Raw genomic sequence first — 144179 nt, 5'->3', positions numbered from 1 at the left:
ACAAGCTATAGCTATCTGTTATTCCTTGGAAATTAAACTTTAAATTTTTTTTGACTCAGTTAATCATTAAACATAGACCTAATTGTGTCTATGAATATTTATACTTCTATCCAAAATGTGTCTAAAAAATATGTTTTCTTTGGTCTTAATAAGACACTTAACTACATACCCGACCATGTGTAAACTGGCATGGTGAACTTTTTTTTTGTATGAACTTGCAGCTGCTTAAATTTCAAATTCAAATCATCATTTTAATCCTTTATGACTAAAGATTGCTTCATTCTGGAATGTAACATTGATTAGAGGAAACAGTGATAAATTGATGAAAATGACAGACTTGTTTAGGTCTGTTTATGTTGATGAAAAAACTTAATTTTACTTGGTGGCCAAAGTACAACACCAATAACAGCAAAACCCTGTCTTGAGAGTTCATAAGGACTTGGTCTATTTATATTTATTTAATTGAACATCCTTACTAAACACAGATGTTTTACCTCATTAAGTGTGGTTCCAGGTGGTTGCATTGTAAGGTTAATTAACATTATCTCCGATTTTTTAGACTCTCATTCATATTTTTCTTTAGAAGACAAAGCATTGTAATTCAATGTTGTCATTATTTGATTTAGATTCATGACCTTTTTATAAATATGTGTGGGTCTTGAAGTTAACCAATTTTGGTAACTTATCGACTTGAAAGAGTCGATATTTGCATTTTTTTGATTCTGGTCAATTATTTCTTGCTTAACAATATTTGACTTATTTAAGTCGTATTTTGTCTTGCATTAAAGGGAGACAAATCCTAAAACTTACAAATTTAGACCTCTATGAGTCAAAAGCAAATTCAGACTTATTTATGTCTGAGCTCTTACTGATTAGAGGAAACAGTGATAAATTGATGAAATCCTATATCCCTTAAAGGAACAGCTGAGGTTGCAAAACTGAAGAGATTGAAAGCTGTAGAAGATGAGTGGCATGTAACATCTTTACCCTATGTAGAAAGAAAACATTCACTTTATAATTATTCTATAGAAAAGGTTTAAATATATCAATGTTTAAAAACATATAACTTATTGAAATTTAAGACTACACTTTTGCTTCAAAAAAAATTTGCATATCTAATGATAAACGGTACAAAATTACCTTTATAAGGTGAACAGATATATCTGAATACTAACTAATACACATCTTACAGCCATATAATTGCAATATAATTCCATAAAACAGGGAGATCTTTCATTTACTGATTGTACTAATTAGCAATAAATATATTGAATAACTACTTATTTTTCTTTCAAAATAATCAAATAAAAACAACATAGTATGTGAAGTATTTCCAGAAGCTATAAAATAATCTGTATTAACTGAAAATAATCTTATTACAAAAAATAAAGACTAGATGGATTCCTTTAATCAAAATCGTAGATTAGAGTTACCTATCATGCGACCACTACTGATTTCCTGAAACAACCGTTTAAAGTTAACATTACAGATTTAACTGTATGCCTATCAAGACTATGAGGATAAGCATTTGCTAACTGTAACTCTAAACTTAGTGAAAACAACTCAAACAAAACAAAACTAATTTCCATAATCATTAGATAATCTCTCACAATTTATTAGTTTATAGTATTCAATGAAAGCCAGTGTCACAATGATGTCGATAAAATAATTGGGCTTAAGACTTTGGGACAGAATAAAAAGGCCACTGAAATAGAACATTTCATGTGTGCAAAATACAGCAATATCCAGGCCAGTGTTAATAATGTCTGAATCATCCTTTTGTTTTAAAGACAAATATGATTGTAATAATATTGAGAAAAAAAAACCCAAATGTAGCTTTTCTTTTACAGAGAATATCAACAACTTGTGATTTAAAGATGAATTCTTAGAGTAGATATCATATACCCATACTTTAAGATATAGTCAACTATTTTGTCCATAAATTTTAAATACCAAACAAAAAACGTAAAAAAAAAAATCACAAAACAAAGGTGCTATTGCTATCTGAAACTTATCAAACAAAACTAATGATAATTTATTTCTATCTAACTGTCTGTGTGTAATAGAAATTTTGCAGTTTTCCTCCTACTCTTTTTACTGCACTTGACTGTCTTGGAAGACTTCTGTTTCCTGTAAACCTTTGGAATAAAAAAAGTAAATGCAAATCAATTGAATAATCAGAAGATTAAGATGCAGGTTTCTAACTGATCAAATTGATCCCTATGAAAGTCAAATTAATTTATTAAACCTATTGTCTGTACATGTATATTCTTATTGTGGTTTCATTTATTTTCATTAATAACAATTTTCATTGAGTGAGAAAAGTGTCATTCTTTGTGAATATATGATAATGCCAATGTGAGCAATCATATCGAAAATTTGCAATTTCTTGAATTTAAATTTGTGGTTGACATTTACCTCATTGATTGAAAAAAAACAAGAGGCTGTCACAACGACAGCAAACCGGATTTATTAACATTTATTTGTGTCCTGGCAATATCACAAGAACCATTACTGATGAATGGTGAAAGTGAAAATCGTCAATATCAAATTTGACCTCCATTTTGTCATCAGTATCAACATATTAAAATTTGAAAAGCTTAGATTGAATGGTTCATGAGTAAATGCAACAACCTGAATGGAAACGCCATTTTACGATCTTTCAAGAACCATAACTCCTGAACGGTAAAGTCAAAATCGTCATTATTGAACTTGACCTCTATTTTGTCATCAGTAACAACATATTAAAATTTCAAAAGCTTTGGTTGAATGGTTCATGAGAAAATGCACGGACACGACGGGAAAAACCATTTTTCAATCTTTCAAGAACCATAACTCCTGAACGGTAAAAGTCAAAATCGTCATTATTGAACTTGACCTCCATTTTGTCATCAGTAACAGCATATTAAAATTTCGGAAGCTTTGGTAGAACAGTTCATGCATAAATGCACGGACACGACTGGAAACTCCATTTTTCAATCTTTCAAGAACCATAACTCCTGAACGGTAAAAGTCAAATTCGTCATTATTGAACTTGACCTCCATTCTTTCATAAGTAACAACATATTAAAATTTGGGAAGCTTTGGTAGAACAGTTCATGCGTAAATGCACGGACAACTCCATTTTTCAATCTTTCAAGAACCATAACTCCTGAACGGTAAAAGTCAAAATCGCCATTATTGAACTTAACCTTCGTATAGTTGTCAGTAATAACATATTAAAATTTTAAAAGCTTTGGTTGAACGGTTCATGAGTTAATGCACGGACAACATTTGATTGCCGCCCGCCCGCCCGCCCGCCCGACCGCCCGGCCGCCCGACCGCCCGGCCGCCCGCCGTACATCCCCAAATCAATAACCGACATTTTTGTCACAAAAATCCGGTTAACAAATCAATAACCGACATTTTTGTCACAAAAATCCGGTTAAAAATTACTTTTAGTGAATACAGTCGAAAACTCATTGTGTCGAAGTCGAAGGGACCAGACGAAAGTATTCGACTCATCAGAGGTTTGACTAATCCGAGGTCGAGTGTGACGTCATATATTTGAAATGTATGAAATACCAATATGTGATTTCTGTAAACTAGATGCATGTTTATTGATCATTGTGCTTTTTTTGATATGATAATATATGATTGTGTATTTATGTTCCGTATTTTTAAGACTCAACACACAACATTGACAAAAAAAATCAATACAGAAATATTTACAAAGGTCAGTCACTATAATTTATGGAATCCGTATCACTCGCGAAAATATTTTCATAACTAATCTTTAGAGAACGTGAACAGTGTTCATAGATTAAAATAAAAAGACCGACTTATAATAATTAATAAAATATTTTAATTATTGTTCTTATTCCATGTATTCTAATGGTTAATTTAATCTCAGCTTGGGTCATTAAAATTCGTTTCGTTTTTATACCAAGTGAAATAGGTTCTGCACATTCAAGTTCCGCTTGGACGATCAACAAAGGTGTTGATTAGCGGTCATCATAAACATGTCATTTTAAATGTTTTACAAACAAGTATGTTTACACAGCTTTAATCACTATGGAATTTACATAGCTTTAATCACTGATGGAAATGAATACGTTAAACAAGAAAAACATCCGTTATGAATTTTATTTTTAAAGTTTTTATTTCTTTTAATTTTTCTTTTTTAATTTTGAACTTCGAGACACCAGGGTCAATTTACATTAATTTTACATCGACGGGACTTAAGAATTACCTCGACTTAACCGAGAATTTGAATCATTCGAGTTCAACTCATCAGAGGTTAAAATGCATTGATCAAACGGGAAATATGCCAGGACCGAGAAATTACTTCGACTCATCCAAGTTTTCAACACAACCGAGTTCGACACAACGAGGTTTGACTGTATATGATAATGCAAAGTCTGTGAACAAGTAGAAAATTTGCACTTTCTTGAACATTTAACAATGTTTAAATTTGTGGTTGACATTTATCTATGTTATCAACAGAAATTGGTATTCCACAAATAATAATGAATCAGTAGTATGCTAAATAAAAAGTTCCAGTATAGCCTTTTGTCTGCATTAAACAGCATGGCATAAGGTTATTCAACACAATCAGTAAGAAGAAAAGCAAGTGAAATTTAACCCCTACTTAACTGATTGTGATTGAATTTTATGTTTAAAGTCTTGCATGGTATCTAGAAACTTAACAAAATTGTTAAGGCCAGATTCCTAGATTTGTGTTCTAAAGCATTTTTGTAATTACTTATCTTCTATTCAGTAATTTAATTTTTTGTCACGTAAAAGAAAAATGTGTAAGGGTCCCGCGGAACCAAGTGTCTTGCCTACTTTTGCTGTTAATCGCAGGCTCAACAAAAGTGAGGAAAAAAATCAATAAAAATATTCCTCTTGATACTATATTTTGATTGTAAAAAGCTTCTGTCCAAGTTTGGTAAAAATCCAAGATAGTTTATGAATGCAATATATGTTTTAACCAGATGCTCCGCAGGGCGTAGCTTTATACGACCGCAGAGGTTGAACCCTGAACGGTTAGGGCAAGTATGGACACAACATTCAAGCTGGATTCAGCTCTAAATTTGGATTGTGATTAAATAGTTGACACAGCATAGGTTTCTGACACAGAATGAATGTGTTCTAATGAACTTAAAATTTTTGTTTCTCTTAGAGCAATTCACTATGCTGTTGAATATTAATCCTCTCAAAAAAATGTTTGAAGAAATTTTCTTTTTTATTTATGAAATTTCAAATGAGAAAAATTGAACCCAATTTTTTTAATCACATCCCCCTTTCCCTTATTCCAAAACTAATCTCAATTAAAATTTCTAATGGAGTTTGCAACAATAACTACTCATTTAAATACATCATAAAATATTAAGATGTAAAAAAACTGCTTGTTATCACTGAATGGTAAAGATTATTTTAATTTATCAGTTGGTAGTAAAAAGTGAATATACATTGTATGTTGTATATAACAAAGATTTAAGTTGATTCTGGACAAAGAAAGATAACTCCAATTAAAAAAAAATCTTGCTATTGCACAATATTTTGCAATTAGATATTTCTTGCTTACTATTCTGGACAAAGAAAGATAACTCTAATTAAAAAAAAATTTGATATTTCACAAAAGTTTAATTTTGGACCCTTTGGGCCCCTTATTATGTTGGGACCAAAACTCCCAAAATCAAACCCAACCTTTCTTTTATGGTCATAAACCTTGTGTTTAAATTTCATAGATTTCTATTTACTTATACCAACGTTATGGTGCGAAAACCAAGAAAAATGCTTATTTGGGTCCCTTTTTGGCCCCTAATTCCTAAACTGTTGGGACCTAAACTCCCAAAATCAATACCAACCTTCCTTTTGTAGTCATTAACATTGTGTTTAAATTTCATTGATTTCTATTTACTTAAACTAATGTTATTGTGCGAAAACCAAGAATAATGCTTATTTGGGCCCTTTTTTGGCCCCTAATTCCTAAACTGTTGAGACCAAAACTCCCAAAATCAATCCCAACCGTTCTTTTGTGGTCATAAACCTTGTGTCAAAATTTCATAGATTTCTATTAACTTAAACTAAAGTTATAGTGCGAAAACCAAGAAAATGCTTATTTGGGCCCTTTTTGGCCCCTAATTCCTAAAATGTTGGGACCAAAACTCCCAAAATCAATAACAACCTTCCTTTTGTGGTCATAAACCTTGTGTTAAAATTTCATAGATTTCCATTCACTTTTACTAAAGTTAGAGTGCGAAAACTAAAAGTATTCGGACGCCGGACGACGCCGACGACGACGACGACGACGCAGACGTGATAGCAATATACGACGAAAATTTTTTCAAAATTTGCGGTCGTATAAAAACTTTAACTGCGGACTGTATGCAATGTTAACTGGAAAAAAACTTAGTCTATTTATATGTAAAATACAGACATGACAGATACACAGGTACAACATTTAAACAAAATTTCCTTCTAGATACTAGCTTTTGATCATAAATAAGCTTCTGTCCAAGTTTGGTACAAATCGAAAATAGTATTTAAAAAAGTTATGAAAATTTTTAAAACTTTAACCACAGAGTGAATGTAATATTTCCTGGCAGAAAAACTAAGTCCATTTATAAGTATTATATGGAAAAATAGAATTTTATTTTTAAAACATTTACTTCTGTAAACTATCTTATGATCACAAACAAGCTTCTGTCCAAGTTTGGTACAAACCAAGGATAGAGTAAGAAAGTTATTAAACTTTCAAAAACTTTGACCACAGAGTGAATGTAATGTTTTCGGGCAAAAAAACTAAGTTCATTTATAATACAAATACGGAAAAAATGGACTTTTATTTTTACAAATTTCTTTCTGGATACAATCTTATGATCATAAACAAGCTTCTGTACAAGTTTGGTAGAAATCTAGAATAGTTTAAGAAAATTATTGAAATTTCAAAAACTTTAACCACAGAGTGAATATTTGAACTAAAGTCGAAGGCTCGACAAAAATGATAAGTTGAATGTAAAAATTCTCCTATTTTTTCGAGAACTGTTAAAAAAATTCCATTATTGTCCATATCTTAAATTAGCACATAATACATTGTTATACTTACCAGGAATTGTGTTAGATGTCATTTTAACATTTGCTAACATTTCATCCAGTTCTCTCTCAAAATCATCAGGACTAACATCACCTATCAAAATCAAAAGAGAATTCCAACTATAAACCATATACATGCACAAAGAAATTGGCTTTTATACTGATGTGAAAACAGTTCAACCCATTAACATAAAACAACCAGGTGCTCCGCAGGGCGCAGCTTTATACGACCGCAGAGGTCGAACCCTGAACAGTTGGGGCAAGTATGGACAAAACATTCAAGCATGATACAGCTCTGAATTTGGATTGTGATCAAATTTTTGACATTACATGTTTTTTTTTACACAAAACAAATGCCAAGATTTTACAAATCAATTAAAGATTTCTTCTTCAAACTTTTTAAATCTAAAATTAAATAGTTGACACAGCATAGGTTTCTGACACAGAATGAATGTGGTCTAATGAACTTAAAAGGTTTTTTTTGCCTTTGAGCAAATCACTATGCTGTTGAATATTAATCCTCTCAAAAAAATGTTTGAAGAAATTTTCTTTTTATTTATGAAATCTGAAATGAGAAAAATTTAACCCCCCCCCCCCCCTTTTTTTCACATCCCCGTTTCCCTTTTTCAAAACTGATATCAATTCAAATTTCTAATGGAGTTTGCAACAATAACTACTCATTTAAATACATCATAAAATATTAAGATGTAAAAAAACTGCTTGTTATCACTGAATGGTAAAGATTATTTAAATTTATCAGTTGGTAGTAAAAAGTGTATATACATTGTATATTGTATATAACAAAGATTTAAGTTGATTCTGGACAAAGAAAGATAACTCCAATTAAAAAAAATTCTTGCTATTGCACAATATTGTGCAATAGGATATTTCTTGCTTACTATTCTGGACAAAGAAAGATAACTCTAATTAAAAAAAAATTTGCTATTTCACAATATTGTGCAATTAGATATTTCTTGCCATTGCACAATACTGTGCAATTGAAAAGACTTGCTATTGCACAATACTTAATATAATAATTTTAGATCCTGATTTGGACCAACTTGAAAACTGGGCCCATAATCAAAAATCTAAGTACATGTTTAGATTCAGCATATCAAAGAGGCCCAAGAATTCAATTTTTGTTAAAATCAAACTTAGTTTAATTTTGGACCCTTTGGACTTTAATGTAGAATTTGAAATTTGAAAACAGGACCAAAAATGAAGAATCTACATACACAGTTAGATTTGGCATATCAAAGAACCCCAAGGATTCAATTTTTGATGAAATCAAACAAAGTTTAATTTTGGACCCTTTGGACCTTAATGTAGACCAATTTGAAAACTGGACCAAAAAACTTCAATAATCAAGAATCTAAGTACATTTTTAGATTCAACATATCAAAGAACCCAACCGATTCATTTTTTGTCAAAATCAAACTAAGTTTAATTTTGGACCCTTTGGACCTTAATGTAGACCAATTTGAAAACGGGACCAAAAGTTGAGAATCTACATATACAGTTAGATTCGGCATATCAAAGAACCCCAATTATTCAATTTTGATGAAATCAAACAAAGTTTAATTTTGGACCCTTTTGGCCCCTTTTTCCTAAACTGTTGGGACCAAAACTCCCAAAATCAATACCAACCTTCCTTTTATGGTCATAAGCCTTGTGTTTAAATTTCATAGATTTGTATTTACTTATACTTACATTATAGTGCGAAAACCAAGAAAAATGCTTATTTGGGTCCCTTTTTGGCCCCTAATTCCTAAACTGTTGGGTCTTAAACTCCCAAAATCAATACCAACCTTCCTTTTGTGGTCATAAACATTGTGTTTAAATTTCATAGATTTCTATTTACTTAACCTAAGGTTATTGTGCAAAAACCAAGAAAAATGCTTATTTGGGCCCTTTATTGGCCCCTTATTCCTAAACTATTGAAACCAAAACTCCCAAAATCAATCCCAATCTTTCTTTTGTGGTCATAAACCTTGTGTCAAAATTTCATAGATTTCTATTAACTTAAACTAAAGTTATGGTGCGAAAACCAAGAAAATGCTTATTTGGGCCCTTTTTGGCCCCTTATTCCTAAAATGTTAAGACCAAAACTCCCAAAATCAATACCAACCTTCCTTTTATGGTCATAAACCTTGTGTTAAAATTTCATAGATTTCTATTCACTTTTACTAAAGTTAGAGTGCGAAAACTAAAAGTATTCGGACGCCGGACGACGACGATGACGACGACGACGCCGACGCCAACGTGATAGCAATATACGACGAAAAATTTTTCAAAATTTGCGGTCGTATAAAAACACAACAGAGGAAAACAGAACTAAATCCTATATGAAAGGGTATTTTGTAAACAAAATAAAAATTGACAATCTAATTTTTGTCTTTTGCCATTGACTGTACTAGTACATGGGCTGGTGAAGCTAAAAAAAAAGTTAACATTATGTATTTAAATGTGCATTCTCAAAAACCAAGTTTATGTACAGCTGATATGAAAACAATAATAAAAAATATAGGTCACCGATTAGTTAAAAAAGATATTTCAAATTTAATGCCAAAAAATGTCATTTTTGCACCAAAGGGAGATAATTTCAATGATATAAACATTTTAAAAGTCATCTGGGGCCAAACCGAATCGATTTTTTGGGTTGATTTTTTTACCATATCATAAAGTAATAACTAATAGTGTAATGAATAAAATTTGTAATGAAAAAATAAAGGTTCAATTCTTTGCTGAAATTTTTGTACCCACGAGCCAACTTAATAGGACTATAGTTCTTCTTTTGTTATGTTTTTGTAAAGAATATCTTTTAAAACATCGAATATGAGTGGATTACACAAATTATAATTATTATACCTTCTGAATGGTTAGCTGGAACATTCAATCCATCCATGGTACTAGCTAATTCTTCTGTCAGACCATTACAAGAAGATTGTGAATTATCAGGTACGACTTCTAGTCCTTCAATAGCATTTGCTAATTCTTGTGTAAGTCCATTTAATGTCAGTGAAGTTTGGAAATTAGGTTTGACTACAGCATCTTCAACATTAGTCCACTGTTCAGAATCGTAGCTCCCCACACCAGAGTCAGTTTCCCTATTAGCTATTAGTTCTAATTGTCTATTGTTTATCACAACATTAGATAATTCAGAATTTTGAATATCATTTTTATTGCTCTTTTCTTCTGAATCTGAATTCTTTGGTAGAGGATTTTCGTCATTGTTTGATTGCACATTTATTTCACTATGATCACCATTTGCATCCATGTCAGGAGTCACAACACTAACAGTACTTAATTTTGTGTCTGTAGACTCTGAAACATTGGAGTCTTTTGTAGAACCAGTTTTTGTAGAGTCATCACAGATAATTTGGTTAAGAAATTGGTTTACACTTTCATTTACAAGAGCATGAGTAACATCAGAAACAGTCAACGGTTCTATTTTTGGAATTGATGTTATAGTGATTTTATCACCATCACTGTTCATTATATCTGAATTATTTGGAATTTCACTGGATGAGTTTATTAGCACTGGCTGTAACGGTAACACTGGCGTTGAGGAAGATAGTGCTATTGGATGTTCCCCTACTGGTGGTCGTATAGAAGGTATACTTAAACCAGAAGGATGGGGAGCACATTTCGTGACTGTGAATATTTTACGGGCTTTCACAGAGGGACAGAACTGTGGGGACAGAAGTAATTCCCCAGGGGGAGTTGTAATAACAGAGTTTGGAGCTGAAAATGGAATGTAATCAACAGGTTCTTCTGTACAACGTGGCGAATCTAAAGTGACTTCACGGGGACAGTCTGGCATGTATAATAAACTAGGCCGTCTAACTTTATCACAATGCTCAAAATATGTCATCTCTGATTCCTCATCGTCATGTTCTTTAGCCTGTTTGGCTTTCTCTAAATTTTTCTCTCTTTCCAATTTATAAAACATTTCTCGATTATCCTCTAACTTTTTGTTAATGTCCTGCAATAATCTTTTCTGTTGATCTGCATAGTCTTTTATTCCCTGTGAAGAACACCAGAGCTAAAAGCTATAAATTCACTATATCTAAATTTGAAATGATTCATGCATTCTAATTGGTTGACAGTTTAAAGTTTAATGTTGTATGATTAAACAATTATTGGACACTGCAACATTTACAAGGACTACTTTTTAAAAAAATTTATGAACATGAAGTGTGCATTTTATTGCTTTTTGTAGTTGTTTAAAGCATAATTTTTTTAAATTATTGAATGTGCATACATTTAGTTGTTTTATTGATGAGTAAAGTGTTGAAATTTCACATATTTTTTGTATAAAGTGGATTCAATAGATGAATAAATCTTTAAAAGTCTATTAGTCCTGGTTTTTTTTTATAGACACAAAGTTTAGAAATCAACATTAGAGAAAACCTTTAAAGTTTAATCATAAGCCACTTAAATAGTAATGTAGATTATTTGGTTTGTTGTATGTGGAATAAAACTTGCTTTGCTATGGTTTATTGTGTGGCTTCCTTTTTTCATTTGATCGGTGTTGAGGGCTTTCTAGTAAGTCTACTGTTTGTAAACTTTTATAAAATGTTGATAAATTTCTATAAAGGAACACTTACAGTTTCTTTCTTTAAGTCCTTATCCAAGTCCAGTCGATGTAAAATATCGTTGACTTTAAGTGATAATGATAATGCCATCAGGCCAGCTGTTTTTATCTCATTTTCCCGCAAATCAATCCGTAAAAAATTCTGACTGTCTGCTATTACTTCTGCTAATGCTACTGCTCCTATATTAAAGAAAGGTGAATGATGTACTATTTAATGACTATTTTCTTCACTTTTGCCTTTATCTTTTTTATATCAAGCTACAATACCAAGAATGATTGTTCTCAGCCAAGAAGAGCGAAAACTTGATGTTAAACGCCAATGTTATTGACATTGCATAGGAAAATCATGTATAAGTTGTTTTTCATTCGTTGATGTGTTTGAGCTTTTGATTTTACAATTTGATTAGGACCTTTCTGTTTTAAATTTTTCTCGGAGTTCAGTATTTTGTGATTTTATCTTCTACACGTATAAGTTTATATGTATAACATGAAATAATACTTTTATCATTTCAACATGCAGAGGTTCCATTTGAGTACTTCACATCAATAGTATTAACAATTTACAAATAATTGGGTTAGGTTTTATGCATTTCTTGCGAATGTGAAATAATTGAAAATTTCTCCTGCAGGAAATTTACCACATTTACAGATATCTGTTTGGTTTATATTGGCAGTAAAGTTGATAAGTGTTTCCTAGGTCAAGTTATACAATTTTCAGCTAAAAAAAATGATAAAAAAATTTAAAAGCACCTCCTACAGGCTACACATAGCTATCAACGAAATAGCACAATCAAGAATTTCAATATATAAAATTTAACCTTTGAGGATAATGAAAGTGAACACACAAATAACTCAGAAAAAGTACTAAAATATCATCATTTCTTTCATTCAAACCTTCACAAGTGACTTTAGTTCCCTGTAGACCAAGACGTAATAAAGATTTGTTCTGTAGAAGTCCCTCCTTCATTTGATGAATTCCTTCGTTTGTTATATTATTGTGTCCTAAGTTTAAAGTTTCTAGACATTGTGTAGAGGTCTGAAATAACAAGTCAATAAAAGTATTTAAAAAAGTTCATTCATAACATTCTATGATTTTTTTAAGAAAAAGGTTACAGTGATAAAGTGATGACTGTTTTAGCCACTCAAGTTAAATAATATATAATTCTTATATGATTTGCATATCTGTAAATACTTGAATTGGATTAGTCAATTAGAATTTTTCTCTAAGTTTACACTTCGATAAACCATGTTTCCGAAACTACTTTTGTAATCTATTCATGCGCGATACACAAGCTTGCAGTGATCCCGGGATTTTCAGCAAATTGAGATTAAAAACAATTGCATAACAGTTGTGACTATTCTAGTGCATATATAACAAAAAAAGAAATAAATTTATTGCACTAAAGCTTCGAAAATGTACAAAAATTAAATTTAATAAAATTCCACGAAATTTCATGAATGATTTGGCGAATTTACGTCATGGCAAAACACGACGTCATACGAATGGAAATTTTCAAGGTAAAGATTATTTCGTTACGTGTACGCTTTAAATTCGGAAAAAATTTAATTAAAATGAAGTTTTTGAGGTAGGTGCTGTTTCATTTAAGATTCCGTTGTATTTATCGGACATTTATGGTTTTTAGAAAGTCAAGATGGCGGCGTACTCCTTAGTTACGACTTGCCATTGTGCTTTTAATGGTGAATATATATAGTAGCCATCAACAAAAAAATGTTTGGCTGAAGAATTATAAGGATTAAACACATTTTTTCTAGAGGTTATTGATGTGTAAACCGGGGCTCTTACTCACAAACTCAACATAAAAGTCCTTCTTCGGACTTTTATTCAGTTTGTGAGTTAATCGCCCCGGTTTACACATCAATAACCTCTAGAAAAAATGTGTTTAATCCTATAATGTTGGATGGGAGTTCAAATAACTTTTCTAGATATCTTTACGTAAATATTTTCACATAGGTATGAAGTTTTTGATAAAAGTAAAGTAAATATTTTTTATGAAAAATAATTTATATATTTTTTCTTCTGTTTTATTCATCATTTTGAAAATACTCTTTAAATCATAGTTATTAGTTTTAATATATAGTTCTTCAAATTATCTTTGGATTTTTATATTTGTACATATTTTGTGCAATGTGTCTCATAATCCAAATAATATAACTGGATATTCATTGTTCTATACATTTTAATGTATTGTATAATATGTATGTCAATCAATATGTGACACAATAACAAAATAGATTATATTTTTTTTAATATTGAAGAGACAAGCTTATAAAATTTGTTCCATTTCAATTAGCATGATTAAGTCTACTTACAAGAGCTTTAGCTATAGATGCCATGCCTTGATAGGTAAGCTGATTATTCCACAGAACCAGTGTATTTAAACCTTGGTCTAAATTCTGTTCATATAAACCATCAGATACATGTGTAATGCCTATGTCCTGAAATGAAAAAAAATATACAATGATTAATTGGTCAGTTTTGTAAATGTTATTTCCATTCTAGAAAAAGCAATGCATATTTAAATCATGATACATTTTCTTAGATCTCTATAAGAGTCACAGCACAGTATTATCAATTTCTAAGGACTCTATAAGTATATGAGTTCCAAATACTGTAATTTCAGAAATTATTGCAATTTTTTTTTTTATTGCAAATAATGCGACAGGGTAATAATCGCAATAAAAACTTGCATTTTGAATATATTTTTTTTATGAATTGAACAGAATTTCTCTCAATATCGCAAAAAATTAAATCAAATTCTAGTCTAAAATGACAAAATCCCAATAACAAATGCATGCAATAATTTTTTTTTGTTCTTTATACTTTTTCCCATGAAACTAACCTGTAAAGGATTATTTCTAAGATCCAGTAACTCTAGTACATGATTATACTTTAGTAGACTCCCTATCTGTATTCCATCTGTAGGCATTAACTTGTTGTCAGCTAGAAACAGTTCTTTAAGAATGTCGTTCATCTTTATAGCTGCAACTGAAAAAATAACAACAAAAGAGATAATAGAGATACATGATACATTGAGCTATTATAGAAATCCATGTTGACCAGCTTGCAAACTTTGACAGCTTTATGCAATAGAAATTTCCATAGCTCTCCGACTTCTTTTAAACTGAGTTTTACTGTGCATATTGCTGTGTGTTTGCTTTTTCTACATTAGCTAGAAAGGGAAGGGTTGAGATCTTCCAAACATGTTAAACTCAGCCGCATTAATGCACCTGTCCCAAGTAAGGAGCCTCTGGCATTTGTAAGTCTTGCATGATTTTCATTTTAGTTCATTTATATATTACAGAGTTTAGTATATATGATGTTCATTTTCACTGAAATAGTACACATTTTTGTTTCAGGGCCAGCAGAAGCACTTCCAGGTTCTTGATTTTCTCTTTATGTTGAAGACCCGTTGGTGGTCGTTGACTGTTTTCTGCTCTTTGGTCGAGTTGTTGTCTCTTTGAAACATTCCCATTTCCATTTTCAATTTTACAGCTCATTGATTAAACTTACCAAGTATGACCAGAGATCGGCCAGACAAATAAGTATTTTCTAAATGGAGTATTTTCAGGAAACAACCCATCCTGAGGGCTCTCCCCATAATAGGTAACGATCTTTCATTAATATCACAGCTTCTGGCATCTAGGAATGTTAAAGCAGGAGTCTACAATAAAAAGTTTAATTGAATTAACACATATATTGAAATTTTCTTCATTATTGAAACAATAATATAGATTATAAGTTATTGTATCACTTACCAGACTAAAAACAACCACTCCTCATGTTTCCTTTAAGCTACATTTTTTCAATGTTCTTGACAAGGTGTGATAAGATTAATTTTTCGGTTCAAGCAGTTGGTATTATAGTTAAAACGTATATGACAATATATCGAAGGTACAGTTTCAATTTTATATGAAGTATTTGATATTGGCCATAGACCACTTTCTTGTACAAATTTTGGTCTATTTCAGTAACTTCGAAATTAATCATGGACATAATGATTTCAAAATGAATAAAGATCATCTTCTCTATACAATATACACATATAAGCAGGGGTCGAAATTAGCGCTGGTCCGATGGTCCAGGACCAGTAGAATGGGCGTCGGACCCATAGATTTTATCAGTTGGTTGTCCGGCGGACCAGTAGAAATTTGTCAATAAAAATCACTGATTGCATCGCAATCTCCATTTCTTTACAAAACAATTTACCTGTGAAAACAATTACACAGTACTGGGGGGGTATTACAATTGATCAAGTTAATTACTATCTTGGGTGAGTGTCCTTCATAACAATATAAAATGTGGAAATTTTTGGAAGGAGTTAAACCACTGGACAAAAAAGTTCAAATAAGTGAAAATCAAAAGGGAGATCGAAATTCTTTCCCTTCCTGATCATTCTGCTGATGCAGAAAGGGGGTTTTCTTAGATGAAACTTGTAAAGAAAGATTGGCGATTAAAATTGCATCCAACTGATTTATCAGATCTTATCAGATTCATTATTCCTGGCTATTGAAATGTGGAATATTTCTGGACAGCGCTCTAGACGACCCAGTTAGACACCCTATGGTGGCCGTGAGGATTAGGATGACGTGGAAGACAATGTTGATACTTTTTCTGTCCTTGATCCTGATTTTGATAAAGAAAATCATTGAGATTATCAAAGCCTTTTTCAAAATCAGAATCAAGACTATCCCTTTGTTCCTGTCTAACTTATGTAGAGGAAAGCATCAAAATAAAATTAAAAATCTATCATTTATATTAGTGTTTGTCAAATTTATGTCATTTTTGCAGGACCAGTAGATTTGGAGCCGGACCAGTAGAGTTTTCAGTCAGCTGGTCCAGCTTGCCAGTACACAAAAAAGCTTAAATTCGACCCCTGCATATAAGGTTGCAATATTATATGAAATTCAAGAATTTGATTTACCATCTAAAAACCAGCATAAAGAATGTCTGACAAGGTTCACCAACTATATATATATATCCTCTTTTCATCTCAGCATGGGGTACTTAATAAAATGATAAAACAAACCAATAAATACCTTTCTGACCATTTTGGCACAGGACTGCCAGCCTCTTATTGATATACCTTTGTTGAAGGAAACATTCACTTTACAAGCACTCTCATAATATTCTATCATCTCGAATATTGCTACGGAAGTCTGCAAAATAAAATTCATGAATGAAGTGATTGACAGTTTATAACTGTGTATTTAGTTTAAAACAAGAATGTGTCCTCAGTACACGAATGCCCCACTCGCACTATCATTTTCTATGTTCAGTGGACCGTGAAATTGGGGTAAAATCTCTAATTTGGCATTAAAATTAGAAAGATCATATCATAGGGAACATGTGTACCAAGTTTGAAGTCGATTGGACTTCAACTTCATCAAAAACTACCTCGACCAAAAACTTTAACCTGAAGCGGGACAGACGGACGAACGAACGAACGAACGGACGCACAGACCAGAAAACATAATGCCCCTCTACTATCGTAGGTGGGGCATAAAAATCCATACACATTTGGAATTTTAATACCAGTATTCCAGTAACAATACATAAAAGTAGTAATTTAAATAGATAGGATTGGGGGGAAAATCTGAGAGGATTTTTATTTGCAACTTTGTAAAAGAGAGGAATTGGTTAAAACCTATGAATTGCCATCAGTACCTAAATGAACACACGTTTCTTATATAGATTAGACTGTTTTCTTGTTTGAATGGTTTTACACTAGTCATTTTTGGGGCCCTTCATATCTTGCTTTTTGGTGAGAGCCAAGGCTTCCTGTTGAAGACCATACTTTGACCTATAATGGTTTACTTTTACAAATTTTACAAATTGTGACTTGGATGTGAGTTGTCTCAATGGCACCCATGCTACATCTTCTTATATCTATTAAAAATACTGGAGGGGAGAACTATTTAAAAGATTTGCTACTAAATTTTACTGTAAGAAAATAAAGAAATCAAGTATAGAACAGTATTTCTTCGTATTTTTATATTATTCAAGATACAAAATGTGTGATAAATAAAATTGAGAATGGAAATGGGGAATGTGTCAAAGAGACAACAACCCTACCATAGAACAGACAACAGCAGAAGGTCACCAACAGGTCTTCAATGCAGTGAGCAAATCTTCACTTGCACCTGTGTGATTGATTGGGTAGATAAACTTTATGAAGTCAGACTTATCAGTTTTGGTGTTTTGATGACTAAATTTCATTTTTATCTACATGTAGGTTTATAATCAATTTTAGGAATTGTCATTTAATTAGAGCTACTTTCAAACTTAAATACCTCCTCATCTAAATGTGTTCCCTCCAAATCAACACATTGAAATTGAACAAACTTAAATATTTCTTCCAAAGTCTCCACATTCTTCATGTCAAGTTTTTCACCTGTGAACAGAAATAAATATAATTGATGTCACTATTTTATGAAGTATCAGATAAATTTAAGGCCAGTCCTTTATAATTACATGTATGTAATCTCTGTAATATAACTTAATTGATTCTTTCATTTTTTTAAAGGTCATTCTGAAACAGAGGTATCCCTGTATATCTGCCTGAAATGAAACGTGCAGATTTTACAAAATTTTAACCTTGTCAAAAATATTTAGATCAAACTTATGTGAGAAATGTGTTGTAGGAAGAACAGGCACATACACTTTAGGTAGCTGTTTAATTTATAACTTACCTTTCAAACTCAGGATTGCATAGCGTTCACCAACATTTTCTATTCCCTGAATAAATAATGACAGAATATAAGATACACAGACTATCTCAGTTGATGAATATTAAATTGAGTTAGTTCTTTTTAAAAAAAAAAGAGTTAACTGTAAATTCAGAAATTATTACATGCATTTATTATTGAGATATTGTAATTTTAGACTAAAAAGGCAACAGTAGTGTACCGCTGTTTAAACTCATAAATCCATGGACAAAAAACAAAATCGGGGTAACAAACTAAAACTGACGGAAACGCATAAATATAAGAGGAGAGCAATGATGTGATTTTAAATTTTGAGATATTCAGAAATATCCTGTTTCATTCATATAAAAATTTAAAATCTGAGTTTTATTTATTGTGATTATAATCCTTTTCGCAATAATAACAACATCTCAATATTTTGGAATTAACAGTACTATTCATAGATATTCCCACAATGGCTAAAATAGTTTTCATTATACATTTCTTATAAAGTTTCCAGAATTCAAAATTATTGCAGAATCAAATAATTCCTTATGTATACCTGTAACTGATTAAGTATAGTGGGAATAGGCCTGGTGTTGTGCTTTTTACAGCTTTCTTTGTATGAATTAATTAGATCTGCTGAAGTCCAACTTGGTGCTGAAAAAAAAAAATATCGACCATTTATAAAGAAATAATTCTTTATCAGATGACATATATATAATTACATAAGTACTTTACACCATATCAATTTTTTCAATTATGTTCAATAACCTGAGTGTCAATTTTGCTTACAATATTCTAAGTAGGTTTCAGGTAAACATATCTATTTGATCCTCAACATACATGTACTTATTTCTACTTTAGATTTCAAACCTGCAAGTATCAGGTAGCTACGGCTCCAAAAGTGAAATAAATCCTGCATATGTTGTTCTGGTCCCAAGTCAATCCAGTCCCATAGAAAAAATAAGGATTCTAATATGACGACCTGTTATAGTCAACCAGTATAATCACATCTTTAGCGCAAACGCAGTAATATACAAAAATGGCTGTTCTGCAGTATGACCAACTTATTTATACTGCCAGATATTCTCAATTTTCAACATAAAAATTGCCAGTTTACTAAGGGCAAGATTCAGATACAATATATTTACCTCTGTTCTACAGCAAAATAAACAAATCAGTCCATTTCAATTTATTTTTCATGGTAAAATTTCATAAAACAAAAATTCTGCGAAATGATGTTATTGTCTTGGCATGGCAAAGAAACAAGGTGATGTCACAAATATTTTTCCATAAACAAAAAAATCAAATGTTAATACATGTACCAGGCAAAATGCAGAAATCGATGGGTCTCTGTGGAAACTGTTAAAATATGGAAAAATAAAGGTTGGCAGGTAGGTGAAACTTACATAAATGAAAAGATAAATGAAAATTGAACAGATTGATGCCCGATTTATATAATTCCAAGGCCGTCAGTCGGCACCAGAAGCGACGAAGCAGCGTAACTATTTTGGGTAAGCAAATATCCAATTTTTGATATGGGACGAGCTCTGACGTCCCACGGCCCCAGCTTGTCTGGCAAAACAGCCGTTGGACGTCAGAGTAATCTCGGACTAATCAACACAGACTATTTTGACGCCCGTATTTTGGTATGGAGTTATCGTGTAATTATCTATCTAGATTAGACATGTGATAAATGCTAAAATGTGCTTTTTACTCCAAACAATACACACCATTTTTCCAAGGATCTGGAGGTTCAAGATAACCGGACACAGGTTTATCACCAAAAAATTTCACATTTCTTTTCAATGGGCTTTTCTTATCTTGATTTTCTGAAGTGTTAATTTCTTTTGTATTCGATAAATCAGCTTCCGATTCATCTCGAGATGCATTGTTTACTTCCTGCATATCACATTTAGAATCACCAACAGGTGACGGTTCTGTTTCTTCCACTTTTTCTGTATTGTCATTGTTGTTTTCTGAGTTAGCAGTTGTTGTAATTTCTATTTCTGACATTTTTCCAGTGTTATGTCATGTTATCGACTCTTTTTGTTGGATAGAATGACGAAATAAATAATTCAATTTTATGAAAACATTCTCCATTTTCATTACACGCAATCAATCAACTGACTTTTGTAAGACTTTTATTGATTGGACAGCTGTATTTCCATTAGCCAATCAAAAAGTCTGATTTATTTTTGTCTTTGGCGGAATATTTGATATTTCTACTTTCTGTTCGAAGAGAGGACAAGAGAACCAGAAATGCTGGAAATTTAGTGCTTTACAGAAAACTAAGAACATAATATTTTGTTTCTCAACAATCAAAAACATCAGGTGATTTATTAGCCTTTTTAAGAAAGAGCTGATATATGTTTATACAATTTGGAAATCAAATTTAAAAACTGAAGAAATGAAAATATTTAGCCCTTCATTTGTGCACTGCCACTAAATTATTTCTTGACATACATGTTTATATCATCATCTACCAGAGACTTCAAGTCATCATACATCCTTCAACTGTTTGTGAACTCATATCGTCTGTTAACTGAGTATAAATAGGACGGTAACTAGGCCTCAAAAGCTCGGTAAAAAGCTCATTAGAGCTTATGTTTGTATACCTTGCCGACTCTAAATAAAGCTTATTCAATCATATTTATATTTACTCAGGAACAGTTGTAGACGAGACAGGGTTTGTGGGCAGCCGATTGAGGCACCCAGACAATGCTGAAAATTGTAAAAATATGATATCCTAGATATATCTTATAATGTATCTCTGATTTTTGTATCATATCTATAGACAACTTTCGAGTTTGATGCATTTCCGTCAAAAACTCTGGTTTTAGTGAACACCGTCAAAAACTCTGGTTTTAGTGAACATCATTCGTGCGTTTAGGGGCGTGGTCACTACCGTTCCAATGTTGAGCAAGTGGCCGGGAAACTATAATGTTATATTACACGAATCATTTGGCAAATTAAATTCTAATAATTGACAATCAACACTGCTGTCATTAATAGGAAATTGTAATGAAGTACCTACAAAACAAAAATTATTTCTAGTTCATCCTGCACAATGACGATCACTAAGACGCTTGATGAATGTTAATAGTGCAGGGATACAGGCGACCCCCTCTATCTGGTAAATGACGTCATAAAGGCGCGCATAATTGACGAATTTTTTCCAGTGACGGATGAACTTGAACATTTTTGTCGAAAGTGGTCTATTAAATTTGTTTCATATTTACCATATTAAGAACTGAACATGCATAGGCTATCAGAGCCTGTTGACAGATACTTGATTTGATTTTGGAAATTTGCCATTCACTCTTCATCCATTAATTTGCATCACTTGAACCATTGAGGTGATTATACAACAATCACTTTTCTTTTCTTCTGTTTATTTTCTCCATTCTTGCTGAGAACATATAGCATGTATAGCTAACATACATGGTTTATTATTTAATGTCAGATCAATCACAAGGTTGTAAGATCTTTTAGAATTTCTGGTTCACTGGTTGTATGAAAAACTTAACATTCAGATGATTTTATAAGTATGAATTTAAATGTAATTCAATACATTTTTTTTTATCTTTCAGATAATGCCGCCCAAGGCAAAGGCAGGCTCTGGTAAGTGTTATTGGGCAGTAAAATAAAATCACATTGATAAATAAAAAAAAAACATTACCCATATATTTATATGTTGTAAAAGTGAGAAATAAAGTGCAAGTTCCAGCACTGCTCAGGGAGGAAGTAAAGAATTAAATCCACCCTAAACATCATAGGGTTGATTTTCTAGGCACTTAATATATATGTCATTTATGTATAATTGAATATTTTGATATACTACAAACTTTTATATATGATTAAGATTTTGATGTAAGATATAAAATTATAAGGAATTGCTGTACAACTACAAAATTATGCATTAACCCTAATGAAGCTTTTTGGTGCCACCCCCTTTACTCCATTATGACGCCTGTATAGTTCCTCGATCAGTTGTAACGTCTTGCGACTCACACTTGCTTACAAAAAATGTGTATCAGACTTAATAAAATTTGTATCTAATATAAAAAGGATATTCATTAGAATATCTGACTTAATTTCATTGATGAAATATTTGTTTTCAATACTTTATACCTGATGATTTTTTTTGATTGAAAAAATCCTATGCAAATTCAGTGTGTAAAAAAAAAATCTATGGAGGAAAGGGTCATAACTCTAAATTGAAAACATTTATGTTCTATTTTGATCATGTTGATACTGTTTTAAACTAATAGACAACATTTCAAGTGGACAAGATAAGAATACAGTCATTTACATATATAATCATCATGAAATGTCCTGGTTTATAACAGTTACTTGTCTGCATTAACAAAACATGTCAACTTTGTATATTCAAAGCATGATTTTATGTCAAGCTCCACATGTAAATAAGTTTGTCTTGTGTAGCAAAGATTTTATTTATAGCTCAAAAGAAAACCAGAGCTCCCAAAGCACATAAATTACCAGACCCATTTCCAAAAGGGGAATTACTGAAGGATTATGGGAAAAAACATTGGCGCCTAGGAGAAGTGATTGGCCAGGGAGGATTTGGACTTATATATCTAGGTAAAATTTATATTATTGTTTGCTCAATTTTATTTGTTGGGATTCTGTAATGAATCATCTTGATCAAAATAAATGAAGGTATCAAAATTCCTAATTGCATTTTTGTCAATTATAACAGAAAGCAATGAAATAAGAGTGACATAGACTTTGTGTACATGTATAATTCATAAATATGTATTGGCATTATTCAGTGTTCTAGCCAGAATTTGAAAAGGGCAGGGTGCTAGACAGAAAAAGGTCATTTTTAGGCGTGAATGTCATTGAAAAAAAGGGCAATTTTACACGTAAATTTATATATCATTGAAAAGAGCGTAATTGTGCCTCATAATTAATTAGCACATAATTTTTATTATGCATTATTGAAACATCAAGTTTCAGTTAAAATGGAGTTGTGTAATTTAATTATTTTGGTTCATTTCTTATAGTTCATAAATCTATAGTCATCATGCTGAAACCCTCTTCGAAACTATTGCCTAACACTGTATATTAAGCTGTCTTGTAGTTTTTTTTATATCTTTATTCAATTCTTCAACATATATATACAACAGATATATTACATATTACACAAAAATATCACAAGGCAATGTTCTTAGTATAATCACATATATATTATAATAATCAGCACAATAATTAGAAATTAAATGTTATGACACCTTCGGTTTCTTGTACCAGAATATTATTCTTTAAAAAGTGTTTCTCAAAAACATTTCTCATACATCTTGCATCACACAAATATTCATACAGGTAAGTTATATAATGTTTTACAGTGTATTTAAATAGTCTAATAAGATCAACATTACTGTTTAAATTTTTAAGTAAATTCCTTCTTCTGAAGATACATTATCTTGCTACAGATAACATGAAATTGACAAAACTTACATTTACGCTAAGCTGTCTTGTAGTTTTTTTTTTATCTTTATTAAAGCTGTCTTGTAGTTGCTGTCACCACAGCAGTAAGACCAATCATATTTTTCAACATTGGGAATTCTTCATTGCACTTGATAAATCAGTTAATGGAAGTATAGATGCAAAATATAATTTTCAAAATATTTATTTTTGAAGTGTATTCAAGTGAAAATAATTTAAATTAATATTCTAATGCTCATTTGCATTCAATTTTTTTTAGATTTAATCTTTTTACGAAATGAAACATAAATTTAAGTAATATATTTTAAACAGGTGTTAAATAAGGGGAAGTAATCAAATTGTTTTTCAAACTTTTTTGAAATACACACAAATTATTTATCATGTTTATGACCTAAATCTAAGGTAATTGGTGTTAATTAACAATGTGTTTGACACCAAAGCAGTCAGGTAAAGCCATACACTTATTGGGTCACTTAATTTGACAGCTTGCACAGGTAGCTGAACTTCATGTTCATGGAACAATTACGATTTTACCAGTATTTTAAAGGCAGAAAAATGCCGATATTTCTGTGATAAAATTAGCAGGGCACCCAAGGAACAACAGAAAAAAGGCATGGGCGTCAATAAAAAAGAGCTAGCGCTGCGCCCTGTTCAAACATTGTAGCTAGAACACTGTTATTGTTTACTTGAAATAGAAAAAGGAAATGGGAAATGTGTCAAAGAGACAACAACCCATCAAAGAGCAGAAAACAGCTGAAAGCCACCAATGGGTCTTCAATACAGCGAGAAAATTAGTTACTTTCAATAATTTAAAAGGAGTCATTTTAGTGGTTCTTATTAATTGTAAGAAATTAATTACAAAATAGTTACAATAGTAATTATGATGGATTTCATTAAAATAAGACATTGCAGCACAGTTTATGTACAGCATTTGTACAGGAAGAAATGTTGTCAATCTAATTAAAAACCAATCTCTCATCGCTTCTGTTTTCTGATATGTCGCGTAGGAGATCTAACGAAACCCGCTTTGAGGTCACATGTGAGTGAACTAGAAATTATGAATTTATAATGATATGCAAATGAGTTGACGACCTATCAATAAGCCAATCAAAAAAGTTTATGAATTTTTTGGACTGAAGATTTCTTTGTAAATAAAATGAGTTACATCCCTTTACCTTACGTTAAACTTTCAAGATCGTCGAAGACTCATTTTCATTAGTCGAAAAAGACACACCTACAAGGTCACTCACATGTGACCTCAAAGTGGGTTTCGTTAGATCTCCCAAGCGACATATCAGAAAAAGGGAGCAATGAGAGATTGGTTTTTAATTAGATTGAAATGTGTTGGATCCCATATAGAAAAGTAGGAACTTACAAAAGAGAAGATATTTTCAGATTAACAAGACAGGAGACAAATGCTGCATGAAACTATTAAATTAATTAAATGACTATTGATGCAATTTATTATTTTTATGAACAGTACATACAGGTATATACATTTAGGAGGCTCAAAAATCGCTCAAAAAATTATATACATGTTTTTGACAATTTGACGATTGATATGATTTTAAAATATAAATTCAAATATATATATAATCAGTTTTATGGAATCACTCACCCTTAAAAAAAAATCCTGTTATTTATCAAATGTTGCAATAAAAAGGACTTCAACTGTTTAAAAGAAAAGTGTTATCAAAGCTATCTGATCTGGTAATAGTTTAAAGCTAAAACCTAGATTCTGTATCTTTACAAACAGAGATTTGTGTGTTAACTTTTTTTTTAAATGCGTTGAGTGTCTGTTCATTGCTATACATGATGTTTATTCTCATAATGGAATAAATTTTCAAATGTTTTTTTTTATTCTTTTAGCTACCCTTGTAGATGGTACAAAAGATGAAACTTATGTTGTTAAAATTGTAAGTTCTGATTTACAAATGATTTAGAAGAAAAACATTATATTTTAAATACAGAGAGGGCTAGCTACAGTGTTTTATGATTTGTAACTTTTATATTTATTTTTTTGAAACTAACAAGGTAATTGTGCATACATATGTGTACTATATAATTTCTGCTTTCTAACTTAATAACAACTCTTTGGCATTTTCAATATGAATAATTGTTTTATGAGAAATATTTCTGCCTTATGTTAGTGTAAGCTATGTTCAAACGGAATAACCCTGAAAACTTCTAATTTGTATCACAATTCACTTGTTTACATTGAGTCGCAGCTTCTGTGATGGATTCCATGAAGATTGCCTAGTTTTGGAGTGCTGTTGTTTGATCAGAAGTTACAGATAAAATGAACATTTGCTTAAACATGTGTACAGCATATTGAGAATGCTTTTCTTTTTCATTTGATATCCTTTTGACAGTACATTTTGTACCTTGAACAGTTTTGTACATTAAAAAACTGTTACCTGCAGACAAAGTATTTGGATGAATTGCAATAAAATCTCAAATAACTGTTAAATAGGAAAAATTCTTAATAGCCATCATAGATTTAGCCATGTATGTCAACATAATTTGGTATTTCAGGAACCCATAGCTAATGGACCATTGTTCTGTGAACTCCATGTGTATCAGAGAGTAGCTAAACCAGAAATGGGTGAGTATGGACCATTGTTCTGTGAACTCCATGTGTATCAGAGAGTAGCTAAACCAGAAATGGGTGAGTATGGACCATTGTTCTGTGAACTCCATGTGTATCAGAGAGTAGCTAAACCAGAAATGGGTGAGTATGGACCATTGTTCTGTGAACTCCATGTGTATCAGAGAGTAGCTAAACCAGAAATGGGTGAGGATGGACCATTGTTCTGTGAACTCCATGTGTATCAGAGAGTAGCTAAACCAGAAATGGGTGAGTACATGTAAAGAACAAAATATAAAATGGCCAATCAACCTTATAATCAAAAATATAGATATACTGCAGAAGGGGTTGTGAACAGACAATTTTAGATATTTAAACACAGCAAAAAAGAAAAGAAATTTTATAACCAAATGTGAAAGAAAACAGCAATTCTGCAGAAATTGGATTTATTTCCTAGCTGTTTGGTAATTTTAACCATGACCAAAGCTACCATTTACTTATTATTGTTCAGTATTTTAATTTATAATATCTAAATAAACTGAATCATCATCAAATACTATAATACTTTAACCTTTATAGAATGGTGCAAAGATTTTAATTATTTAGCTAATAGATTAACAAGTAAATTTGATAATATTTCAGTTGATGAATGGTGCAAAGCAAAAAAGATGAAATACCTAGGAGTACCAAAGTATATCAGCAGTGGAACGCATACACGAGGGAAAGAGACATTTAGATTTATGGTGATGGAAAGATTTGGTACAGATGTACAAAAAGTATTTGAAAAGAGTGGTAAAACATTTTCCAGGCACACTGTGTGTGCATTGGCTCTAAGATTGGTAACTATTTTTTATTTAATAATCGTATTTATCGCTATTTTGTGCATTTTTCTTTTGATCTTTTTTTGTGATAATTTTCATATCATGTTTCTCGCTTGAGATGGAAAAATTATCGCTAGAAACTAAGGAGGCCATGTAGCGTTGCTAACGAAATTGACATGGAATTGACAACGTCGTCATAGGTAAAATAGCGATAAACAGATTATCATTGGTCATCTCAACTCTATTGCTTTTCTCACTTTCGCTGTACCAGCTCAAGCGAGAAAATCAATCTTGTTGAGATGATCAACGATAATCTATAATTATCATCAAAGAATGAATATTTAATAAGTTTTTAGATAGAAGACAAAACATATAATTTGGACACCATTTTACGAACTTATCTAGAAATGGTAAAGACTTTTATGTATGTGCAATTGAAACCAGTGTAATATATATGATAGGAAATTTGAACACAATCTATAAATGTATTATTTATAAATATGACATGGATGAAAGCATGTCAGAATTGAGTAATTTGAAGAGACACATTTGGAATATTAATCTGTGTTCTAGGGGCACATTCTTGTTTTTTGCTTGTTTGGTTTTGTCCATGTGTTATTGCTCTAACATTTTACATGCAGAAATATGATTGATTTTTTGTGTCTTTCTTATTTCAGCTAGATACATTAGAATACTTACATAATAAAGGTTATGCCCATGCTGACATTAAAGCTTCTAATTTACTGACTGGCTTCAGTCATGGAAAAGAACAACCAAACCAGGTAAATATAGAATATACTAAATTCTGTCAATTATTGTATAGTTCAATTTACTATTTTGAGAATTAAAATATGGTTTTGAAAAATTTAATTTAACAAATGCAAAAAATCAAAAGTTTGCTGATAATTTGAATAAAACGTATCCTATTTTGAAAAGTTGCTGTCAGCAAAGATATATTTTACTTTAGGGTTTTTCAATCAGAATAAATGTAGCAGGATAGGAAGAAATTATATTTTAGACAAATGATTTGTTGGTGTTTCAATTTTCAAACATATTTTTACCAGGTATATCTAGTTGATTTTGGATTAGCTTACAAATTTTACTGTGATGGTGTTCATAAAGAATATAAAGAGGATCCTAAACGATGCCATGATGGCACAGTAGAATTCACAAGTACAGATGCTCATAAAGGAGTAGGTCAGTATCAATTAACAGGGAAGCTAAAACTCAATTATCTAGGCACTACAAGTAGTTCTGCAATTGAATTTTATTCTTCACATTACATATTTACACTGTATTAAATCATCAGTCAGCAGGAATAAAAGGAATTCAAAGTTATGTGACAGCAAACCAAATACAAAAAAATCATAATCTGGAGATCATTGTATTATATCATCAGTTAGCAGGAATAAGAAGATATGAAACAGCATATCAAATACACAAAAATAATCAGTTAGCAGGAATAAGAAGATATACAACAGCAAATCAAATACAAAAAAACCCCATAATTTAGAGTTCAACCAATGGTCTCCAACAAAAGACAGGTGCCTGTAAAAATATCAATTCAAAATCATACTGAGGCTAAAAAAGTTGAGAATAATACCTTATTTTTATTAAAGTTATTCATTCAAGATATTTTTGTAATGGAACAAGAGACTACATCCATGTAGCCACTGTGCTTGTTTTACATTGTCTTATAGGGGCCTTTTATAGCTGACTATGCGGTATGGGCTTTGCTCATTGTTGAAGGCCGTACGGTGACCTATAGTTGTTAATGTCTGTGTCATTTTGGTCTTTTGTGGATAGTTGTCTCTTTGACAATCATACCACATCTTCTTTTTTTATATATTGGTTGTTGTTTTTTTTTTGTTTTTTTTTTTTATTCAACAACACATGCTGTTAACATTTTTTTGATTTGGCATATTACTCTGCTCCTATTGTAATATATGATTTGATATTTGGTCTCAAATTAATGAAGACATGATATATTGCAAATACTTTATTGTTTATTTCAATTAGCTGCATCTAGAAGAGGTGATATGGAGATCTTAGGATTCTGTTTGTTACAGTGGCTATGTTCACGTCTTCCCTGGGAAAATAATTTAGAAAATAAAGATTATGTAAGAGATTCCAAAATAAAGTAAGCTTTATTTATTTCATGTAAGTTTATGTAGATAAGTCTTTAGACATATTTTAGAAAGTGAAAGGTGATACAAAGAGAATTCATGTATTAGTTACACCTTGAGGGTGTTAGCCCAAATTTGTATATCTAATTTACACCAAGATATTGTTGTCTATGCAGAATGTTAGTTTTCAATAATTTAGGAGGGATTCCTTCAGCGATTTCAAGTTGACTACATGATAAAAAAGATATCCAATTTCATTCACCATCATCTTGGTGTAAGTATCGTTAATTGTAATAAAAAGGAATGAAAAAAATGAAAAAAAATCTTTATTTAATTCTTCATATTATGTTTGAGCTAATATCATTATATTGTACACCTTTTTATTTTTGCATATTTTTTTTCTTCAGATATATGAAAGATATACCAGGTTTGATAAAGGCATGTTTTCCTTCTGGTTCCCATCCAGGTAATTTCTTTTTAAAATAAGTAAAAAATAACAATTTTTCAATTAAAAAATCCTGTCTGAATGGCCGAACATCAAATCTAATGTCCTATGTACAGTAAGTGCCAATCTGTCTTACTCTCTGTACTATTGAAACAGCTCTCTAAGAAGCCTGTATGCACATGGCTTGTGGCAAATGTTGAAGTTCTGTCTATCCAAACAAGTCTCATTTTCTAGTGGAAGTCCAAATTTCCTATCATTTATTCTGCAAGACCAGCCTATTGTTTTGTTATTTTGTTCCCTTCTTGAATGTGCACGAAATATTTGCAACAGGAAGTTAAGGTGGTACCCAACACTTTCACTAAAATTAATTTGGCTCGTTTAATTTTCATAAAATTTTGTCAAAGTATTTACTTTGACCCTTTAACAAAAATATAAAAATTTCAAAAATTTTGAACCAACCGTTTTGTCAGAAAAATTACACTGGTTATACAGCAGTTTGACAAACACCAATTTTGACCATTGAGAAGCTTAATATTCCCTTTACAACACAACGTAATTAAAACGTTAAGCTGACTTTACAGAGTTATCTCCCTGTAGTGTTAGGAACCACCTTAAGCAAGCAAGCAACAATCAATCAATTAAAATTCACTAGATTTTAAAGAACCTGCAAAATATTCAATAATCAAGGATGAATGATCTTTACTAGTTCACTGAACTTAACAATACATTATATAGGTTAAAAAAAATCAGGGGAAAAAATTACGCATGTGTATGAATTTATATATGATAATCATTTATTTTGTGTTTACAGATGAAATAACTAAATACTTAACATATGTATCAAAAATGAAATATGAAGATGTTCCAGACTACAATAAACTTAGAAGTATATTTCGTGGAGGAATTTCTGGGAAAGATGAATGGAAAATAGATTTACCACTCAGTGTAGCAAGCTCATCAAAGAAGGTTAGTTATATATCCATTAAGTTACTAAGGTAGCAGTTTAGTTTGTGGAAACCACTTTTATAAGATCTTAGATTTATTTGTCCACTTCTTTCATGTCTTTTGTAACAAATGTTTGAATTTACGTATAATCTGTCTTACTTTCATACCCTTGCTTCAAATGGTGGATATACTAATTTCCCTCCTTCTGGTTGTTTATCTGTAATACCCTTTGTCTCATATTTTCTAGCAACTAAAAGTCATAGCTACTTGATATATGGTACAAAGTTTTCTCTGGTTTTGCCATTCTGTGATATGTTTGCAGTTCTTTCATTATTCTACTTCCTGTGTGCCTGTAAACTTGTATCTTTTATATAATAGCAGATTTCCTCACTAGGAATTTATTTTAACCACCTCATTATAAGGCCTAAAAAAAAAAATGTTGTGTTTCCGGTCACCCGACCGACCGTCCTTCAGACCCCCGACTCAAAAGTTTTTAAAGCTGATGTGGGAAAAAAAATAATTTGTATACCTACCGACCGTTTTTTCTGAAAGAAAATAAAAAATTCTAAGTCCCTCGATCTTTTTATCGCCCCAAAAGAAAACAACGCTAATTTTAAACTCGAGGCTTATTTTTAGAATGTACTGGAAAGTGGAATCGTCTTGGCTAATTATATATGCGGGAGCATGCGCAGTAGTTATTTTCATTTGTCAATGTTTGAACATGGCAACACAACGCGTCCTATTCAATGTTCAACGCGGAAAGTGTGACCATTTCGCGGAGAAAAAAATATTTCTAAATTTTACAGAAAGTAACACCTTTTTTGACATTAGCAATGAAATTCATCCAATGTCTAACATCGATGAAAAAAAATACACAACACAAATTTTGTGCTCGGCCACCGGCAAAAATGACTGGACCGAGATTGATGACAATAACACAACTGTTTGAACAATGCAATCTTTGGGAATTAAATTTATCAAATTTTCATGCCAGACCCTTCTTCAAAATGAACCTGATATTAATCCATCTGAAACTGGTCAGCCAATCAACGCTTTAGACATTCTGATGAAAAGCCAGATGCTTTGCCAAAAGAAAGTGTCCTGCCAAGTACAGTGTATATAATATATTTGTCTATCTGTAGGTTTGGGATGATGTTTGGTTCATGTTCCTATAAATGAATCTGCCCCACATCTTCTCAATTTCTTTCTCTGACAATCCCAAACTTTTGGTCCTGAAATGGGGGAATTGGGTTTAAAAAGCTAATTTCCTAGGGGAAGTGCTGCCCAAATTTTATTTTAGGTTTGGACTTAGTTTTTTTTCAGGGGTATTTTAAAAGGGGGTAAACTAAAAGTTATTTCAGGGGGATTTTAAAAGGGGTAAACTAAAAATTATCTCAGAGAGATTTTTAAAGTGGGTAATCAATCTCTTTCTATTAAATCCCAAACTTTTGTCTGGTAACTGGAAATTGAGTTTTATATATTAATATTATAAGAAAAAGAAAAAAAAAATCCCTACCTACCGTCCCTTCAAAATTTCAAGGGGGTGATCGGAAACACAACATTATTTTTTTTAGGCCTAAGTTGGTAATACTTGAGCGGTATATAAAACTGATTATCACTCCATGTCACATTACTATAACAACATCAAGCACTATAACATGGCCACATGAAGTCAAGAAAGTAGCAATGGTTTCCAACAAAAATTCAAGAAGCTAAGACTAACTGTGGATTCGTTATTATTTTTTGAATACCGATTTTTTTGTAGATTTCGCGAGTACGAGTTAACCACGAAATAAAATGGTCAAAGAAATAACAAATTTTATATAGCTTGTATGCAGAATTTGGCAAAACTGCGACATTGAATATCCATAAACATGCAAGTTTTCTTACTCCATTAAAATTGGTACCTGCGGAATTTGAATGTATCCACAGTATTAGTTTTTCTTTATACATTGGATTGAAATTATCTTTTTAACGGGGTCAATTACAGATAAAAACTTGCATTAAAATGAATTTATTAATAGCTTTGACCAGTTTTAAAAGAATTGGACACAATTTTATAGGACTTTATTTGAGAACGCAAGTTAAGATGCAGAGACTGAAAATAATTAATTTGATATCAGACTTTATTGGAAATGAAAACTAAACAACAAAAGAATAACACTAAAAGTTTTATTCATTGTTTGAATTACCCTTTTTACCTTTTGTATTTCATTTCCAGACAGCACAGAAAAGGAAGAGTGCAGGAGAACCATTTTCTCCAGTTGAGAAAAAAGTAAAATCTGCAGCAAGAGTTACTAAAAAAGAGAAGGAATCTACTCCAAAGCCTAAAGCTGTTAAAAAGACAGTGAAAAATATTAAATCACCTTCTACTAGCACACCAAGACAAATCAAATCACCTGTTAATACTCCCAAACATATAACATCTCCAAGAGCCACTGTGTCAAAGGTTGCCACACCAAAAATACCCGGAAAACCTGCTTCTAGACATGGAACGCCAAAATTAACACTTGCAGGAAGAAAAAGGTCAAGATCTAGGTCACCAGCACCAGCATCATCAAATGTAAAGAAAGGTGAAAACAATGCTTACAGTTCTAAACATTCAGAAAGTTATGATATGTCATCTTCAAAAAGTAGTTGTGTTATTTCATGATTTTGAAATGTTGTTTTAATTTCTGCAGTGGAAAGAATTTATTACAGAAAATGTATAACCCTCTCATTAAGAAATTTCATTATTTTAGGGACATCTAAACATCATTAAGTTTAATGTCTAACATCAATGTTGCTATTATAATTTTATATGTATAATTCAACATGATAATATTTTTATATTATTATATGACCCCTTAACAATATGCTTAAAATCCACACTTTCATATTTAGAGTGAGGTTTCTAGATTTTCAAGTTTACTTTGATTTATTTTTAAGACTGGTAAGAATTTTATGAGCCTATGTAGCAGCTGCTATGTAGGCTTATTGCATTTAATGTCAATCTTATATTTCTTTTTCTGATGTCATGCTTTATGTATAGATAGTACTATAATAATTTACAACATTTTAACGAATTCATACTATAATTGATTCAAACTAAAGCCAATAGGTATGTCTTGTGAAAATATTTGTATTTTAAGCTGGTTATGTAATTCATGAAATTACTGTTGCTAATATCAGCTTTTTCGTCTAGTTCAGTTGCAGGTTGAATGTGTAGCAGTAAAATTAATGATATATGTCCACAAAGCTGATTCTGTCTTTTATCAAATAAATATTTGTTTAAGTTTTGGGGCTTTTACCTTTTAAATTTGGTCATAGTTGTTCCAGTTAACATACATGGTACCCATGACAAATTCTGCCTTTAAGAGTAAATGGTATATCCTAAGTTTTCAGACTAAAAGAGACAAATCAGTATACAAAGTGTATCTAGCAGGTTTTTTCTTCCAATTGTTGATACTGAAACAGTAAAGTTTTATTGTTTTTAATGGTGATGACCTTTTAACACAAATTTTTTCAATGAAAAAGATGTGGTTCTTAATAGCAAGAAAACATTTTGATATTTGGATATAACAGACATGCCAATTTAAATTGTAGGTAGTCCCAAAAAGAGTACAAAAAGAAGGGTAAAGAGACGAAAAGCCGTTCAAACATCAGATGCGTCTATGCAGACATCACCAGGATTCTCCTCAGGGTCTGGTTGACTCCACAAGGGACCAATTTAAACAACTTGCCACTAAAATTTGTTAACTTAATATTTGAAAGTACATATAGAATACACTTGATATGTCAGAGTATCATTATAGTAATGCTTGTTGCATTAAGTCACTCAGGGGGACAATATTTGACCAATTCTGCAGTGATTTAGGTAGTCATTAGAATTTTTAGTTTAATTTCAATTTTAATAAAAAAAAAATCCTTAAGACATTTCTTAAGAAGCTTATTTAAATTGTCTAATTTCTGCAGCACTATCAGAGAAAGGTAGAGTGAAGGTGTCTTGTTCAACCACTGATTCTAATGTTAATGTATCTTGTCTTGCAAGAAAAACTGGCTATTATAGCAGTAAAATAAATGTGGGAGGAATTTTATTTTTTTGAACATGAATGGTTTGTCATTAATGGTGTATTCCTGTTCGATGTATGAAATATTACTCATAGAAAGTATGTTGTTTTTTGGGTAGATTTTTGTAATTTCTTCCTACCCTACCTCATCCATCCTATTGGACCACCATAAATATTATGCTTGTAGGCAGTTTTCGACTTATTAATTGCCAAGAAATTATAATATTGTTTTCCATTTTAACAATAATTTTAATAAATTTGATCAGTTATTGGAAATAATACTAAGTGTTTATTTCATGATGATGTATTTTTATTGGAATTTTAGATAGATACAGGGACCACATTGGGGCTTTATCGAACCTACTCTTCATTTTAAATTACTTGTCAAATTGTAAAGAAAAATGTAAGCTCAAATTATGTAACAATTTTTTTTGTACTTCTATCTTTGTCTCACTTCATCTGTTTACTATTTTTATCATTAAATCATTATCAGTTATTTGTATTGTCATCTGTGAAAGAAAGATAATCCATCATCTGAGGTACATTTATAACACTGAATGTAAACATATGATTTATACTTGATGATAGATTCAATTTTCATTGTTCATTATGAAAACATCATTGGTTCGTGTGTTTTTGAATTTGTGATTACAGTACAGCTTTTGTATGTAAAAAATTATGGAAAATATTCATTTTCTCCGAAATCACTTGATTTAAGAGTGAGAATATAACTTTCACAGGTTTGCATTAATTAATTATAAAATCCTTTTCTTGTACATATATTAAAACCACACTTATTTTACACTTAATATGCATAAACATCTGTATAATAAGGCCACATAAAATTGATTTTTGTACTCTCATTTCCATTATTTCTCATTTTTTCTTTGATATTTTGGTTTATTATACATTTTTAAATATTTCTATCAAATTCCTACCAATTTTGGTATAAATAAAATTAAATTGAATGCAAAAATATTTGTTGTATGGGAATATCAAATTTGATTTGTGTATAATGTTAATCTACTGTGTTACTGTAATGAATTATTATTTTGAAACCACAAAACGATGTTATACATAAACATGTATACTTGTTTCTTTAACTTAAAACTGATTGTAAAATAATATCTGGAACAATATGTAATAATTGTTAGATAAGAAGTCAATAAAGGTATTAAAAAGATTTTTTGTTTTTGATTTTTTTGCAAATTTGTGCAATGACCATAGGAGTAGATGCCATCTATTTTTAAATAAAAAAATATAGGCCAATCAGAATGAAACTCGAAAAATGAAAAAAAAAAACAGAATATCACTAAACTTTTGGCAATGTCCCCTTATTTTAGCAGACATGATTTTTTGTCGAGCCTGCGACTTTTGTCGCAGAAAGCTCGACATAAGGATAGTGATCCAGGGGTGGCAGCTTCAGCTAACTTCTAAAAAGCTTTATATTTAAGAAAGTGGAAAACCTGGATACTTCATACTTTGTGTATAGATGCCTCATGTTACGAAGTTTCCGTCAGTCATATGTCCAATGTCCTTGACCTCATTTATTTGGTTATTTGGTATGTGTAAACCTTGCAAGGTCCTCATGCCCTTCAGACAGTTTTCACTTGATCTCAACCTCACTTCATGGATCAGTGAACAAGGTTTAATTTTGGTGGTCAAGTCTATATCTCAGATACTATAAGTAATAGGTCTAGTATATTCAGTGTATGGAAGGACTGTAAGGTGTTCATGTCCAACTGGCAGGTGTCATCTGACCTTGACCTCATTTTCATGGTTCAGTGGTTACAGTTATGTTGTGTTTTGGTCTGTTTTTCTTATGCAAAAGGTTAACTATATTTGGTGAATGGAATGACTGAAAGATAAACATGTTTAGCTGGAAGGTGTCATCTGACCTTGACCTCATTTTCATGGTTCAGTGGTTAATGTTAAGTTTTTGAGTTTTGAGATTTTCTTTCTAATAAAATATGCAATAGGTCAACTATATTTGGTATATGGAAATATTTTATGATCTCTTTGTCAGTCACACAGGTTTTATTTTACCTTGAGGGGTAATTGTTCTTGAAAGATGATTTTACCCATTTTATTTTGAAAAGACTTAATAGAGTAAATGAAACTAAACAGAAAAAATTATTAATTTAAACAAATTTTTTTTTTCAAAAGTGCACGAGTTATAATTATACAATATAAAATAAATATAGAGGACAGAAAAGTGCAAAATGCAAATCAGGAGTCTGGAATTTAGAGATTGTTCTTGGTTGCACGTCTTCTTTTACATTACCTCAAAAACCAAAACGCTTTAAACAATTTGCATAAAACTTTGGTTAATTTTTATATCTATTGACATGAGGTCCTTTTCATTTTTTATAAATTTTGATTTTACATTTCTGAGTTTTGGGGTTTTATTCATACAAAAGGGGAGATTTTCCATTTTTCTAACAATAACTCAAAAACACCTTCACCTATATATGCAAGAAATTTTGGTGAATTGTTTATATCTATTGACATGAGCTCCCTTTTTATTTTAATCAATTTTAGATTTAATGTGTCAGAGTTGTTGGCTTTTAACCATTACAAAAAGGGTGATTTTCCAGTTTTCGGACAATTACTCACAATACTTTCAACAGTTTTGATGAAACTTTGGTATATTGTTGTAAGCTCCCATTCAATTTTTATGAATTTTTTATTTTACATTTCTGAATGATGTGATTTTATTTCTAAAAAAAGGAATGATTTTCAAGATTTCAGAGACAATATCCTTAAAGTGCTTTGAGCAGTTTTCATTAAAAATTGGTGACTGGTTAAGGATGTCTGCTGCTCTAATTTAAAATAACAAGGATTTCATGTGGTTGCTTAGAATGAAAACAACTTTGATATTTAAACAAAATAAAGTAATAAAATCATTAGTCTCGTGTGTAGTTTTCAAAATACGAGACATTTAGAAAATGGCGGGAAAAGGGTTTTCTTCAGACTTTACTATTTGTTAACATTGGAATTGTTTTTTACCCTTTAAACCAAGAAAAAATAACAAGGATTTCATGCCGCCGGATCACTAAATCTTAAATGATCTATTGAACAGATTTATGAAGACAAAAGTGGGGTGTCGTGTAAAAAAATTTTTAATACATTTGGATGGATAAAACCTGAGAAAATCGAAAATATGACAAGAATTCAAAAACATGACCAGCAGACATCCTTAATATCTACATGCATGTATATATTTTTAACCTCCTTTTATTTATTTTTTTTATAAATTTCAGATAAGACATTAGGAAGTTATTAAATCTTATTCTTTGAAAAAGTGACAGGTCTATCATGTGCTCATGGTGCAGCTGTTCATTCTTTTTTTTTTTTTTTTTTTATTGTTTTAACATACATGTGATTCTTCCGACAGGAGTCAAAATCATGCTGTTGGTTTTATCATTTGAATTGTTTCGCATTTCATGATGTGAAGCCATTTATTGTTGATGGCTGTTCAGTGACCTATAATTGCTTCAATCCACATTATTTTGAAATATAGCCAAAATACCCTGATAATCCCTTTTAGAAGTTATTGCCCTTGAAAGATTACTTCTTCCAATTTTGGGGTATATATGTGTCAAGCAGTATTTTTGCAGAAACATTCTTTCAAAATGTCCACAAAAAGTCATGAAAATGGTGTTTTTTTGTTAATTATTCGAAAACAGATATTTCAAATGAAATGTATATATATCCCATCAATGTTAAATTCTACACCCTTTTAACAATGTTGCCATGCAATAGCCTTAAATGATCACTACACAATAGAAAAACCCATGTTTACCTTCGGTTCTCTCTAGATTGTTCTTTACTGCATGAATGCATTTTTTTTTGCGGTTTTCTGCGACATAAAAATACAACCTCCTGGCATTTGAATATTTGCATAATATATCAGTGCATGTTTGAAATTGGTGTAAAATCAAACCTTTTACATGGAAATATAAGCAGTTGAATGCATATAAGCGTTTCGTCAAGAAACATTTAAACTTTTGTAGACTGATTGCAAATGGTGTTGCGGCAACTGTGCCAAAAGTTTGTTTCAAATATATTGATCTTGATAGGTATTCGGTCCTTTTTTACAAGATTTCCAGTCATGGCATGGCGTTCGAGTGGCAATAATAACACTGACTTGATTAACAACTTGAAAGGTAAGTAATATTGAGATTACAGAGAACTACAGCCATTTACAAAATCGCCACCGACCTACTCGTCCCATAATTCCATCAAAAACAACTCGGACCTTTAATTTAAATAAGTTTAATCCTACTGAATAAAAATACCTACCAACACTGGTGACTAGTGAAAAGGAGTTTAAAACAAGCAGAACACGGGCAACAAAGGAAAATTAGTTAAACTAAAATTTTATCCCCCTTAGTAGACCTTATCAATAATAAACGTATTTACACTTTTGGTATTTAGCTGTATCTTACCTTCAAATGACCTAAGATCAACTCGGAATCACCTTTTGACGTCAAGCAACAATCACTTTTAAATTGAGATGTCAAATATTTTAAATTATGATGTCAAAGTTTACAGGACTGGAATAAACTACCACCTGAAATTTCAAACAAAACTTCTGCAGACAACTTTAAGGATGCACTTACCCATGAAGTACTCCTTAAAACCTTTTCTCACTTAAACTAAATGTACCTATTGTTTTTATCTTAATTTAAAAAAAAAAAAAAAAAAAAATGTAAAAATTAAAAGTTCAATAAAAATTGTAAAGCTTAAAAATAAAGAAAAATTGAAATTAATTTTAAAAAGCAACCTCAATCAGGCATGCGCCAGAATGTAATCTTCTAAATGTTGATGGTTTTCTGTAACTAAAGAAGAAGAAGAAGGAACCTGTGTGATTTTACGTAATGGCGGACAAATTTGCATACAAGTATAAATACGTCTATAGTGCTCTTCACAGTTAGTTCGGACAAATTGGATAGGGGGCATATTTTTTAGAAAGAGGTGGCTATAGTATGAAAGTATGGGAAATCCTATGTGTGTTTCCAAGCAACTGCTCTGTTTTAATGGTGTTTTCCCGTATTTTTCACACTATTTTTACCTCCATTATGAAAATCTGCCCCTATCCAATGTGGCCGAACTAACTGTGAAGAGCCCTATTGCTAAATTGGTGGACTGGGACACTTGACCAAAGAATTTGCTAAACTTGAACTATTGACATCATACAACAATCACTATTCCATTGTGCTGTCAGACATTTTCTCTTGTGATGTCAAAATTTACCATAACTTCTGTGACGTCCAGTTATGACAAACATTTAGTGATAGGGTGTTTAAAAAGTTAAAACTTGCGCTGTTATCAACTCTTACTCAATCTTGTCAACCAACTCAACTGTTACTTCTAACATTGTAATTGTACCCATTTAAGTATCATTGTTATGTATTATATAATTACTAAATTAGATGAATTGCAGTCTGCACCAAAAACTTTTTCAACCACTAGTCCATAGACCAATATTCTGACATTTTTCTTATTTGGCCAAACAAAGTTTTGCAAAAACTTACTAGTCCGAATGAAATTTTACTAGTCTGGGGCATCAGACTAGTGGCTAACCGTGCAGACTGGAATTGTAAACTTAACATTCATTTGGTATTTTAAAGTTAAAGTAGTGGGAGACATGTATAGCCAGATCATAAGTTTTCGTACATCCTACAAAGACATACATATATATTCATAATAAACATAATGCAGATTGTGACGTTACAATACATTTGATTAGTTCAAAAATACCATGAGACCAGGTTATGGAATACAGTATATATAGATCTCTTTGATTGTGAAGTAACAAATTTATCAGTTTTCTCCTGTGTTTATTCAGAATTAATAGAATAAATGAATGGTGAGCATACCAAAATATATTGATAAATCAACAAATTAAAAGTTTTATTTCTATAATAACTTTTTACACTTTTACAAAATGGATGGAAGATTTAATGGTCAAGTACTTTGTATCTTTTTTAGGAAATGGAATTTTAAAAACACCAGAAGTTATTGAGGCTATGAAACAAGTGGATAGAGGAAGCTTTGCTAAATATAATGCATATGCAGATTCCCCTCAATCCATTGGATATGCAGTTACTATTAGTGCCCCTCATATGGTAAATACTAAAAGTTCACTAAGTCAAATTATCTCCCCTTGGTTGACAAGAAGTTAACGTAGTAAACTATGTAGTCACTTAGTGTAATTTTTCTTTTACATTCACAGAAATTGAAATGAATATGTAAGTGTTATTAGTTTACAATACACAGCCATGTCTTCTCCAACAAAACAATTATGAAACTTAGAAATGGAAAATTACTAAATACTAAACTTGTTCAAAGGGTATCCACACGTCTCAATCTTCAAAATCGGTTATCTAAAAATACTACCATCGCTAACATTTTTAACAATAAAAATCGTGGTTACCCTTCTATCGATAAGTGTCATGCCAAAAAATGACTTACATGTCCCCGTCTTTCCACCAACAATACGGTAAGGTCCACGTTTAATGGTCGCACATTTTCTTTAAATTTTGAAACTGATATAACTTGAAAAACAAACAGTATAATTTATTTACTCACATGAAACAAACCGGGGTGTGGTATTCAGTACGTAGGAGAAACTGGACGATATTTATCTAAACGCACTCAAGAACATCTGTATCGTTTTAAAAGACCCAATAAATTCAAAAGTATCATTTACCAACACCTTAAGAAGCACAACCATCCTTTTAAATATTTAGCAGTTCAACCTTTAGAAGTAGTAAATAAGCAGCCTGGTGAATCGCATTCAAAGTTTGTAAGATCACGGAAAATAATTGAATTAAATTGGATTAAAAAATTACAGACAGTTTACCCTCTCGGTCTAAATGATAATATCATGGGAATTGGTAATATATCTAGAACCAATTCCGTTAATATTTTGGATATAGTTTCTAAAACTGTTCGTAAAAAACGTTCTCACGGTCGTAGAACAAATCGCAATCAAAGAAAATTTCGGGCCAATCATACCAATATTTCGGACCTAATTTCTATTTCAAAAAACAACGGCAGACATTATCTGTTAACAAAACTCTGTTCGTTACCGGTTAATAAGTTAAATAAAATTTTGGAGGATTGCAACACAATTTCATATAGCAGTCCTAAGTATGAAATTGTTCAAATTATTATGGCATATTGTTATTCTAAATTATTTCCCAAAATTGATCGCCCTGAAGATCATAAAAAACATTTTATTAAAATTAACTATGTCAATAAAGGCTTTGATTTTGTAAATATTGCCGGTATATTTAACGACCATTCTGTTAAAGAACAAATTCCTGGATATTTTGACAATACTGAGCTACCTCTTATTTGTTATATTTACAAGAAATCTACCCGGAAATTTGTGTTTAATTATAGTCAATTGTGTAAAGATGTTAATATCAGTGAAAATACACCTACTTCGTGTAATTGCAGTAATTCCGAATATATTTATGGACCCATTTCCCATGTTATAACAGGAGATCTTAACATCGTTCAAGACCGAGAGTTAAAATCATTCCTCAGTAAAGGACCTAAATATCGCCCCCCGTCAATTATTAATTGGAATGAGTGTCGTAATATCATCCACGACTCACTCCATACTTACTGTATAAAATGGATAAAACGGGAAAAAGCTGACAAACAATCTTTGGACTCTTTTTTTAATTCAGTAATGAAGATAGTTGATATACGTATTCAACATTTTAAAGAACATTTTACTATAAACAATAACCACAATAAACCTATTTCTCGTATCAAACATAAACTAAAAGAACTAGCCAAGGAATTTGTTTTTGTCCCGGCAGATAAAGCTGCTAATAATATTATTATTGTTTGACGTAAATTTTACATTGAGGTTCTGAAAAAGGAAATCACCAATTCACCAACATTCCAACTGACTCTATTTTCAGAAAACGAAATCTGTAACAAACATAAACTTTTAGCCACTGCTTTACAAGCAGAGCCAAATACAATGAAAGTCCCAACTATGTATTGGCTTCCGAAGCTACACAAAACCCCTTACAAATATAGATTTATTTCGTCTTCAAGCCATTGTTCAACTACTAAATTGTCTATTCTTCTTACCAGCACACTTGGTACAATTAAAAACCTGATAATAAATTGTTCAAATAAGGCCTTCGAAAATAGTGGAATAAATTACTTTTGGAGTGTCAAGAACTCGTTGGAAGTACTTGATAAATTGCATGCTTATATTGGTGATTTTGAATCTGTTCAAAGTTTTGATTTTTCTACCCTGTATACCACATTGCCTCACATTCTCATTAAGAAAAAATTCACACACCTAATTAAATGGGCATTCAAAAAATCAGAATGTGAATATATATGTTCAAACTCTTTTAGGTCATTTTTTAGTAGCAATAAACAAAAAAACTATGTTAATTGGACATGCTTTGATACTATATATGCCCTTGAATTTTTACTAGATAACATTTTTGTTCGCTTTGGGGATTCCGTATATCGTCAGATTATCGGAATTCCAATGGGGACTAACTGTGCACCACTTATTGCGGACCTGTTTTTGTATTGTTATGAGTTACAATTTATGACAAAAATAAGCAAAGACCCATCGAAACAACATCTGATAAACAAATTTAATAATACTTTTAGATATTTGGATGATATTTTGGCTCTCAATAATGACGACTTCAGTATGTATATTAATGAAATTTATCCTGTTGAACTTACTTTAAATAAAGCTAATACTAACAATGACCACTGCCCTTTTCTCGATCTTGATATCTATATCACTAATGGAAAGCTGAATACTAAAATTTATGATAAAAGGGATGATTTTTCATTTCCTATCGTTAATTATCCGTTTTTAGATGGTGACGTTCCCTTGTCACCATCTTACGGTGTTTATATATCTCAACTTGTACGATTCGCTCGTGTATGTAACACTGTTTTAGATTTTAACGAGAGAAATTTATGTATTACTGAAAAATTATTACACCAGGGTTTTCGATATCACAAACTAGTCAAAACATTTACTAAATTTTATCATCGGTATAAAGACATCATTCGTAAATATAGCTCAACATGCAGACTTCTAATACGTTCAGGTATTTCACATCCAATTTTTTATGGTAACATTCTTTATAAAGCACAAAGGTGTCAGTATTCACCTCAGAAACTTACAAAACCTTTGAATAGACTTATTAAGAAGGGATATAATTACGATACTGTTGTCAAGTCATTAAAGATTGCATATTTTGGCGTTAATATTGAGTCACTGATAAGGTCTTTGCATCGGAACTAAACACATTTATTCTAAAAACAGTTGTTGGCATGACACGGGTTATGTTCTTTTCATATATGTTATGATGGTATGATACTAAACCCCTAACGGGAAGGATTGTGCCTGATGTTCATATGATGAAATCATAATCTTTCAGTCAGTTTAATTGAAGTCTGGAGCTGGCATGTCAGTTAACTGCTAGTAGTCTGTTGTTATTTATGTATTATTGTCATTTTGTTTATTTTCTTTGGTTACATCTTCTGACATCAGACTCGGATTTCTCTTGAACTGAATTTTAATGTGCGTTTTGTTATGCGTTTACTTTACTACATTGGTTAGAGGTATAGGGGGAGGGTTGAGATCTCACAAACATGTTTAACCCCGCCGCATTTATGCGCCTGTCCCAAGTCAGGAGCCTCTGGCCTTTGTTAGTCTTGTATTATTTTAATTTTAGTTTCTTGTGTACAATTTGGAAATTAGTATGGCGTTCATTATCACTGGACTAGTATATATTTGTTTATGGGCCAGCTGAGGGACGCCTCCGGGTGCGGGAATTTCTCGCTACATTGAAGACCTGTTGGTGATCCTCTGCTGTTGTTTTTTATTTGGTCGGGTTGTTGTCTCTTTGACACATTCCCCATTTCCATTCTCAATTTTATCTTCAATCATCCCCAATATTAGTACAAACGTATCTACAAAAGAGGGACGAAAGATACCAGAGGGACAGTCAAACTCATAAATCAAAAATAAACTGACAACGCCATGGCTAAAACTGAAAAAAGACAAACAGACAAACAATAGTACACATGACACAACATAGAAAATCTCAGAATAAGCTTCACGAACCCCACCAAAAACTAGGGGTAATCTCAGGTGCTCCTACAAATGTACCTACAAAATTTACCTATGGAAAGGCCACGTGTTATGGAATTCAGTCACATGCATTGTATTATTCTCCGATGATGTTGTATTTTTTTATAGATTTATGAAATATTATACTTCATTTCAGCATGCACATGCCTTAGAGATATTAGCAAATCATTTGACAGAAGGAAAAAGAGCATTAGATGTAGGATCAGGAAGTGGTTATCTAACAGCTTGTATGGCTATAATGGTAAGGTTTTAGCTTATCTGGCTGATGGTTGTGTGTCACCAGTGTTTTTTCTTCACATTTGGCTGTTCTTCTTGAGAACCTATGTAAGGAATGCTACAATGCTGGTTACTTTAATACCAATAATTGTTTAGCATATCAATACCAGTTGTTCAGTAATTAGCCCTAAGAAAAATAGGCAGCACTTAAAAGACAAACTTTATCTATGATTTTCTGTAAAGCAATTTCATATGGAAAGTGTAAACATTTGGTAAACAATCAATCAATTTTAGCTACATAAGTTAGTAATTTCTAGAAACTGATAGTTTTTTTTTCTCTTCTCAAATATATATACTTATTATTTTAGCTCGGAGAAACTGGGAAAGCTATTGGCATTGATCATATTCCAGAACTTGTGGATGAGTCCATTAAAAATATGAAGAAAAATACACTTACAAAACAACTAATGGAATCTGGTAGGATGGTTTTAGTAGCTGGAGATGGTAGAAAAGGTTACCCTACTGAGGCCCCATATGATGCCATCCATGTTGGAGCAGCAGCCCCACATTTACCTGAGGCTGTAAGTTGATTTGTAGAAGTGATGTTAATTAAGGGTATTAGAAGGGTCTTAAAGGCTTCCTTGTGAGAGACATTGGCTGCATCCTCCGACCAAAAAAAAAAGATGTCTATGGGCGAGATACGCATCTTGCACAACAAAAAATTATATTGGTTCATTCATGTGGCCATTTTAGTCGGAAGCAAAAAATATTAAAAAATAGCCTTAATTATTTATTTTCATCATTTGAGTACACTTTTATGACATTAGCTGTTGATATTACAGTATGTAATGGAATGTCTCAGAGCTTGAAGATTTTGTATTTGCTTGCATATTTAACATATTTATTGCCAAACATTTATGACAACTACTGAACTTAGATTTCACAGAATTATTTAACTAGTACTGCCCCTCAAGAATATAGTCATTTGTAGTAATTACTGTATGTATGGGTTCAGGTGATAATACACCTTATCGCTAATCCCGGCTGACCCGGCCGCTTGAACTTTTGACGTCAACAACAATCACTTTTCCATTGTGGCGTCAGATATTTTGTTTTATGATGTCAAAATTTTACGGGAACCTGTGTGATATCCAGTAATGGCGGACAAATAGCGATAAGGTGTATGTTGAAAACTGCAGATTTTTTCTAGTTTTTTTCCCTTTTTATACGCCCGTCGTCTTTTAGACGGGACATATTATGGTATACCGTTGTCTGTCCGTCCGTCTGTCCGTCCGTCCGTCCGTCGTCCACACTTGGACAATAACTCAAGAACGCTTTCACCAATTTCCATGAAACTTAAGTGAATTGTTTATATCTATTGACGTAAGCTCCCTTTCGTTTTTTTTTAATTTCAGATTTTAAGTTTTGGATTTATGGGGCTTTATTCATAAAAAAGGGGGGATTTTCAACACTTCGGACAATAACTCAAAAAGGCTTTCACCAATGTCCATGAAACTTTGGTGAATTGTTTATATCTATTGATGTAAGCTCCCTTTCAATTTTTATAAATTTCAGATTTTAAGTTTTGGATTTATGGGGCTTTATTCATAAAAAAAGGGGGATTTTCAACACTTCGGACAATAACTCAAAAAGGCTTTCACCAATGTCCATGAAACTTTGGTGAATTGTTTATATCTATTGGTGTAAGCTCCCTTTCAATTTTTATAAATTTCAGATTTTAAGTTTTGGATTTATGGGGCTTTATTCATAAAAAAAGGGTGATTTTCAACACTTCGGACAATTACTCAAAAAGGCTTTCACCAATGTCCATGAAACTTTGGTGAATTGTTTATATCTATTGATGTAAGCTCCCTTTCAATTTTTATAAATTTCAGATTTTAAGTTTTGGATTTATGGGGCTTTATTCATAAAAAAAGGGGGATTTTCAACACTTCGGACAATAACTCAAAAAGGCTTTCACCAATGTCCATGAAACTTTGGTGAATTGTTTATATCTATTGATGTAAGCTCCCTTTCAATTTTTATAAATTTCAGATTTTACATTTCCGTGTTATGAATTTTTATGCTTAAAAAAGGGGGGATTTTCCAATTTTGGGACAATAACTAACACTTTCACAAAATTTTATGCAACTTTAATAAATTGTTTATATCTATTGACATAAGCTCCCTTTCCATTTTTATAAATTTTAGATTTTACGTTTTCTTAAGTAATGAATTTTTATACTTTAAAAAGGGGGATTTTATGAAACTTTGGTGAATATATTAATGTAACATCCCTTTTGATTTGTATATATATTTTTAGTTGATCATATAAATTCATTTAAAGCATAAAAGACAAGTTAAAAGAGCAACGGGCGTATCATGCGCTAAAGCGCAGCCCTTTATTCTCTTATTATTAATTTAACGATAGAAAAACTTTCACGAATAAGGGGAAGTAATTGTAATTGGGCAGGTTTTAGGATTTTGCATGCATTATGCAACATTTATGAATTATCACAGTTATCACAAAAACTAACAAATATTTCTGAGATGATGTGTGCAAATTTCATTTAAGTAAATTAGTGAATTTATTGGTTTGAATAAAAAGAATTAAAGTTAGTTTGGTTCACATACTGTACTTTCTAATAAGATTCATGTATTTACAGCTTGTTGAGCAGCTGAAGCCTGGTGGAAGATTAATTGTCCCCGTAGGTCCACAAGGAGAACACCAGCATCTGTTACAAGTGGATAAGAAAGAAGACGGAACCATTACAAAGCAGAACCTTATGGGTGTTATCTATGTTCCGTTAACAAGCAAAGACAAACAGTGGCCAAGGTTTAAATAATATGCATGTTGGATATTCCCTGTTTTATGTGGTTATTATTCTTTTGGTGCTTAGTTATTCCAATATTTTATTTTGTTTAACTGCTTGTTTTACGCACTGCATATTTTCATTGCATTAAAACATATATATGAATTGACATGATGTAGGAAAAAAACGTCCATTGTTAAAGATGCAAGTGAGCAACACACACCCTTTGGAGCCTCTATTTCAAAAGTAAAATCAAAACATATATAGCTTAATAAATCAAATGGAGTAAATTGAAATTAGTTTATAAAGAAGGTCTTGAATTTCCAAAGTTGCATGAAAATTATCGGTGAAATGATTTTAAGAATTTTTTCACTGTATGTGAAATCATAGTTTTGGTTTATGTAGTTGACCAGGAATTTTATTCTATTTGGCCTTATTGTTTTATATGTTTAGATTACTATTGTTATTAAGGTGCACAGTGTGTATCATGCTTTCTCATTTAACTCATCACCTACTTACCATCACAAACAAAAATATTTTACTAAACTGTGGATTTCAAATGAAAAGTTTTTATTTTTTAATTTTTATGCCCCATTTATGGGCATTCTGTTTTCTGGTCTGTGCGTCTGTTCATTCGTTCGTCCATTCTTTCATCCATCTGTCCTGCTTCAGGTTGACTTTTTTGGTCGAAGTAGTTTTTGATGAAGTTAAAGTCCAATCAATTGAAACTTAGTAAACATGTTCCCTATGATATGATCTTTCTAATTTTAATGGCAAATGGGGGATTTTCCCCCATTTTTATGGTCCACTGAACATAGAAAATGATAGTGTAGATGGGGCATCCGTGTACTGCTGACACATTCTTGTTTGTTATATTTTGTTTTCTTTTATTTTGCAGCAGTAAAGATGAATTGTAGCTGATGAAAATGATATCTTCTATAAAACAAGTACTAGCTATGTTAGCTGTATCCAGTGATTCCTTGACACTTCCATTCAGACATTTATACAAATACTCAATATGAGGTATCATTCACAAATTCCAGAATGTTATTTACAGTGATGCCAGCTTAGATCAAACCCGTTTGGAACTGTGGTTAGACAGGTGTTACAACAGGTTACATTACTATGGAATGTCACTATATATGTCCTTATTGGTACAAGAATTTAGTTGACACATGCTTCCAATTTATGCAATGTTCAGTACAGTCAATTTTCACTGATATTAATTATGTGGATATTGCTTTGTAATTTCCCATTAACAGATTAAATTAAACTTTAAAGCTTTGCTGAGAACTCTGTTCTTTTATTCCCATTGCATTATGATTCGAAATTTTAAAAAAAGACACATTTATTTACAGAATAAAATTCATAAAATGCTATCTTGGGAATCTGAAATGTCAAGTTAAGAGGGAAAGTTTTTCTCACTCTGGCAGAGTTCTGCTTTCTTACTAGTTAAAGAAAGTTTCATATTCTTGGTTTCTTATTAATATTTTAAATTTCTGGAGTACCTAAATTTCCAGAATGTGATTTAGTTTGGTATCTTTTAGTGTTAGTTTTTAAAATTTCATAACTTAAATAATATTAATTTTTCAAGTTTGCACTGCATGGCAGAAAATACTATACAACAGTTGTAAATATTTTGTACATTTCTCAAAGGTTCTGTTTTTGTTTACCTTTATGCTTTAAATATATATATGACTACATGTAAAATGTTTCATGAATAATTTATTAATTGTATACTGTGATATGTGAATAATTCATTTATTGTATACATGAATATTTATTACATTTGATTGTACACATATAAATATTTTATTGCATGCATAATAAGAATGGTATTTAGGAGTAAAAACGTCAATGTCTTTTGCCAGGAAAACTTATTCCAACTTCTGAACCTAAATGATTATAACAAATTAATATAAACAAATTTTATAAAAGCTTATTGGGATGAAAAGGTATAGAAAGTCAGTAAATATGAATAATGGGGAACATGTATAAAATTTAACATGCATTCTGTCATTGTTTATTGTTTGGAAGAAACAAAAGTTGGCCATACAAAAAGTTTTTAGGGAGAGAAATATTCATGAAAGTTTTGAAAGATGGTCTTGCTCATAATTTTTGTCTAGCCTTCAACTTTAGTCGAAAAAGCGAGACATAGCGATCCTACATTCCGGCGGCGGCCACAAATATTCACTCTGTGGTTAAAGTTTTTGAAATTTTAATAACTTTCTTAAACTATCCTTGAATTGTACAAAACTTTGACAGAAGCTTGTTTATGATCAGGAGATAGTATCCAGAAGTAAATTTTGTAAAAATAAAATTCCATTTTTTCCATATTTTACTTATAAATGGACTTAGTTTTTTCTGCCAGGAAACATTACATTCACTCTGTGGTTAAAGTTTTTAAAATTTTAATAACTTTCTTAAACTATTCTGGAAATGTACAAAACTTGGCCAGAAGCTTGTTTATGATCAGGAGATAGTATCCAGAAGTAAATTTTGTAAAAATAAAATTTCATTTTTTCCGTATTTTACTTATAAATGGACTTAGTTTTTCTGCCAGGAAACATTACATTCACTCTGTGGTTAAAGTTTTTAAAATTTTAATAACTTTCTTAAACTATCCTGGAATTGTAAGAAACTTGGCCAGAAGCTTGTTTATGATCAGAAGATAGTATCCAGATGTAAATTTTGTAAAAATAAAATTCCATTTTTCCCATATTTTACTTATAAATGGACTTAGTTTTTCTTCCAGTTAACATTACATACAGTCTGCAGTTAAAGTATATAAAACATTTTTAAGATTCTTAAACTAGCCTGGATTTTTACCAAACTTGGACAGAAGCTTCTGACAATCAAAAGATAGTATCAAGAGGAATAATTTTATTGATTTTTTTCATCATTTTTTATGAGTGTGTGATTAACAGCAAGGGTAGGCGAGACACTGGGTTCCGCGGAACCCTTACAAATTTTATTTTAGCGAAAAACCTTAATTTTAATGATTGCCGATCAGAATAGTAAATAAATTCTTAAGTGCTATCAGTATAATTTATAGTCTCATGTTATTCCTAGATGTAAAAGTTCTATAAGTATCTACTATATAAGTATTAAAATGTGTAATCTCACAACCTATCCCCAGCAGTTTAAAAAGTGCTACAAGAAAACCAAAACCGGTGATTTGGCATTATTTGATGAAAAAAATATTTAATGTCATGTATAATCAAATTTATTTGAGAAATAATATTGTTGAATGATCAGAATGGCTATATGGTTATGATAAAATTAAATGCTGTAAACTTTTTATGGACTATTGTGTAGTCTTAAAATATAACTGTTTTATTATTTAGGAATGTTATTGAAATAAATAACTATGACTGCTTATTAAAATTTGTTTGATTATTTTATGAAGGTACTTAGAATTGGAGTATTTCAGATCACCTGTGCTAAGGCTTTTATAGGTTTTCAACCCTAAGAAGAAATGTGAGGTCAAATGTTGATTTCTTTAGCCATCACTTTGCATCTGTGGTCTGAAGCATTTCACTTCTATATTTTCTGAAATCATTCAGCTTATTATAAACTAACTCGACATGAATGATGTACAGAGATCCTCTTCAATGATCCTCATGTATCTAATGTAGCCATGGTATTACTCATAATAGGTGAGTATTTCACAACCCCAAAAAAATTCACAGCAGTAGCTGAACCATGCAAATGAGATCAAGGACAATGGTCATATCAAATACACAAATTTCATAATATTAGGTTTCTGCAGACAAGATATGAAGCATCCAGGTCTAATATCTTCTGAAATATAAAGCTTTATACATTTAGTCTACACCTGGTATATAGTTATCCTTGGTCACATTTTGCTCAGCAACTAAGTATCAAAGTACAATCAAATTTGTTACCATGCTTTAGGTTTTCTCTTTTGAATTGTTTAATATTTTTGGGACCTTTTAAAGCTTGCTGATGCAGTATAGAATTAACTCATTGTTGAATGCTGCTGTGTGACCTATAGTGTCATTTGGTCTCTGGTGGAGAGTCGTCTCATTGGCAGTCATACCACATCTCAATTTTATATTCATTTTAGCATGCTATAGCGAGATGTAATTTCACATCAAATACTCATCAACTTCCTGTTTGAAGAATACTCTTATTGGGGGTATGATTAGTAAGCAAGAGCTCTGTACAACTAATTCAATCTATAAAGCCACTTTTAAAATAATGGCATAGACATAAGAATTTAACAATGCAATAGGCCCCTTGTATCAGATACAGTTGTTGTAAGGGAACCTTAACATGCAAGAGTGTGGCACTCCCTACACCAGGCACAAAAGTTGTAGCATATAGAATAAAGAAGATGTTGTATGATCTCCATTCTGATTGTATGTAATGTGTAATTACTGGTATACTTCCCCTGCACAGCAAAACAGATGCACTGTTTTGTCAAGATTGGGATGACAATATTACTATACTCTATAAAATGTTCATCTTCTCAGTCTCCAATCTGGCTCTGTTTCATTGCATTTACACACATGACACCATGGATGTAGTCATCTGCTGCAGAATTTTCCAATTTGTTGCTACAGTACTTGTTAGAAATTTATTCTTACCATTCTTAGTAATTTGCTTAACAAAACCACTGTGTATCATCGCCACCGGAAATTGGGTACTAACGAAGCGGAGAGAAATAGAAAAAAAAGTAAACAAGTTAAGAATTCATCCAATTTAAAGCATTTCCACTCATTTGATGAGGGTGCCGCTTAAGAAATGATTTTCTGATATATAATTCTTTAAATTATTAGGCCGATAAGAACAAAATTAATTCAAGATTTTGTGTAATACCCCAAAACTTGCCACTTAGTACCGGAAAATTTCGAGGTCGATCGTCCTCTGTCGCTCCATTCTCAAGATATTGAACTGTTTTTCATTATTTTTCTAGACACATTTTTAGATTATTATAGTGTGGCATTATATTTACTGAAATTTGTTGTCAAAAACATGTTTTTTAAAGAATATGGACAAAAACATTGTTTGTTTGTTGTACGGCGAATTGCAGGACGTTGTACGGCGAATTGCAAAATAACAACTTTTGTGTGTACGGCGTCTTGCAATATATCATATTTTTAAGAGGAAATTAATCACTGTTTAGATAAAATCAAGTGACGATATTTTGTTGATATCAAAGCTTTACAGGCTTATAAATATACAAAATGTCTAACTTATCAAATATTATTAAATACATGCCGTTAATTCAGTTCAGAAGGCCTCTGTTGCGTACCGCTTTTCGATTTTGTACAAAAAGGTTTTTTCAACCATATTATCCTAAATACATTTATATATTGTTATACTGCTAGCGACTGTTGTCTTTTTGTTTTAGTGTAAATTCAATAAAATAAACCGTCCATTCATCGTTTGTTGGTGCTAGCTTTAAAAAAACAGTGGAGATGTGGTATGATAGCAAATAAGATAACTATCCATCAGGATAAAATAAAGTATATGCTATCGTACGGCCTTCAACAACGAAAACTCCTACGAAAACTTGTACCTTATATAGCTGAGACTACTATAACAGTTATAGTAGTCTCAGCTTGTAGTCTCAGCTTGTAGTCGGCTATAAAAAGCACTGACAGAAAAATGTGGAAGGACTCAACAAGAAAACTAACGGCCTTACTTATATACAGTGTAACACTGAAACAATTTATGAAAACAACAAATAAGATAGAGATGAAGCAACGAAAATCACCGAACCACAGGATCGAAAATTCGGACAGACAAAATTAAGAAAATACTTTGTTTTCATCGAAAGTAAGGAGAAAAAAATCGTGAATTGCATTTCGAATTAATTTTCTTGTCTGTTTCTTTTTGAAAATATATAATTTGTATACATCTTAAATGCTGTGAAGCAAATGGTATTTCTATCTAATGCATTTTATCTAATGCATAATTAGATGGGGGGGGGGGGGGGGGGGGGAGGGGTCCGTTAACATGTTAACAACACCTCGATTTTGGCAAAAACTGTTAACAACAAATTTTAAATGCTGATAAGAGTTAACAGCAACTTTAATTTACTTTTTCCAAACGAACTCAAAAGCAATGAAAAGGGGAAGTGCATATATTTTCAATGTATACAAAAGTTTGAAAACCACTGTACAAAGTCGCAGAAATGCCAAGCTCCATAAGGAATCTTATATAAAGCTGACTAATTTTCAGAAGACACACGCAAGTACCATATTTTTTTTATTGACACATGGACAGACAATTGAACGGATGGAAAAACAGACGGAGTGATTGGCTCCAAGAAAAAGGACTATGTCATGAATAATCGAAAATGCTTCAAAAAGCAAAAGGGAGGCTTCTTCTGGTTATGTATATTGTTGAGTAAATGTTTTATGTCAATCAGTCGTAGCAACTTATGTTATCGTCATGACGTAGGAAAGTAAAACACACAGAATGAGTGAATACTATAGGGCGGGGCTCTTATAAATTATGGTTACATCTCAGTCAGGGTTTTTCATACGACTCATTGCTTACATGATTTTATTAAAAGGAATTACATCTCCAAGTCCTAATTAAGAACTGTGAGCTGAAATAAAAATCTCCATCTTTACATTTCTGAAGTCTTAGACTAGCAATTTGACATCAATTTGAGAACCAAGTCCTCATTTTTCGGCCTCTTCTACCAGGCCACACTGTTCAGTTATTTTACGAATTGCAAATTGAAAAGGTACTTTATTTTTCACAATTCCGTCCAGGTACTCTGGGTCAATATAACTTATCAAACATTTCATATACATCTCAATTATTTTCATCATAGGACTGACCAGGGTTTCAGCTGGATAAGAAGTGGCCTTTCCTTTTAACGTTTTGGATACATTACAAATAGAAGCCAGATATAACTACATTGGTTAGACGTATAAAGAGGGGCATGAGATATCCCTAAACATGTTTAACACTGCCGCATTTGTTGCACCTGCATGTCCGTAACCTTTGCTACATTTGTATATAGTCTTGTATTTATTTCATTTTTTAAATTTTGGTTCATTTATATGTTTCAAGAACAAACATTGAACTTCTACCCCCTTTTTGTAGTTAAATGATTGCTCACTTAGGAGACAGCTTCAGGTATATCAATACACAAGTACAAGTTTAGTTTCGCATTATAGCCATGGTGAATTTTCTAAATATGAAAGTTTTTGTACAATTGAATTGATTTTGGATATTTGGATAATAGTATATCCTTCCTAGTGGGTTTATATGAACATTTAGATTGTTTTTAGCATGTTTTATAAGCCATTTTTCAGTTTGAACGTCCATACGTTCCTATCCGTAGAGGGTTTCTTATCGTCGAGTTGCAAGTTGCGAGTTAAGAAAGTCGAGTTGCGAGTTAAGAAAGTCGAGTTGCGAGTTAAAAAAGTCGAGTTGCGAGTTACAAAAGTCGAGTTGCGAGTTAGGAAAGTCGAGTTGCGAGTTACGAAAGTCGAGTTGCGAGTTACAAAAGTCGAGTTGCGAGTTACAAAAGCCGAGTTGCAAGTTAGGAAAGTCGAGTTGCGAGTTAGGAAAGTCGAGTTGCGAGTTACAAAAGTCGAGTTGCGAGTTATAAAAGTCGAGTTGCGAGTTACAAAAGTCGAGTTGCGAGTTACAAAAGTCGAGTTGCGAGTTAGGAAAGTCGAGTTGCGAGTTACAAAAGTAGAGTTGCGAGTTAAGAAAGTCGAGTTGCGAGTTACAAAAATATTGTTTACCCCGAATTTTCAGGTTTGATTCACATTTGATAAACAAAACATGCATGTACCCGAACTTAGTTATTCCCGTGATTGTGGGATTTGAAACAGTTATATGTGATACTTATTTATAAGAGTCTAATATAAGTTTAGTTTTGGAAGCATTTAAAAAAAATAATGTATCCTTAATCAGTGGCGGATCCAGAAATTTTCATAAGTGGGGGCCCACTGACTGACCTAAGAGGGGGCCCGCTCCAGTCACGCTTCAGTGATTCCCTATATAAGCAACCAATTTTTTCCCCAAAGAGGGGGGGCCCGGGCCCCCTGCCCCCCCCCTAAATCCGCCTCTGTTAATGGACGAGATCGACCTTATTTAATCCAATGCGTTTACACTACCGAACATAAAAAGAACCGATCTGACCCTAAATTTATAAATTACCTTTCGTAAACAAATAATTCTTAAAATAGAATAGTAAAGGAAATTCTTCATCTCGCGCGAACTATAACACATTGCAAAATCATTGAGAAAATATGTGTGTAGACCATCGCTAAATAACGAACGGCCAATGCGTTTGAAGATGAGGATTTGCAGCAAACAAATAGAACTTATTGATTTAGAAGATAATAAAAAAATAGCCGAATCTATGTTCACTTTTCGTATTCCATCCATCATTTTTAAACACGCCGAACATGCGCAGATTTATTTTCATATCTGAATATATAACATTCACCTGAAAAAAGCGATCGATCTAAGCATTTACACTTGAAAAAAGATCGATTCAAATAAAATTGATCTTTTTAAAACTACATCGATATCTGGAAGTAGACTTTTTTTAGACCGATTGAAGATCGATCTTTTCCGTTTTCATTATTCCATCCATCGTTTTGAAAAACGTGTGTTTTTGCCGCCAAACATAGCCTTATTAGGTAGTAATTTCCATGCAATCGTGAGAGATATGTACAATAAAAGGGAATTATGTGCTAAAATAGACAATGTGCTTACTTCTAATTTTTATTCCCAAATTGGTGTAAACTAAGGGGATATTTTGAATCCCAACCGTTTCAAGATTTTTATAAATGAATTTTACCGGATGCATTTAATGAAACCCCAGATGCTGTTGATAGAAATGACCGCAGAATTGACAGCCTCATGTATGCAGAGGATCTTGTTATTTTTTGTCTAGTTCCAAGGCAAGTCTTTCAAAAAACGAATTGATAGTTTATCCTGTACTTTAAAATGGTGTTTAGAGGTGAATCTATCTAAAACCAAAGTTAATATGTTTAACAAACCTGGAAAACTTTTAAAAGAATATTTGTATTGCGAAAAAGATGTAATAGAATGTGTTTACAATTACAAGTATCTAGGTTTAAAATGTATATTGACTTTTTAAGCATGGAAGGGAGAGTTATACAAAAAATCACTATAAGCAATATTCAAATTGCGAACTTCATCATCGTACAATCCAAGTAATTTTACTCTATAACATATATATATATATATATATATGACCATACAATAAAACCTATTTTAATGAATGGCAGTGAAATTACAGGAATGTTCAAAACTATCTCTGCAGCATGCCAGAAAGAAAGTGACTATTTTTGACAGCACCTTTACATATGAACAATTTTTTTTTAGATGAATCCAATTTAAAATATATGAAATATATTTTAGGTTAAACAAATAGTCTTCTAACTTTATAGCTGTGCTAGGAGAGCTTGATATATTCCCTTTATATTTTTCAGTTGATTATCAATTATGAAAAATCGGTTTAGAATTTAAAAAAAAAACAATATGAAAGATGGTTTATTATATGATACCTTTATGTGTAACAAAAACATGTTCACTGATAATATTGAATGCTTTAATTCATCCATACACATACATTATTTTTTTCAAAAAGCTGAAATATTCATAATTTGGAAGTAAAGCGTGACTTTGTTATCAAGTCAGTTAAGCAAAAACTTTGTTATAGTGTGGTAAAATTTTGGAACACAAAAAGAATAGATACAAAGAGTAGTAAATTAGATTTTTATTTCAAATTAAAAACTTGTTTTTCTAAAGAAATGTATCTACATGAATCTTTAAACAATTGTTTGATGAAGTGTCGTCATATGTAAAATCAGAATCAGTGCCCACGATCTCAAAATAGAAAGAGACAAGATATAAAACTGTGTATATAGCAAGAGACCATTTTAAAGGATTTGTAAGAAATGTAGTTGAAGATGAACATTTCATTACAAGTTGTCCAGCATGTACAAAGATGATCTTTAGGGAGATGTTTTTCAAGGAGATATTTTTCAGTATTTTTGCTAATTTTTCATATTTCTCAAATGAGACAAAAATTTGATTTGTTATGTATATTTGAGAATGTGTCTGTACATAAATATTTAGGGAACTACATTTGTATATTATTACAAGTCTAGATGTTAAACGAAATGTAAATGAATATATGTTACTTAACAATGATATTTGTTATGATTTTATAGTTCAGGTCCTGTCTTGAATTAAATGTATGTGACTTATTTAGAATAATATTTCGTTTCAACGTATAAAATATGGCAGTGGCTGTTTTGTCGGCTCCCTTCGGGGCTATTTTACCAGCTCCAGCAGAATAGCGATTTATATATAGAGTTTTGCTATTTTGCCGGTTTTAATTAAGTTAAAAATAACTTATAATTGACAATATCAAACATGTGAACACTATATAACTCAAGTTTAAACCTAAGTGACTCAGTTTAATAAGTTACCCAATACTTTAAAAAAAAAATACTTATGAAATCACGATGTAGCAATAATCATTTTATACTTTCCAATTAAATCTTACCTGTAAAATGGCGCAAATGTAGTTTTTACAATAGTATCTTTGACAGCTACATTTATAAAATAAAGAATAAAAACGGGGAATGAGTCAAAGAGACAGCAACCAAATCAAAATATACAATTCAACCAAAGGTCATTGGGTCTACAACACAGCGAAAAATCACTCACCTAGAGGGAGCCGTGAGCCGCGAAACACAATATTAGATAGATCAAGAATATAGACGCCATTCTATGCTGCTAAATATAAAGATGAACCAAAATTAAAACATATACAAGAGCAACAAAGGCTAAAGGTTCCTGACATAGGTCAGACACAAAAATGCGGCGGGTTTAAACTGGTTTTATTCACGCCCATCATATCCCCTTCATCTCTAGCCAATGTATAAGACATATATAATTTTAACATCCTCAATTTTGAGTGTCACTAAATTTTGCGGTCCCTAACGAATATTGCCCGGCTCTGCAGCTGCCCCAAAGCCCACTTTAAACGAAATCTGCAGAAGGGGTGTTTTACATATATGAACTATAGTTTAGTTGCTATCTCCCTTTACGTTTAATACGACGGTGCTATGTATGAAATTTAAAAATAATTAAACTGCAAGCCATCTTCTGTATTTCAAAAGGCTATCTGCTTCTACAGAAAATACTATACGTAGTTATTATCTAGTCCATTTTATTTTTACAAGCGACTCAGATAAAGTCAAAACCACAAAAATAATCAACAACACTATGTACACCAAAAATTAAAATATTTTAGTTTCCTCATTTTTATGCAATTCGACTTTTGTAACTCGCAACTCGACTTTCTCAACTCGCAACTCGACTTTTGTAACTCGCAACTCGAATTTCTTAACTTGCAACTCGACTTTTGTAACTCGCAACTCGACTTTCGTTACTCGCAACTCGACTTTCGTAACTCGCAACTCGACTTTTGTAACTCGCAACTCGACTTTTGTAACTCGCAACTCGACTTTCCTAACTCGCAACTCGACTTTCCTAACTCGCAACTCGACTTTTGTAACTCGCAACTCGACTTTTGTAACTCGCAACTCGACTTTCGTAACTCGCAACTCGACTTTTGTAACTCGCAACTCGACTTTCGTAACTCGCAACTCGACTTTTGTAACTCGCAACTCGACTTTCGTAACTCGCAACTCGATTTTCTTAACTCGCAACTCTCAACTCGACAACAAGTGAATCTCCTATCCGTACCGCCATAGATTTAGAAATTTTGTATTGTTTTTCAACAAAGATTTGACGCTCGATCTTTTCAATTCAATTTTATGGAAAAAACAGCAGAAATGCATATGATTTTTTTTTTTACCTTTTGATAGATATATGTCTATGGTTTCAGGAAAGGTATCACTCTTATTGATTGAAATTTTCCTTCGGACCAAATTTTTGAGATCTTTGTGACATGTTCAACCCCCTATTTTGCAATATTTGGTATCAAATAAATGCTGGTTGTTGCCATGGTTACACAACAAAAAAGATTATATTTCACCATTATTACTATTGGAAATCAAATTTATGGACGATTCTCTTTCCATAAATATACACATGCATAACTCAAATAGTAAGCCTTATTTATTAGGAAGGAAGGGAAAGAGGGTGTTTAAAAATTATGAGTGTTAATTCTAAGTTTTTTGTCCTATCTGTGAATTAACACCACACCCTAGTGCATAATTTTCTCGTTGCGTTGGGTTGTTTCTTCTATATATTTGGTCGGGCTTCTGTTTATCTGACATTTTCCTCATTTCCATTCTCAATTTTATCAAGGATTTACTATACTCAAATATTTTTTAAAGATATGTACAGTTACATATATGCTGTTTGTCACTCCTTTGTGAAAGCAACAGAGATGGACAGCAAATTTTAATGTGATTCTTGTAAATAACAATTAACAAATAAACAGTTAACAACATTGCAAATTTTAACAAAACAGATTACAAACAGTGGGTTAAAAACAGTTAACAGTTTTTAAAATTTATCAGTGAAATAACAATTTAAAACAAATTAAAACCTTGAAAAGGACAAAAACAGTTGAACATAAAAGGGTACCCCACCCCCCTTAAATATTTGAACTTAATACTTCATTTTCTTTGAAAGGACGGTAAATAACTATTCTATAATTAGCAAGTTGCCATACAGTTGAAAACAAGTTGCCATACAGTAAATTTGTCAACACGAGCAAGTTGCCGTACACTAGACTTTATTTCTTATGGTCTATATTCTTTAAAATACATCTTTTTGACAACAAATTTCAGTAAATATGATGCCACACTATAATAATCTAAAAACGTGTTTGGAAAAATAATGAAAAACAGTTCAATATCTTCAGAATGGGGCGACAGAGGACGATCGACCTCGAAATTTTCCGGTACTAAGTGGCAAGTTTTGGAGTATTACACAAAATCTTGTATTAATTTTGTACTTATCGGCTTAATAATTTAAAGAATTATATATCAGAAAATCAATTCTTAAGCGGCATCCTCATCAAATGAGTAGAAATGCTTTAAATTGGATGAATTCTTAACTTGTTTACTTTTTTTTCTATTTCTCTCCGCTTCGTTAGTACCCAATTTCCGGTGGCGATGATACACAGTGAAAACTATTGTGATCAGATCATATGTATTTGTACTTTATATGAATTTGTACTAAATATGATATTTCAATGGAAATTGTGGTGCCCATAATGTATTCTCAATAATACCAAAACCCATGAGATGAGGATAATTATACCCCACGCAACGAAGTTGCGCAGGGTATAATGTTTTTGACCCGTCCGTCTGTCCGTCAGTCCGTCCATCAGTCCTGTTTCTTGTCATCGCAACTCCTCTCAAACCACACAACAGAATTTCACGAAACCTTTTCAGATAATAAGGACATACTATGTAGTTGTGCATATCGACGGGAAATTGCGATTCAATTTTTTTTCTAGGAGTTACGCCCCTTTGAACTTATTTACTTTAATGTATTACTGCAACAGTTTGTCATCACAACTCCTCTCAAACCACACAACAGAATTTCACGAAACCTTTTCAGATAATAAGGACATACTATGTAGTTGTGCATATCAACGGGAAATTGCAATCAATTTTTTTTCTAGGAGTTATGCCCCTTTGAACTTATTTACTTTAATGTACTACTGCAACAGTTTGTCATCGCAACTCCTCTCAAACCACACAACAGAATTTCATGAAACTTTGTAGATAATAAGGACATACTATGTAGATGTGCATATCGACAGGAAATTACGGTTCAATTTTTTTTCTAGGAGTTATGCCCCTTTGAACTTATTTGCTTCAAAGTACTTCTGCAACAGTTTGTCATCTCAATTCCTCTGAAAACACACAACAGAATTTCATGAAATTTTGTAGATAATAAGGACATACTATGTATATTGACAGGAAATTATTATTCAATATTTTTTCTTATACAATTTTTTTTTCTTATACTTATTTAATTTCTCCAATGACAATGTGGGGACGTGGGGTATGTGAGCGTGCTCACTAAGGTTCTATAATTCAAGTGATATTTTATCTAAATCTTCAAGTATGATGAAAAGTCCTATCAACTTGGTTGAAGTGAAGGTAGTGCATCAGTAGCTTTGTTAGTCACTAATGATTGATGTTGGTCATTATGACTGAAACTAACTTTTGTTGATTGATAATGAACAAGAATGTGTCCCAGTACACAGATGCCCCACTCGCACTATCATTTTCTATGTTCAGTGGACTGTGAAATTGGGGTCAAAACTCTTATGTAAAATTAGAAAGATCATATCATAAGGAACATGTGTACAAAGTTTCAAGTTGATTGGACTTCAACTTAATCAAAAACTACCTTGACCAAAAACTTTAATCTGAAGCCAGATGAACGGATGGATGAACGAACAGACGTACAGACCAGAATACATAATGCCCCTCTACTATCGTAGGTGGGGCATAAAAAGTTCTGGGTTTGTGGAAGTTGTTACAGTGTCAACTTGTTGATTCATGAAAATGTAATCAACTTTTGTTGAAGTTAGGTAGTGTCAATGTTTGTTGCTCTAATTTATAATAGTTTCTACGTTAATTGATTGATGGAATATTATAAACTTCTGTTGAACGTAAGATGGTGCCAACTTCTGTTGAACGTAAGATGGTGCCAACTTTTGTAGAAGTAATGACAGTGTGTCAACTTTTGTTGATAATAAGAAAGTAATCACATTTGTTGAAGTTATTATAGTGTCAACTTTTGTTACAGTAATTGATGAAGTTAATTTAGTTGATGTAATGATAGTGCCATTTTTTAATGATTAATTTGATAGTGATAGATATCATGAGAATGTAATCAACTGTTCTTGAATTTATAATAGTTTCAATGTTTTTGGGATTAAAGAAGAACTTGAGAATGTTATAAAATTTTGTTGAAGACATGATAGTGTCAACTTTTGTAGAGTGACGAATGTTATCAACTACTTGAATTTAAGATAGTGTCAACTTTTGTTGAAGATATGATAGTGTTAACCATTGAAGATTGTTTAGAATATAATCAACTTCTTGAATTCATGATAGTGTCAACTTTTGTTGATGGTTGAGAATGTAATTAACTGTTCTTGAATTTTTACTGGTTTAAACATTTGTAGACTGATAGGAATGGAATCAACTTATGTTGAAATTATGATAGTGTCAACTAAAGTTGATTGATGAATGTTATCAAATTGAAACACATTAATGTTACTATTTTCAAACTGTTAAAATTTAGAGTCCTCCCCTATTGTAGAATGATTACAGAGTAATCAGCTGCTATCTGGTGCCATCAGATCATTGCCACAATTTTGCGCCTGTCCAAAGTCAGGAGACTCTGTCTGGCCTTTGTTAGTCTTGTATGATTTTTAATTTTAGTTTCTTGTGTATAATTCGGAGTTTAGTATGACATCCATTCTCACTGAACTAGTATACATATTTGTTTAGGGGCCAGCTGAAGGACACCTCCGGGTGCAGGAGTTTCTCACTACATTGAAGACCTTTGACTGTTGTCTGCTCTATGGTCGGGTTGTTGTCACTTTGACACATTCCCCATTTCCATTCTCAATTTTACTGATGATCTGTCAGAGTTATCATACACAATTAACACAAGCACAACTTTTCTATCAAAATTTATTTAGTAAACAATCTAACATAAACAATGTATAAAATACAACAGAAACATGCTAACATATCTCTCTTGGGAATGTTCCTCCTTGGAATTCTTTTACATTGGCTCAAAAATAATCCTCTCCCTTTGGAATTCTGTACATAAGCTCAAAAATAAACTATGTACATTTAATGTATAAAAAAATATCAGGTGGATTCCTTTAAACTGGATTTTCAAATCATTTTCTTCCTTTTATTCATTTCAGAAGAAAGTGGAATGATAAAGAAATAAATATCACTTTTTACCCTTTAAATGAAAAGCTTATTACATCTATATATCAAACAGAAATTTAAACATTTCTGTCAAGTTTTGATTCATTTGTAGAAAATTACAAAACATACAAACATACAAAGTTTGGTGGGATAAAGTTTGAAAATGAATCAGATCTACCAAGCCTGAGATTATATATATAATGAAAAGATACGAGAAACTTTGTCTTTCACAAAAAAAAACACTAAATTACAAATCTGGTTAATAGTTTTTTATAAAGCAACATTTCTAACATCTAGAATCTTTGTGTGAAAACACTTTTGTTAGGTGTTTCATCTAAATGGCATTTAGAAAATTATAGAATAATTCTGTCAATTTTTATTTAGATACCTCATCTACCTTTAACCAGCAAATGTGTCCAATTATTTGTATGCTGAAAAGCATGAAAATGCACTTTGTTGAGATTATACATTGAGACAACATTTGTAGGATTTCAAAAAGAAAGTGAAAGGATGTCATGAACCCATCCATATTTGATATTTTGAAATATTACAAATAATAATTCCTTAAACATTTTTTCAATATGGAAAATAATTATGTCTCAAATAATTTGAGAACAGTTCTTCTCTCATCTTTTTTATATAAGAAATAATATTTCCTTAACATTATTTCAATATGTAAATGGGAAAAGTGTGTCTAATATAGTTTCGAGATTCTTCATTCATCTATTTTGACTTATTTCATTATCAACTTTAGAAAAACATTATCACAGGATAAATTATTCTAATGCATCTATCTCTCTGTTCAAACACAAACTGTAAACAAACTTCTCATAGACTAATGAAATTAATAAAGCATTGTTACAAGTATATCTATAAACTATAAACTAAACTATATGTTACTTATTATATATATACATAATAAATGAAATAATAAATTTATGAATGGATAAACTTAACATATAAAAGAAAGATTACACAACCGGTTATATGATACAAGGCTTACAGATATCGACCTCATTAAAATTTTGACAGGAACATATATGCATGTATAACAGTTATATTCTAAAATGTTTCATTATGATACATGTACCTGTAAAGGTTTTAACAAGGTCAATTTCTAATTCACAGAGATCATATACAGTGAAACCTGTCTTGACCAAACCCAGCAATTTATATTATTTTCAAAGTTAAATAAACTTATTACGAATTATCAAAGAATACTCAATGCTTGTTTTGAGTGATTGTTGGTTGTTTAACCTCCAAGGGCAAATATTTCATGCATGTTAAGGACTTCACATTGGAGAATAATTCAGACAGGCTTTATATTTCAAAGGGTTCTATTTTGACGGGTCTCACTGCATCTCTTAGGAAAATTACACAATAGTACATCACTAACATTGCATATAAATATATTTTAATACAATTTTACACATATTGCACATGTTCACAACTTGATTAACATTTAATACCCATGATTTTTTTTAAACATTGATATAATATACAATGTTTGGAATTTATTCAACAATTACCATTGATTCATCTTTTTGTTTGTATTGTTTCAATGTCTGTTTTTATTATAACAATATTTTATTCTATTTTTGAATTACGCTAGTTTGAGCTTTGAACAAATAGTGTGTGCACTGCAGATATTTTCTGAAATAGGCTGTTTACAGGCATTTTCATTCATTTATTTAGTTTTTCAAAGCATGAATGTAAAACCTTTGTCTAGTTAATCTGAATTCATAATACTTGCAAGCTGTAAAACCAGAGAATTTTACATGTATAGGTAATAATGAATACATGGATTACATAAATGAATTAACATATTCACTGCTCTTAGCTAAGCTTTTATAATACTTGAATACTGTCAAGAAAAATGAGTTTGTCATGCTAGTAAATAAATGTATATAAGACAACGTTTTTTATCTTATCTTTAATTGTGCAAAAACATTCACTTTAATAGTGCAAGAACGGCTACCTTACTCCAAAACTTATAAAAGATCCATTTGACCACTTACTCACAATTATAAGGCAAATATTACTTTGATTATAGTCAATATATATATATAAGAACTATACTATAAAGAAAACTGATATGATTGTGCATGAAAGATAGACATAACAGAAAATAATGGTGTCAAAAACCAGCATTTGATTATATATATCTAAACTACATGTAGCATGGTATTCTAGTTCTTTTAAAAATAGAAAAGTAAACAGACAATAAACAATTTATAAGTTGTATTTGCCTAAATCATTAAATATGTGACCTAATATCTTTTTGGTAACTCACTAATAAGTCTATAATAAAAATATATAGATTCTAACTGAAAAATATTTAACATCAAATTTGTAAAAACAAGAAAAGACAAATTATGTTAAGAAACCAAAATTCAAAAGAGTATGTTTGATCAAATTTCTAGTTACACATTTGGCAATATCAAATATTAACAAATTGTGAATACTATAAACCGGGAAAAGAAAGTGAGACAAAAAGTATGATCCCATCAAAGAACCTTTAACATTTTTTATAAATATAAACCCTGACCCCTATATAAACAGCATACATTTCAAAGGTACATGCCGTTTATCAAATAATCGGCTTCATTTGAATGCAAACTTTTTCCTCGTCTGATTTTTCGCTTAACTGTCCGTAATCGACAGCCTACAAATATAAGTAACATTAGACAAATACCAAGTCCTAATGCCAGGGCCACAATTGGACCTTGATTATTGTCTGTTGGACTTTTTATAACAACTTTTTTTGGTCCTTCCAAGCCCACTTTTTTCTCTGTACCTGTTGGTTCTTTAGGAGTATCAGACATAGTTGTAGTAGACTTTGTTGCAGTTTCTGGTTTATCAACTGGTTTCTGATCTACTGGTTCCTTTTCCTTTGAATCAGCTTTGCTCTCTTGATCTTTATCCTCATCCTTAACATCTATAAAATATGTCAATTGTATAGTATCAGTGCATCAAAATGTTGCATTGTCATTCTCTGTTTGGTTCTCAATATTTCACAATGACAAAAAAAACAACATTTTTCATAAGAATGTAAGAGAAAACCAGATGCTCTGCAGGGCGCAGCTTTATACGACCGCTGAGGTTGAACCCTGAACGGTTGGGGCAAGTATGGACACAACATTCAAGCTGGATTCAGCCCTTAATTTGGATTGTGATTAAATAGTTGACACAGCATAGGTTTCTGACACAGAATGAATGTGGTCTAATGAACTTAAAATTTTTTTTTGCCTTTGAGCAATTCACTATGCTGTTGAATATTAATCCTCGTAAAAAAATGTTTGAAGAAATTTTCTTTTTATTTATGAAATCTGAAATGAGAAAAATTTAACACCCCCCCACCCCCTTTTTCCAAAACTGATCTCAATTCAAATTTCTTATGGAGTTTGCAACAATAACTACTCATTTAAATACATCATAAAATATTAAAATGTAACAAAAGGTGCTTGTTATCACTGAATGGTAAAGATTGTTTTAATTTATCAGTTGGTTGTAAAAGTGAATATACATTGTATATTGTATAAAACAATGATTTAAGTTGATTTAACTACTATTCTGGACAAAGAAAGATAACTCCAATCAATTGAAAATTTCTTGCTATTGCACAATATTGTGCAATTAGATATTTCTTGCTATTGCGCAATACTGTGCAATTGAAAATATTTGCTATTGCACAATACTGTGCAATTGAAGATTTCTTGCTAATTTTGGACCCCGATTTGGACCAACTTGAAAACTGGGCGAATAATCAAAAATCTAAGTACATTTTTGGATTCAGCATATCAAAGAACCCCAAGGATTCAATTTTTGTTAAAATCAAACTAAGTTTAATTTTGGACCCTTTAGACCTTAATGTAGACCAATTTGAAAACGGGACCAAAAATTAAGAATCTACATACACAGTTAGATTCGGCATATCAAAGAACCCCAATTATTCAATTTTTGATGAAATCAAACAAAGTTCAATTTTTTACCCTTTGGGCCCCTTATTCCTAAACTGTTGGGACCAAAACTCCCAAAATCAAACCCAACCTTCCTTTAGTGGTCATGAACCTTGTGTTTAAATTTCATAGATTTCTATTTACTTATACTAAAGTTATGGTGCAAAAACCAAGAAAAATGCTTACTTGGGCCCCTTTTTTGGCTCCTAATTCCTAAACTGTTCAGACCTCAACTCCCAAAATCAATCCCAACCTTCCTTTTGTGGTCATACACCTTGTGTCAAAATTTCATTGATTTCTATTTACTAATACTAAAGTTATTGTGCGAAAACCAAGAATAATGCTTATTTGGGCCCTTTTTTGGCCCCTAATTTCTAAACAACTGTTTGAACTTAAACTCCCAAAATCAATCCCAACCTTACTTTAGTGGTCATAAACCTTGAGTCAAAATTTCATAGATTTCTATTTACTTAAACTAAAGTTATAGTGCGAAAACCAAGAAAATGCTTATTTGGGCCCTTTTTGGCCCCTAATTCCTAAAATGTTGGGACCAAGACTCCCAAAATCAATCCCAACCTTCCTTTTGTAGTCATAAACCTTGTGTTAAAATTTCATAGAATTCTATTCACTTTTTCTAAAGTTAGAGTGCGAAAACTAAAAGTATTCGGACGACGCCGACGTGATAGCAATATACGACGAAAAATAAATTTTTTGCAGTCGTATAATAATTAATAGAAAAAAAGGACAAATCAAATTTGAATTTCATAATATTTGCAGAAGCTTCCATTACAATGTGTTTAGTCATACAGCATATTACCAAGCATGACAGCATGATAATACATTAATAGCTATTAATTTTCAATTTCTGAAATGGAGTTTTATTATTGGCTGAGCATGATGATTTTGATTTGAGTAATTGTGTACCAATCTTTGTTATAATGGCATAGTTAAGATAAGTTTTACAACTTGTTTTAGACTGGGTGATTTTAAGCTAAACACATTTATATTGATGAAGACCCAATTTTGAATAAAAGTAAATGAGGGATATATATTCATGAGGCAACAACTCAAGCAACAAAATCCCTAATTCATAAATACTCTTATTTATAATTTTATAGTGACAATCTTCTATCTGCCAACCAGACAAAATTCTCCAGTTTTTCAGTGTCGTTTCTTTAATGTCCCATTGATGTAAACCCTACAGTTCCTTTACCTCATTATAAGAAAGTAGACAACAACTGCATATACTGTTTCAAGAACATACCTGTCTCTAGTGGTATATCCTTATCAGATTCATCTGGTACATCAGGTTGTTTCTCCTCTGGCTGGTCAACCACTGGTTTGGGTGGGGCTGGAGTATTTACTGTAAAGAGACAATGCATTGAATTGTTAAAACGTTTATAACTCTTTAACTGACTTATAAAACATTTTTTTTTACAACAGATACTACTTAAAATAATTTCAACTTGGGCTACTCTCTTTGTCAACAAAATGACTTGAAGGTCAAAGGCAACAGTTCCATGTGTATAGTTTAAAAATTAAACTTGAATAAGTTTATTCAATTGTCGACTAAAAGTTTTTACCATCTTTAAAATATTTTTTTGTAATTCATTGTAAAGTTATCAAAGACTATCAGAATTGCAATATTTTTAATGGAAGTAAACTTTCATATAACATAAAATAGTAAAAATAACACACTGAATCTAGGTACCTTTATGTAATTCACTATTGTGGACATTGTTTAGTTCAAACTTGTATGATTGTATTGTGTTTTCACTAGAATTTAATTGATAGTTAGCGTTAAATTTGATTTTTGGTGTTTTAACACTACTTTTAAGCACTGCATTTCAGCTGTTTCGTGGAGGTCAGTTTTTATTGGGGGAGGAAGCCAGAGTACCCAGAAAAAAAACCACCGACCTTTGATAGGAAAACTGACAATCCTAGTCAATTAAGATTGGAGTCGAGTGCACCTGCACGAGCGGGGTTCGAAATCACAACCTCAGTGTTTACTGGCTAGGGATAACAGTAATAACTACTTAGACCACTCGGCCACCAAGGCCCCTGTTAGCGTTAAAACATCAGATTCAACATACATGGCTAAATCATAGCTAAATGAGGAAGCTTGAAATATACCAAGAGATCCACAAACCCTCAGCAGGTAAACTTTCAATGTAGTCGATTAAGATTGTTGTCTTATGCACCTTGTGTAGCGAACTTAATTTAATTATGTATGTAATAATCACATGGAAATAAATCAATACAAACCTTTGTCTTCATCAATTTCATCTTTGTTGTCATTGGACTGTTTATCTGTAAAAATGATAAAACAATTATAAAATCATGTTCTTCAAAGTTCAAAATTTGAACAATAAATTCCAATAACTGTTTAAGAAAATAAACTGACCTCTCTTTAAATTATTGTTCACCATTTACTTCCTAAATAAATAATTACATCTGTAGAACTACATATATTTTACAATCAACAAAATCTCAATTTCTAATTTAGTCTATATGAAAAGTATAAAGGTGGGATTATGTTTTAAAGTCATTGATAAATATTTATAATTATACACAGCATATCAAACCATATGTGCAACATTTAAAACCATCACACTTAAAAATGTGAACTACACTGTTTGTGTTTGGGGGCGGGGGTTTACCAAGTTAACTCATTTTTCAAAATCTAACATGTACATGTTGTTTAAAATACTCAACTTGTTATGCATGGTAATTTACTTAAAATCAACATTTATTTTCGTTAAAAAAAATCCAATGGTGTAATGGTATCTGGGTACCTGTGCAGAGAAGTTAAAATCTACAGTGATTTTTGTTAAATGAACCTGAAGAATCTTAAAAGTTTAGAAATCAGAATCTTGTGAAAGCGGAGTAATATTTTCAAAAGTAATTCATAGCAAGACATCAGATTATGTAAAACTTCAGAGCTATCAATATTCAATTGATGGCCTGAAGTTATTTATGTGATGGTGTACATGTACACACAATTTCACTTATTACCCATATCTCTATAAGTTATGAAACAGTGAATTGAGAAGTAATTAGTGTAGTTCAGAATGTGAATGTTATATTTTTGAAGTAGAAAGTTTTATTTTACCCCACAAATGTGGCCATAGTATACCCTTATGTTTATGATGTTTTGTCTTTCCAAAACCTGAAATTCAAAGACATTTACACTTTCTTAAAATAAAATTTAATAACAAAGGATTCATATTAACACCAACTTGAAATAAATATGGCTATAATAAAATCTGCAAATAAAAAATCAATGTTACTATAAATTGCAGCTTTTTATGATATGAAGTATATATTTCTACTCTGTTCCCATTCTACCAAATTCATATAAGTGTTGACCAATGTTCTTTCAAATGTTCGTATTTGTTTAATTTTATCAAAAAAAACCTGATGCAATAAATTTCAGATGTTGAAACTAATATTTCTGAGGACGAACTTGGGCAAATCTATATTAAAGTTAAATGAATGAAGTTGTACCACCAAAGCTATATTGATTACAATACTTGTTAAATGTTAAAAGGCTCTTTTTAAAATTATAATTTAACAGAAAAGATGCAAGCGAAATTAATTTACATTTGTATGAATATGGGTATGAATACAATTCAAGTGCAAACTTCAACACAAACAACATTGATACACATAAATACATCATACACACAGAAACAAACACATTTAGGTAAAACAATGTAAAGGAAAGGGGAAGCAACTCTAAAAATCATAATCAGTGATGAAAAAAGACTAGAAATTTCCTGCTTTCAATCTAAATTTTAGTTACAAGTAAGACTTTTTTTTACATCTTTAGGATGTTCTTCACTGTTAGGAAAACATCTGCTAACTTTTGAACTTTCCTAAAATAACGCTGATCCATTTTGAAATTAACGAAAAAATGTAAAATTAAGTTTAAAAAAATATAAGCTTTAAATCTTAGGTTGTCATGAATAAAGCCTGCTTTCTGTACAGCTGAAAGAAACATTTCATTAATAAGTTAAAAAAAATACAGTGCATTCTACCAACAAAAGAAAAAGATGGACATGTAAAAACAAAAACAAAATTAAGAGAGGCTTTACAGTTAAAACAGGTGAAAATAAATTTAAATGCATACTGCAATGTACGACATCCATGCAACATTTTGACAATTTCTACGACATCTATGTGGTGAGGTACAACACTCAACTACCTGGTGCAAATATATTCTCATAGTAATCCTTGCCTGGTCTATGATTCTGTTGTTGACGGAATTCAGAATAATCAGAGCCATCATCATAATAATCCGGCCAGTTGTTGTATCTTGTGTTGTCATCGTAATCAGAATATTTTCCTTTCTGTCTAAATCTGTATGGATATCTATTACGGAAATTTTCATTTCCTGAGTTATCTACCTTAGTTTTATAATGCTTGTTGTCATGGGAAACTTTGGGATTTCTGTTGTTATGGGATTCCTTGTAATTCCTGTTGTCTCCTGAGTCAATGTAATGTTTTTTATTGTTATCTGAATCCTCAAAATGTTTATTGTTGCCTGAATCTTCAAAATTTTTGTTGTTATCTAAATCCGCAAAATGTTTTTTGTTGCCTGAATCATCAAAATGTTTATTGTTGCCTGAATCTTCAAAATGTTTGTTGTTATCTGAATCCACAAAATGTTTATTGCTGTCTGAATCTTCAAACTGTTTGTTATTATCTGAATCTTGGTAAGGCCTGTTGTCATCTAAATCCTTGAAATTTTGTTGACCTTTTTGCGATTTATGTTTAGCAGATTCCTGATTTTTATGCTGACGATTGTTATGGTAATAGCTATCATCATTTTCTGACCAACCTGGATAATAGTTTTCATCAATGTATGAATTATCATTCATGACTGATTTTCTAGTTGTCATAACAACAGGTGAGGTGGTTGTTGTCGTGGTTGTTGTAGAAGTCGTAGATGTTTTTGTTGTACTAGCTGAAGTTGGCTGAAGTACAGGCTGTTTATTTACATTTGTCTTATTATTTCTCCTGCCCTCATGTGGCAGACTAGGTTGTCTATTTCTTGGGAGATTGTTATAGTTCGGATATACATTCAGATCACCATACAATGGTTTGACAGAGTCTTGATAATTTTGATTCATATCATTTCCAGCAGTTTTGTCATAAACTTGATTTAATGGATATTTCTGCAATGGCACATTTTGGTTAGGTCCATATGCACCATAAAATTTTGAATTGAGATTGGTATTATCAGTCTTTAGTCCAGGATTAAATGGATTGTTGAATTTCTGTCCTCCATATCCAAGAGGATTCAAATATCCTTGACCTAATTGCTGACCTTGGAATTGTGGGTAATCTGAGTAGGGTGACTGGTACTGCTGTGGGTTATTCAATAATCCCTGCTGTGGTGGCCAATAGTAATCCTGCATTTGTTGGGGTAGCAAGGGATTATTGCTTCCATACAAGTTTGGATTGATAAATCCAGTTTTATCTGGTACCTGTCCATAAAACTGGTTCCCAGATATTTTATCACTGTTTGGCAGTAATGGTGACTGGTTCTTAGGCATAGGATTTTGTATGGCTTTACTTGCAATTTTATTAGAAAGGCTAGGTAAACCACCATTTTCTGCAATTGTCCCTTGATTTCCTTTCACTTCAGTTTTACTGTCTATATTTTCTAATGAATTCAAATTATATAATGGTTAGATATTAGTATGATATTAACAACTCTTGGCGCATAATGGAAATGAAAAAAAATATACATGTAATACATCTTTATCATTAAATAATATAATAATACATTCTAAAATTATTAGTAATCTCCTCACAGTTTTCTCTATTAGTAGATATGTGAACCAACCACATGCCTTTGGTGCATTATCCTTATATGCATATTTTCAGAACTCTCCTCACTATTAAGCTTTCAGCACATTGATCACTTTCAATATAATAATTACCAAAATAACTATCTAAACTAACTGCCATCAGCACACTTATCACTTACAACATACTTATCCATAGTCGCGATTGATAAGTGACTATAAGGGAAGCAACCTACCTTTAGAGTTTTTAAGTCATTTTTCTTCATCACAGCCAATAGCACACACATCACTTTCAATAGTCAAGAAGGATTATTGATAAGAAGGGGAAGTAACTTAATACCTTCAGTCTTTTCAGGAGGCCTGTCACCAGCACACAGACCACTTAAAATATACTTATCTATAGTAAAGGGAGATAATTAACTATAAGGGGAAGTAACCTACCTTCAGCCTTTTTAGGACAGTTTTCCTCATTGCTGCCATCAGCACACAGATCTCTTATAAAATAGTATCTATAGTCATGAGATATAATTGACTATAAGGGGAAGTAACTTATTTTCAGATTTTTTGGACAGTTTTCCTCATCTCTGGCATCAGCACACAGACCACTTACAACATACTTATCTAAAGGCATGGGGGATAATTAATTGTAAGGGGAAGTAACCTACCTTCAGGTTTTTTAGGACATTTTTCTTCATCACTGCCATCAGCACATTGTGGAACTCCATCACATCTATGTTTACTATCTATACAGTCAGGTACATCAAAATCTTGTCCTTTGTTTTTACATTGAAATTCATCTTCATTACAAACTTCTCCTGAAATCAATGTCATCATGGTTAAAAATGTAATATTAAACAAAAAATATCAAGTTGTTTTCTTTTGATGTACAAGAGTGGAAAACACTTCCCAAGTATTTCAAAGAAATATATCATGGGTTTTCAAATCTAGCACTGTTTCCCTAAAATAATAACATTACATTTAGAATTCAAGCAAAATATCAAACAATAAACCCAGATAACGTCAATTGAACTTTTATTGAACAAGAATGTGTCCCCAGTACATGGATGCCCCACTCGCACTATCATTTTCTATGTTCAGCGGACCGTGAAATTGGGGTCAGAACTCTAATTTGACATTAAAATTAGAAAGATCATATAATAAGGAACATATATACTAAGTTTCAAGTTGATTGGACTTCAACTTCATCAAAAACTACCTCGACCAAAAACTTTAACCTGAAGCAGGACGGACGAACGAACAGATGGACGGACGAACGAACGGAGACACAGACCAGAAAACATAATGCCCCTCTACTATCGTAGGTGGGGCATAAAAATCAAACTAGAAAATGTTTCATTAGTTGGCAATTGGCATAGTTTCAGCCATGGTGAAATTATACTTGTTTAAAGTCAGTAAACATGTACAAGACTTTTAAATTTTGTGTTTAAAACATTATTTAACCTCATTTCAATAAATTTCAATTAGTCTTAAAAAATATTTTTTCAACTGATGAAACTCCCCCTATATATGGACCATAATTTGGTATTCGGCCTTTGGTTTCTTTTTGTATCCTTTTTTATAAGTTCTAAAATTTTAACTTTTATTTTGTGGGTTGTGTTGGTGTTAGAATAGTATGAATGGAACAATTGAGTTTTTTGAGAAAAAATTAATACATTTTGATTCACCGTTTACGTGACATGAAACCAAACAGGAAACCAATCTTTATTTTCTTTATTTTGCACAATATAATTCAAAAGGCATAAATAAACACCATTACTAGTGTTACTTGCTTCATGTTAATAATTAAAATCTATTTTCAATGTTATATTAGTTTTTTTTAAACCTGACAGGAAACCATAAGAAACTGAAAGCATTTTTTTAGTTTTATTTTATTGCAAAATCTGCTTATAATAATCTGAACAGTATACTTTTTCTTAAAATCCATCTTAAATGTAACAGTATTATAAAACTCCTAAATATGTGCTTGTTTTGAAAACAATTAGTACAATTTATTCAGAATTTTCCATATTTTCTCCATTGATACAGGATACCATAATCGTTGTATCTTGATGTTTAAGCAAAAAAAATGTATTTATATTTGGTTTTGATATTCCAGTTATATACAATTTATTCCAAATCATTGGCAATGTAACATTCTTCAAATCCAGTAAAAAAAAAACACTTTTAACTTGGAATTAAAATCTTTAAAATAGGCACAATGTGATACTTGTGACCTGTACACCATCTACATGGTTTCCACATTTTAACCTACTTTAGTGGGCTAAAATCAATAAAGTACTTCCTTTCAAGTCATGCATGGTGAAAGTTTACTTCTCCTTTGACAAGTTTATTGCGTTTCTGATAAGTGTTTGCAGAACATGAATAAAAAATATTAATTAAAAACTGTGACAGGATTCCAACTTTGTACATTCTAAGTGTAACGGTATATTAACATGTATTTGTTATTAAATTATATTTATTCACCTAAAATATCCAGTAATATTTACTGCTGAAGTTAAATCAATCCAACAAGCATTGGTACAATGATAAGAGACGTAATTTCGATTGATTTTTCCAAGGACTCTTCACGTCATTATCGGGAGACGAAGTGTGTTCTAACGTCTGTCAAATATGAAATCGATTTTGTCAAGTCATTGGGCATTTATTTTCACACAGGATCGTATGTAACATTATGCACATAGGAAAAATAACAGACCACCGGCGCCATCTCTTTGACAATTGTATTTTCCTCTTTTAAACGAGACGAAACAAGTCTACAGATTATGTTTGCTAACATACCGTTGGAAACAAAAACAATGTTTAGACCTAGTATTTCGTACATCCGGCCGTAATGGCGTTATCACATGTTAGTCACATGTTTCACGTATGACCGGAAATGGTTAGAACTTAAGGACAAAAACAATTTTAATAAATAACTGGACTTCTGTTTCGTGTGAAATGTAACGCATAACGACAACGTAATTTTCTTACTTAATTATTACGAAGATCAAAACAAGAATGTAAATCATCTCGGATTTACCTGTTTGAACATCTCGCGAGAGTTCATATTTGCATATTGTTTTTAAGAATTCTATTACAACAAAGCAGATTGCATCATCTAAAAATTGCGTTACGAAATCGGACTCAAAAATCACGCCACTGTTCTTACATCTGCTACATAAATACTTATAGTTCTCGGCGTTTTCTTCTCACTATTCTTATTGGTCGATGTTCTTTGTTATTTGAAAGCAAAAGTTACGAATTTGCCGGTGGCGATTATCTATAAATCTGTCAGCGTTATGCTCTTCGGAAGCAATAAGTAACGCGAGAAACGACACATAATTACGGTTGTAGAATCTTTGAAATTCGTATATTTTAATTTTTTTTCTAGGGAAGAGTAGCATACACTTGTATGTTGATAAAAATAACGGTATCTTTAGATGTAGTTGCAACTTTTCTTACAGTGATTCACATTTTATCACTTTTCTATAGTTATAGGAAACGGAGCCCAATAGCAAATTATGGTCCATATATAATTCCATTATGACTCAATAATCAACAAACAGATTAAGAAATATGATTTTTTTTTTTTACAACATTAGAAATATATCTTTTGGGTCATGAAATAAGGATTACTTACTGCATATAGCATAGATTGCATGGTAACCTTTTTTACATTTACATTGTTCATCACGACATTCAGCATTTCTATCAACACACTGTTCGTCCCAATCTATATCACAATCTCCATACAATGGCACTGAAAATATAGCATATGATATCTATACGTAAATTAAATTTGCACTATAGTGCTACATGCATGACATGTATGCTAGTACACTGTATGATCTAATCCATTGTTAAGCAATATTTCTATGACTGAGTTTTAATGAAGTTGATTTTTTCTTTTGTTATCAAGCTTGTTACTATGCATACCAAGAAAAACAGGAACACAAAGATGTATGAATAAGTTGTACTGTTCTGTCAAGAACAAGAATCTATACTGTATCATAATGTTGTATATAATATTCATGTATGACCTTCCCATATGTTAATTACATTAAAACTATACTAAATGGTTTGTAAAATATACCAAAATCAGTTCCTTCCTTCCTTCCAACTTCCTGGTATATATATGTTAGTTATTACATTGTTAACCAACTGACTCTTCATCATGTAAGTATTTAAAATAACTTTGTAAATATTTTATTTATATATACATGCATAATAATTTAACATAAGTTTTTCAGAGTTCCATGCCACTATGTTTAGGGACCAACCATTAATCAAACAATTAGAGTTCCTTACTTTAGTAATAATTAATTTACAAATAAACTTGTAATTGTTTGTGGTTGACTGGTTGACATTAAAAATTTCAAAAGTTTTATCAGAATCCATTGTCAATATATCCCCTCCCCCATACATGTACATGTGTGGTTCTTCCATAGATTTGAGGTCTTCTTCAAACAACTTCTCCTCTGTTAAAGTCCTTAAAGATTGCTGTTCACACTTCTGGACAACAATGTACAAAAAATGTTTGATACAGAAATAATATTAAGTTGATTTTTCTTTTTTATTTTGATATACATGTAAATTCAATTTTGATATGAGCTATTTTAATATGTAAAGAAAATTAAGGTTTTGTTGCATGTGTAGCTGGGGGCAGTTGGGATGGAGTCCGAGATTTAGCTTTTCCAAGGTTTAATGTGGTGTATATAACATACCTTTTGCTCGTTGTGGATATGGTGTTGGGGTGTGTGTAGTTGGTGGTGGTGGCGATGGAGTCGGAGGTTTAACTTTACCAAGGTTTTCTAATTCATTCTCATGGTACTGTTGATGAGCACTAGGCATAAAGTCATTAATTTGGAATGACATCACACTGTAGTTTCCATGGTGAGCAAATACACATTTTGATGGTGTACCACAGTCAAAAAGGTAGCAGCTATGTTCTTCCTAAAATATAAATAGACATACATGACAATAATGAGTATACAAATTTTAAATGTTCTTTTTGTCTTTGTACATGTAGTTAAAATCATAAACTAACTATTGTAATTTACCAATATAAACCAATATGGCATTTAGAATGTTTCCAATCTTCTTTTGACTTAATTAATTTAAAACCAACCAAAGAGTTTTTAAGACTTCTATTTTTTTTTATTTCTAATTGCCAGCTAACACCCCTTTAAGTCATCATAATATATGATACCATACAATATACAATACATTATAACATATTATATATAGATGAAACACTATATATATATAGCTAAGCGATACCAGACTATTATACGATAAACTAATAATGTACAAACCCTAACCTAGTCCAAATAATTATGACATCTTGAAAGGCTATTATTAAACTTTTTTCTTTGACGCCTTACTTCGACGCGTCAAAGAAAAAAAATTATAATAGCCTTTCAAGACATCATAATTATTTGAACTAACCCTAACCCTAACAAACTGTTGTAGGAAAGTATGTATGCAAGTATAATGTACAGACAATACCAAACCTTAAACAAACAATTCTTAAAAAATAAGATGTTATATCTGTTACATTACAGAGACTGTAACTGGCTTAATATTGAGGCAACTTGGCTATTCTCTGGACTCGAAACTTAGTGGTCAAAGAGAAAAAAAAAGAATGTACCTTCTCCTCGTATACTGCTAGGTTACAATTTTGTGTGTAACAACATTTCTTGGCACATTCCTTTGCGCTCAAATTAAAAGCATTCTTTAAATAAGCTGCACCATTATCTAGAGATGACTTGGATTTTATTATTACGCTGGAGTTGAGGTTGTAACTGCAGGCATTGCCTGAGCTATCAGACAATGTTTTTAGGCCATAAGGATTCGTTTCATGAAAATTGTGCTGGTTTCTATAGTTAGGATAATGACGCTCGTTTTCACTGGCTCTATCTGGCTGTCGAAAATTTAGGTGTCTGTTTTGCAATTCCATTTTCTGTTTCGGCGGATCAACATCACCGACACTGTCGTCGTTGTCGTGATTGTTTTCTAAGGGAATATCGTCCTTCTTTTCTTGTTCAACACGCTTCTCTATGTATTGCCATATGTTCGGGTCATCAAGAAGTTGGTCCAAATCTTGGAGATTCTCTTTGCTTGCGTGAGCTATGACAATGAGAGAAATAATCCATAGAATTTTAACCATTTTGTGCATCTACTTCTTGGCCTTGTGTTTATGTGTTGACATCACTTCCGGTTAGTGCGTAATGATACGACTAAAAAAAGAAGAAAATAACAGATTGTTCTACAAAACGAAACTTTGTTTAATAACATGGGGGCATTTTACGAAATTAAGCTCCGACGGCATCAATTGGGGATTTGATGGTTGCAAATTAAGTTTACTGGCGACGCGTTAGATTTTATATGCATGACTTTTAATTAATTAATTAATTGACAAGCTTCAATTCGGACCATGCAACAGATAGTCAATTCGGACTGACAGATAAGTCAATTTAGACCGACAGATAAGTCATCTCGGACCATCTATATACTCAACTCGGACTGTCTTTTTAAAAAGTCTCATTGGACCGTTAAAACTCAAAAATAGTATTTTTGAAGATTATCAATTCATTGAAAAAAAATGCAAAAAATGAATTATGTAAAATCAGAGTTGTATTATATTTTCTGATAAAGTCTATCAATATTAAAATCAACTTGGATGGTCTTTTTAAAACCCATCATTGGACCAAACGTATTCAGTGATCCGACTTCAGGCTCACTTGAAGTAAAAAACATATAAATTGGACTATTTATATGATAACATGTTATTTCAGTATTTGACGCAAACTGTGAGTATTGTTTACACAGGTCTATCATTGGCGGATCCAGGAGGGGTTCCGGGGGTTGGAACCCCCCTTTTTTGACCGATCAATGCATTTAAATGGGGTCATATAGTTGGAACCCCCTCCCTTTGTCTGGGTTGGGACCCCCCTTTTTAAAATGGCTGGCCCCGCCCCTGTCTGCAAATGAGGTGCCGTGCATAATCAAGGTTGGCAAGGTATTACCCGGTCGAGAGAACCCTGGTGGCAATACTGCCTGACATGGTTAATACCGGGCAAAGTTGAAAAAAGTCTAAAAGTTGTTATCATGAATTGTTTAAAGACGCATCTTCGGACGGTCCAAGCTGTCTTTTTCGTCATTCATTCCCTAATTATAAAGTAAAGCTTTATGTTTGTTTTTTTTAGTACACCATTCGTACTACATTTCCAATAGGTCGCAACACTGAGCTGTGTAGGAGCTGAGCTGGTGTAAATAAATTACTAGTAATGAAAATATAAAAAGCAAAATTATTAAATTGAAATTTACATTTTTCTTGGCTCTCTAGCTTTTACTTTTCTGTTATATATAGCCCGTTATTAGGAATATTCACAAACGTAATTTATTTACAGAAATGTATACTAAAGCACTACTATCATAAGTGCCATGCATATGTTATTGAAATGCGTAGAAGCTCTTGTAAATAAATTCACAAATTAATTATAAGGAAAATATAAATATCAATTTGATTAATATTTCAAATCGACCTCAACTCACAGGTTAATCGTCTACTATATAGACATAACCTGTTGTTCAGTGGTTGACGCAGTTTGTTCAAGATGTGGTTCATAAGTGTTTCTCTTTTCTCGTTTTTTATGTAGACTAGACCGTTGGTTTTCCGGGTTGAATTCTTTTACACTAGTCATTTAGAAACTTTTTATTGCTTGCTGTTCGGTGTCACTGTGAGCCCAGACTCCCTGTTGAAGGCCGTATTGATAAACTGGTTTACTTTATACAAATTGTGACTTCGATGGAGAGTTGTTATATTGGCACTCATTCAGCATCTTCACATTTCTATTTTATAGACTATATCGATGTTATTTTACCCAAATGTGTAGACTGAGCTCTATAGTAAACTATAAATCACGAAATGACAATAATTTAAAGGAATTCATAAACAATGATTTGTATAGTAAATTGAATCCTTGGTTTCTTTGATTAAAATTTCGATTTTTCTATACATGCTTATTTGGATGGAGAGTTGTCTCATTGGCACTCGTACCACATCTTCCTATATCTATTAACTCATCTGTTTTATTAAGTATAGCGAATTCGAAGATGTCATTTTAATCAAATTGATATGAGTTAAAATGACACCAATTAACAATGATAGACAAAAGTATCTCCATTGATGCTTCCTCCATTGATGCCTCCTCGAGGTAACACACGGATACTGGTCTCATTCGATGCCAGGCCAAATTGATGGAGATCGGGGAGCAACAAGGGCTCCGTATAGATGCAGTTTGTAGACCAACCGGCGTGTGGTTATGCACTAGCACTCATCAATCGTGTCCCAGCTATGGGTAAATAGTCAGTCAGATGTGGGTTGATAGCCCAGAAAGGCAATCCATCTAGGAGAGACAACTCTGATACCAATCCGGGTAGATCTGTGCTCGTAAGCCTAGGTCGGCATTCGATCTAGGGGAATGGAACCTCAACTACAAATCCACTGGCCCTCCAGGTTAGGGGGTTGAGAACAAGACTAACTATCTCGTCTCATAAAAAAATTCTAGTTACGGAAACCAGACCAGTAAAACTAGTTGAGTCCTTATGTGCTGACAGGCACGAAGAGGATGAGTGAGTGAATGAGAGAAAAGTATATTAGTAATAAACTGTGAAATTGAATTGAAAAAAAGATATATTAAAATATATACAGTTTTCACAGGATCGTTGCTGCTACAGGTATATAATTATACATTACCATGGCTATAAGTAGAATATTTAGAGAAACATAAGCATTTTGATTGTTCCGGTATTCGATACTTCGTTGTTTGGTTTTTCTTTTTGGTCAACTTGTGGTTTTGTTAAACTGTGTTGCTTTTGTTGCATTATCATTAATATCAACAGAAGGCGATGTTACGAAGGTTTACTCTATGGAGATAGCAATCATCTGACACAATAAAAAAAAACCAGTAATCATGATTGTCGTCAACCATAGACCATCTACTAGTATAAATATGTCGAGCTACTGATCGTTATAGTTGTCCGTCACAGGCTTGAACAAACGTCAATAAAAAGTAAAATTACAAAAATACCTAACTACAAAAAAAAAAAAAAAAAAAATCAAAACGGAAACGCAAATTCAAAAACCCATACACATTAAACGAATGTATTTTAACAACTGTCATATTACTGACTTGGTACATGCATTTTATTATCGCGATAGAAATTGTAGATTAAACCTGGTTGATAGATAGCTCAGTAAACCGGCTTCTCACTTGACTGACAGTCACACACAATTCCATTATATAATGACAACAATGTTTTAGAAAAAAACAACAGACATACGGTGGTCTATAATTGTTAACTTCTATATCATTTTAGACTTTTGTGGAAAGTTGTCTCACTGGCTGTCAAACCACATCTTCTTAATTCTATATATAAAAAGTAAACATGTAAAAAAAATTGGTAAAGCAATCAACATTGTGTTCAGTACAACTTCTGAATCACACATGATAAAAAATATTTTTATGTTAACAAAGAAAAACAAAATAGCACATATATAATATAATGACGTCGACTGGCTGAGTTTCTGATTTAGAATATGCCTAGAACATATAAGTTGGAATAGAAACATGCCCGGATAGCTGAAGAACTGGAAAAAATAATTACTTTAGTAATACTGTACTGAGAGATTAAAAAGCCTCAGGCTTAATGGATATCAAAATATAATAATAATAATTGGAACTTATAAAAACAATCATATTTTGGTTGTATTTTTAATTTTTATTTTCATTTCCTTAATTTCTAAGACGCTTTTCGGTTTAATTGTTACAAATATCTATCGTAACCTTTCCCATCTTTCGTTTTGTACAACGATTTTACATATCAATTTATCAAGATAAACACTGCGCAAGGATATAAGTGATTTGACCAAAGTAATTCTTATATTACTTCATGAACAGATATATTACCTAGTTGGTATTCATTCAATCTTATGTGTTGTTGATAGCCACATGTTAAGTTGTACAAATTATACCATTGCATTATATTAATTCCTGATTCGATTTGATTCCAAGGTCTAAAGCTAAAGTAAACGGAAAGTCCCGATCGGTAGGATTCCACACTGTGATGGCTACGTACACAACTGCTACTTATCCATCACAAATGGATAATTTTAGATCAAATGGACAGTCTCCGAACTGTGAAACAAAAAGACAGACTTCCTCAGGATCAGATTCACCGCGTGGACATGTTGGATTTACACATCACCGAGATGAAGAAAAAGAAAAACGTCAAAAATATTTGACGGCACGTTACGGACAACACCAAATGACGTTGATTAGAAAACGTTTAGCAGTTGAAGATTGGTTGTATGAAAAGTTAAGGACATTACATGATTGCAAGGTAAGGGTCTTGATGAATAAAGTTTTATTATGCATGCATATTATGATAATTTGAACTTTTAAGCTGAGTAGCAGGTGCCCGTTGTTATTGAATTGCTACAGTAACTCCCTTTGATGTTTTATGCCAAATTATGGATAAAAATTGATATTTTATCCTATCTGATGAATAAATATTAGATGTCAAAAGAATAACATAATAAGGGAATTAAAGTGGGTTTTTATTTGTTGGTTCCCCTTCAAAATCATTTAATGGCACATATTTACAACAAAAATTTATATTAAATAATAATGCACAAATTTTCTTAAAATAATATTTTATATGAATAAGGGAGATGTGATAAACATGAAAGAAACAGCAATTCAACAATAAAATAACATTAAGAATACAATCAAAAGACTACTCAGTTGTGAAAAAATAGATGTTACATGTATATGTATATTTACAAGTTTTTATGCCAACATATGGGCTTCGATCACTAAAAAAAAAAGAAAAAGAAAAAGAATTATATTTTGTTATTATTTAAAAGTGTGTTTGTGTTATGTACAGGTGTGTTCATCAATATTTGCAAATTTCAATTTAAAGTATTTACTTAGTACACTAACAAAATTTTTTAACACTGAAAGTAATACCACAGCTCTTTAGAGGAATAATTATTTTTCTCTTAGAGAGTTGTACATTTGTACCTAACAACAACTGCAATGAAAAAGAAGTGTCCAGGACCTCATTAAGACAAGTTGTAGTGATCCCCTTTAATCTTTCTCCCCTGAGAAAACAGATTTATGCATCCAGAATGTGACATTTAACATGTCTAACAGCAGAACATAATTATCTCCTGAAAATTGCAAACAAAGACAAGTTTTATTAAGTAGACTCTCCGAAAAAGCTGCCTGGCCATGCACAGAAGTTTTATGATCATTAAACTACCTTTTAAAAAAACAGATTTAAACAGTTCCTATTTGCCGTTTGACTTAAACAGGTCCTGAGATTAAGATAAATCATACTTTTTTGTATTGTTTATTTTGATAATACGAATAAATTGATCATCTTTGTTTGTTAATGTATCGATTATTCAACATAAATCAGATAACAGGTAAAAATCGGATTTAAATTTCAGCACAATATATATGAATACACAGGAAATGATAAAAGGTTTTAAAATTTATATCATTGTTCAAAATTTATGTTTCCTGAAATAAAAAAGTAATAAAATCTTATGTATTTATTTAACAGAAAGGTGTAAACAAATGTATTTAAATTTTATTGTCTATGAATTCAAATTAAAACCACACACAATGTTATTTTCATTGCTATCCACTATAAACATGGTAAAATGTAAATCCCAAATGTTTGTCATATTACAAAGTGTCATATAAAAAAGTTTGTTATAACCAGAAAGATATGAGGTTAACCAAATCTGGAAATCTCCAAAAAGTTTCATAGTCAATAAATAGACCACTTTTATCGAAACATTTAAAGGGCCAAAAAAAAGAGTCATAATATTATCCAAAAGTAATAACATTAAAGCCGTACATATACAGATTTATGATTCTGATAATTCTGATTCCATTATGTGGTGGAACTAATTATATATTATAAGCTACTATTTTTATTCACAAAAAAGAGCCAATTATAATTACATGTTATAACTTAGTACTAACAGAACTTTGAATGTTGCAAATTAAAAGTAAAGGTTGGGCTGAATCAAAAGAAGCATTTAGGCAAGCCTCAATTATAAATGAATAAAGAGAATTTGCTGTATATATCAATGAGTCAACAACCCACCAACAAAAAAACCCAAGCCATCTTGCCCTTGTGCATCTTCGCTAGCCAAGGGTTAGAATCCACTCCCGTTCTCTCCATTGAGAACGGGAGTGGAACGTAACCCTTGGTTAGCGAAGATGGCCCTTGTGGAGCAGTAGCATTATTAAACATGTTATAAATGCACAATCATGATAATCTTCTGAAACAAGTGTTTTCATGCCTTGATTTTTGTTGTGGCTATAGTTTTGCTCAATCTTTTTTGTTCTGTGTAATATTATTGTAAACAGTTGTGTGCCTTTTGGATATTTTTATCTGGCATGATATGTTGTGACAATCTTTTCATTGGGAGTTTGCCAGTTATTCGATTTTCAATCAAAAATTTGTAATCATTATTTAGATCTCTGTCTCAAAAAACATCTGTCAACTTCAAAGAATTTGATTTGTTTACCAATATGTCAGTTTAAATTGAATTTGTCTTTCAATTTATTGTGAACCAGTTCACAAATTATTCGCCCTAGATTTAAATTTGAATGGTCTTAGTTTGTAGATTATTTGCTTTGTATATTGAAGCCTTTATACCAGAATTCAATATATCGGTAAAGTAATAGCAAAACAGACAAATTGAAACAAGTTTAAGGTAAAATGTATGTGTGTACATGTATACACAAGAGTTTATTCCCCTTTTAAGAACTGTTCTGCTTGCAGATAACATTATGTGGCCATCAGGTTTGATTGCCAATGTGACGGGACCAAATGACACAACTATACTTCACTGTACAACTTGTTTTCAACAAAAAATAAGCCGTTATTTTTATCAACATGTGCAGTCAAATATTCAAAATTATATAAGAAATCATTGTTACTGCATTTACTATCATTTCATGACTTAATAACCATTCAAACAGAGCAGTGGACTGTATAATTGAAGTACTAAAATTTGAGATTTAACTCTGCAAACTTAATTTGAAATTTTGAAAGACATTAAACTTTCAATTTCTCAACTAATGAGCAGTGTCTAATAGAAATCTACCTTATGCAATTGCAAGTTCATGTATACTGTAGATTACAGTCGTGTGTGCTGTTGTTTGTTTGTCCTTTTCATTTTAAGCCATGGCATTGTCAGTTTGTTTTAGATTTATGAGTTTGACTGTCCCTTTGGTATCTTTCGTCCCTCGTTTACTTTGATTGATTTTTGAATATTCAAATACTTAATAAAAGATGAATTTTGTTTTATATGGTTCTTTCAACAACTCAATTTTCAAACAGGGATTTTTTCAATTTGAAATCAGTTAACAGATGTAGTGGTGTTCATTTGAATACGGTCGATTTCTATATGATGCAGCTAAAATCATGATTTCTCAGAGTACATGACACATTAGATGTTGGTAAACAGACATTTATACTGTCTTTAGTTTTATATTCATGATGTAATATACATATAAAACCCTTCTAAACTATCATGATGGTCTCCATATGCATAGACACATGCTATACATGTATATACACATGCTATACATGTATATACACATGATTTTCATTTGGATGTAATGTCGAAACTAATTAAAAGGAATATTTAGAAATGATATAAGAAATATGCTTGGTCAGTAAAGTCTTTCTTCTCTATCTATATATATATATGCTAATTTATTCCAGATGCATGCATGATTCTAAGAGACCTAAACAATGTGTGTGAATTCATGAAATAGGAGATAAGAAACAAGCATATATTTTCTAGATGCCACATTAAAAAATTGACAAGTACTAGAGGTTTATTTGTACCCATTTAGACCCCCTTTAAGTACATGCACACGTTTTACATTCAATTGATAAACAAAACTTTCTGTCTTTCAAGTATAGCTTCAATTCATCATTGTTCCGTTCTGCCCTTACATTATTATGTAGTTTTTTAAAATAAATGCATTAAACTACCACTTCAATTTCTGGGTGTGCAACACTTTTTTTTATGTAAACACAACTTGTATCTGCATTTAATGAAATAAATGTGAAAAGCACTTATTTAAAGGATTATAAGATGATAAAAGATGGTCTTTTGAACTTGGAAAAATGAAAGTCATTGCATTACCGGGAAATGTTCACCTGTAAATGTAAATACAAATTAGTAGGATTTGAATACATTAAATATTTTCTTCTTAATCAACCAAACCAGATTTGTGGAATTAGAAACTTGGAATACAGAGATACACAAGCTTTGTTACAAGCAGTTTAGGAATTAAAGGTGTTTAGAGGATTAAGATGTTAGTGGACTCTGCCTAGTTCCAACGTCAGGCTGTATCACAGTTCCTACATGTACTTGACAAATCTAAAACTTTCATTTACTCTGTACATTTCTTACTACCTTAATGAAAAATCCAGGATTTTGATTGGTTGTAAGCTAGTTTTTTTTTAAATTTATTTTCTTTTATCAGATGAATTTGGTTCATATTTCAACATCACGGGGGCATGGGGTATATGCACACAAGGATGTGCTTTTGTTATATACGGTATACCCCTTTGATTGTGTTTGCCAAAACGTTTGTGCCTGAACATCATGTTGTAAATTCACTTATTTCTGTAGATACATGTAGTATACCAATACATGTATGTTCATATTCAACATGTTTAGTTCCTGAACTAGGAAATCTAGTCTAAATACACTTAATTGTCTTAAGAGGCTGTCCAAGTAAATATCAGGCAAATCCTATGATATGGGTGGCACAACATAATTTTTTTCCCATTGTTGGTTCCAATGCAATGTTTATATCAAACAAAGGATATATATGTCAAAGATATCGTTGAATCAACAGTGGATGGCTCAGAAAATGATTTTATAGTTCACTTACAATGCAACAAAATTTTGTACAAAATGAAGAGTTATCTCCCCTTTTCAATGAATTTTCAGTGCTTTCTATGTACTTTTTTTCTCTTTATTTGTTGTAGTTAATAAAAAAATAAAATTTAACTTTGAGAAAGAATGAATTTGTGATATGAAATAGATAAAATTTGAAAACAAAATATGTCATGTGCCATCCACTGCCTGGTTTTTCCATGGACACCCTCTTAAATTGATTATTGACTACATCCAAGTTCATGGAAAAATCAATTTCTGTAATGATGATTCATGAACTGGCAAGTTCAAGATGGTTATTACGCTTAAGACAACAGCACCTTTTCCCATGGACAGTAAGCCAACAAGAACTAGTATTAAACTTTTCCATTGGGGTCCATATATTTATATATATTTGAAATTGTCCATAACTCTATAACTTCAAAATTTATTTAAAACATCCTTTCTATCAATCCCCCCATCCCAATCCTTCGATACAATTCTAGGTAAAACACTTCCTAGACAAATCACTGAGTACTTATGTGTTAAACTCATTTTCCTTGAAAGAAGGAAAAGGAAGTTACTTTTAAAAATAAAATTGAGTTAGAGCAATTGCAATTAATAAATGGAGTATGGACCACCAAAACCGATCATGGATGGATTATTACCAGAAAAGCCCAATGATTTGTCAGATTTGGACATAAATGACCTATTCATGTATATTTTGATTTGTAGAATTATTAGGGATGAATGATGGAGCATATGTAATTGTACAAATATGTAGATAATAAAAGATTTATGACAATAAACAAATATAACCTGACTTGAGGACATGACTTAACATAAACCAGATGGTTAGCATAGTATATGGGATTTACCTGCCCAAAGCACAACCTACTATACCTGGAATATCTGCATATAATTACACGGTACAATTTCTAAACAAATTACTTGAAAGGAGAAAGCAACCAGGAAGCTGTACAGTCTTTTACGTAATTGCTTGAATTACAAAGGAAGAAGAAAATTTCATAATCATAATTCATAATCAGAACAACAATTAAATGAAACCCTATAAACTACAAAGACAATCAGTAATAATCAAAACAAGGACATATTGGAATCTGGAATAATTTTGAATTCTGAAAAATTGATGATGAATGTTTGATGAAAACTATGTTAATTAAACTAAAGATGGTTATGCATGCAATGCATGCCCTTTATTTTTAGATGAAAAACCGAGAGCGCTGTGATTGTCATAAGACAACTAATCGTTAGAGCCTAAGTGACATGGGTATAAGCAAATATAGGTCGGCGTATGACCTTCAATAATGAGCAAAACACAAACAGTATATTTCAGCTATAAAAGGTTAACATAATGAAAACGAACTATAAAAAAAACTATTTGTATAATATAAGGGTTTACATAAACCAAGTTTCTGACTAGTATTTGAAGTACTTTTACGTTAAAAACCTTGTGATCAAAAGTGGACCAAATAATGGACACTAGTTATGAACAAATACCCAGGCCTGTATGCCAAACCCTAAATTGATTTCATATAAAAAAGTTTCAATGAACTGAACAGATTTAACCAAAGACTTGATATTATCACTTAAATCCCATGCATGTTATTATATCCTTTCGAAGGGGCTGTATATTGTCATGATTGTATTAACATTGATGAAGGCCCATATGTACATTCCAAAAGAAGAAATGTACATGCTTATGTTCTTTTCTCATTACTTGGGAACCCCAACTGTTCATTCAGATAATGCGATTCTTTCATGTCTTTTATTTAAGTTATAAATTACAGTTTGTTATTTTTCCCTGTTCTACAAATTGACATTGGTGTGTATTTAAACTTCTGTTTTGACACGGCCATTTCCACTTGAGATGTAGTCCCTATTCTTTGAACTTTCTCCTGTTATGATTTTTATTTACCTTTCATATACAAACTAAATGGACACGGAATATAGACCACCCTCTTCAATGAATCTGTAAATATAAATGTTTTCTAAATAGTAGCCAAATATTTATAGATAAGCAGGGACTGAAAGGGTTTAAGTGCGGAGCGTGATATGTCAATTTTTAAATAGCAAGAAAATAAAGGAAGAGAAAATGAAAGAGAGAATGAGCATTTGAAGATGAAAATTGCAATATAATTTTTTCTTAGTGGAATGGTTACATAATTTCTACAGAATTTTTAGCGAGATGAAAAAAAAAATAACCCTTGAGGGGGCTCCAATTACAGTTATGACATGGTCATCTTACAAATGATAATATTTACATAGGCCGCTACCATATCTCACCCTTGTGTCTACTTATCTTTTATTAAAGGAAATACTAGTGGCAAATTGCCACAATATCCCAGCATACCATTGTTTCCGGGATATACCCTGTGTGATGGATTTCCTTGTAACAGGGAGTATCATACTATGTCAATAGTGGTTAAATAGTACCAAAACGATGATATATAGGACATCTTTATATATATAAAGGAAACGATATGTCACATTCTTCGAGAAAAAAATAGAAGTTGATTACTTTTATCGGATCGTTTGTGGTTGATAGATAATTTATCAAGAGACTGTATTGTTTTGTAGTATTGTTCTCAGTGCATGTATTGATACACGCATATATGTTATTAAGGAAAAGACAACATTTTATTTGCATAGGTGTTTAAGGCAGGGCTTTAAAATATCAAAGTCCATGTATTAACCTTAATATCTTTGTTGAACATTTTTAAAAATTCAGAGGTATGATATAAAGTATTTATAGGTCTTATGTATGTTTTCCGTAAAAGCATTGACCCAGTGTTTCTTAACCGAGTTTTTCACAAGCTGATAACTTCCTATGATGCAGTATAAAAATATTTCAAATGGCCTTAAGGAAAATTGTTGATTGAATCCCAGTTGTGAAAAATTGATGGACAAAAAGTGAGCTGTAACGGTCAAATAATAAAGTTATGTGATGTTCACATTTCACATAAGAAATATTGACATTTAGACATACAAATTAAAACCAGTAGTTCAGTCTGTGTCAGTAACATTACACAGCAAGAAGGTCACTGTGACCTATATTTCTCAATATAAAATTAGTGTGAGATTCTATGACATTATAAAAAAGAAGATGTGGTATGATTGCCAATGAGACAACTATCCACAAATGACCAAAATGACACAGACATTAACAGCTATAGGTCACTGTACGGCCTTTAACAATGAGCAAAGCCCATACCGCATAGTCGCCTGCTTTTGAAGTTTTGGAAATAATCTATTGAAATTTCATCAGTCTAAAAGCATTTCATACATAACAGTGACCTGATTGATCATACAAGTCATATCATTGAAGTGAAAGTCCTCAAATCCCCATGGCCATGATACATGTATATCTAGGGTCAAATACATATGTTTGTATTTAGTTATCAAGGACAAATATGTTTGTCAGGGTCTCAGGCCATAGTCAATTATTTAAAATGAATCTCCATTATCTAAGACTTTGGAATTCAAAAATTATTTATATACAAGATTTGGATAAGAAAACTTTATTTCATCAGGAAATTGAAAGTTATTTATTTCTTGAGACTTCAGGATGACATATCCTCATTTTAACCTTCATTTAAAGTAGCTTTCCATTTTTGCAACCAAAATAGGTATCAAGTACTTTTGCACTTAATGACATAACAAAGGCTGCTTGTTAACTCTAGTGCACTTTATGTTTACTAAGACTAATAATAGAACTGTATGACTAGAAAAGTTACTATAATTTAGTTAGTGAAATGCACCATAAGTGGTTTAAGTCGTATGAAAACAGAAGGAAACACTTTTATAAAACATGAAACAAGGAAAACAAAAAAGTCATATTCCTTATAGACAGACAATTTATGAATAGATCTGTATCACATCTAATCACTGGCTATCATGACATTAGAAACAATAGGTTCTGCTTTCCCCAATTCATTCATTTCATTGCTATCTTGTACAACAGTGTTTTGTCTGCTATTTTGATTGCCATCCAAAACAGTAGTTTTCCACTTTCTTGAACAGCAGATTTTTGTATGATGTTCCATGATTGCCATTCATAACACTTGTTGTTACTATCTTGTACGGTAGGTTTTGTCTGCCATTTTGATTGCAATTGCAATACAAACCCACATAATGAGGGGGATAGGACCTTTATCGGGACTCCCGGATCGGGTGTTTTTAAGCTCAGTATTTCAGGATTGACCTGTTCTGGATCCGGGAATTTGGGATGTCGGGATTTAAATTTTTTTAAATTCTGGACCTCAGGATTTAGAGATCAGGACCTGTCCTACCCCCCTCTATAATAGTATCTGCAGTACAGATAGTCAGTAACTGGGTGTGAGTATACTACATAGCTGATGGTTGTGGTATACAGAATTAGTCAGTTTGTTTTAGACTGAGTTTAGGCCCATTATTCATTGATAACACTGAAGGTTTACACCATAGGACATGAAAAGTCCTGAAACATGTTTTAGGGGTCATAACTTTCGGTATTTAGCACAGACTTCTGACCTATGATAATATTTCTCGTGTTTATGTGATGTACAAGTTTACAGTTGAATGGGACAATTTAGTTATGTATGAAATAACATGTTGAAAAGAGGAATGAGGTCACATTATTTCATGTGTTTTGTGATTTCTTTACTTTTAATAACACGAGTGAGTGGTTTAAATTGAAAAAGACGGTGATAACTATAATATACTGAATAAATGATTAGACTATCATGACTATGGAAATGTACAATGAATATTAGACCTTGAACCAAACCAATATCAAAATGAGGAGATGTGGTATGATTGCCAATAAGACAACTATCCACCAAAGTTTCTTACCATTTCAATCGAAATCTCCATGGACGAGGGGTGGCAAAAGACAGTGGCAGATCCAGAAATTTTCATAAGGGGGGTTGGGGGAGGGGGAGTGGCGGCAGGCCAGTGACTATTAAATGAGGGCTGGCTCCAGTCAAGCCTCATTGATTCCCTATATAATCAATTTTTACCACAAAAAAAAAGGGGGGGGGGGGAGGAGGAAAAAGCAGAAAAGGTGATAAACTTTGTGAAAAATGGTGAAAAGACCAAAACAATTCACAAAACACTACACAGAAAACAAAATATTTAGTAAAACTTACAAGGCCTAAATATCAAGGGTGATTGCAGTTATGAATGTTTAGCAATTTCTGTTCCACTAGTGTCACCCACTGTAAGATGCACATAAGAGTTCATAAACTGTAAATTGAAATTCGTGTTTGTTTTTGTTGCAGCTATTCATTAGATTTACAAGTGAAACTTCAAATTGAAAATGAAAATTATTTGTAATTTCAGATTGATACTGATGACCATGATTGTGAATTAGATTTAGAGGAAGTTTTGAATTTAGACACAGACCAAGAAAGAATTAAATATATTCAGGTAAGCATTTCAAGTGTACTTGGTTGGGACTTAAGTTTAATTTTGTGATTTTAGGAAAGACTTTGATGTTTAGAATTTGTAGTTGTTTCATGTTATCACAGTAACCATAATTCATTGACCTCTTGCTTGCTTGTTTTGTTGGTTGCTGTCTCTTTGAAAGCATAAGCACATATATCCTTAATTAAAAACATTTTCAAAGGTATTTATGATAATGTATAAAAATGGCTGGGGTTGTAATCCTCGATTTATTATACCCCTCTCTGAAAGAACGGTTTTTACTGTCTCAAACCTGTCTATCAGGCTGTCCCATAAAATTTATGTCCAATTTTTCTCAGAAACTTCATTGAAATAAGAGCTGATTGAACTTCCATTTAATTTTATATTCTTACATATAATGGCCATATATGAAAGTTTTGTCACTATTTTTCTCAGAACTACAAATCTAATGTCCTGGAATTTGATATCTGCTTATTTCGTGCATGCTTTACCATGTTGTGCCTTTTTTTTTTTTGTCCCTTGGTTACGATCTTTTTGTTCACCGAATTCTTAAAGCAGAGGGGGGTATCATACTATCATTAGTCAGTGATGGCTCACATTTCAACTGATTCATATTTTGGAAAGGGTAGGATCACTTCTTAGTAAAAAGAAGGAGAGATTAATAGAATTTATAATATCTGTGCTCTTAGTTTCAACAAGAATAAAGTAAATCACATTCAATTTAATGAAAATAATGGTTTAATACTCATTATAGTATATAAAAAAATATCAATAGATTAAAAACAGGATGTCATATGCATGTATCATACATTATTCGTGACATCAATCTCATAGAAAAATTTAATATTACGTTCATGATTAAAGTATTTAGGTAAAGAATAAAGATAAGTTAATTGCACATAAATTCAAACATTTTCAAAGAAAGACTGGTTTGTAATATGTTTAATGAATTGTAAGTAAGAAGCTTATTTTTCTCCGTTCCTCATTATGACATAATAACAGTATTAAGTCTAGGATATGAAATGAAGGATTGTATGCCCTAGTTTTATGTTATGGAAAAGTCATTTACACACGACTGAAGCATACACGTATGAATAAAAGAACATGTTGGTTAAACTGATTGAAACATACACATATGAATAGAAGAACATGTTGGTTAAATATTCATTGAGAGTGCAATTTAGTATTATATATATTTCAAGGGGTTTGAGTTCGAAATCACACTTTGTGGTGAATTTTCACACTGAATGCTAGTGATTGTTTGTGAATCTCTAGAGTGAATACCTTTTGATTATATAAAAGGGGATCTGAAATCAACTTCAATTCAAGCTTTTTCTATTTTAAACAGAAGTTAATTAGTATATATATATAGTAAATTTATTAAAAATTTCAACTAAAGCACAATCTAAAATTTGGAACTTTATATCCGCCTTCAGATTAATTTGGCATATCACTTGTAAAAACATATAGAAAACTGATATAAGAGGTCTTTTAACCTATTAATTCCAATAGGTTTCAATAATTACATAATATACTAGTAGATATGAATGTTCTTTAAGACTTGAAATATAATTCACTGTTTGAACAAAGCTGACTTTCTTTTTTATTTGAAGTGCAATAAGGTGGTGTTCACACTGAGTCGGAGTCTGAATTCATTTAAACTGTTGATCATTAATTTAATAGTATAAATCTAATTTTGAAAACAGTTGGAGTTACTATTGACTTTGAATTACATTTTAGTAAATTAATTTTGTAGCATAAATATAATTTGAAAACAGTTGAAGGTATAATTGACTTTTGAATTAAATTTTCAAAAATTAATTTAAAAGTATAACTCTAATTTTGGAAATAGTTTAATCTGATATTGACTTTTGAATAAATGTATGTCAAACAAAATTGTAAATAATAAAACTGCTTGCAGTTGAGAAGACTTTACATATATTTCTCTGAGGTAGGTTTCAAAAATATTATGAAAAGTAGGTTCTATTCAACTCTTCTATAAATAAATGTGAACTTTTTGAAAATAGAACATAATTAGGTACAATTGTGTATACATACATAAATATTGACATAATTAAAAAGCACCAAACATGGGTTAAAGAGTTAATCTTTTCATATGCTGGATTATATACACAAGGGTTAACATAGATTATGATAAGTCACTATAAATCTCATTCCTTTTAAAGTCACTTTAGATAACACAATAACTGGTCATAACATGATGAAAATCAGGCCAAAAAAGGGAAGTTGTTGATACCAGTACTCATGGTCACATTCATGAAATTAGACCAAAAGGGGGTGTGGCGACTCCAATATTTGATTACTTTCATGGAATCAAGGAAAAAGAGGGGAAGTTTAGTAAGGTGATGCCAGAGGTGGTCACATGCTGAAAAGAGGTCAAATAGGGTGTGGTGACATCAACATGGGTCACATGTAGCCGTGGATTCAATAGGTTGCTAAGAAGGTGTACACCCGTTTTATAGAAATACATCATTTGTAAGCTTAAAATCGTCCAAAAAATTGGCCATCAATATACAGTTTTTGTATGCCCCCTTTCAAAAATCCTGGATCTGACCAGACTTGCAGAATATTGAGAAAAAAAGATGGTTAGTCACCATATTCATGACTTAACATGTGCAGAACAACATGTCTTAACATTTCTACTGTAAACAAGATTTAGTGACAATGTAATTCTTATAAATATGATGAATGTAAGCTTAATAAGGGATAATTACATGTACAGAGTATTAAGCCTAAGGCAGTATTATAATAACTGATTCTCCATAAAATTGGGAGAGACAATTAATACCAATTCTGTCAAACTGTGGATTCAGTTATATTCGTGGATATCATTTTTTGGGAAACCATGGAAAATTGTGTTTTCTGTGGATACTTATGTTTTCAAGATTTTGTTAAGTCAGTCTAGGAGCCCAGGGGTGGATCCAGGATCCAGACATTTAAAAAAGGGGGTTCCTAACCCAGAACAAAAAAGGGGGGTTCCAACTACATGTCCCCTTTCAAATGCATTGATTGTCCAAAAAAAGGGGTCCCCCTCCCCTGGATCCACCACAGTTGTGCATTAAAATTTATAGTTTATCTTAATAACTTACATGTATGAGGGGGAGGACAGGGGTAAGGGAGACAGGGAGAAAGGGGGTAGGAGAAAGGAGAGGAAGGCTGGGAGAAAGGAGAAAAAGTTGGAGAAACAAATAAAATATAAAAATATAATATCTCTCTTTTTTCCGGTAAATTAAAAAAAATAAAATAAGGAGAAGAGGGGTAGGAGAAAGGAGAAGAGGGGTGGGAGAAGGGAGAAGGGTACCCCCTGTCCTCCCCCTCATGTATGTCCTCGAAATATATGAAAATTGATATACAATATAAAAATAAGATTTGATAGTATTACCAATGAGACAACTTTACACCAGAGACCAAATGATGTAAAAGTTTACAACTGCAGGTCACCATATAGTCTTCAACAATGAGCAAAACATATACCAAATAGTAAGCTATATAAGACCCCCATGACACATATATAAGACAATTCAAACATGAAAAGTAATGGCCTAATTTATGTACAAAACAATAAACGAAAAAACAAATATGATATACAGCAACAAACAAATTGCAAGCTCCCAACTTGGAACAGGCATATACAGAATGTGACGGGGTTGAACATGTTTGCTGATGCCATAACCTCCTCCCACTGGGACAGTTAGTGTTACAGTACAGTATAAGAACATTGATTCAAAACTAAAATCAGTTTAAAAGGGCTTAACTCATCAGATCGACACCAAGAACCAAAAAATTCCAAAAGAATCACAGAATATATACACTGTTATAATGTATCGACAGTTACTGACACAGTAGGTGTAAAATGTAGAACTGATTTTAGAAAATAAATAGGGTGTAAATATTGCACCTATTGTCTGACATATATAAAGAGTTAACTAAATCAGGTCATTAATAATTAATGGGTCATAAATTCAATCTGTTCATTAGAACATGCAAGTAATTAAGTCGTGATTGATTTAAATAGATTACTAAATTACACAAAGGGGGCCAGCTGTTTTCAATTAGTTGATTTGGTCTGCTGGACATTAAAACATTTATGAAACAAATTTTCATAAGAATTTCCAGCATAAAAAGGGAGATTTATTTATCTTTATCGGGTCACCATTGTCTTTGAAATTAGGTAACTCTGAATCTCAAAAGAAAAAGGGAGAGTAACGGGGGGTTGCATAGTTTCATAACAGTTTTCCACATTTCTATGCTTTTAAAAGTACTTTTGCTCATTATAAACCATGATATATGATATTTATGAAAATTGGCATTTCGTGCATACAACTTTATATTATTTAACATGGGAATTATTTTTTAGATTTATGTTATTTGATTCTTGTTGCACAGTATGATTTGAATTTTAAATTTAAATTTCATATTTTGTGCAGATATTTATTGATAATGACATTTTAGTAAAATGATATATCGCATTTTCATTTCACAAAAAGGAAATTTTTCCGTTAAGAAAGAGTCACATTTTACATAAATCATAATAAAATATGGTTATGTCAAAGTTTTATTGCTTATTCATGCCTTAATTTGTCTCCTTTTGATATTATTTTTTGTGACCTATTCAGATTTTTAAGGGTGATAAATTCTTATTTGTTGTCACCATCATGGTAGTATGTTATACCTCATAAATCACATGTAAATCATGTGATTTACTGACTGTTTACATGTAGTTTGTGTTCAATGTCTTGGCCCAAGATAAAAGTTCACTCTGACTTTTGAAGGTTGTTTAAAAAAAATCTCCATTATAAAAGCCATGTTGGCTACAACTTTTATTATTTTTGATATTGGACTCTGAACTTTAAAAATAAATGATAGCTTACCTACTTCGTATGCAGAATATAGATTTTAATATTGTAAAAAAATAATGAAATGCATCTACATGCTAAACATGTTTTAGAACAATCTTCTATATAGTGCTCATAATCAGGGAAGAGCATTAAGTTTGAGGTGTTTGAAAGCATGGAAAGCTTATAGAACAGCCAAAATGGTCATTAGGATCAACTTTGCCTAAGGGAGCTACATCTCTTACGGTTTATAAAAAAACACGATTAGACAGTATAGTACAGTAACTGTCAGAAACCTCTAAAACACAATACTTCAGGAAAGTTCAGTTTGCTTACTGCTTTGCTTTAGAAGGTTAGCATAATGGACCTTAGAGGCAAAGTAGAAATAAAAAAAATGTGGGTGGCAGGCTTTGTAAACTCTGTTTTAAGAAAATAAAGGAAATAATATGTGTGTTTTGTTTAGTCTTTGATTTTCTGTATGGTGTTTAATTTGTGAACCCCCTTTGTCTTTTTTTATTTTTTCTGGTAGCCATTTTTTTTTCTGTCTGTCTTCAAATTGTGTTTTTTTATTGCTTCTTGATGTCTTCTTTCATATTCTTCAAACAAATTCTGTTTTCTGTGTTTATTGACAGATTAGAGGATGGAGTTTTAAGTAGTTTTTTTACACAAAATGGGGATGTTTTTACCATTAATATGGTCAGACATAATTTATCATATTTGTGACTGGTTGCCCTCAGGCCCCCTACTGATCCTTAGCTCTCATGATGGATTATAGATGTAAATTATATAGTCATATGTATCATTGTCCAGTCATAATTACAGACTTAAACACTAAATCACACCAAGGTCACATTTTTGGTTTATGGTGCAATAATTTATAAATTTTATTGCATATGTGCTATCTAGAGGGAGAGGGGGAGGGTACACATTTATCTCCAAAACATTCTATTTATTGTCTTTTATTAAACTTTGAAACAGTTACTTCAGAGGTGGAAAAATAATAAAGCTTACGGTTGTCAAAGTTGATTTGTTACATTTTGAACAGTCCTATATTACAAGTTAGGGAAACTGTGGATTTATTTATTTTCATGGGTACAAATTTTCATGGATTAAAAGCTCAAAGAATTTTTTAATTTTATGCTTCACCTGTTCCCACGAAATCAATGAATATTGGTATCCAACAAATAATGATGAAACCACAGTAAATTTCTGTACTTAATTAATATTTTTGAGAGGAAAAATGCCAAGTCTTGGTAATAATTCCTTTGTTTTCTTATATAAGAAGTACTATAAGTCAGTAATCTTAAGGATTGTTGCACTATATTATAAAATAGGAGATACAAAAAATCATTATCACACAAAAGGATTTAATTTAGGATGTTTAGTGAACTGGTACCAAGTCTAATATTTACCAAACCTTTCATCTTGTGGCTTCCTGGTTCAGTTTGTATGTTAAGTAAACCATAAGGTTAATCAGTTCACCAGTGTTTAAACAAAGATAGAAGGCATGTAAGGAAATTAGGTAGCGCTACAGTTTCTGACATGATAGGTAGTGATTTTCCCCGATCATCAAGTATTTATGAAAACAAAACTCCTCATGGGAACAAATATCTTTGATTTCTTCGGCAGGTGCTTGTCATTTTCTCAATCAAATCATGGGGTGTATTTTTTTATTCAAGTAATTGATTTAACAGAAATTAAATAGTTCTTTGTCTTGGGCTGATAAATCCATTATCGTTTCCAGAACATCTTCAAGATGTTTATATATGATAGAACCTCTCTGGTTTAAATTAGATGCTTCTTAAGATGTAAACTTTAGATAGATGTCAAATCTTAAAAGGCTTTTAAAAAACCTCATTGAAAGCAGATGAGATACCAGGAGGGCTTTTGTTAGTTTTCTGATATTGTAACCTCTGGCAGTGACCTTTCAGAAAGATAATGAAGGGCAAAAATTTAGGAATGACCTTGATATGAATAAAAAAAATATAATCAGCCTTGAAAATCTCCATGAAAACATTTCCCAAAGCACCAAAACAATTCCTGTAATAAAAAACTAACAACATCAAGTACATCTACATAATATAAATATAGTATATCTGCTTACACAAAAGAATAAAGAGCATAGTCATAGATTATTCCATCAGAATTAGTAATGATAATTAATAACTTTGAGGATTCATGAAAATTTTTGATTGAGATTATAAAAGGGGGGGGATTTGAGATTTTATGAAACTCTTCAGTATGTCCATGTTGGCGATCTTTAAGTCAAGGAACTGACAGTAGCAATGTAGTAGTTTTATGTCATATTTTGATGTTTCTATTGTTTGTTATTTTATAAGAGAATTTTGTGTTAATAACTGATCTTTGACTGATTAAATGTAGGCTGCTTAATGTCCAGTGGCACATATTTCATGCATGATCAGGATGTCTGATCTTTGATAGTCTGTCTGTTTAATTAATTCACAACTTAGGTATCATGACAATTTAAGTAAGACATAGTGTATGTACACCAGTATTTTGTTGATTGAAGAATTGTTTTGAACTTTAGATGTCTTTTGTTGAATGAATGGTGCTTTTTTTTGCCTATAGGGTATTACGTAGTGTTGCTGCTGTGATGCATACTCCATATGTCAGTCATTTTATAACAAAGGTCTCCTATTTAACATTTGAGTCATATTCAGAGCTCAGTACAGTATTTTGAATATGAAAAGCAGACTAAGCTCTTGTTTTATGCCTATTTTAGGCATTAGAGTCTGGTTTATTGTTAGGCATTATAGAAATTATCCAGGTTTTATTACTCAATTATACAGGAATTAAAACATTAACATGACTATATGACAAGGGGTTACATATATTGATTATACATTAAAGTGCAGAAGTTATTTTATTGATTGATCTAAGAAGGAAAAGGTTTTATAAAGTAATTAATCAAATTGCTTCCACTCAGGGATAGTGTTATTTAGGCCTGTGGTAAACGATTTTCCATGTCACAACTTTATTTATCATTTACAAAAGGTTACAAGTAAAGATATTTAATCAATATTGATGACATAATTAAGTTTTGAATTTATGAATAAGGTTGATAGATGTTTTGAAAAAATCTGATAGATATTTTGAATGGCAAAGGGATATGAATTTCGTATGGCAAAGGGATACATATTTTGCACAGCACAGAGGTAGATAATTGAATGGCTTAGGGTATATATTTTGAACTGCACATGGATAGAACTTATTTTGAAAAGCACTGGGGTAGATAGTTTGAATGGCATAGGACATAGGAAAAGATAAATATTTTGAATGGCATTGGTACAGGTAGATAGATATTTGGTTTGCAGAAAAGCTTAACATTTGGAAGGACACAGGGATAGATATTTTTGAAGGTTAAAGGGATAGACATAATAAAGGTCACAGGGATAGACATTATGAAGGTCAAAGGGAGAAATATTTAAAAGGTCATAGTTTTGATTGAGCTGCATGTTGATCAAAATGATTCTTAACTCAAATGGGAAGGTAGATTTAACCACTTACTCAAAAAGGGAAATTGCGGCTTAAAATACACTTTATTTATTTTATTAGATATTTTGCAACATATGAAATTCTCCAACAATAGAAGGATGTCCGAAAATGTAGAATATGTCAAGTTTTAAATCTACCATATTTACAAAATAATCCATTCATTACAAAATTCACAGGGAAGCTGACTTTAATGATGTAATAAATTGTGCATCCTTTTCCTAACTTTTTGTTATCATTTTTTTTCAAATTTTCTCACGCATAGCTGTTGTATTTGTTTAGTCATACTTTGACCGTAAACTGTTACTCTTGATTACTGATATGATACTATTTGTTCTTCTACGTAAATCTTGTTTTCTTATGAATTATACATTATATTGATTTGTGCCATATTTATTGTACTGTTAGGCAACTGTTTAATGTTATTGTCAAAGGGATTCCCATCTGTTCTTATATTAAACTAGGGCACCCCGCCCAGTGATAACAAGGGTGATCTATAGAATCGTAATATTAAAATCAATGTAAGACCATATGTTACCAAGGAATATTCTGCACAAGTTGTGTAATTTTGATTAACTAACGGTGTTATAAAATTGATTGGTTCGACTGGAAAACTGAATATTATTGCTTTTTATTTGTAGAACAAAAACTTCATCACCTGACATTGTTACGTTTATTTGTCATTTTATTAGTTTATTGACTTTCAATAAATGTCATTAAATAATCTTTAAAAGGAAGAAATTTACATTTTAAACAATTTGTCATCCAACACAAGGGAAAGAGTTATGATGTGTAAAGGGACACGACTCTTGTTCCTTTTCTAATAAAATGTATATTTGCACCCAACTTGAATTTCTTTGTTAGCCTTGATATTTTTAACACCAGATTTATTTTAAAAGGTATTGATTTTGAAATGTAAATAGTTTTATTATGTAATATAAAACTTAAGATCCTTACAATGAGCTAATACAGATAATTTAGATCGAAAATAATAAATTTTATCTCAAAAGTATTGCGTAAGTGTGGAAATATGTAAAAGTTGTAAATAAAAATATGCTTATCATGCTTTAAATGGTCTTTTACCTGCCAGACAATTTTATTTTGTATTTAATGTAGACCAATAATTTATTTCTCTATTGCAGGAAGAATTAAAGAATCCAAAACTGTCGCAAGATGATATAAATGTAAGTTAATAGGTCAGGATTGAAAAGTATACATGAATACATTACATGAGGTATTGAGATTTTTTTTTTTATGTAAATGGACACTGCAAATATGATTGCATATCTTTTTATCAAAATAACAAAAGGATACTTGTGAAGAATTTGTTTTAAAAAAAATTATAAAAACAAGCAAGCATTGAAAAAGTTTCATCAGACTGCTAAAATACATTAAAAAAAAACCAACCAATGTAATCAAGACAAAACAGAATAAATAAAATAGTTATGCCTGGTAAATATAAGCACAGATTTATTCAAGTATCCCCAAAGCAGAAACTTTTTGTCTGGAGGAACAAAATTAGTTATCATGTAATTAAAGATTTCATAAAACAGATTTACAGAAACAAAAATGTTCTCAGGAATAAAAGTCTATACTTTTGCTATACCCACTTGTAACATAAGGTACAGAACATACAGAGCATACAGTTTTGGATTCAGTAAAACAGAAAAAAACCCAAGAAAAAACAAGAAATAATCTCTTTTCAGATAAGAAATTTAATAGTGCTGGCATGTTCTTTAATTTACTATGCATGTAAATCGTGTAACAGCATGCAATTAATGTGACCCTGACCTTATCTTCGTCAGTGTAAATTGCATAGATTTGATTTTTATCACTAAAACAGCTGTATAGTACACTAATAGTCTGTGTTTTATAATTGCAGGTATTTATAGAAGAACTGCTGCAAAAAGCCTCTACATTATAGACATGTGACAGTGTATAAAGAATTGTCTCAGTGGAAGTGTGACTGCATTGTGTGGGAACCAGTACATTTGTCTGAGGAAATGTGACTGGATTATTTGGAAGCAGATTTTATTGTGTCATATGATCTCTTCAAGTATGAATGTGGAAGAGTATGAGTGATCATGATTGGAACAGCTGACGATTTTTTTTTATTTAGTGGTGTTATCTGAAGTTTTTACAGCTTCTTTATGATTTTTATACATGCTAACTAGTCTAAACAAATACATGGAGTTAAAATAGTAAAATGTGATCAAAAAGATCCTTGTTGAAGTTCTTTATAAAGTTTATTAATGTGCACATAAAAATAATAAATCTTTCAGAATTAATAAGTAGCTCCTTTATGCCTGAACTTAATTACTTTTATTATCAGTTGCAAGGTTTTATCATTTTGAAAACATAACAATTTCAATTTCAGAAAGTAATAAAACAAAAAAATGTAGGGTCATACAAACAAAATAAATAAAAGAATTAAAATTATGGAAATGTAGCAGAATGATGAAAATTTAAAAATTTGAACATTTTATCAAATGGGAGCAGGAAAAGGTTCACTGTTTTGGAACCCTGTCATTTTGAAATGAAAATATCTGACTCTGTTATTCAGTTTTATAATCTGTCAGAGTCGATATGCGTCAATCTTTATTTCAATGACCAGAAAAGAACTCAAGTGTCTTGACTTGTTTCCATAATAACTAAATATGATAGTACATAATGATTAAAATTCCAACCTTTTCAATAGCATAATCTTTAAGGTTGAATGGGAAGGGAATCTTTTATTCAATAGCACTAAATCCGTTTCAATGGAACATTTTATAAACTCAGGATTTAAAAAATAACAGGAGAAATTCTCACTCCGTCCCATTGTATGACTTAAGATGAGAGGGTTTATTATTAAGAAGTATGTGTGCCAATTTATAATGAAATGTTTTATTTTTTGTTATTTAGGCTGTGTTGGAATATTAAGAGTGCTTGTGTTTGAAAAAATGTAATTAATAAAAAGATGGCAACAATTTTTTGGTGTTTATATTATATTTTTTTTCCATTTCATCATGTAAACATATTACCTGTGAATATATGTATGTATTGTGTGATTTTTTAGATAGAAAAGAACTCTATTTCTTTTAAACGTATAGTTTTATATAAATAGGGTTTTGTGCCAAATTTTTCTTCTATTTTTTTGTGTTTGTTTTCAGAAGGAAATCCTTGTTTTTCTATAGCAGTAATATGTTTAGATAACTCTCAGGTAAACAAGCTTTTAGCGCTGAAAGCAACTCTTTGGCATTGAAAGATTTCACTAATATGCTACTCATATTGAAAAAGTCTTGGGGAAAAATTAGGCACTGCTTAAATACCTTCAAACAGCCAAAAGGACCAACAAAAAAAATACAAATGAAGGACTGGAAAATTAGAAAAATATGTTCGCTTAAAAAGTACTAAGGGGAGACAATTAAAGTTATTTCCCCATGGATCTATTAAAAGCAATTTCAAAGGTGGCATTTTTTTTCATCTGCGTTATAATGCTTATAAACACAATGTTCTAAATAACTTATGATTTTGTTCAGCTTTATTTTATTTAACATATTTACTTGCGCTGGTGTTAATTGTTTTGCATTTTAAGATTTTTTTTCTTTGGGTCTTTTCTTTATAATGCCATTACAAACATTTATGCAATATTTTTTTGACTCCCTTGATATTGATGAAGAGGAACACTTTTGTTTCATTTTAATGCTAGAGTTGTTTAGAATTGTGTTCTAGTCACTAGTTTTGTGTGACAAATAAACGATTCATTTTAACATTGTATGATATGTAGATTATTCTAGTTTTGTGAATTTTTTATCCATGAAATGTTCACAATTTTTGCTAAATATAAATACTGCAGCTGCAGTTTTCTATAAAAGGGAGAAGGAATTTGTTTATAATTTATGTTTTTATTTACCATGTGGGTTATTTATTTGATCATAGAAGCAGGGCAAAGGGAGGTAATTCTTCAACCAGAAGGAAAAATTTCATTATTTTAGGTTTTTTGATGACAGCATTTTAATAGTTATACAATTTAGCTCGTACACTTTACATTTTTGAAGATTCCCAAGGTAAAAAAAATGTCATAATATACTGATTTAATGTGTTGAAGATTTATATTTGTATGTAGCAAGCTTATTTCAATCTAGTGACCAAAGAAAGCAGTCATGATGATAACCAACCATGGGAAATTAATGTTAATTGTAGAATTTTTATCATTATTTTTGTCCACAATTTTACCATGTATAAAGATTTTTGAATTTATTGGTTGTAAAGCTTAATTGTGCATTTAAAATCTTTTGACAAAATTCACTTATGGGGTTTCATTTTTTCACTTTTGCTTTTGCCATCAGACGTTTAGCTTAATGACCCCTGAACTTTTTTAAGACTTCTCATTAAATTGCTTGTACACACCAAGTCATTTCTTTCATATTAAATTTTAATGTAAAATCTCCGTAACAACAGATTGCAAATGCTTCTATATGTTGTAATGAAATTGAAACAATCAAAACTAAAAATATAAATTATGCAATAGCACCAAATTTTCAAACTACATGTAAAACAAAATTTGTTTAAAATATGAATGGATTGTACCCTAGTGGGTTTTTTTTTTTTTTTTATGTCAAATCATAGTTCTGACAAGTATAAAATTGGTTTTCTTGGTATAGCATGGTAAAATGTCAGCATTGTAAAGAGTTTTCAGTTTAAAGCAATACAAATATAAACTGCTGTAAATACTTATTATTATTTTTATTAAACATCTTAAACACAAATATGTTGGTTGATATTAGAATTTCGTTCTTATCTATTGAAAATCATACTGTAAATATGAAAATGAAGATTTGGTATGATTGCCAATTAGACTACTCTCCACAAGAGACCAAAATGACACAGAAATTAACAACTATAGGTCACTGTATGGCCTTCAACAATGAGCATAGCCTATACTGCATAGTCATCTATAAAAGGCCACAAAATGACAATGTAAAACAATTCAAACGAATACACTAAATATAGTTCACCTCTGGCTTATAGCATCTGAAAAATAGATCCAACCACAGATATGCAACAAATAAACCATGAAAACAATATAAAGTGGTACAATTCATGCCAGACAGACTTTTTAACCTTACAATCATTCTATACACCAACAAAACTTTGACGTATATTGATTATAGCATCTGAGAAACAGACCTAACCACAACAAGAGTGCACACCTTGAAATGTCTTGTCTTTTTTACTAATCATTGATATTATGTTGATAGTCCTAAATATAAAGCTTTATTACAACTGTCACATAAACTTAACATTAACCAAGAAAACTAAACATTTTTATATAGATTAGACCGTTGGTTTTCTTGTTTAAATGGTTTTACACTAGTAATTTTTGGGGCCCTTTATAGCTTGCTGTTCGGTGTGAGCCAAGGCTCCGTGTTGAAGGCTGTACCTTGACCTATAATGGTTTACTTTTATAAATTGTTACTTGTATGGAGTTGTCTCATTGGCACTCATACCACACCTTCCTATATCTATTGACCAATGAACCATGAAAATGAGGTCAAGGTCAGATGAACCATTACAGGCAGACATGCACAGCTAACAATTCTTCCATACACTAAATATAATTGACCTATTGCTTATAGTTGAAGAAAAACAGACCAAAACAAAAAACCTTAACACTGATCAATGAACCTTGAAAATGAGGTCAAGGTCAGATGACACCTGTCAGCTAGACATGTACACCTTACAATCATTCCATGCACCAAATATAGTAGAACTATTGCATACAGTATAAAACAGACCAAATCACAAAAAACTTATAATCACTGAACCATAAAAATGAGGTCATGGTCAGATGACACCTAACAGTTGGACATGCACAACTTAGTCCTTCCATACACCGAATACACGACCTATTGCTTATAGTATCTGAGATATGGACTTGACTCCCAAAACTTAACCTTGTTCACTTTAGCCACTGAACCATGAAAATGAGGTCAAGGGCAATGGACATGTGACTGGCGGAAACTTCATAACATGAGGCATCTATATACAAAGTATGAATCATCCAGGTCTTCCATCTTCTAAAATATTAAGCCTTTAAGAAGTTAGCTAACAACACAGCCGCCTGATCTCTAACCCATAGTGGAGCTTTCTGCTACAAAAGTCGCACGCTCTACAAAAACTTAAAGTGACCAATGAACCATGAAAATGAGGACATGGTCAAATGCAAGCTGGAAAAGGTACACACATTATATACACCAAATTTATATAGTTGACCTATTGCTATTAGTATTGGAGATTGGGACTTGACCAAGAAAACTCAACACTGACCACTGATCCACATATATTGAATATAGTTGTCCTATTACTCATAAGTACGAACTTTTCATGATTAAAAACAAGTGTATATCTCTGAATCCTGAAAAGAGGTCATGGACTATTGACATGAGACAGAAACCTTATTATATTAGGCATGCAGTATCTAGCTTACTATGCAGTAAGGATGTTTTTAATTTTTGAATGCCGTAAGGCGACTCTATTTGTTAACCTGTCATTTTGTTTCTGATGGAGATTTGTTTCATTGGCAAGCATACCACTTCTTATTTTTATACAGTCTTCTACCTTTTGAAATATAGGATTTTATTCAAAAAGTTTCTGATATTGTGCTGCCAAATTAGCATCCATGTTTCATATTCAGTGATGAAGGAAGGAGAATAAACAGCTGCGCCATGAGCGCATGATACGCCCGACATCTTATGTGGAAGTCTTATGCAATAATTATAAATAGTTTATGAGAAAGTTTTAAGCAATAACCATATATTGTTTTAGAGACACGGCGGGACATGTGAAACCTCCCACCCTGTTTTTTTTTACAAAAACTAAATATTACCAAAATAAAATTTTGAATCAAAACCAAAAAGTATACAGATCTTTAAATTAATATATCAAAGAAGTGTGTAAAGTTTTAAGCAATAATCATAACTTATTTTTGAGATACGGCGCGACATGTAAAAAACCCTCCCCTGTTTTACAAAATACTCAATAACTCAAAAATAAAATTTTGAATAATCACCAAAAAGTATACAGATCTTTAGATTAATAGAACAAAGAAGTGTGTAAAGTTTTAAGCAATAATCATAAATCGTTTTTGAGATACGGCACAACATGTAAAAAAAAACCTCCCCTTTTTTACAAAATACTAATAACTCAAAAAATGAAATTTTGAATCATCACCAAAAAGTATACAGATATTGAGATTAATATAACAAAGACATGTGTAAAGTTTTAAGCAATAATCATAAATAGTTTTTAAGATATGGCGCGACATGTAAAAAAACCCTCCCCCTTTTTTACAAAATACTCAATAACTCAAAAATAAAATTTTGAATCATCACCAAAAAGTATACAGATATTGAGATTAATATAACTAAGAAGTGTTTAAAGTTTTAAGTCATAATCAAGAATCGTTTTTGAGATACAGTGCGACATGTGAAAAAAACACACCCCTGTTTTAGTTATAAAGTGCCGTAACTCAAAAAGTTTAAATCTTATTTTCACCAAAAAGTATACAGATCATTTGACCATCATAAGAAACAACTATATTAATTTGCATGAAATTTGGATAAGTCGTTCTCAAGTTACGGTGCAACATGTTTACGTCGGACAGACGGACGGACGGACGGACGGACAGACAGACAGACAGACAGACGGACACCGGACATTTGTATACCATAATACGTCCCGTCAAAATTTTGACGGGCGTATAAAAACTAAAACCTCTGCTTCTTCATACCATTGGGTATAATGATGATGGAGGGATGGAATGTCAAGCAGCAAATTTAATGCATTTATAGGGCCATTACATGTTTATATGATTATTTACCCTACTTTGTACTTGACCAGATTTTTAATATTATAGTTCACAAGGTAACAGTCAGCAGGAAGACTTGTCACTCTATCAGGACACACTTTTACGACTCCCAGCCCGACAGTGTATGATCTTACTACTTTATTTTGCATGCTACGGGGAGAAGCAGAAAATACAGATTTTAAAATCTTTGATTTGACACACTCAAGGTAAATTTGACAGTTAATACAGATATGTCTGGCTTTATTATCTATCGTTCCATGTGTGCCTAAAAAATAAGTTTGACAACAACACAAAATATACAGAATAGAAACTTTAATTGTCTTCATTATTTTCCATACAAAATATCCATATAACTGAACAAATAAATTTAACTTTTACAGTGCATTCATTCCTCCTGAAGACTTTACTAAATAACAAATGTTTGAATCTACAAAATGTATACTTCACTTAAAATTTAAGTTAAAAATTGAAAAATTGAAAAATAATAGGACTTTTGCTCAGATTTTTTAAATGACAATACTACTGAATTTCTAAATGGAAAACAAATGTTATAACACAATTTTGCATAATGTAAAAGACATTTTAAGGCAAAACATAAAACTAAGATATGCAACTGTTTGACTGTATTTAATATATTTCAATGGATCATTTTCTTCACTTAAATTAAAACATGAAATTCTAATTGATCCATAATCGTATAAAATGTTTTCAGCTGTATCAAATAAGTTATGATAAACATATGTATGATTGATTTCATGTATTTTTTTAATTTGAAATTCTGAAATAAAGTATATTAAATATTCTTTTTAAAAATTTAACTTCTGTTTACTGGTATAAATCCAGGTATATCTTCTCACCAAGCCTGCATTGCCAGCTAGCATCTAAATGTTGATCTTCATTTCAATAAGCTTTTCAATACCTTGTGATCAATACATATATTTATGAATCATTTGTATTAAACTGCAATCAGGTACAAATTATAATCATTATTTTAAAAACAAGAGTGCACACGCTGAAATGTCTCGCCTTCTATACTAATCATTGATATTATGTTGATAGTCCTAAGTATAAAGCTAAGCTTTATAACAACTGTACCATAAACTTAACATTAACCAAGATAACTAAACAAAGACCAATGAACCTTGAAAATGAGGTCAAGGTCAGATGAACCATGCCAGGCAGACATGTACAGCTAACAATGCTTCTATACAACATATATAGTTGACCTATTACTTATTGTTTAAGAAAAATAGACCAAAACACAAAAACTTAACACTGTGCAATGAACCGTGAAAATGAGGTCACGGTCAAATAAAACCTGCACGACTGACATAAAGATCATAAAATATTTCCATACACCAAATATAGTTGACCTATGGCATATAGTATTAGATAAAAAGACCAAAACTCAAAAACTTAACTTTGACAACTGAACCATGAAAATGAGGTCAAGGTCACATGACATCTGCCCGCTAGACATGTACACCTTACAATCATTCCATACAACAAATATAGTAGACCTATTGCATATAGTATGAGAATAACAGACCAAAACACAAAAATCTAACTATAACCACTGAACCATGAAAATGAGGTCAAGGTCAGATGACACCTGCCAGTTGGACATGTACACCTTACAGTCCTTCCATACACTGAATATATTAGCCCTATTGCTTATAGTATCGGAGATATGGACTTGACCACCAAAACTTAACCTTGTTCACTGATCCATGAAATGAGGTAGAGGTCAAGTGAAAACTGTCTGACAGACATGAGGACCTTGCAAGGTACGCACATATCAAATATAGTTATCCTATTACTTATAATAAGAGAGAATTCAACATTACAAAAAATTTGAACTTTTTTTTCAAGTGGTCACTGAACCATGAAAATGAGGTCAAGGACATTGGACATGTGACTGACGGAAACTTCGTAACATGAGGCATCTATATACAAAGTATGAAGCATCCAGTTCTTCCACCTTCTAAAATATAAAGCTTTTAAGAAGTTAGCTAACACCGCCGCCGTAGCCGCCGCCGCCGCCGGATCACTATCCCTATGTCGAGCTTTCTGCAACAAAAGTTGCAGGCTCGACAAAAACCATGGAGCATGGATTTCCAATTCATTTAAACAATGAGCAGAATTTTGTCATTTTCATGAAATTTCCTACACTAAAGGAGTGAAATCAAAGAAAGAATGATTTACATGTTTCTGATATAAAAATCGGGTAATCATTTATTTTTAAACAATTAAAATATCCTCTTTCACAACAGACAATCAAGATGCAGACAGTTATTTTCTAGAGAGTCCAAAGGTCATAGGTAATTAGGTCATTAGGTTATATGTATGTCAGCAGACATACTTTGAAAAGTGGGCATCCTGAGAATGATTAAGTCAACCTATTTTCAATAAGCTGAGCAAGATATTTGGAATACAATGAACGTACATACACATAGTGATGGCAGTAGTTAAACATGACCGTTGGGCCTAGTAAACAAATATGTGTATTCCTCACCCCTTCCCTTACATAGTGAAATACCAAAAAGCACAATAATGAATTATGAAAGAACATCAAGTTAACGGGAATGACACGATGCATAAAGTGAAATTATTAGAATTGAAGTGCAGTTTAGCAAATTAATGAGTGAATGTACAAATCATAAGAAAATAATATCACATGTGGTAGAAAATAACATACAGAAAGTAAAATGTATGTTTTTATCATAGTAAAGTCCACACTGTCACAATCTTAACATTCTTAAACATTGCATTTAATCCCTAATTTACATTCGACGATGGAAGTTTTTAACAACCTTGACTGGCTATACATCCTTTGCATGGTTGGTTTCAAATGGCTTACCCTTAAATACTTGTTAATTTGCACATTTATATGTGTATAATTGCAATATGTTTTGTCCATTTAAATAACCCACTATATATTGAATACAAACAAAATCTTTAACTACATAATTTATAATATATCAAATTTATATCCAAAATCCTACACAATAAATCACAAAATGGAAAAAATTATTTAATGCAGAATTGACATTTCTCTCTCAGTGATGTTGTGTCCTCTCTCATTTGTTTGAACATATACTGTAAACCAACAAATTTTCCCAGAGCGATTTATTTTTCGTGACTTTTTCCAGTAGAAAAATAACGTGAATATAACCCGTCCTCAATATGTTAAACTTTGATCTTGAATTATTTAACTACATCAATAAAATTAGAAAATCATGAAATAATATAAGGTGAAATGAACTAGAAAGGGCTAAATGTGAAATCAAGTCTCAGCGAAAATAAGTTGGTTTACAATTATCAAATACCATTGAGACAGACTGACTAGCAATTGCACCAATGTTAAACTATAATGAAGTTGTAGAAAAAAACTTTGATTTGTAAACATGCACCAAGAATCACCGATAAATTATCTCCCCTTCTAACACCAACATATATACAATACATTCTAGCACTATTGAACCTCATATAAAAGCATGTTGAGGTATTGAACTCGGTGAATTTTCATTCTTCTTCAGAATAATCAATTTTGAATGTAATCTTGAAATATTTTCCTTATCATGGAATATTTCCTAAAAATTGCACATTGGGAATTTAATTAAGTATCCAACGCATCTATGAACAGTAGAATAGGAAATTTTCTTAACTGGCCATGTTTCACAATTGAATCTTCATTACAAGACAGATTACTTTTAACTTGTATATCTATAAATAGAATCGGAATGTACTTATACTCAAGATTCACTACATTTAAAGAATAAAAATTACGTGTATAAACAAAATACAGGAAAATGAGGGAGAAAACATGTAGAGACATTTATTTGCTATTTGAATTACATGATTATAAAGTTTATGTTTAGATTATCCACCTAAACATCAGACAAATTTACTAGCTCTTAGAGATTATATTTAATTCATCCAATTGAAATTTTTCTTCAATAAGTTCAAGCTTCAGACAATCTGTCTTTCACCATCTTGACAAGTTCAAAACCGGTCAATGTGCGATAATACTGTTGTATTTTAAGAAAACTCCCAAATATTTTTCTTCAGTAATTAAGGAAGAATGTGACCCTATTACATGTTACACAGTATATTAAGCACTATCAAAACTTTCTGACAAGATCATCCGCAACAATTATTCATTACACATACACCCACTCATTCATCTAGAGATCACATTAACACCCAAATTACATCATCTATATTTTTAGTAACACAATAATCACATGACAGATTGTAATGGTAAGTAGATCCTATTTATAGCATTGATCACAGAAGAGTGATGACAAAATCTTCTTGTAATTTAGTTCCTGGTTTCTTAATTGCTAAAAGTGATGTATTAGGATCATATCCAAAAGCTAATTGTTGTTGCTGATTTCCTGAAATATACAAAAGCAAAATTGTCAAAATATGTTACTTTATACAGGGTTTGGACATAAATAGTCATATACAAAAAAGTTTTCGAAAATCTGTAACAATTCAAAGGAAACTGATGTTACATATAAATGGACTTTGAATTTAGATAACAGAAGACAATAGTAATTGATTTAAAAAAATTCACTACAATAATAAGGAGATGTGGTATAATTGTAAATGTATTGATATTTATAGGTTATTGTTGATCATCTCAACCAGATTGACTTTCTCGCTTGAGCAGATACAGCAAAAGTGAGAAAAGCAATCGAGTTGAGATGACCAATGACAATCTGTTTATGGCTATTTTACCTATGATGACGCTGTCAATTTCAATGACAACGTCATGTGCCCCCTTAGTTTCTAGTGATAATGTTTCATATCACTAGACTCTGCTAAGAAAAGATATAATCAGTCAGCAAGATCAAAGGAAAAAATCCTAAAATAGCCATAAAGAAGTAATGAACTACTCAAACTCCTAATTTTGTATGTACATGTTATTTTTATAAGTTCATAAGTTTATGTTTATAAGTGCAATATCATTTTTTATGTTACAATTATTACACGTAATGTTTTGGCAGTATATAATATCCTTAAAGGTAACAGGAAAATGTGAAAAATTACAGGTGACAGAGTAAGCTTAAACAAAAGGCTGTCACAACGACAGCAAACCGGATTTATTAACATTTATTTGTGTCCTGGCATTTTCAATATCACAAGAACCATAACTGATGAACTCGTCAATATCAAATTTGACCTCCATTTTGTCATCAGTATCAACATATTAAAATTTGAAAAGCTTAGGTTGAATGGTTCATGAGTAAATGCAACAACATGAATGGAAACATCCTTTTTCGATCTTTCAAGAACTCCTGAACGGTAAAAGTTAAAATCAACAGTATTGAACTTGACCTCCATTTTGTCATCAGTAACAACATACTAAAACTTGAAAAGCTTTAGTTGAACAGTTCATGAGTAAATGCATGGACACGACTGGAAAAACCATTTTTCAATCTTTCAAGAACCATAACTCCTGAACCGTAAAAGTCAAAATCGTCATTATTGGACTTGACCTTCATTTTGTCATCAGTAACAACATATTAAAATTTGGGAAGCTTTGGTTGAACAGTTCATGCGTAAATGCACAGACACGACTGGAAACGCCATTTTTCAATCTTTCAAGAACCATAACTCCTGAACGGTAAAAGTCAAAATTGTCATTATTAAACTTGACCTTCATTTTGTTGTCAGTAACAACATATTAAAATTTAAAAAGCTTTGGTTGAACGGTTCATGAGTAAATGCACGGAGAACATTTATTTGCCGCCCGCCTGGCCGCCGTACATCCCCAATTAAAAAATCCGGTTAAAAATGTAGCTTACATTCAATTTAATCTAAACAATATCTTTGAATTAAAATGTTAAAGAAACAAATATAACCATGACTTTACTTTCAAAATGCAAAGCTGATTTCAGAAACCTCTTTTGACCAAGTCACAAACCGTTATAACCTTAATTTTCTGCACACATATCAGATATAACTTTTAAACTATCTTTACAAAACATGTATAATGTAATACAAACCTATTTTAATTGCAACACCATTCGGCTTTTTAAGAACTCCTAAAATTAATATTCTTTCTATCCATTCTTTTGTTTCGAAAACACCATTTTTATCTGCATTGCTAAAAATATAAAAGAATACAGATGAAATCCTCTGAAATTTGGAATGAATATATATAACATACAGTAAAACCTGTTTTGTAACAGTCACCTAAATTGAGAGCAAACCAGTCTTGGAAAAGTCACCCTCTTTATACTGCTGTAGGTTGCATTTTGAACCTCAATTCAAAGGTCAATTTCCCCAAGTCCAAAGTGTGACCTTTATATACATTAAAAGGATTAAAACCATACTGAATATTACACATATGTACTTTCACAGTACAATAATCTGTTGATACCTATATTTTGGCATTGCACATGTTCATGTTTTTCTCTCGACTAACTTTACACTAAATCTATTGAATGTTGGAGGTGAGCTTATTAATATTTTAGTCTTAGTTACATGATTTGTTTTATCTGTTATTGGCTTAAAGCTAACTTTGAGTAATTGTGAGTACTCTTAAGATCTATACTTTTGTGTTTTGTTGTTAGAGATGATGGCTGGATATATACCCTGCCATGTCCCGTCTGCATTTTTGTTTAATCTTTTCTATAGAGTCTAATCCAGACATTGGCAAAACCATGAAATCAAATATCTATGAAAAAATCATTTTTGTCCTTAAGGTGGTACCTAACACTACAGGGAGATAACTCTGTAAAGTCAGCTAAACGTTTTAATTACATTGTGTTGTAAAAGGAATATTAAGCTTCTCAATGATCAAAATTGGTGTTAGTCAAACTGCTATATAACCAATACTATATCACTGTGTAGAACGCCACATGCGGGGTGTCGGCTATGTTTGACATGGGGTGGCAATTTTGAAGCGACAAAAAAGTAACAAGGTAAGTTCAAGCATCAAAATTTCTTATTTTTAGATCTCTCAGTACCATATAATGTATTGCACGGAAGGAACCGCAACATAATCTATTTCCTGAAAGCAGAAGCAGTTGTCTTCAGTGCTCAGTTTTCTCAAACACCTCGCCCTAGTTTTCCGTGTTGCAGATTTTAAGCCTTTATATGCAAACTTCGGTATAAAAAAACACTTTACACTGCTACCCTCCATATTATTTATATAGAATTGTATTCCTCTCATTGACTTATACCAAATACCAGTTTCTTAGTTAAAATCAATTGGTTTTAAAACTGTTATTCATCAAAATATAAAGTGTCGCTCGGGGTGTCAGATTTTGAATCGCAAGGGGTAGAGGCTTGTCTTAAAAAAGAATAAATTTTCTTATAAATCGATCTCTATCTGATAGTTTTTAATTCAAACACACCTACACTGTTATGATGACAAATTACAAACTTGAGGTATGTCATTTGGTCCATATTTTAGTCTTTTAAGTAATGTGCATTTTTATTGATAAACATAGCAAATAAAGCCTCAAAGTAGAAAAATAATTGGATATGAATAGAAGTGTAAAGTTGTTTGTTTAATTATATATTATACCTTTGAAATACAAAAATATTGACAAATGGACGTAAGAATATGAAAATTACACGTATGAATGAAGAAGGGTGTACCCGATTAATTATCAAATCATTAATGATTTAAATTGAGTTGAATAGGAATACACTTAATTAAATGCTATGAACATATAAATCTTTAATCTTTCCAATGTTTTCAATTTCGTAAATGCAAATGTATATTCGAGATCGTAAATGATTTTATATAATTTTTATTTAGTGACTGTATCAGTTTATTGTCAGAAACTGATCGACGCCCATATAGATTAATTGTTGTTTAGACATTATGTAAATGCATAAATGTATTTTGTGATTTTCCACCATGTTTTGGTTTATTGAGCCATAGCCTTGTCTTTTTTTTTACCATGATATATATAGTGACTGAAAAGGAAAAGAAATAATTTACCAGCTTGAAAACTAAATATTTTGAGCCAGTTTTTCCTATGAATGAAATCAAAAGCACATGTTTTATAAGACCAAAAACAGGCAAAATAAAAAAACCCTTATTTTGTCATGGTAAAGTAGATGTGAATGAAATAAAATGTATCATATGAAGACTAATTTACATGCAAATATGTATTTTTTATGACAAGCCTCTACCCTTTGCGATGCAAAATCTGACACCCCGAGCGACACTTTATATTTTGATGAATAACAGTTTTAAAACCAATTAATTTTAACTAAGAAACTGGTATTTGGTATAGGTCAATGAGGGGGATACAATTCTATATAAATGATACGGCGGGTAGCTGTGTAAAGTAATTTTTTATACCGAAATTTGCATATAAAGGCTCAAAATCTGCAACACGGAAAATTAGGGCGAGGTGTTTGAGAAAACTGAGCACTGAAAACGACTGCTTCTGCTTTCAGGAAATAGATTATGTTGCGGTTCCTTCCGTGCAATACATTATATGGTACTGAGAGATCTAAAAATAAGAAATTTTGATGCTTGAACTTACCTTGTTACTTTTTCGTCGCTTCAAAATTGCCACCCCATGTCAAACATAGCCGACACCCCACATGTGGCGTTCTACACGGTGTATATGTGTAAATTTTGTGACAAAACGGTTGGTTGAAAATTTTTGAAATTTTTATATTTTTGTTAAAGGGTCAAAGTAAATACTTTGACAAAATTTTATTAAAATTAAACAAGCCAAGTTAATTTTAGTGAAAGTGTTGGGTGCCACCTTAATCCACATAAATTGGCACCAAGAAAATAGATGAATCCACAGTACTAACAATTAATCTTACCTATTAGTTAACTTATTATTTGAAAATGTAAACTGTCTATGTAAATATTTTCCGTTTTGATATTGGAATGTATGGTAATCATCTGCATACATATCACCACTAGCTTTACCCTGAAAATAAATAAACTGTAGTTTAGGATTCATAAAATTGATTTCTTGGTTCAGATATACAATGTACAAATGTCATAGATATTTTCTCATATAGCAATACACATAATTCACTTGACACATACATTAAATATTTACAACTAAAATGTAACAAGTTCTTTTTCAGTAAGACTGGCGCTGCTTTTCAGTCAAAGTAAATTGCATTAAGATTTTTTTTATTAACTAGCTTTTATACACACTATTTGAACATTTTTTTATTTATTTTAAAGCGAGAAATGATTGTTTCAAAAGGAGACAGTATTTAATCCTTCAGCATATTTATTCAATTCCGATGTTGAAAAGCCATCTATCACATTACATTATCAAAAAATTGACTTGTCTTTCATACTTAGCCACTAAACAAATTATATTTATAAGACCAAAACAAATAATACATGTGTTTCAGGTAACCCTTTCGACCCTAATTTTAAGTGCCAACACAAACACTTTTTATATCATTTTGTAACAAGCACTGTTAAAGTAAAACTGATTCCATAGTAGTAACCAGCTAAAAAATGTTTTAAATCAAAATGATATTGCCTACCTACCTTTTGCAGCACATAAGCAGAAACACATGTATTATTTATTTTGCCTAAGGTATTATATTATTACCTGTCTATCAAGACAAATAAACAATGTGATTGGATCATCATGCATCAGCCCAGACGACCTTCTCACTCTCATTTTTCTTGGTATGACAGAACCTCCTCTCTGGAAAACTGGTATTTTTTCTAATGGAGCATTTACATAAATTGATTTTCCTCCCAAATATTTCTCAGCTGTTAAAATGTCATACCAAACCTAATGAAAAAAATGTTAATAAATTAAATTCATTTATTGAATTTCAGGTTACCATTATTCAGATTTGTTATAACAATTAATTAAAAGTTTACAGAGCACATAATTTTGGTGTCCTACATATAAACAACAAATTGAACAACCATTTTCTGTGAGAGCCTTAAAAGGCAATTGGTTTCAATTTTGGTCTTGGAAGATAATTGGTTTTAATTTACTACATGAAAAGAATATTATTCCTACAAAAGCAACAATCATGAACATTTATCTATCAAACATCAAGAAAAATAAAATACAGCTTGGTATCATGACATTATAATTAAGTGCAAAGGGAAGTAACTCATTATTTAGAAAATGTATTTGCATTTTGAAAGCCGTCATATGTCAGACTAGTAACCAATCAACTAAGAGAATGAACTGCATGCAGTATACTCACATCATTAGCTCCAGGGAAATATACATTGGTACCAGTACCCCCTTGTTCTGTGATTGGTTTAACCAGTAATGATGGACCTAAAAACAGAACAATGCATTCAGCAAATGTTAGGAAAATAATGGGCTGCGCTTTAGCGCATGATAGGCCCGTTGCTCTTTTAACTTGTCTTTTATGCTTTAAATGAATTTATATGATCAACTAGAAATATATATACAAATCAAAAGGGATGTTACATTAATATATTCACCAAGGTTTCATAAAATCCCCTTTTTTAAGTATAACCAGGTGCTCCGCAGAGGTCGAACCCTGAACAGTTGGGGCAAGTATGGACAAAACATTCAAGCGTGATACAGCTCTGAATTTGGATTGTGATCAAATTTTTGAAATTACATGATTTTTTTTACACAAAACAAATGTCAAGATTTTACAAATCAATTAAAGATTTCTTCTTCAAACTTATTTAAATCTAAAATTAAATAGTTGACACAGCATAGGTTTCTGACACAATATGAATGTGGTCTAATGAACTTTTTTTTTGCCTTTGAGCAATTCACTATGCTGTTGAATATTAATCCTCTAAAAAAAATGTTTGAAGAAATTTTCTTTTTATTTATGAAATCTGAACGTGATAGCAATATACGACCAAAAAATTAAAATTTTTGAGGTCGTATAAAAATTCGTTAAGAAAATGTAAAATCTAAAATTTATAAAAATGGAAACGGAGCTTACATTAATAGATATAAACAATTCACCAAAGTTTCATGGACATTGGTGAAATCCTTTTTGAGTTATTGTCCGAAGTGTTGAAAATCCCCCTTTTTTTATGAATAAAGCCCCATAAATCCAAAACTTAAAATCTGAAATTTATAAAAATTGAAAGGGAGCTTACATCAATAGATATAAACAATTCACCAAAGTTTCATGGACATTGGTGAAAGGCTTTTTGAGTTATTGTCCGAAGTGTTGAAAATCCCCCCTTTTTTATGAATAAAGCCCCATAAATCCAAAACTTAAAATCTGAAATTAAAAAAAAACGAAAGGGAGCTTACGTCAATAGATTTAAACAATTCACTTAAGTTTCATGAAAATTGGTGAAAGTGTTTTTGAGTTATTGTCCGAAGTGTTGAAAATCCCCCTTTTTTTTATGAATAAAGCCCCATAAATCCAAAACTTAAAATCTGAAATTAAAAAAAAACGGAAGGGAGCTTACGTCAATAGATATAAACAATTCACTTAAGTTTCATGGAAATTGGTGAAGGTGTTTTTGAGTTTTTGTCCGAAGTGTGGACGACGGACGGACGGACAACGGTATACCATAATACGTCCCGTCTAAAAGACGGGCATATAAAAATGAAAGCTCTATTAAAAAGGTTTCTTGTTTAAATGTAAAATGAAATTAAGAATTTAAAAAAGTTTGCTTTCATTAAAACCACTGGCAGTTGAAAAACTGTAACTACAGAGAAACTATAGCATGGACAAAGATTATAACACTGATAATGAAACACAAAACAACTTATGTTTTTGGATTTAACATTCCCCCCTCCCCCTCTGATATTCAAAAATTCCCAACGAGATTATGGGATTATGCAGCAGTTACTTAGAACTCTTTCATTTTCATTTTACCGGTCCTCTAACTTACCTATTAGGAATTGATCATCCATTTTAAATGTTGATTTATCTTCTGGATATTCTGCCCACAGTGGCTGCATGACTGGTCCCCCATTTTTATAAGTATTATAGAATACAGTATACCAGTAGGGTAAGAATGTGTATCTTGCTCTGATGGCATTCCTGACAATCTTCATATTATTATCTGGTAACAAGTATGGCTCTCTACGTTTGGTGTCAATATGAGCATGAGATCTGAAGAATGGCTGGAATGCACCTGCCTGCAAAATTTAATTTCATACAGTGAAATAGTTACTTGTTTAAATTTATAAAATGTTTCCAAAAATTCTGCAGAACCCTATATCGCTTGCCTGTGGATTGCTGCTGACAGATAAAAAGTGTAATGCCAACTGTAAAATGTGAGAGCATTTTTCAGTAAAATACAGAGTTTTTAAAAATCTAACTTTTTCTGAAGATGCTAATTCTTCATCTTGAAGACTAGCTTATTTCCAAGTTTCATAACAGCCCATGTATGTTTGCTAAATGTTAAGGTTATTTCAATTGAACAATTCCAGCATAACATACTGTAAACAGACTTATTTGTGACAATTGAAATTTGGATATATTTTTTTTATTTGCATATATTTTTTTTCTGTACTACTTATGAAAGTTGTGTAAATAGCTTACAAAATTAGTTGCTTTCAAATGTGTGTGTGTGATGAATATCAAAGACATATGTCCAAAGAAGAATAACTTTCAAGCTACTAGAACAAAACTTGATATTGTAAACATACATAAATTCAACATTTTAGATTCTAATGCATTTTTGGTAGTATTTTTAAATGTATACCGCATAATGTTGTATTTGTTCAAAACATCTTAAACAATGCAAAATCAACCAATAAATGACTTTTTTTTTTTTTTTGGGTACAAGCAATGAAATTATGCATAGTTCTTTAGATTCTGAAACAGTGAATTGTCAAAAAGTGAGCACCAGATGAATCTTTGAGCTTAACATGTGCTATATTTCGACCCACTTACTTGCCACCATCTTGTGAGTAATTCTGGATCAGGATTTTTGAAGAAGCCACCAACATCAGCTCCAGCAAAGGTAATACCAACAAGATTTAATGATAACAACATAGGATTGGACACCTTGAGATGGCTCCATTCTCCTATATTATCTCCTGTCCATACAGCGCCTGAAAAACAAAATACTCAATTAACTTGTTTAGCCTATAGCTATTTATTACATGATTCATGTTGAAATAATTGAATTTAAATTAAGAAACTTTTGGGATCTTTATTATTGCAAGAATTGTGATGGAAAAGGTTATAACAGAATACCAAAGTCATCAATACAATAGGTGGAGCTGTAACCAATATTGTTTCTTAGTCAACTCACAAAGTGATTCCATCCAACTCTGCAAATTTGATTATCTCCCCTTTGACAATTTGGACAAGGATTGTATTCCTGTAAGCAAATCCTCAGGAAGTGTCTACACTTCTGTAAAATTCATTAATATCCTTCTAGCACTTTAGAAGTTGTGCTTATGAGAGACTATTATCACATATTGCAATATTGAAGTAAGCTTTGAGTACCAACAATTATATTCCTTTATGGGCATTTTAAGATAGTGTTTTAAAACTGCCTTCAGTTTTAGCAATATCCCTCAACCTGTATAGGAGAAGATGTGATTACAAGGCAAATGAACAAACTAAAAGACAGATGAAGAAACCAAAAATTAGAAGATATGAGTACATTAGTTTCCAGAAGTATAACAAATGAGTAATGTAGTTGTTAGACCATTTAATAACCTAGATTTGACTAGAAAATTGGTGTATGGAAGGTTTTCACAAAAAGATGTAAAACTTGTATTCTGAAAAAAACTATAATTCTCAAACATTATTTATTTAACAGTATTCTTACCATTTCTCTGTGAACCAGCAAAGAATGATCTAGTTAATACAAAAGGTCTTTCCTTGTGATCAGATCTTAATATCAGTCCATCTGCTGTTGCTTGTTGCTAAAACACAGGAAAAAAGATACATTTTTTAAGAAGTGCTACTAATTTCGAAATTTTCTGTTGTGAACACAACCGAATCAAAATATAAGTCACCAAAAATCGTCAAACATTATAAATCAGGTAAAATATTATGCACAAGGCAGGTTTTAATTTATCTGATTATAAAAATTATTTATATCTCAAAGGGAAATTTCACAAATTTTTATATTTTTCATAGAAGAGTACTCTTTGTATGATGGTAAATTTCAATTGATTCTGATATTAATATTCATTTCAATGATTTTTAGTTTTATAGACTGCTAAACAATAAAGGTTTTAAGGTTATAAATGTTATTTGAAGAAACTATTTCATTGGTTTCATAATTTTAAGTTGAGTACTACATAGTTAAAGCATTTTTAATAGGTACTAATTGTCATGTTTTCAGACATGTGACAGAGTTGTCAAGCCACAACTGGAAATTTGGAAATTTTCAGCTTGAGTTTGGGCCTCATAACGAGATTTGTTATCGACATTTTTATCGACGTACGCAATGGTGTTTTGGTGTTTAAACTGCATATTTTCCTTTTTTGTTAATGATTCTATAACTCCATAGCCATTTTTACTTGATAGAAATAGAAGATAAGGGTTTTTTTAATATTTATTTATTATATATAAAGTTCAAGATAAAGTGATCAGCCATCATACATAGTTGGTAAAAAGTATCTCTGCTTAATTTACATTGTCAATTTTGGTACCACTACTGAACAGTGGTGTTGCATTGATAGAGTTGTGAGCTTTCTGGTTTGCTGTATCCATATGTTTGGTCAAGTCATTAGGGTCACCATAGTCAGCTTTGTGTAGTAGGCATACATATCATATTTGAGATCATTAAGACATTTGTCTTGAGGTTAAGTAATATAACTGTTCAATGTTTTTAACAGCATCACATCAAAGTTGTTGTTTATACAACTTAAATTAATCCATTGTCAGTATTTCACTTTTAATCATCCAGGCATGTGCCTTAAACTTGCTAGTTGATAACCAGGTAATTGCCAATACTCTTTTATTGCTGTATATACAGTCTAATCCTTAACATCTTCATAGATCACTCAAAGCTATTCACTGTTTGACATCAAAACAGTTAAAGGAAACTTCTGTTTTTCTCGGACTTTTCTGATATCAATTTCGAGTTTCTCAGACTTTTTCTCTGTCAGAGTATCAATTTTGTAAACAAAATTTCTACTGAAAATTTTTCGAGGTTGACATTTTCAAAAAGCGAAAGATTCAAATTTTAACGGGAGGGACGGAAGAGGGTCTTAAAAGCGAGAGATTTTGACTCCCGCCGGAAGAATCACCAGGGATCTCCATGGCCTGTTTAACGATGGCGCCCCGCCATCGTTCAAATGTCTTGCGCCATCGTCAAATGACTCGCCCCATCGTTAAATTGTCTTGCGCCATCGTTAAATTGTCTTCCGCCATCGTTCAAAACTTCATCATTTTTGTAGCCCGACGCCATTTTTTTTATCAATTATAATCAAATGCATGTAATTGCATAACCCTTAGGCTTTTTATGTTATAATCCAACACAGTTCTAACGCCTGAGGGATATCCGGATTAAGATCGCTAATCACTTGTACCTGAGCTTGTACAGGTAGATCAACAAACCAGACAGGAGAATACTATCTGAGGTTAGACGATCCATTTGTCGAATTAATCAACTAAGTTTCAGCAAATGATTATGATAATTTAGATTAAATAAATAAATTAATAATCCAGTTACAAAGAAAACAGTTTAACAAGTCGAACACGTGCTTTATTTTGACTTACGCAATCAGCATCCCCCCTTTTTAAGAAGAACAAAATAAGACGCAAAACAGTAAATATTATTCCATCGCAAATAACTCGAGTACTGCTGTAACGATAATTTAGAATTACTTTAAAAGTTTTAAAGTAAAAACTTATAATTTATATTTCCTGTAAAGAAATATCGTATCGTAATTCCGAATTCATTTCGTATATTACAATCAAATTGATACATCCGCGTTTCCGGTTTCTATTCAGACTCGAAAGATGCATGTTGCACAGCATCAATTTGTCAGATAAAGTCATTAAAAACCTTTTCATTCGCTCCACAAATCTCTTTAAACTTTTACATAACCTGTACGAATCGTTTTGTTGTTGCTGCAAATCAGCCATACCGGTAATGGGTTCTGAATTTGACAGTGTCCATGAAAAATAAGCTCCACATCATATGATTTTTAACCCCCATAACAATTACCAAAAATACAAGAAATCTACATGGGGACCTTCATGACAGCTTTTGGTCATTCTCGACTAAGGGGGGACCATGAAGACTTGGCATTTGAATGGTTAAAAACGGCAATAAATGAACATATTGATACTTCTAATTCTATAATGAAAATTCAAATAAATATAATTTAAATAAGCAATGAATTAGCATGTTCACCATTCCTTGTATGGAGGGATAAAATACTTCCGATCGCGCTACACTGTACAGCGTAGACACGGTTTGTAATGGTGAAAGTTCTTCCATGGTTCAATTTTCATCCATGGAGATCCCTGAATCACATGTATGTGTTTTTGCAAACATACACATATGCCTGTTCGAAGTAAAGAGCCTGTAATTCAATGGTTGTCATTTGTTGCTGTGCTACACATATATTTTTACGTTCATTATTTTGAACATTAAGTAAGCTGTTATTTTTCTCGTTTGAATTGTTTTACATTTGTGATTTGAGACCTTTTATAGCTGACTATGCGGTATGGGCTTTGTTCATTATTAAAGGCTGTACGGTCACCTATATCTTAAATTTTGAGCCATTGTGGAGAGTTGTCTCATTGGCAATCATACCACATCTTCATTTTATACACACACAATAGCATTCTGCAAAACCTAATTGATAATATTTACCACTAAATGACCGTATATATTGTGTACATCTCTGTTCTCCCATCCATGATGATGTTTAGCATCTCTATGGAAACTGATTTCTGGACCATTAAATACAGATGGTTCATTCATGTCATTCCATGTGTGTAGGTCATTAGTACTACCTTCATATTCAGACAACAGGAACTTAGACTCCCACCATTTTCTGACCTCTGGGTCAGTAAAATCTGGCCATGCGGAGGATCCTGGCCAACACCATCCATCATACTCATTACCATCTTTATTTTTCACCAATAAATCTTTACTTTTTGCATCTGCATACACCTTGTAGTTATCATCTTTCTTTAAATGTGGATCCACAATCGTAACCATTTTACGACCTTTAGATGCTACATTGTTTATCATGTCGACAGAGTGTGAAAACTTGTTTCCATCCCATGTAAAATATCTACAATATAAACATCAACAATGCAAGGTTCAGATCACCAGTGCAATTTGGTTCAAACTGAAAAGAATCTGTATTATTCTTAATTATAAAAGCATGTGCACACATGGATTTGGTTTTTAACTAACAGATAGAAATCTGGACACAAGATGAAAAACATTCAGATTCCTCAACTTCCATATCAGTCAATATAAAGACATTTCAAATGATAAGTTGTTTTGTCCATTACTGGCTAACACTAAAGATATCTTTCATAAATATAACAGGGTTTCCGCTGGCGGTCGCCATTTTCGCAATTTGCGAAAAAATAATAATTGTGGCGATAAAAATTCGTCATTTGCGAAAGAATTTGGCAAAAGAAATATATATAACGATTTATTTTCCTCCATCTTGTTTATTTACTTTTTTTCGAGTTTCTCGGACTTTACCCGATCAGACAATACTCGGAATTCACCTTGACCTTATTAAGATTTGGACAGAAAATCAATAATCAGCTGATTGCATTTTATAGCTGTCGACAACAAAGGACTAATTAATAAAGGTGTTGATTGAATTGTTTGACAAAATTAAATGGTTAAATGGCTTCCGCTAAATGTCACAAACAGAATTTATTTACCACTTTGCGACGCACGTGTTTGAAGCAAACTTTTGACGTATCCTCTCCTTTTAAAGACAGTTTAGAAAAGAATAAAATTGAGAATGGAAATGGGGAATGTGTCAAAGAGACAACAACCCGCCCAAATAAAAAACAACAGCAGAGGGTCACCAACAGGTCTTCAATGTAGCGAGAAATTCCCGCACCCGGAGGCGTCCTTCAGCTGGCCCCTAAACAAATATATACTAGTCCAGTGATAATGAAGGCCATACTAATTTCCAAATTGTACACAAGAAACTAAAATTAAAATAATACAAGACTAACAAAGGCCAGAGGTTCCTGACTTGGGACAGGCGCAAAAATGCGGCGGGGTTAAACATGTTTGTGAGATCTCAACCCTCCCCCTATACCTCTAATCAATGTAGTAAAGTAAACGCATAACAATACGCACATTAAAATTCAGTTCAAGAGAAATCCGAGTCTGATGTCAGAAGATGCAAAGCTGTTGTTGTGACGAAAAATGTTCCAAAGCAAGAAAAATCTCAGATTTAAAAACTTTAATTATCCTTTGATTTTAATACAGGTAATTGATCAGGGAGACTACTTTAAAGTCGTTTGAGTGACACAAGTGTTTCAAGCATAGTTTTGCATCTCAACTTTTTCACTTACGATGGTCAAGAAAAGAAAACTGTCGTTATGAAGAAATCTATCCAAAAGGTTGGGAACAACCCCTCGAATGAGAGTAACTCTTCAATGTAATGACTACACATGAAAGGAGGGATCAATTTCATGTGATAAAAGCTTCTGTTTTGTTGTAAAAACCACTTCTTAGTACAAAAGGGCACATCAGTATTTTTCTTTTAAAGAAACTTTCCATACGAACTATACTGGTATTACAATATATTTAATCAAAACATATCCACTAATTTTGTTATATTCCAGGACTTATATCTTCTTTATTATTAAAAGTATAGTGGCCCCTAGTCCAAATAATTATGACGTCTGGAAAGGCTATTCTATTTTTCTTCTGGGACGCCTTCCTTGCCAGACGTCATAATTATTTGGACTAAGTGGCCCCCTCATTTAGAAACTACAATGAATATTTTTCCCTTTTAAGTTAAAAAAAATTCTGTTGTTTTAAAGTAAATGTTTAGTGTTTAATATTCATTAAAATGTACACTCTAAAATAAGTTTGAGAGAATAATCATAGACACAATGGGGCATTCATCTTATTTAAGGGAGGGGGTAGAAAAAAAGGTAAATTTTAAACGAAAATTGGCGAAAAATATATTGTTTTGGCGAAAGAGGTGGCGAAAAAAATAATTGACCCAGGGGAAACCCTGGATATAAGAAGATGTGGTATAATTGCCAATGAGATAACTCTCCTTCCAAGTCACTATTTGTAAAAGTGAACCATTATAGGTCAAAGTACGGTCTTCAACACGGAGCCTTGGCTTACACCAAACAGGAAGCATTCATAATTATTTTTGCCGGTTTAAACAGTATTTCTCTGTAAGCATAAATATAATCAATAAAATAAGGCAACAGTAGTTTATCCATATAAAAATCTTGTTAATCCATTAAGAAGATGGTAATCTAGGTAAACAACTAAAGGAAGAGAATCGAATGAACTCCGAATGGTGTGAGGTGCTTCCAGGGTAGCAACAATAAGTGTATTACTGCTACTCTATGTCAAATTTACAACTTACCTTTTACCATCAGTATGTTCTATATCTAACCAAATTACATCAAATGGAATGTCAAATTTGTCCATATTGGCATCAACACTGAAAATACATACAGGTGATCATCATTAATGAATAGCTTGGCATCTCCCTATTACAATGTAAATCTTGATATCTAATATAGAAATTTGTTTGAACACACAAAATTTCTGAATCCAAAGGTATCAATTATTGTGGTAAATAGATTTTCTCTTTAAAAAAGAAAAGAAAAACGATACCCTCTGTCTGTATTGAAGAATTACATCTCCTTGAATCATATGTTTATATTGTTTAATCTCCTAAATCTGTTGCAGATCTGATATCAGATACAGACATTTTATTAAAAACATTAGGTGTCTGAATCCAAAGGTATCAACTATTGTGGTGAATAGATTTCCTCTTTAAAAAGCTCATTAAATTGTAAATTTCTTATTGTTTAATCTCCAAAATTAGTTGCTTTTACTACTGAAAAAAGAAACCTTTGCAAAAAAATTATTAAAAGAACTTTCTTTTAGTTATTTTCAAGTTGTTTAAAGCGAGTCTTACTTTCTAACATCATCCTGGTCGTTGTAATTCCATCTACACTGATGATATGCTATGGAAAACAACTGAAATAAATAAAATCATAAATATAACAAATTATGCTTATAGGTTTAACTATTTTGGTACAGAATTAGAAGATTTTCTAAAAAAAAAATTAAGTCCTTATAAAACTTTAAAAATTAATTCTGACATGATTTAAGAAAATTATGAATTTCTGTATAGATTTCAGAATAGAATGCATTATAAATGCAGTGATTTCATTTTAGGAAAAACAGTGCTGTTTTATATCCCATGGTGCAATTTGAAAATACTGGGGGAAAACAATGTGTGATTTTTTGATTGTCTACATACTGCTTAAAACTTACAAAATCTGCAACTTTTCAAAATTTAATTCAATTTAAACATTCATAGTATTTAGGGATGACACTAAACAAGATACCAGTTTTACATTTTATTAGCATTTTCATTATAATCATTTACATAAACAAGTGAGAAAAAAAATAATCAGGAGAGGTCTCTCCCCATGTAAAGGTATACACAGACATTCAGCTTGTATTGGTAATTTTTTTGCAATGTAAAATATATCAATGGGGTGTACTATAATAATGGGTTATGCATGGTCATCTTATGTTTTAAGATGTCTGTAAAACATGTGTTCTGATCTGAACCTAAGCTAAACTCCAAACACAAATGTGTACATTGAGAACCCCTGTGATGATATTTTTTCGAATATTAAATGAAATAAACTTACTGGAGGAACAGGTGTGGTCCCTGTTAACACAGCATACTGTTTAAATACATCTTTTGGTTTTGGTCCTAGCATAACAAACAAATCAATTACACCACTCTCTGAAAACCAATGTGTATCTGTCTGTGGAATATCGGAGTCTTGTTTGAAAAAGTCAGCAACCTTGGAGAAGAAATTCTGCAAATCATAAAGTTATATAAATCTTAAACAAACCCTACAAGAAGATAATACAAAGTACAAAGTACTGTGTCAGTGGTATGTGGGCAATAAAAAGTATGGTTTGTAAGCATGTATATTCATTTCATTTCTATTCATATATACTCATACTTTTCAATTTGTAGGAGCTACTATATCTTCTTTGACTACCATATACTGTAAACCAACTTATTTTCGTGAGCGATTTATTTTTTGCGACTTTCGTGATTAGAAAAATAACGCAAATATAAATCGTTGCGAATATGGATCTTTTATTCTTAAAATTCATAAGTAAATCAGATAATCCCAAAATTAAATAGTCGCGAAGTGGTCAAGAAAGGGTAAAACGCAAAAATCTGTTGCTTTACAGTACTGTGAATTCATTTATTTCTGTGGGTTACAATTTTTGTTGATATTTGATTTTGTGGTTTTGACAATCTCTGCATACAAAGCATATAGAAATCTTCAATTTTTCGTTGAACTTTTGATTTCATGGTTCACATGTTACCACTAAATCCACGAAAATTGGTATACAACCAATAATAATGATTGATTGATTACCTGGTACTGCCTCAAAATGAAATTATGAGACTTATACATGTTATAAATCTATGGTATTCTGTAACTGTTCATTAAAAGGTTCAAAAACTATTGAAATAAAATCATTTTTAAAAGATGAAAACACTATCATAGTGGACCCCTGTTTTTTTTATAAATTACTTTCTTCAGAAAATTAACATTTTCGTCTTTTTATTAGGAAGTGTCTAAAAAAATAAAGATGATGTAATTGTAAGAATTTCTGATTTTGTTAATGGTTGCATATGGCAGTTTACTGGGTTGCTTTTGCATTCAGTTCATCTAGAACATGAACTTATCTCAAATGTGTTTGGACCACAATATTTTTTGAATTCTAATCTTAGGAACCTTACCTTATCTGCTACATTTGATTTTATGTCGATCCAGGTTTCTGCTGCATTGTGCCAAAATATTCCTACTGTATTTTTCTCACTAAATAAAAAATATTTTAATCAAAAAGAAATAAATCAGTTTAACATATTGAACAAGAGCATTTTGAAATTCATTCAATGTATTATGAATTCACTGATAATTTGAAATGTACAAATGAAGTTTCCATTTGTTGTGCAATTTTTCCCCTGTCTCTGTGTTCAAAATAAATGTTGAACTTGTGTTTCTCAAAATAAGACATTTTAAGTAGTGCATTTTTAAAAATATTGTCTACCTATAAGGAATAAGACTGTATAATTTAAACTTAAACAGGTCTTGCGAGCCATCATAACTGATAGTGCTCAAGATAAAGTACTTATCACTTTCGTGCACTTCTACCATAATACTTACTTGTGAGCCATACTTAAACAGGTCTTGCGAGCCATCATAACTGATAGTGCTCAAGATAAAGTACTTATCACTTTCGTGCACTTCTACCATAATACTTACTTGTGAGCCATCATAACTGGCACAGCTCCATATAAAGCCATAGGATTATATAGCTCATACTCAAACACATCTAAATTAAATAATCTGTAGGGATCTGTATCTCTGAAAATATAACATCAAACCGTTTAGAAACATTCAAGCATACAAAAATGTTTTACTTTTATATATATCACTGTTTAAGTGTTCTATTCATATCCATATTGCATTTAAATTAATTTTAATCTAGATCCATCAGCTCATTCAAAAAAATTGTCTTTCCATTATGGAACATTTCTGAATTGGTCACTTACATTTAAGTTACCCCCAATAAAGTTTTAAGAAAATTCAGTTGAAACTAAGTGTCTATCTTCTCTAATGATTTTATAATTTTAACATACAAAACAAATGTTGAACTTACTTTGTAGTTTTTAAGGCAAAATCATCAGCATGTTCCGGTATACCATAAACATTCTCAAATCCTGGGAAGGATACATCTAATCCTACAGAACTTGGCCCTGTCAATAGATAACAAATTATTGAGTTCTCAAACAAAGTATTTTTTAGTTCTACTTTTTAAAACTGAATAACAGAATTATTGAAACTCAGAGTAAGAATTTGTAACCCATTGAATATAAAATACAAAATTCTGTGAACTTACATAACAGTAAGAATAAGTAAATACAATCCAGGGTAATTAAGTTAAAAAAAAAAACACTTTTGGTTGTCATTGTTTTATTGTGGAGTCTGGTGTCTGTTGGTGATTCATTCTAATTCTTAAATAATTGTCTGTCTATTCTATAGGTATTACCGTATATAAGTAACAAATGTGTGTGTTAACACCATTAGTCACAAGCAATATCCCAATTATTCAGTCTCTCACTTCATAAGCAAGAGTTGACTTGAAAGGAATCACTTTAAAGTAAAAAGAGATATTAATTTGTACATCAAACTAACCATGTGGCTTAGAATCAGTAAATGATTTAAATGTTTCCTCCCATAGATCTGGTTCCTCCTCATCCTTCTTTTGTTCCTCCTCAGCAGGCTTTTCTTCAGCATTTTCATCTCCTTCCTGTAAAATCACATGAAATATAAAAATATCTTTGAATCTTTTCTACAGTTATTCTTTAATTTTGATATATATTGTGCAATATTTGTAATAAAACACAATAAAAATAATTTGAAATGAATAAATCAAATCACCTGAATCCTATGAAACATGCAGTACTTTCATACATACTGTAGTACTAAGAGTTCTCTTTTTGTATTTTAAAAACAACTTTAATTGCATACTTTCCTATAACACATATTCATATCAAATCCTCTTTACAAAATTCAAGGTTTCCACATAAAGGTTTGAAAATGAGTAATCAGTTCATACTGTAAACACTGAGAAATAGATGAGAACTGTGCAGAACTCCATGATATGTTAAGAACCTTGAATAATGATTGAGATTTTTTAGTTCATTTTCTTACATTATTTCATAGATCATCAAGAGACTGTTAAAATTTGCAGGACAATTTGCAGGAACTCCAGCTTCCATAACCAACAAAAACAGGCATCCATAACAAATAGTGTAAAAGGTGGTGTTAGACACCATCAATCAGATCAACCCAAGTAGTTTCCTATTTATTTTATTATTACCTTTAGCTCTTCTCCTTCTTTGGCTTCTTCTACGTTTTCTTCTGGCTGGGCTTCTCTGAAAGGTGCGGAAAACCATGAGAATATAGAAGAACCTGCCTTATTTAACCAGCCCCTAAAACAGCAGATAATAAAGGGCTAAATCCCATCAGAAATCTTTCTGTGCCCTTTAAATATCCTGCATGCCTTATTAGATCTCCTTTAAAGCAAGCCAAACATTAATCTTTGTGCAAAGCAGTGCTTAAATGATAGGAATTTAACATCTGTGCAATAAAATCAAATGACAAAAAAATAATTAGTCATTTTGTGCAGTAGTTTCTAAGAAAAGTGTGCCAAAATAGAAGTCCATTTAACATATTTTTAAGATTCAAAGTACATGTAAATAGGAAGTAGGTTTCTGATTGATGCTGCTGGTCAAATATGAGGTCATTTGAAATTCTGTTTAAAAGTTTCAAAGAAAAGTGACACCAAAACAAATTACACACACACAGTGCTTGCAATATAGAATCTACATTGTACTTATAGAGTGGGGGTATAATATCAAATCTAATACTGCTTATTTGACCAATCAGCTCTTATCAAGAGGGAGTTTTTAATCTCAATAAAATCATAAAATGTGTTTGCTTCAGAAAGCTAAAGTGAATTAAATCAATCAAAGAGACATTGCAAATGATACACCCTATCCCATATTTTCTGTTATTCTTATCTGCAGAAATATACATACTTTGCATATTTACTTTCTTTGCACATTTACCTTCTTTTTGTTGTGCTATTTGCTCTTGTTTAGCAAATCCATTGATATGAGAGATATCTAATTTCTGTAAGTTTCAGTTTGCAGTTTTCTGTCACAGTGACATTGAGCTCATATTGTGTTTAATTCATTTTTTTCTGGTTTGAAGGAAGATGAGAGTATTTAACACATGAAATTACATATTTTGCTCAGGTGATCAACTTGTTACCAGATTCATCCTTAAATCAAATTTGACAAATGACTAGCAAGGAAATCATTAATATATAGGAGCAAAGTGATATATTCAGCGACTCCTGAAAAAGTATAACCATAAAGGTTCAAATGAATGCTGACAATAGTTTATGTTTAGTTCTGACCATGCAGGCAACAATCTGGTTGCCAAAATGACAATTAAAGTTGTCAAAGAATTTTCAAAATTGCTAAATCTTGCTGGCCAAATAGCTACTTCACACCAGCCAATTTATTTCTTAAGTGAAGGTGAAATAGGAAAATCAGTAAAAGGGAGACAACTATATTTTTTTTTCATTTGTTTGTGTTTTTGCAAGTGAGCAAAAGTTGAGAATAGAAACTAATTTTCCAACCTAACTTTTCCGCATTCAAACTTTTAATTGAACAATGCCTATAACAACTGTGTTTTCATACTTACTGCTTGTGTCTGTAATGTTCAAATTTAAGTAGACCTTGAGCATTTATACTGACAACTGGTTCATCTTCTGTATAAAAGTCTATACGGAAAGGTTTAAAACTGATCACTATTTTATTTTTCTCTATTCCTAATGTTAAACTTTGACTTGTCTGTTCCAACTTTTTCAACCTGAAAGTACAAATACTTGTTATTGAAATGAAATTTAAAGAAATCTTACAATTGAAAATAACAGTAGTGAACATGGGCTTTTCATTGACACTTAAAGTGAATACACTCTTTTCAAAATATTTTTCAGCATAGCTTATTTAAAATTGAACATGTTTATTTCTGTTATCCTATTTTTACGTGTCGCAAGAGATGTAATAAACAATTAATAAAAATCAGTTTGTCTTGAAATGTGCACAAATGTTAAATGTAGTAAACAACAGTCATATTGATACATAAATCAGGGTGATTACGTCAAGCTGGCAAAAAACGTAAAGTTAACTTCATTGTTCTATGAACACAATCAGATAGATAAGCAACCTATAACCTATTCCAGCAAGCAAACAAACAAACAAACCCTTGTCTTTTTGGTTCCTCCACTAGTACATCTCCAATAGGAATTTCATATCTTTGTTTAATTGGTTCCACCTCATTGATTTTGATTCTCGCTGTACTTCTCTCTAGTCCAGACAATTCTAATGTAAGTTTGACATTAGTGACTGTGTTGAGTAGTTGTAGATTGACTGATGTAGACTGTACATTGACTGTTTCTGTAATTACTTCATATGCACTTTGACCTGGGGTCATTGCTCTGTGCCTCCTGAAGAAAAAAAATAAACATCCAAATTTAAAGTGTCATTTTTTTATAACACTTTTCTTGCACAATGTTACAGTTTTTTGCAATTAAATGTGACAGATCAGTTATGAAGCTTTCAGAGGCACTACTGTCATAACCAGGAAAGGCAAAGTAACCATTTTGTGATCGATATGATAAGATTGATCGGCAGTAAGAATTTGCAGAGCATAAATGTTAAGAATTGACTAAAACATTTGTAAAAGAATGCAAATGCTGAAATGAAACAATATTGTATGAATTAATTACATGTCATTACATGTAAATTGTATTTTCATTTTATACATTTTTTTCTAAAATCAATACTTTAACAAGTGTTTCAAAATGCTTCAAACATGAGAAATCAGAGTAAAATCTAACAATCTTGTTAATGTGTTACATAACTTGACAATTTAAATGCATGAGTTTGCTTGTAACATGGTTAGCCAGTAAAAATGTACTCCAGTTTTCAATTTTTTTTCTTTGAGTTTACCTTCTATTACTGAAGCTAATTTGAATCATTTTATTTTAGTTTTTTAGCGGTTGAACCATGAAGTTTAAGTTTAAGTACAGAAAATTTCTAAAAATAAAATGAATTCAGCATGTTTTCAGATATTTTTTTCTTTTTTTCAGAGGAACTTTGCATCCAGGTTTGTTAGACCCTTGTGTAAATCACTGCATATGGTAAACAATTTCTATAAATTCCAATTTAAAATTTGTTAGCTAAATGACATGTGCCTCTTTGTACTTACTTGCAGAAACCACTTTGCTGACATGTCTTAAAATTATCTCTGTTTACAGCCACAGATGACTGGATCAGCAAAATCAATGTTACTAAAATTTGCTGCATAACCCTGTAAACAAAAGTTACAGTCAATACACTAAAGGATGTACTTAGATGAGGTTTTGGAATGTGCGTCAAATGTTCGGACTCCTTGGTGTTTTTCCATACAATACAATGTAAAATATTTTGCCCCATAACATCCATTTATTTTTGCATATAAGACTTAATAGCTCATGAAAGGTCATTTACCAAAATCTTAGAAGATTCTTGATTTTCTTTCTTTTGTTTTGAGATCCAATTATACCAATGCAAATATAAGGTAAAAGTCTGAGTCAGTCTTTTCCCGCCATATTTTAAATCTCAAATATCTCGGAAAGGACGTCCATGACCTATCAATATTTTTAATAGAGATCAATTACTAAATAAAACACTTTGATTTTGATCATTAAAACAATTTATAAATATCTTAGGCTGAAGAGCAAATGCAAAGCCATTTCAGTTATAATTATTTTTTTCCAAGGGGCATAACTCATTTAAAATAATGTGTTAATGGAAACCTCTCAATTACATTGTTTGGGTAGTTTTATTAAACTGAGTTTGATTTTGTTTTTCCCTTTTTCCTGCAACTTTTTTTTAACTAGTTCCTTAAATGGGGTTCTTTCTCACTAGGATAAGTATATAAGTCCTGGACTCATAATTTTCAAAACTTTAAACTGATGAGTTCGAAGATGAATCAAAATTGTAAAATGTTATACAAATTAAGCACAGATACCATCATTTAATGACAAAAGTTTTACATGATCAAAACTTGATGACATTTCCTTATTTTGTCAAGAGGACTGAAATGATAAATGATATACATGTACATATATATCACATTGTGATTGGTTTAACACTGTCACGTGGTGACCCCTATGAGACCGTAGGGGGTTAGTAAATTTCATAGTGGGTTCATGACGCGTTAATGGTGACGTCATCTATAAATATTGTTGTGTTTCATTGTTTATTTTTCAACAAAACGCAGCCGAAAAAGTCCAGTGTGTGATAAATTGTAATACGGTTAACTACTCACCCCCTACGGACAATAGAGGGTAAATAAAATCCATAGGAGATTCGGCATCACGCCTCACCCCCAATGGATATTACTAACCCTATATGGATTTGTAGGGGGTTAGTAGCGAACCATATAACTTATAATGTAGTAATAAAATTCTTCTCACAGTTTGACTCAGAATGCCAGAAAGTTGGTCATCATGTGCAATAAGTGCCAATTTGGTGATTTAAAGCTCGGTTTCTTTTCTTTTTTTAATTCGGACCTCGTAATTTCATGTTTTTAGGCCAGGGACCCCTCCTCTAGACAGCATGTAGAGTGGACCCACAGCAAACACATTAACCACAGCAGTGAAACTGATCTGGGTACAGAATTCTAAAAAAAGGTTACTTGGACAAAAAGTGAAATTTCCCTTATTTTTAATGATTTTGACGATTTTAGTTAGAAACTGAACTTGCCCCCGGATGTAGTCGTTTCCCATGCATATTTCAATAATAAACATGATTAGCAGTTATATGCCCACAGGTTTACACTATTTTTTGAAGTTTTAGGCCTCTGAACTTCGAGCGTCAAAGGGAAGCCCACCCAGTCAGCACTATCAGCCACTACTCCAATGCCCTAACCTAGTGAAATTTTATTTGGACTAGCAGGTATTTGCAAAACTTTCGTCTTTTAAAAATGACTAAATACAACTGCTGAGATACTGTACCCTTCATAATGTAAAATATTATGAATTAAAATGACGATTTCTTTCTCAGGCTCAGGAATGAACTCAACAGTTATCACTTTGTATTACATCAGACCTGCCAACTTTTGAAAATCTCCATGGGGGATTTAGCCCGCGACCAAAATTTTAAGGGTTACAATTTTAGCAACGTTTCTGTGTACATTGTTTTTTACTCCTAAAATAGTCTAAGTTCTCTTCTCTTTTCTTTTGGTATACTAATGATGAGCTTGTAGGCCTTGATTTCTTTTATTTGCATGATTCTTGTACTATTAAATTATAAAATTGACAAAATAACTGAAGAATAGAGAAAAATGGCATTAAAAATAAAGGATTTTCCCCCTCCAAAGACCTTCTTTTCTATAAACCTTGACTCAAAAGACCTAAAACTACATGTCCTAAAGTTAGAAGGATGAAGACAGATTTTGATTTAGTCTTACTTATGGTCTTATCAGTATCAATGAGAAAATGGATAAAATTTGAGTTATCTTTCTTTGTATTCAGAGGTGCTCTTACTGGCGGAGGCTTATACAGTAACACAGTAGAAGTGAATACAAAATGGCGTCGATTTTAAATCAACAGACACACAACGACTGGTTTCAAAAATTAAACGGATTTCAAGATAAACGATGTTTTCTCGAGAGTTCATTACAGTTCTCATCTTTCAATTAATTATGATTTTGTTGTAGAACTACGGCAAATGTTGCAAATTGTGCTTGTATGATAAATTGATTAAAATTGAATGGCTGTTTGACCAAATTTGTGTATACAAATTAATTTTGAGGACTGACTGTTACGACCCATTAGGTAATCTGATTACATACAACCACTAATTATGACACCTGTTGTGACTGTTGATTAGCGGAGGGTCGTTAACTTGTCATAATATGTCCCCAGGTAAAATTATAGATTTTTAAAAATTGATCAAATAAAACTTCAAAATCGGTAAACAATAATTTTTCGGGTATATTTGGTGAAAATCGGGATTTTGACTAGTTTTACGATCCCGATATCGGGATTTGGGTTGAGGGATAAAAATCGGGATGATACCACGAAAATTGGGATAGTTGGCAGGTCTGTTACATGTGTAAGGGTTGTGACAGTGTGATGGGGTACCTTCATGACGAAGAAAGGTAAAAATTCTTGCCAATTGACGTTATTTGTAATTTTAAGTGTATGACGATAAAATGGACACTTTCTTTTAGACGATTAAAACATTGACTGATTTTGCCGAATCTCGTAAATTTTTTTCCAAAAATGACCGTTATGATGATGATGATAATTATTTGAGACCTCTGACAAATCACGATAAGGTTATTCTGACAAATCATGGTGAAATTTTAACCGATTTGAAGCTAATGGTAGCTGAAAATGACTGTTTGACACCCGACGATAACAGGCACTTCCCTCATGTTCAAGTTCACATTACAGATCAGTGACAAAACCTGGTTAATTAGATTTTTTTTATCTTAAAATTGTCAATAGTTTTCTAGGATTTGACTGTAACTTTTAAGTTAATAGACTGAACACATAGTTCACTAGAACAAACAGAAAGTTTTGAACAAAATAAACCATTTACATGTACAACCTAGCCCAAAAGTCCATTTCCCCATCCATTCAGGGCATGCCAATAGTTTCATTATATCCAATATTACCTTGCATTAATATTATGTTATATACTTTAGCTGAAGACCTTACAAAGGCAGGTGTGAGTTCAAGATAGCCCTAACTATCAAACATTTAACTGATTCCGATTATGTATTGATGATGTGGCCAACCAACCAGATTCAACCACGCAAACGACCTAGATCAATTTTTCAGGTGCCCGGTGTGTGCAAATGTCCTATTTTTTATATTATACACGCTTTGGCAGCATGATATTAATAAATATAGAAAAAATTAATTGGGTTTTTGGTATACTCTCAAACATCTGTTAAAACCTATGAATGAAATCAATATAAGAGACAATAAATGAAATAACTCAAATAACTACCACAAAGAGGGGGTTTCCATCTTTGTTATTTGGAATAATTTAGCGTTTGAACATTAGTTTGTTTTCGGAAAAGATGTTTATTAACAAAAAAAAAACAAAGTTTACTACAAATTTCTCGTATATTTGAATTTTTCTAACTAATTCTCAGAATAAATTACAATAAAAAAACATGTTACATAAATTTTATTTTCGTATTTCGACTGGTCCTTTCTTCGGTTTGTTCAAAATTGAAGACCGGTATTACTTAAATGAAGTTTTTGATTTTCAACGGCGATTGCTTGGTGGTTTTAGGAGAGATTATCTGTTTACCAGACCAAATACTTTTTTTTAGTGATAATCTAGAATTGAATATTTAAGATTATTTGATTATCTTGTTTAAAAAAGTTTTAAATATTGTAGGAGGGGTTTTTACGTTGCATATTTTCTGTGTCAACTTTACATTTTACCCCAGACCGTGTAAAGAGTATGTATCGGAATCCTGAGTCTCTGATCCTTCATATGTGGCTTTGTAGAACTTAACACTAGCAAGTTTTCATAGCGGTTTATTATAATAAATTACAATTTAGCAAATATCAACAATATTATAAGATAAAAGTATCATTCAAATGTAAATAAGTTAAAACTCACATAAAAGTGACAAAATATGGTGAGGTCTGTGCAAGACCAGCAAGACTGAAGATTGACATTTTGTTCTATATATAACAATGTCATCTTACAGTTAGTGGTAAGGTCTGTGCAAGACCATCAAGCTTTCTATATGTAAAGCTATACTGCAGAGTGACTAGTGTCGACAAGCAGTGTTGCGTAGCTTTTCTTTCATAAAAGCACCTACCGTATAAAGTCTCTATAGGAAGACTGTGGCTCTCCAAATGATTAAGCAATTTAACAACAACAAATGGAAGTTTTTAACGACCTTGACTGGCTATACAGCCCTCGCGCGGTCGGCTCGGTGCCCGAAGGCGTTTGGTGAGCGTTTGAATCAATTTGTGCCATAGTCAGGAACGAGTGGTGGTCGCCATTTTGGAGGTCGCCATCTTGGTTTTGTGAGGTCTTTTTGGTTTATTTACTATTTTTGGTGTTATTTCTTCACAACGGCTGCTTTCAGGGCCAGTTTGGTCAGCTTGACAGCCCGCTAACCTCGATGATGGAGTACTGGTAGATGAGTCGTGGACGTAGTTCTAAAGATGACTGGAAGCGTTATCAGGACCAAAGCCGTGAGGCGGTGAAATGAAGGTCGTATCACCCAATACCTAGGATACAACCCTCGGACGTTAATCGGTATAACACTCCCCATGATACAATGGTTTTGGAGTGCATGTTAACGCGGGTACGCCAACTACTACGTCTATCTGTCATCTTTAATAAGTAGTAAGTCGTTGACCATCTAACTGTAAACCCTTACCGAAGATAGCGGATAAAGGAGAGCTGGCCCAGCACGTCCGTTCAGCTGTAATGACTGAGACGTGACTTTGTATTTTTTTTATTTATATTGAGACGTGACTGGATATTTGGATGGAATGATGTATCAACAAATGGAAGTGTTTAACGACCTTGACTGGCTATACAGCCCTCGCACGGTCGGCTCGGTGCCCGAAGGCGATTGATGAGCATTTAAATATTTTCTGCCGTGGGTCAGGAACAGGTAGTAAGGACGCCGAATGGAGGCCGCCATCTTGGTTTTGGTGAGTTGATTTTGGTTTTTTACTATTTTGATGTTATACTTCACAACGGCTGCTTTCAGGGCCAATTTGGTCAGCTTGGCAGCCCGCTAACCTCGATGATGGAGTACTGGTAGATGAATCGTGGACGTAGTTTTAAAGATGACAGGAAGCGTTATCAGGACCAAAGCCGTGAGGCAGTAAAATGAAGGTCGTATCACCCAACAGCCTAGGATACAGCCCTCGGACGTTAATCGGCATAACACTCCCCATGATATAATGGTTTTGGAGTGCATGTTAACGCGGGAACGCCAACACCTACGTCTATCTGTACGGCATGGATTGGTTTCTGTCATCTTAAGAAGTAAGTCGTTGATCATCTAACAATAAACCCTCATCGAAGATAGCGGGTAAAGGAGAGCTGGCCCAGCACGTCCGATCAGCTGTAATGACTGAGACGTGATGAATGGATTATGAAAAAAATGGATTGGAATGATGTATGATGTAGGATAATGATATGAATCATACAAGAGCAAGATCAATAGAAAAGCTCTATAAGTAAATGATAAGTTGCAAATTTATCAAAATCTGTGAATATCTTCAACAAATTAAAGCACAATAAAGTAAATAGATATTATGACATGTAAAACAATCATTTTTACCAATAATTTATATCAACAGTAATATTTAAATGTTAATTTCACAACAGTCCATTTTCAAGGGAAGTAATCAGTTGTTTTAAAAACTGGCTCTCCGCCACAATATATTGGCAAACAAATGTGATTACTTGGACACCTCCAGGATGGGCCTCATCTGTATCAATTTATGTACGTTAAAGATACCATTTCTGGCTTTTATTCAACGGGCGAGAGGCAGAAAACTATTTTTGCCATTTTATTAGGGTGATACGGCCGAAATCACCTTTAAATTGTAGCCACCAAAAGACACAAATCAATTATAAAAATTAACAAGATTTATTATAGAAAAGTTTACAAGAAGTATTACACAAATATTACTGTCAACTTATAAACTGTCAAACTATGAGTCCAATCTTTTATCTTTATCTGTATCCGGATATCTTTCGGAATCCAATCTGAATGTTACGGTCACAATCCAGTACTGATGTTGTTTGTAGAATAAAAGTGTCAATCCAAATGCTATGAATATTAATGTCTATCGATGTCTATTGTCTAAGTCTAAGTCCAAGAGTGAGTGTTTAACTTTAGTGTCTGTATATATATAGTTGTCATGGAAGATTCTAGAACAGTCTATAATGGAACATCCTAGAAAGTTACAACAGAAGTTTCTAGTAAAATGTAGAAGTTTATATAA

The 144179-nt window shown here is 31.7% G+C and overlaps 6 protein-coding genes across 15 annotated transcripts in view; 3 read left to right on the top strand and 3 right to left on the bottom strand.

Annotated features, from left to right (window-relative positions):
• The window catches only part of LOC139515256 (protein phosphatase 1 regulatory subunit 37-like), a 39535-nt gene extending 19134 nt beyond the window's left edge, over positions 1-20401 (bottom strand). The window contains exons 1-12 of the mRNA XM_071304819.1: positions 20119-20401; positions 18945-19042; positions 18389-18434; positions 17990-18090; positions 16736-16855; positions 15210-15360; positions 14539-14684; positions 14009-14134; positions 12572-12713; positions 11691-11857; positions 9949-11107; positions 7094-7174 (exon numbers count right to left, since the gene is read on the bottom strand). Coding sequence (XP_071160920.1) covers positions 7094-7174; positions 9949-11107; positions 11691-11857; positions 12572-12713; positions 14009-14134; positions 14539-14684; positions 15210-15360; positions 16736-16855; positions 17990-18090; positions 18389-18434; positions 18945-19042; positions 20119-20401 — 2620 coding nt within the window. The remainder of the gene's footprint in view (positions 1-7093; positions 7175-9948; positions 11108-11690; positions 11858-12571; positions 12714-14008; positions 14135-14538; positions 14685-15209; positions 15361-16735; positions 16856-17989; positions 18091-18388; positions 18435-18944; positions 19043-20118) is intronic.
• Positions 20402-20495: 94 nt separating this feature from the next.
• Positions 20496-36013, top strand: LOC139516525 (serine/threonine-protein kinase VRK1-like). 2 transcript variants are annotated; one of them, XM_071306691.1, is made up of 13 exons: positions 20496-20719; positions 21979-22009; positions 22850-22990; positions 25727-25773; positions 26393-26462; positions 27087-27283; positions 27943-28047; positions 28330-28462; positions 29285-29405; positions 29799-29857; positions 30648-30802; positions 33003-33354; positions 34367-36013. In XM_071306691.1, exons 2-13 carry the CDS (start codon positions 21982-21984, stop codon positions 34471-34473), a joined length of 1515 nt encoding a protein of 504 aa, XP_071162792.1. In that variant the 5' UTR covers positions 20496-20719; positions 21979-21981; the 3' UTR covers positions 34474-36013. The 2 variants fall into 2 exon arrangements, with proteins under 2 accessions (XP_071162792.1, XP_071162793.1); XM_071306692.1 differs by lacking the exons at positions 20496-20719; positions 21979-22009; positions 22850-22990; positions 25727-25773; positions 26393-26462 and adding an exon at positions 26632-26714.
• Positions 36014-38643: 2630 nt separating this feature from the next.
• On the top strand, positions 38644-49202 carry LOC139516524 (protein-L-isoaspartate(D-aspartate) O-methyltransferase-like). Of its 2 annotated transcripts, none has more exons than XM_071306688.1 (6): positions 38644-38999; positions 40828-40964; positions 45138-45242; positions 45586-45798; positions 47884-48053; positions 48929-49202. In XM_071306688.1, exons 1-6 carry the CDS (start codon positions 38858-38860, stop codon positions 48945-48947), a joined length of 786 nt encoding a protein of 261 aa, XP_071162789.1. In that variant the 5' UTR covers positions 38644-38857; the 3' UTR covers positions 48948-49202. The 2 variants fall into 2 exon arrangements, with proteins under 2 accessions (XP_071162789.1, XP_071162790.1); XM_071306689.1 differs by having other exon boundaries at positions 38650-38999; positions 47884-48094.
• Positions 49203-63701: 14499 nt separating this feature from the next.
• LOC139516522 (uncharacterized protein MAL13P1.304-like) lies at positions 63702-79972 on the bottom strand. Of its 3 annotated transcripts, none has more exons than XM_071306684.1 (10): positions 79394-79972; positions 78468-78696; positions 77384-77503; positions 74409-74558; positions 72135-73598; positions 70193-70237; positions 69192-69290; positions 65778-66906; positions 65346-65716; positions 63702-65115 (listed from the first exon to the last, which is right to left on the bottom strand). In XM_071306684.1, the coding sequence occupies exons 1-8, from the start codon at positions 79919-79921 to the stop codon at positions 66539-66541; spliced, it is 3003 nt and encodes a 1000-aa protein (XP_071162785.1). In that variant the 5' UTR covers positions 79922-79972; the 3' UTR covers positions 63702-65115; positions 65346-65716; positions 65778-66538. The 3 variants fall into 3 exon arrangements, with proteins under 3 accessions (XP_071162785.1, XP_071162787.1, XP_071162786.1); XM_071306686.1 differs by having other exon boundaries at positions 72168-73598; positions 79394-79966; XM_071306685.1 differs by having other exon boundaries at positions 63702-65716; positions 72168-73598.
• On the top strand, positions 77838-107282 carry LOC139516523 (protein phosphatase 1 regulatory subunit 14B-like). The gene is made up of 5 exons (XM_071306687.1): positions 77838-77919; positions 83823-84150; positions 94079-94165; positions 103674-103715; positions 104414-107282. Coding segments are annotated over exons 1-5 (501 nt in total). The 5' UTR covers positions 77838-77917; the 3' UTR covers positions 104456-107282.
• Positions 107283-113335: 6053 nt separating this feature from the next.
• LOC139516494 (neutral alpha-glucosidase AB-like) lies at positions 113336-141279 on the bottom strand. Of its 6 annotated transcripts, none has more exons than XR_011662975.1 (22): positions 141190-141279; positions 137390-137491; positions 136383-136625; positions 135821-135988; positions 134427-134481; positions 133739-133853; positions 133203-133299; positions 132806-132907; positions 132280-132358; positions 131159-131332; positions 130411-130472; positions 129850-129927; positions 127122-127548; positions 124113-124209; positions 123224-123384; positions 122214-122463; positions 120575-120651; positions 119956-120144; positions 119198-119307; positions 116401-116501; positions 113700-114783; positions 113336-113482 (listed from the first exon to the last, which is right to left on the bottom strand). XR_011662975.1 is itself a non-coding variant. In XM_071306637.1 (21 exons), the coding sequence occupies exons 1-21, from the start codon at positions 141207-141209 to the stop codon at positions 114674-114676; spliced, it is 2874 nt and encodes a 957-aa protein (XP_071162738.1). In that variant the 5' UTR covers positions 141210-141279; the 3' UTR covers positions 113336-114673. The 6 variants fall into 6 exon arrangements, 4 of the variants coding, with proteins under 4 accessions (XP_071162738.1, XP_071162740.1, XP_071162739.1 ...); XR_011662976.1 differs by lacking the exon at positions 141190-141279 and adding an exon at positions 140852-140981; XM_071306637.1 differs by having other exon boundaries at positions 113336-114783; positions 134427-134538.
• Positions 141280-144179: the final 2900 nt, after the last annotated feature.

Source organism: Mytilus edulis, chromosome 3 (genome assembly GCF_963676685.1).
Source record: "Mytilus edulis chromosome 3, xbMytEdul2.2, whole genome shotgun sequence".
In the NCBI taxonomy this organism is placed as follows: domain Eukaryota; kingdom Metazoa; phylum Mollusca; class Bivalvia; order Mytilida; family Mytilidae; genus Mytilus; species Mytilus edulis.
This window is presented reverse-complemented; position numbering and strand designations above follow the sequence as displayed.

Excerpts from the sequence above, each read along its gene's own strand:
- LOC139516525 (XM_071306691.1), top strand. The coding sequence starts at position 21,982 with ATGCCGCCCAAGGCAAAGGCAGGCTCTG. Across the intron at positions 22,991-25,726 it reads ATTTGGACTTATATATCTAG|CTACCCTTGTAGATGGTACA; the intron begins GTAAAATTTATA and ends TTATTCTTTTAG. Across the intron at positions 28,048-28,329 it reads GAAAAGAACAACCAAACCAG|GTATATCTAGTTGATTTTGG; the intron begins GTAAATATAGAA and ends TATTTTTACCAG.
- LOC139516524 (XM_071306688.1), top strand. The coding sequence starts at position 38,858 with ATGGTGTTGCGGCAACTGTGCCAAAAGTTTGTTTCAAATATATTGATC. Across the intron at positions 45,243-45,585 it reads CAGCTTGTATGGCTATAATG|CTCGGAGAAACTGGGAAAGC; the intron begins GTAAGGTTTTAG and ends TTATTATTTTAG. Across the intron at positions 45,799-47,883 it reads CCCCACATTTACCTGAGGCT|CTTGTTGAGCAGCTGAAGCC; the intron begins GTAAGTTGATTT and ends ATGTATTTACAG.
- LOC139516523 (XM_071306687.1), top strand. Across the intron at positions 94,166-103,673 it reads AAAGAATTAAATATATTCAG|GAAGAATTAAAGAATCCAAA; the intron begins GTAAGCATTTCA and ends TCTCTATTGCAG. Across the intron at positions 103,716-104,413 it reads TGTCGCAAGATGATATAAAT|GTATTTATAGAAGAACTGCT; the intron begins GTAAGTTAATAG and ends TTATAATTGCAG.
- LOC139516522 (XM_071306684.1), bottom strand. The coding sequence starts at position 79,921 with ATGCACAAAATGGTTAAAATTCTATGGATTATTTCTCTCATTGTCATA. Across the intron at positions 78,697-79,393 it reads TAGCAGTATACGAGGAGAAG|GAAGAACATAGCTGCTACCT; the intron begins GTACATTCTTTT and ends TTTATATTTTAG. Across the intron at positions 74,559-77,383 it reads TGCAATCTATGCTATATGCA|GAGAAGTTTGTAATGAAGAT; the intron begins GTAAGTAATCCT and ends CATTGATTTCAG.
- LOC139516494 (XM_071306637.1), bottom strand. The coding sequence starts at position 141,209 with ATGGAAACCCCCTCTTTGTG. Across the intron at positions 134,539-135,820 it reads GAACATTACAGACACAAGCA|GGGCTGGTTAAATAAGGCAG; the intron begins GTAAGTATGAAA and ends CTGCTGTTTTAG. Across the intron at positions 120,145-120,574 it reads ATTTCCCTGGAGCTAATGAT|GTTTGGTATGACATTTTAAC; the intron begins GTGAGTATACTG and ends TTTTTTCATTAG.